Here is a 125,766-nt window from a genome sequence, read left to right on the forward strand (position 1 = left end):
TTGTCAAATCATTGGACCTTAGCGATTTCTTGCTTCTAAGTCGCATTGTGATGCGTAATATTTTTAGCAAGAATGGTGCTAGCTTGGGTTGGTCAAAGTAACTAATAGTAAGGTTGTTTTTGCATACTTAAACAACACTCAAATGAGGCGCAGTGTCTGTGTTTGTTCCTTCTACTTTCTATTTAAAAAGCTCGTTAACCGTTGAGCCAAGTTAAGTGATAAAGAGGGAGCTAGACTACGCAAAAAATTACGTGCATAGTACATACATAGGTTGATGTTAATAATCTGCAGAAGTAAAACTACAGATAATTTAATACGTGCCTCCCCGCAGGGGCGCCTGCTCAAGTAGGCGTTTGGTGTGTAGCGACACCACGGACCCGAGCTAACGGGGGAGTTTCTACTCCCTCCCACGCCTAGCCGTGCGTGGCTTTGCCGTGTCCGGGGAAAAGGGGATCCTGGGGGTTGAGCCGACGCTGGGTGATTGGACCTTTAAGGCCCCCCGGCAGAGGCAACACACCCCTTTGGCCCCGGCTTCACGTAGACGGCACCCCTGGGCTGACCCACCCAGGGGAAATCGGCAGTCGCCTTTTCCTATCTCTCTCTTCCTACATCTTAGTCTTTTCTCGTCTTTAAATCTATCCTGTCTTCTTCTCTCTTCCATTTACTTCCGATTTTTCCTGGCGGCAAGGGTTAACCTTGTGTAATTACTCAACCTCGAGTAGTTATATTTGGTTATAGTGGCAATGTACGGCTGGCGTCTGCAGCCTTATGCTATTAGGTGCTTCAGCGTCCGCTGGTTGGACTCCATGGTGGGTGGTCGCCATTGCTGCCGAAAAAAAGTACACTACTATGGGAACACCTGCATTTCCCTATCTCCTAGATCGTCTTCCGCTTAAGAGGGGACGCACCGATGAAATATTACTTTTCAACCAACCCAGACAATGCTTTCCGAAATTCCATGTAGTACACAGCGAAAAGCCAACAAAACAAGCCAGAGCCATATCTCCATTTCTTGTTGCTAAATCTCTGACTGAGCTCTTTGGCCAAGGATACAAGGTTACAAAGATGGCTTGCGGAGACCTTCTCCTTGAGCTGCCAGAAAAACACCACTATGAAAAACTTGGCAGTCTCAAAGCATTTGGCAATATCCCAGTATCTGTTTCACCTCATAGATCAATGAACACCTCACGCGGAGTTGTTTCAGAAGCAGACCTTCTTGAAATGTCTGAACAGGAACTGCTTGAAGGGTGGAAAGAGCAAAATGTCACAGATGTGAAACGAATCGTCATCAGACGCGACAACAAAGAAATACCTACCAAACATATAATACTCACTTTTGCATCTAGCACACTGCCTTCATCTATAGACACAGGCTACATCAAACTCTCTGTCCGTCCCTACATTCCCAATCCGAGACGGTGTTATAAATGTCAACGATTTGGTCATGGTTCGCAGAACTGCCGGGGTCAGGAAACTTGTGCAAGATGTGGTGGCCGCGGCCACCCATCTGATAACTGTGTTACCACGCCTCACTGCGTGAATTGTGACGGGGAACACGCCGCGTATTCGCGTTCGTGTCCTAACTGGAAGAAAGAAAAAGAAATCATCACTCTTAAAGTCAAAGAAAACATAACATTCAAAGAAGCAAGACGAAGGGTGTCGCCATTTTACGGCGCAACATATGCTGATGCGGCGCGTCAGGGGGCAACGCCGCACCAGCCCTCGCCACCCCTTCGGCCTGCGCAGAGCAAGCCGTCGGCTGTGGCACCTGCCCCCAAGGCGGCTGTAGCCCAGGCTACACCGCCTACTCCCAAACAGAGACCGGAGACTCCAGAGTCTTCGGGTCTCAAGGCCTCCCTTCACCAGGCGAGGCCCAAAATTCGAACTAACAGCCCGCATGTGCGGGCATCCAGTGCCTCCGAGGAGGCAATGGATACATCGGCACCCTTGGTGCCGAAAGAGCGGCGTGGCTCCTTGGAGCGTGCCAAGAAAACAAAAAAGCAAATAACAGGGCCTGGTTATGGCCCTGTTAAGTGAACTCAAACTCCCCGTCTAAGCAGCCACTCGCTTTTCGTACACACAGCACTATTTCACATTCACCATGAACACTCAAATTATACAATGGAACGTCAGGGGCCTTCTCAGAAACCTTGACGACATCCAAGAACTCCTACACGAACACTCACCAAAAGTGCTGTGTGTACAAGAAACACACCTAAATTCAAAACACACAAATTTTCTTCGTAAATACGTTATTTTTCGAAAGGACCGAGATGATGCCATGACATCATCCGGAGGTGTTGCCATCATAGTAAATCAAGGAATTGCATGCGCACACTTACAACTCCAAACATCCCTTGAGGCAGTGGCTGTTCGAGCGGTTCTTTTCAATAAACTGATCACAATCTGCAGTATTTACATTCCTCCTAGCTATCAGCTGCAAAAACAAGATTTATACTCTTTAATTGATGAACTTCCGGAGCCCTATGTTCTCCTTGGAGACTTCAATGCGCATAGCAGGCTATGGGGTGATTCTCGGTATGACACGCGAGGTCGACTGATCGAACAGTTCCTTCTCTCGTCGAGCGCGTGTCTGCTGAATCGAAAAGAACCAACCTATTATAACCTCGCTAATAACACCTACTCCTCCATAGACCTGAGCATAGTATCTCCATCTCTTGTGCCTCTACTCCAGTGGAAAGTTGTCAGTAATCTGTACGGAACTGACCACTTCCCCGTAGTTTTAAGCACAACGACAGTAACTGAGTGTCCACCACGTGTTCCCAGGTAGCTCATAAACAGAGCCGACTGGGAACAGTTTCATACTATCGCTTGTCTAGGTTGGAATGACATCTGTGCTTTGAACATTGATGTTGCTGTGAAATACTTCACAGCGTTTTTGATTGATGCTGCAACAAAATGCATCCCACAAACAAATGGACACCCTGGAAAACGATGTGTGCCATGGTGGAACTCTGAATGCCGAAACGCGCGCAAACAGCAAAACAGAGCTTGGAGGCTGCTTCGGAACTCACCGACAGCCGAAAATCTTGAAACCTTCAAGAAAATAAAGTCTCAAGGCAGGAGAACGCGTCGGCAGGCCAGAAGAGAAAGCTGGCAGAAAATTTTGTAGGGGATCAATTCTTACACACAAGAGGCCAAAGTCTGGGACATGGTCGGTAGGATAGCAGGGAAAAGAGTACACGCACTTCCACTCGTAAACACTCAAGGTAATACCTTGGAAGATCAGGCAAACTTCCTCGGGGCACATTTCGAACGGGTATCCAGCTCGTCCAACTATACTGACACTTTCCAAAAATACAGAACAAGAATAGAAAAGCAGAAACTCGAACACAAATGCACTAGATACGAGGCATATAATCAAGCGTTCAGTCTAGCTGAGCTGCGAATGTCTCTAAACTCCTGCAGTACTTCTGCCCCAGGTTCTGACCGTGTCGTATATGAAATGTTAAAAAACCTACCGATCGAAACACGAAAAACCTTACTTTGTTTGTACAATGCTATCTGGTTTTCTGGCACTATCCCTAACTCCTGGAAAGAGGCTATTATAATTCCCATTTTGAAAGAGGGCAAGGACCCTTCTTTACCTTCGAGTTATAGGCCTATTGCACTTACAAGCTGCTTGTGCAAAATCTTCGAAAAAATGATAAACTGCAGACTTGTACATTTCCTCGAAACAAACAATTTGCTCGACCCATTTCAGTGCGGGTTTCGAGAAAGTAGATCCACCACAGACCACCTTGTTCGTATCGAGGCACAGATCAGAGACGCCTTCGTTCATAAACAATATTTTCTCTCTGTGTTCCTCGATATCGAAAAGGCTTATGATACAACATGGCGTTTCGGAATTCTAAGAGACCTGTCCCACCTTGGCGTGCGCGGAAGAATGTTTCAAATAATCGAAAGTTACCTGTCGAACCGGACATTCCGTGTCCGAGTGGGCACGGCTCTTTCCCAAACATTCGTCCAGGAAACAGGCGTGCCACAAGGTGGTGTACTTAGCTGCACACTTTTTCTCATCAAGATGAATTCCTTGCACTTGTCCATCCCTCGCAATATGTTTTATTGTACATATGTCGACGACGTCCAGCTTGGCTTTAGATCTTGCAACCTGGTAATGTGCGAGCGACAGGTTCAGTTAGGTTTAAACAAGGTCTCCAAATGGGCAGAGGAAAACGGATTCCGACTGAACCCACAAAAGAGCACGTGTGTCTTGTTCTCCCGAAAGAGAGGCATGCACTCAGAACCTGACTTTGAATTGAACGGTCAACGTCTGTCTGTCAATGCGGAGCATAAATTCTTAGGATTAATCTTGGACAACAAGTTGACCTTCGTACCGCACATCAAGTATCTAAAAACAAAATATTTAAAAGCCATGAATGTTTTAAAAGTGTTGTCACGTACTACGTGGGGTAGTGACAGGCAATGTCTCATGACCATGTATCAAAGCCTCATTCGCACCCGCTTAGATTATGGGGCCATTGTTTATCAGTCTGCGACTCAAAGTGCTTTGAAGATGCTGGACCCCGTGCACCATTTGGGCATCCGCCTTTCTACGGGTGCTTTTCGCACCAGCCCCGTAGAAAGCCTTTATGTTGAGTCAAATGAGTGGTCGCTTCATCTGCAGAGAACTTACATCTCCTTTGTTTATTCCCTTAAGGTGAAAGCAGATAAGAAGCACCCCTCATACTCCACTATTAATGATTTGTCGAGCTCCATTCTGTTTCAAAACAGGCCTTCGATGAGGCAGTTCTTCTCAGTTCGCCTGAAAAGTCTAGCTGAGGAAACTGGAGTCTCACTTGAACATAGTTTAATGGCTCCTGTAGCATATCTGCCACCGTGGCAATGGCAGACTGTAGACTGTGATGTGTCCTTTCTTGAAGTTACAAAACATGCGCCTATTGCCCATATCCAAACATACTTCCTGGAACTTCAACACAAATACACACGTCCTGAGTTCTTTACAGATGCCTCCAAGTCTAACTCCTCTGTGTCCTACGCTGTTATCGGCCCATCCTTCTCGGATGCTGGCCCTCTACATCCAGGCACAAGTATCTTCACAGCGGAAGCTTACGCGGTACTTGTGGCAGCTAAACACATCAAACAATTACACATTCAAAAAGCAGTAATTTATACAGACTCCCTCAGTGTGGTAACGGCTCTGCACAGTCTTAAAAAACAAAAAAACCCGGTCCTCATCTCACTTTACTCCATTTTGTGCACACTCTACACACTCAAACAACATGTTGTAGTGTGCTGGGTGCCAGGGCACCGTGAGATTCAAGGCAACGTGAGGGCGGATCAGCTCGCTGCATCCGCCCACAAAAACACTGCCCCTACACCTATATCAATCCCGGCCCTCGATCTTAAGCCGTCTCTCAAACGAAACCTCAGAGTATACTGGCAGAGCAAGTGGGATACACATACACAAAACAAACTACACGTTATTAAGCCACACCTTGGTCATTGGCTGCCCGTATCGAAATCGCGTCATACAGAGGTAATACTAATGAGACTCAGGATAGGACACACATACATGACACACACACACCTTTTGTCTGGTGGCGATCCACCATTGTGTGACAGATGTGGGGAACCATTGACAGTCCTTCACATTTTAATTGAGTGCAAAAAATTGGACACTGTAAGAGAACAACACTTTCCATTACCCTACCGACAACATATACCTTTACACCCTGCAATGTTCGTCGGTAGGGAACCGCTTTTTAGTCACAAATCATTGTTAGCGTTTTTTAAAGAAATTCATAGTTTCCATATCATATACCCAGGCATCCCGTAGCATGACCTCTCCAGAGAGGTTTTTGCTGCGGTGGTTACACAAGAAAGCACTTGCCTCACGGCCCTTGGACGCAAGGGTATAAACGAGTGAGGCACTTGTGCTAATGCCAATCATATCCACCATCGTCTTTTATTATCACCAACTTTTGTCATCTATTCACACCACACACACCTTTCACGGCATGGTCATGATTTTATCACTTGTATGTTTTTACCCGCCTTACCGCGAGGAATTTTATGGCCCTTATACAGCCGCTTATCACAATCATTGTCCATTTTTTTTTAGCAAGATGAACTGGCGCTCTTTGGCCGTGAAACGGCCCTTGCGCCATAAAACATCAAACATCATCATCATTTATTACGTGCCTCCAAACATAAGTTTGATTCATTCCTAGAGACCCACTCAACTAGTTTTTCTCTTTTTTTTTTAACAGTCTCATTCCCTATGGTGGCTACTGTTATTTTTTTCTCTAAGGGAAAGGACACACAATAATGCTTTTAGAAGAAAAAGAAGGAGCTGATTCTGCTATTACTACTTCTTCTTGGAAAGTGCTGGACTGTGGCACCAACCGTGACCACCTACCGATAAGTTTTGAAATTTCTTGCCCGATAATTACACAATGTTCAAATGTACGAGTATTTGTAAATTACACTGAATTTAAGAATGATCTGAAGTCAGCGTTGGCTTTTTACTCGGAAGAGAGTGATGATACACAAGCACTGAAGATAAACGCAGTCATTAAAAGAGCCTAAAAGAGAGCGGAATTTACTGTTGAATCCATAAAAAGGGCATAGCCGTTGGTGCAGTGATGAATGTACAAGAGAGCACCGACGACGTAAGGAAGCTTGGAAGCAGCTCTTACATAATCGATCCCCTCAAACTGGGCAGATTATAAATTCATTGCAGTGGGCTTTAGGAGAACGGTAGCTCAAGCTAAACAAGCTCAATTCTATAGAAACAAACAATTTTAATTCTATAGAAACAGGAACGCATCCAGCAAATAGACTCGATAAAATATTTGGGAATCATTTCTAATGAAAAACTTAACTTGAGTCCACACGTACAGTTTATAACTACTAAGGCCCAACCGGCCTCAGGCTTACTGCACAAGCTATGTAACCAGAAGTATGGGTTACGGGGGCACACCTTGATAATGTTGTACAAGATGTACATGCGCCCCATCATAGAATTTGGATGCATACTATTCTCGGGCGGCCCTGCTTATAAAACAAAACCTGTAGTTGTCTTGGAGCGAGAAGCACTGTGAATGTGTCTGGGACTCCCTAGGTTTAATTGTGGCTATCAACGTACTGTAACAGGAAGCGTGCCTGCCGACACTACTTCGTTGATTTCGTATTTTGGCAATGCAAGCATTTTAAATATTTTGTACCTTACCGGCAAGAAGATCTTAATATGCTTTTATCGCAAACCCAGACGCCTTCTTTCTTGCTCATTGGCCACGGTTTCACAAACCCAAGATAATGTTTGTACAAAAGAAACTACAAAGTATAAATGTGAACATTAGACATGTAAGTGAAACTGTTGACTCGAATCGTCATGTTATATTTGAATATAATGATGTTTTCCCCCAAAACGCCAAGTTATAATCTCTCAAATTTATAAATACCATATTATAAAATTATTTGGAGCATGCAGAAATTAAAGATATATTAGCCAGGAATGCTTCAGTAAATAATTAAAAGGCAGGTGTAGGCATTGCCTCTGATATGCTTCACTGGTTCTTCTCAGTTAGACTGCCTGATTTTCCTCCAGTTTTTTGAAGCTGAGCTCGTGGTGATTATTTTAGCTCTTCGAAAACTTCCGCCAAATAAAAACAACGCAGTCATGATCAAGGATTCTCTTTCAGTGTGTGCAGCTTTGACAGCTTCTGTGATCTCTCGAATTCTAAGGACATTCAGAACATTAGTACCACCGCAGTTGAGACTCCTAAGGTTATTATGGGTTCTGGGAGGCTGTGGATTAAGATTTCATGAACTGGCCGATTCCTTAGCAAGATCCGCACTTGATGGTTCAGTTTTATCCGTACTATCAGATGTTGAATATATTACAGCAATAAGATATCGAAAATCAGCAATCTGCACTGATATGATAGAAAAAGTAACTTGATAGACAGAATATAACCACCTCAAGTTTCCATGGCGACCCCACTGGAGCCAGGCCAGAAAGCTTGATGTTTTATATACTAAACTCCGATGTCGTGACCCCCCCCCCCCCCCCTAAACCTGTATCCACACAGAGCAGGTCAAACATTATCGCCCCTCTGCGTATTCTGCGGAAAAATGAAATCAATTGAACATTATTTTGTTTTGTTGCTGATACGCTATACTTTGAAAAAGGCTTCTAGTTATTCCATTTCTGAAAATAGGCGTTACATTGATGGTGGAAACTGCATTAAGCTTTGGTGCCTCCGCTTTGGGACATTGCCACAGGGATACTTTAAATGCCGTTTGCGATTATATAAGGCATCCAAACGTATACCTTTGTGATCATCAATCAAATAAATATTTTTATTACCTAAAAAATCTAAATGGTGAGATGAAACGCAGCTGAGTGTTATTCACACCTGAAATGTCAAAATTTTTCAACTCGACTTTTGCATGTTTTTCTTTTTTTTGTTCTCCTTTTGTGTGGTTTTCCTTACATTAGTCATATTATAATACAAATTCATTACACATAGTTATATGACTCACAGAAAAAAAATGCACTGTGCTTTCTTTGCCAACCCCCCTGAGTGGGTGTAAGCCATGAGTCCAGGGAAACAAACAAAGAAACACTATGAAGCGATCAACGGAGAACGCCAGCAAGCCTCAGGCGGTGCAGTTTAGGGGCCAGCGACCACCACTGACGAAGCGCGTCTTCAGTTTTCTCAATTATAAGAAGGCACACTACAAGAAGGGACACACAGGGAAAAGTACAGATGCAGTTGGCGAGGACCCGGTTGAGGCTGCACCACGACGTCCGCGTGGGTCATGGCAGGGGGACATCGAGGGGCTGGTGCCCCTCACGGTGCTCAATTAGAACTCCCAGGCCAACACGGCGATGAGGAATGAAGAAAACTGTCTCTTCTGCGCCACAGTGATCGGCGTGTTTCTTCTACTGTTTGGGCTCATCGTCGTAATCATCGTACTAGCCCACGACGCTGACTTTTCTTTCCTTCGAGCTCGTAGTAGCGAGCCAAGCAGCATCCCGGCCGTGACCCATAATCCGGCCACTGTCTACAGACCACGCGAAGCTGTTGATAGCAAACTTACCGAGGAATCAACGCCTGAAAAGCAGGTCAGTTTGCTCACTATTTCTTGACATCTAGAAAAAAGTACTGTCGACAAGAGCAGCGAAAACTCGCTAATGTAAACCTTTGTGTTATTTTTATACAACTATTGTAAATAACTTTAATTAAGCTCGTTATGCATTGCTCAAACATTCGCATATTTTGGTGTATGTTGTATTTACTCCTCTAAAGTAGCCATAGGAGGTTCCCCTGTAAAGGTGACCTGTAACCGAACTAAATTATGTAACTGAAGACCATGTAACCGAACTAAATTTTGTATTTAACTTGACTTCGCTCGATGAGTCAGTTCGACTTGTGTCATACCAGTGACATCACAAAGAAGACAATGTTTTAGTACTAGCAATTTTTGTATTGCTGAGTCGTCGACAGAAATACATACGTGGTTAACATGCGAAGTTAAAAAGAAAGCAATGCAAAAACTGCGACGAAACGGCCTGTAGGGAAACGTGTTTGAGATCCACTAATGTGCCAGTCAGAGAAGGACGAATCCTGCAGTGTTCACGGGTCTAATCGCAGCCCCACAGAGATGCGCAGACCGCTTTAGTGAACGTGCACACGGCGGATCTCTATTGTTCAGCTACACTCGAAATCTCCTACCAGCGGTACATTGAGGGTCTAGATGTGGTGCGGTGCATCTAGACTACACACACACACACACACACACACACACACACACACACACACACACACACACACACACACACACACACACATATATATATATATATATATATATATATATATATATATATTGTGAGCATTATTTATGCATCCCATCTTTTCATCTGTACATACTCATCATGACCAGTCAAGTTTAGGTTGTGGGGCTCATACTCGGGTCAATAAAGGAGAGTCTTGAGTGTACTCGACGCCATCTTACAAGTGGTGGAGGTGCTGGGTACAAAAGTCTGCACAAATTACGGAAAGTGATGCGCCTGTGTCCACCAGTGCCTCTGTCTGTGTACCTTCAACATACACCAATAAAACATTCGATGGGCGGTCCGGAGGAGTTTGACGCAGTTCGAAAGATGCAGCTTTCCCTCCCGAAGCTGCACTGTTCAGTTTTCCAGTTGGCGGTCGGGAATTGAAGTAGAAGGTCGGAGAGGAGAAGAGGAACGCCGCATCGGTGAAGGTGAGCGATGACGTGAGAACCGGGAACTGCCAACTGGGTCAAAGTTCTGCGGAGACGGCGACCGACGTGTGCTGTTCGGATACAGCCGACGATAGGGTGGGCCAGTCTCGTAGAAGTCGTCCCGTTCAAGGTTATCGTAGCTTCGTCGTTCGTCTTGCTGACGGCGTCGGCAAAACCTTGAAATATGACCACGGAGGCCGCAATAGAAGCAAGTCGGTCGCGAACTGCGCCAGGCGTTGTAATGCTGGTAAGATGGTCGCGGTGCGAGTGAGTTGAGCGAACCATGCACTTCAGGCGCTGGTAGCTGCATTGGGCTTTGCTGGGGTGCAGGTGTTCTAGCAGCAACCTGAGCATACGTTGGCATGGCCACAGGATATGAGCTCGGGACAGGTGTGACAGTCATCGAGGCCAGGCTTTGGTGGGGCGCAGGCGTCGTCAGCAACGTGAGCATAACTGCGCATGGGATGTGAACTCGGAGCTGGTGTACTAGTCATCAAGGCCAGTTCCTCCCTCACGACATCCCGTAAACTAGTAGCAGGTGGCGTCGTTCGAATGTCAAGGTGGCGAGGTGAAGCCTGTGCATAAAGTTCCTCGCGGATGATACAGCGGATCAGTGCAGGCAGCTCTGTTGTATCATGACTTGAGCTCAGATCAGACATATCAGGTTGTACCCGAGTGGTCTGAAGCTCCTCAAGGCGCTGACAGGTAGCGACAACATCGGCTACGGTTTGGGGATTTTGCACCACAAGCGCGTTAAAAGTGACAGTTGCAATTCCTTTTAGCAGGTGGCGCACACGGTCGTTTTCCGCCATATCGTTGTCGATGCGGCGGCAAAGGGCGAGAACATCTTCGATGTAAGAAGTGTAAGATTCGCCCGGGCGTTGAACACGTGCACCAAGCCTCTTTTTGGCAATATCCGAGCGCACTGACGGGTTGGCAAAAATTTGGCGGAGCTGACGTGTAAAGGCGGGCCATGTCGGAAAATCTGTGACGTGGTTGAAAAACCACGTTTTTGCGACGCCGCTCAAGTAGAATGCCACGTGGGTGAGTTTTGCAGGCTCATCCCAGTTGTTGATAACACTCACGCGGTCATACTCTTCGAGCCAGTCTTCAACGTCTTCACCCGGAAGTCCTGCGAACGGCGGAGGATCCTTTTGAGGGCTGGTGACCAGGTGAGAAGGGTTTCTTGGCGGTGGGAGCAGTGGCGAAGCTGGCACGCTGGACTGGGCGGCTTGCGACATTACCGGACCCAGGTCGTTTAAGCGGCGGCCTGAACGGAGCTCCAGGGATGTATTCTAGAAGACGCTGGGGTGTCCGAGAACGCGAGAAGACGCAGGAACCGGGCAGCACTCTCCACCACTTGTATATATTGTTACGCGATATATATATATACATATATATATATATATATATATATATATATTTATTTACGGAAAAGAAGAGACGCCGTAATGACGAGACTGGGGATTAGATATATTCGAAACCAGTGGTAATGGCGTAACCGGTTCACCAGCGATCGAGCGGACACAACTCTTCGTCTCCCTCGTCAGGCACACACGCGCGTCGCCCCCTAGAATATCAATATACATCCATGTAGCAATATATATATTTCATTTCATTTCATTTATTTACTCTCAAGGCCGAAGCATTACAGAGAGGAGCGGGTATACATCGTACAGAAAATCAGGAAATACAGCAAATCAAAATTATATACGCACAATGGCGGTCTGAAAACCATAAAAGAAAAGAAAGACTACGTGATGTGAAGAAGATGCAGGGTGGTTGTAACAACAATGTTCAACATGGTTGCGTCTTTGAATGACACGCGCACACAAAAAAAACTAACAAGAGAAAACACAGCGTGACTTAAGTGGCGAATTTACGCGAAACGGTTAGAGAGGGCGTTTTTGAACAAAGTGGGGTCAGTGATAGCAGCGATAGGGGCGGGAAGGTGGTTCCACTCATTTGCAGTTTTCGGGATGAATGATTCAAAATATAAACACGTGCGGGCGCTAGGAACGCCCACTTTAAACTGATGATCGTTGCGTGAGGAAGCGTACGATGGGGGCTGGAAAAGAGTGTTGCTAAAAGACGGAATACAATGAAAGATCTTATGGAACAGGCAAAGGCGAGATATTTTACGCCGCAGTGAGAGAGTGGGTAAGTGAAGATTGGCTTTCATCAAGGTAACACTGGACATGCGATGGTAGTTTGACATGACAAAACGTGCCGAGCGATTTTGAACCGCCTCGATGCTGTCAGCGAGGTAATTGGTATGTGGATCCCAGACTGATGACGCGTACTCGAGTTTGGGTCGGATTAATGTTTGATAAAGCAGAAGTTTAAGGTTAGTCGGAGTTTCTGCGCAGATGACCTAACGTGCGGTTCGCATTGTTTGTATTATAATCGACATGCGTGTTCTAAGAGAGATTGTTAGAAATATACACTCCAAGGTACTTGTAGGACGAAACCAGATCGAGATAGCTGTGGTTAAGTGTGTAGTCGCACGGTACATTATGAGAAATACAACGGGAAATTCGCATAGCCTTGCATTTAGTAACGTTTAGCTTCATTAACCATGCGTCGCACCATGATGAAATGTGATCCAGGTCTGTTTGAAGGGCAAGATTATCTGCGTTAGTCCAGATTTCACGGTAAATTACACAGTCATCGGCAAATAGTTTGATGGATGATGAAATGTCTTTAGGTAAGTCGTTGATGTAGATAAGAAATAGTAGGGGACCAAAAACTGAACCTTGCGGAACGCCGGACGTTACAGGGCTAGTCGGGGAACAATGGTCGTTAGCAGTTACAAACTGGGTGCGGTTAGATAAGAAACATTCAATCCACTTTAAGACGTTAGCATCAATATTTAGCGCGTTTAGTTTCAGAAGAAGTAACTTGTGGCAGATGGTATCAAAGGCTTTTGAAAAATCTATGATGACACAATCAACAGTAGATGAACGATCAGCAGCAGAGAATAAATCGTTAGTGAAGGCCAGAAGCTGTGTCTCACTAAAGAACCCCTGGTGGTCAATATTTCCGGAGCCCTCCACTACGGCGTCTCTCATAATCATATGGTGGTTTTGGGACGTTAAACCTCACAAATCAATCAAAACTGTGTCTCACATGAATAATATTTCCTGAACCCGTGTTGGTGAATGCTAAAGAAGGCGTTACTTTCAAGATAACTCACGACGTGGATGTAAATTACATGTTCGAGAAGTTTGCATGGTACACTGGTTAGTGAAATGGGGCGATAATTCCCGGAACTATGAGCGTTTCCTGATTTAAACAAGGGAGCCACCTTCCCCACCTTCCAGTCCTCGTGGAGAACACCTTCTTCTAATGACTGATCAAAAAGTCTCGACAGAATAACTGAGGAATGAACGTCAGTGTTTTTCAAAAATTTAGAAGAAATGCCATCGACGCCTGGTGACGAAGAAATTTTTAAATTTTGGATCAACTTGCGTATGCCGGCCCGGTCAACGTGTACAGAATTCATCACAATGAAATCGCGAGCTTGAACACCTGGAAAGACGGCAGGAGTAGTGTTCGTAAAGAATGAAGAAAATGCATGGTTAAGGGTGATACAAACGTTCTCACTGGAAATTACTTCGTCCGTGTCAGTGGTAAGTTCAATCTGTTTCCTATCGCCCCCATTAACGACCTGCCAAAATTTGTGGGGATTGTTTTGCAGAATTAACGGTAGCGTTTGCTGAAGAAAGGACTCCTTTGCCGCGGATAAAGCACGCCCGTATTCATCGGCTACCTTTTTGTAAACCTCCCATCTTTCAGATAAATTAGAACGCTTGGCTTGGCGGTAAACGCGCTTCTTTTTATCGGACAGACGTTTCAATGTTGGCGTGAACCACGGTGATTGACTGTTACATGCGATTTCGCGTAGTGGTATGTACTTGTTAACGAGTTCGGCAACTTTATTTTTAAACAGCATCCAGTTATCGTTGACAGATCTTTGGTTGAAGTCTTCTAGAAAAACGGAGGTGAAATGTTCAAGTTCGGTATTAATGGTTCCATAATCAGCTCTACTGTAGTCCCTGAATCGCTTTTTACTTTTTTGTTTACGGGGCGGTGCGCAGGGGAGGTTGAAAACGATTGCTTCGTGATCACTGAGGCCTGGCAAAACAGAAAGCAATTGCACGAGATCGGGGTGAGAAGTCAGGACTGAGTCTAAAGTTGAAGCACTTGAATGTGTAATGCGAGTTGGGCACATAACCAGCTGCGTTAAATTGAATTGCGCGCATGTGTTAAGGAAGCAGGCGCTTTCAGAGGAGCCAGAGCCAGGCGATAAATGGGAGTTGTTCCACAAAATATCAGGAAAGTTAAAATCAGCTAGGATTAAAATTGGTGTGGCAGGGTACCTCACGTGCAAGTCACTTAAGACGTCATGAAAATCATTGGAAAAACCAGATGGCGCATTCGGAGGGCGATAACAGGCACAAACGATGACATCCTTGTGACTTATGCGGATTCGAACGCACACCAGTTCAAGGGAACATACAATGGGAATTTTAAAAGACATGAATTCCTCTGAAACAGCGATCAAGACACCGCCACCAGAACGCGAGCCACGGTCACACCTAAAAAAGGAAATTTTTTTGTCGCACTGCAGGATCTCACGGTTTTCAACTTTTGACGACAGCCAGGTTTCGGTCAAAACTATCACATCAGAAAGGCACGTGTTTACTAACGAAGACAAGGCATCACGCTTGTTGATAACACTTCTGATATTACAAAGAAAAAAACAACAGTCAGGGTTAGAGGTATTACAACTTGTGTTAGCATCTAGCTACAGTGGAGAAGATGGGCCTCTGATGACAGGATCATCGCGATCAGGAGGACTTGAGGGGTCAAGCGAGTCCGTTTCTATTTCGCACACGCGATCTGAAGATGCGCAGTAGGTGTATACTTTATTGCCAATGACCACTTTATTGTATTTAAGAGAAAATTTGTGACCAGTCGACTTGGCGAAGTCGATTAGTTTTTTCCGGGTGGCGCGTGTAGCCTTGCAGAAATCCTCACAGATTGATGTATTTGGGTCACAAAACTTAGACTTCTGAGACAAAACACTATATATTGTGACGGGGCCAGGTCTTGGCTTACAGGACAGCGTCCACCGAGAATTGGCAGCCGAACAAGATGTCTGAGTTGCCTCTCGCGCAAGCGCCTAACGCACAGGCGTCTTCTTCATCTTCGCTAAGTGCCACGCTTGCTCCTGTCGATGATGCACCGTAACATCATTCCCCTGCGGCGGAACCGCCGTCATGGCGCTTAGTACGGCAGCGACGAACGAGGAGGGTGATACAGTTTGAGTCTGGAAACGTGTACAACGTCTGTCTGGAGTGAGGTGGTCGAAAAGGCATTGTTTAGGGGTGCGATATTGTAGCTCACGTCACTAAGTTGTCGTAACACTTTGTAGGGGCCATGGCAGTGTGATAGTAGCTTCTCTGATAAGCCGACTTGGCGGTTTGGTGTCCAAAGAAGTACCAGAGACCCCGGCTAGAAAGGCACACTTTGGTGGCGACTGTCATAGCGATGTTTTTGCTGCGCTTGCGACAAGTGCAGCCGATCACGGGCAAGCTGACGGGCTGCATGGGCTCGAGAAACGACATCGCTGGCGTACTCTGTAGACAAGGGGGCAGCCGAAGGAAGGAGCGTGTCAAATGGTAATGCTGGATGTCGGCCAAATAGCAAATAAAACGGCGAATAACTAGCTGTGTCGTGCCTTGAAAAATTGTACGCAAACGTGACAAAGGGGAGTGCTTTGTCCCAGTCACGGTGATCTGGCGAAACGTACATCGACAGCATCTGCGTCAGCGTTCGGTTCAGACGCTCGGTCAATCCATTTGTCTGTGGATAAGCGGTGGTAAGGTTGTGCTCGGTAGAGCAGGCGCGGAGAATGTCATCCACAACACGTGAAAGAAAGTACCTTCCTCGATCAGTAAGCAGCTGCCGTGGAGCGCCGTGATGAAGAATGACTTCATACAAGAGAAAGTAAGCGACGTCAGTGGAACAGCTTGTTGGCAGTGTTTTAGTGATGGCAAAGCGTGTGGTGTAGTCTGTGGCGACTGCAACCCATTTATTTCCGGAGGTGGACGTAGGAAACGGGCCTAACAGGTCAAGGCCAACACGGAAGAATGGTTCCGTCGGTATGTCAATGGGCTGTAGGAGGCCAGACGGTAGCACAGAGGGGCGCTTGCGGCATTGGCAGCGGTCGCAAGCAGTGACGTAGCGAACCACAGAACGATACAGTGCGGGCCAGAAAAAGTGACGTCGCACACGATCGTAGGTACGAGAGACGCCGAGGTGACCGGCTGTAGGTACGTCATGTAGTTGTTGGAGAACGCTGGTACGCAGGTGATGGGGAAGCACGAGTAGTAATTCCGGGCCATCAGCATTGAAGCTGCGACGGTACAGAATGTTGTCGTGCAGTTCGAACAGGCGAACGGAAAGGTCTGTTGGAGCAGAGGTCAGACGCACGATGATAGAGAGTAACGACGGGTCACGTCGTTGTTCGGTGGAGATATCACCCAAAGCGTGGATGGAGATAACGCAGGGGTCTGAATCAAGGTCTCTCAAGTCGGGCGTTTCAACCGGATAACGTGACAAACAGTCTGCGTCTGTGTGGAGGCATCCCGACTTGTAGTGGACCACGAATGAGTATTCTTGCAGACGGAGCGCCCAGCGACCAAGACGTCCAGATGGGTCCTTTAGCGATGACAGCCAGCAAAGAGCGTGATGGTCCGTAACAACGGAAAAAGTTCGGCCATACAGGTAAGGCCTGAATTTCGCCACGGCCCACACTAAAGCTAGACATCCACGCTCAGTGATGGAGAACTTCCATTCGGCAGGTGAAAGAAGACGACTGGCGTAAGCAATCACGCGGTCCTTCCCGTGCTGTCGTTGGCCAAAGACCGCTCCAATTCCATGGCCACTGGCATCGGTCCGAAGCTCTGTAAGTGATGCTGGGTCGAAATGGGCCAGTAACGGTGGCGTAGTCAGGAGATGAATAAGAGCCGAAAAAGCGCCCGCTTGCTCAATACCCCATGCGAAGGGAACGTCCTTCTTTAAGAGATCAGTAAGCAGTCGAGCGATGCCGGCGAAGTTGCGGACAAATCGACGAAAACAGGAACATAGCCCTACAAAACTCGTACGAAACTCGCCGGTCTCGTACGAAACTCGCCTACAAGTGTTGATGAATTCTCCAAGGAGGCGACATCTATCGAACGCGCACTGCATCTACGTTATCGCCAGTATGACCGCCCAACCCACAGTGCACCGATCAGCGTGGCAGCCACGACCACAGCAACAACACCCGACGAAGGTTCTTTGCGCCAACTGATACGAGAAATCGTACAAGAAGACGTCAAGAAGCTCGTCGCCGAACCGAATGACTGCGCGATTGCCTCAGTAACGAAAGTTGTACGCCAGGAATTCAGGCAGGCGCTCTCGCTTCCTGAGCCGAGCACGAGCACTCCCAGGGCAAGCTATGCAGACGTAGTCCGGCGACAGCCAGTGAACGTGCTGACACCAAATCAGTACCACCAGCAACATCCGCCAACAGCGCCTTGGTACTACAAAGAAACTTCGATGCCGTGGCGGCCACCACTTCGCAAAACTGACATCTGGCGTACCCCTGACCATAGGCCCCTGTGCGTTCACTGTGGGGAAGCAGGCCACATTCTTCGAGATTGCCCGTATCGCGTCGCAGGGTACCAAGGGTTTCCTTCCACTGTTCCTCGGCGCCATTTCAACGGAACACCTGATGTCGACACAAGTGTCATGACCCCGCGGGATGTTCCTTCTGGGTTTCGGTCACGCTCACCCTCTCCTGGGTGTTATTATCCATCCTCTAGACGGAGCACCACCGACATGCCAAGAGGGAGATCTCCTAGTCCACGCCGGGGAAACTAAAAGCAGCGACCTCAGGAGGGAAGGTTGCGAATCGTCGAAGTGCTAAAAATCCCCCAATACTGCTGAGCGAAGAGACACATTTTCAATGAATCGACGAAAGATGGGTTTGTTACTGCCGAAGTTGCAATTACGATTGACGGACATGACGTCATGGCATTGATCGACACTGGCACGGACTTCTCAATCATGAGTAAGAGTCTGGCAGACACGCTCAGGAAAGTTAGAATGAAATGGACAGGACCGCATATTAGAGGGTCCGCGTCCGCTACCCTACCACGCATACGCATTCCCTTACCCCGCTATTTCCGTGCAGTTCTGTGCGCTCTCCTTCGCCACGCGGTGGGCACTTAGGCCGCGGTGCTCTCATTTTAGGATCCAACAGCAGTGCTGTCACCATAGTAGCAGGTTCAAGCAGCAGACAAGGTGCACCCCGAGAGCATAATGTGCTTTGCCTGTAAAAAATTACTTGAATATTTTTAGGGGCAAAGTTCTTAGTTTAACCTTGCCATTCGTCATGCATAACCGAGCGAAGAAGAGATGAGAAAGAAAAGAAGGCAGCATCTCTTAAACAGTATAACAGACAGTGCTGTCGGCATTTGGCAATGCAGTTTACGAGATCTGATGGTAGCGCCAGAAGACACAGCCTAGCGAGTAGGCGCAGCAAAACCGAGTCTTCCAATCCGTAGCCTACCGAGTAGACGCACCAAAACCGGACTTGCACGTACAAATTATTTTAATTTTTATTTGTGAAAAGGGGGGGTTCACGGCTGATTATGTAAGTGACCATGACGCCTTCTTCGAAAACGTGCCAAAAAGGGTATTGTCACATCAGCGTCTGAATGAGCTCAGGGAGAGTTTCATTTTCTTGGTATCCCTGGTGTTCGGTACCAACAATGCTGAGGCGGCCCCAAAAAAATGACCACAGTTTCCCCAGTGAAAACACTGGTTAGCATGCGGAGCATATATGTTGAACTGCGATAAATGTGGTTTGTAATTTGTGACAAGCTTGTGTGTTATGAGTGAACACCAGTGAACACGAGTGAACACGAGTGAACACGCACGCACGTATGCTGCAAAAGACGATGTTTATTGATCTGAAGCTTGCGGTATTTTGAGCAACATGGCTTTATGGTCCGTAAAGTGAAAGGTGAGTGGGTCTAACTGCAGCGGTCGAAAGTCGAAATTTGCATAGACGTGATCGATGCACGTCCTGCAAACCGTGGTCGGAGGATGTTTGGCCCTCGCGCGTTGCTAATTTGAGAGAGTGCCACGACTCCACGTAGTCGACCACCCAATTGTCCTTGATGACTTCGACGTTGAAGTCGCCAACTATCACGAAGGGTCGTCGTTGCGGTCATTGTTTCAGGTATTCTTCCATGGCTTCGTCGACGTACTTGGCATGCGATAGGTTGGGCGCGAGGTACATCGTCATGACGTCGATTCCACAGACGCTAGCGACGGAGTGCTTGCCGTTGGCGCGTTGTTGAGCGCTGGGCTGCAGTTGGTCTTCGACGTAGTCGACGTCGTGACGCTTGACGTAAATTCTCACGCCTCGCGCAGGTCGTTGGAACCCGTGCATGCACGCGACCGGAGCGTATCCCGCAACGTTGACGTCATCGGTGGTGTTCCACGTCTCGGTGAAACAAAGCACGTCCACTCTGCGGATTACGGGGTCTCGCACGACGTCAACCACGTGAGCACCCTGCGACCCGGTATTGGCCTCACGGCGTCGACGCTTGCACGCGGCTTCACCGTCCGGATTCTCTTACTGATGCTTACGCCCCGTAGCGGCTTCGCGATCTCGAAGCTGGGAATCTTCCGCTCGATATTACGTATCGCAGCTGCTTTGCCTTGGGGATCCTCCGCTCGACGCTGACGTCTCGCAGCTGCTTCATAATCTCGGAGCTGGGGATCTTCCACTCGACGCTGACGTTTGCGTTCCGCATCGTGAGCTCTTCTCAGCGCACCCTTGTGCACGGACGAAATGTCTTCGGAATCGCTTGCGGCTCCGCCATTACATTGGCTGACGCTATTGGAAGAGACGTCACTAAGTGTGTTTGCAGATTCGTTACAATACATGTTCACCAGCGACATCGAACGTGGAGCGACCGCACAAACCAACCGACGAAGGGTGGTGCGCCCCGACACTCGGTTATTTATAGCGAGCGCCGGCCCCGCGCTGCGCATGTGCACGTTAGCGTACAGCTGGCGCACGTAAAAATAAAGGTCGTGCGGCACGCGGAGAGGAGAAGCGAGCGCAACACGCGCTGTGTTGAGAGGAGGAAGGGATGCACAGATGGCTGGCGGAGTTGGAGGGGAGGCTGCAGACGGTGACGGCGCATGACTAGCTCCTAGTATAACATGCTCCGCATATAAAAGCTTCGTCGCACCTTCTGGTCCACTGTCGGTTGCCTATAGAAATACATATAAACTGCAGTTCAGTGAAGATATTATAGGTGGCCCTGTGCCGCTACTCACCGATTGGCTTTTGCGTGGGCTGTACCTGGATACACGGAGAACGAGTGCCTCTCTCAGTCTCCTGGATAGCGGCCGTACGTGGTGGATCGTTGAGGAAGGGAGGGGGCATAGATAAAGCAGAGTGGCAGGTGATTTGAAGACGATTGCGCTCGGCTTCCTCAGCACGTGTTTCGCTGGTGTTACCTGCGCGCCGTCTTCATTCTCGAATGCGATCGGACGCATGCATGGATGGACGGACACATCGACGGATGTACAGATGGACGTTTTGCCCCACTCATCATCATTCACTCCGTGAATATGCTGTGATTTTTTTCTTGTCTAGTCGTCTTGTCCTCACTTTGTTCAATGTCATTTCCAACCCTCCAGCGTTCATGCGTGTAATTTTACTTTAGGATTGAAATGAAGTGCCTCATCAGTATGACAAGTTTCTCCGCCGAAAATTATGCACTTATATTGAAAAATTATCTTTGTATTCTTAGAATAATGACCTGTGTAGACCGTGTTCACTGTGGTGTTGTTTTTTTTTATGATCAGCTGAGCGGTGTGAAAAGCCGCGGGCGATATTCAAATAACAAGAGGCGATGCAGAAAACGTTCTTTGTAGAAGTCTTAGTGCAAAATTTGGTCAAAGTTACTAATACAACGCTGCTAGCACTTGTATGACTTGAAGCTGTTCTTTTCGCGGGTTACCGTTGATGAAAATAAAGCCACAAAGGAAGCTGGTGCTAACACTGAGAAGATCTAAACACTGCTGATACAAACGCATTCCCCAAAAGAAGAATTCGTTTACTGGTCCGACCAAACTGCTCTTGCCAGCCAGCTGGTGCTAGACAACGTTAAAGGTATTGCAAGTTTGCTAGGAACATCGTCAGCAAAACACTCAGCCATGGTTTAGGAGAACTATGTGCTGATAGAGTGATGATATAGGATGTTGATTGCATTCTTTAATACACTTCATCTCCGTGAGAAGAAGTTGACCGCACGAAACTGATGACATTTGTAGAAAAAAGATGACGTAATAAACATATGCAGGTGAGCAGTGCAGGAGAAGAAGTTGAAGACATGAATTGCGTTAAATGTAGTTTCTTCGCCGACCGATGGTTTTCCTTAACATTGTGGTGCCGAAACTCCTCGTGCGGACACGTCTCCTTCATCGCACGACTCGAAAAGACCTTCAACTACACCGCGTTGTACTGCGGGTGGTGAGGACTGCAACGAATTGTCCCTGACCGGCGTAGAGCAGGCGCATTAACTTCAACAGCGTTCCCGATGTATCACATCAAGACCAAGCGCTCTGCTCGACGAGGCCAGAACACGAAGATTCTCCAGGAAGCAAGGTCACTGCTAACCGACCCTACCGCTGACAAGCCCAAGTTCACAGGTAACTATGACCGTTTGTCAGCTAGTAACAACGTGTTCTCGAAGATTAATGATGCGCTCGAGTAGTACCTAGCTGATGAGGACTTCGAAGAGTAGTATGTGGCGGCAGCAGTGTGTACCAACAAAGCTATAAGCATGCTCGCCGAGATTCACTGCAAGATGGACGGTTTGCGACGCGGGAACAGTACAGCAGCGGCTACTCCTCAGAACGTAACTCCATCACCTCCTGACGCTCCGACCAAAATTGGCCCGAGGCTGCCAAACCTCGGCATGTCAACGTTTAGAGGAGACATACAAGAATGGGTAGCTTTCTGGGAGCAGTTCGAGCAAACTGTCCACCTGAAAAACACTTTGTCAACAACGACGAAGTTCTATCTACGTCATTATCATTCGAGTGCAGTGGTAGCAGTGATATGTGGTTTTTCGACTTCCGAAGCCTGTTACGCAGACGTCATTGAGACGTAAAAGGAACGCTTCAGAGATGGAATACGGATCGAAAAACACTACCTATCTGCGCTTCGCAATCTGCCTCATGTTAAGTCGGGAAGCGACGTGCGTGGACTCAGGTGACATTACGGTACTGTGCAGCTCAAGGTACGCCGTCTCACTGCAATAAATGTACGAACGGTCACTTTGTCTTCAATGCTCATTGACATTCTACGAGAATCCTTGCCATATGATATCATTCGGGCGTACGCGCAGGCAATGCGCCACCACACTTTAGGACACTAGCTTTCTACCAATGTCTCAGACCCAGTGTTGGCAGCGGCTACATCTGGTGCGAAGTTATAGACTCTGTTGACCTTTACACGTATTGAGCTTGACTGTCGGGAGCAGTATAAGCCCTTCAATGACTGACTGGCGGATGATCGTGCACAGAGAACTCTAGGCGGCAGCACCAGCAGCACTTCAGTACTACACAACGCATTGAGCAGCTGGAGCGAGGGTTTTTCGTCTGCAAGTCGAAGAAACTTGGCACCCGCGCTTGTGACGCGAACCTTGCCATCGATTAGAAGAGAAAAATGCTTGCGAAACAGAAACGCTGCTATCGATTCACACCCCGAGGCATCAGGCACGTTAGTGCCGCGTTAAGCTCACCTGCTCGAGTTGGCACGGGAGGCACGCATCAAGTATGTGCGACCCGCACTACAAAACGAACCAGACAGCGACACCTTCTCGTTGAGTGGACTCCTCCAGCAGCACAGAAAAAATCTGTGGCATCACAAGCGGTTATGCTGTTCGGCAAGCATTCACCAAGTGGGAGCGAGAGAACTGACAGCGACGTAGACCTTTCGTGATTTCGTCATTCAGAAGGGTAGGTCAAAATACATCCGAGGAATTCTTGACAGAGGCAGTTAGCGGTGTTTCATTATGAAAGACGTCGACAACAAACTACGTTTGCAGGTACTCGGAGAGACACGGGTTGCAATTAACGCTTTTGGTCACACATCCTCAACCTCGGCAGAAACACGAAGGGTCGTTCAAGTTCCCCTGTGCAACCAGTACCCTGCCGACATCCACATCATTCGGGCAATAGTCGTCCTTGTTTTCTGTGACAACATCCTTTTGGCGACCGCTGATAGCCACATTTTGAAGCCGTAGCATCTCGAAGGGAAAGTTATTGCTGACCACAAGAAATTTCTGGAGGCGGAGACAGAGATCAGCATCAGCCTGTTGTTCCAAGCTGACCAGCTGTGGAAGATAAGTACTGGAGACGTAATGAACGAAACATTGTTTATTTGCAGAAAAAAATACAGAGTTTCCCTGCGGGAGGCAGAGACTAAAGGCTAAAAGCCTGACGAAGTCTCACCCCCTATTAACAAAAAAAAAACAGTCTGCATCAGTGGCATATACAATCACACATCAGCAACACACAACTATATACATCAGTTACATATTTCACACGTATTTACATATTTCATCAGTAGAAGATACTGGCATGCCACAACATATCTGTTTCATATATTCAAAATAACCATCCATTTAAAACATGCATTTTCGGCATATACAAACACAAGTACACATTTTAATTACGCTTCGTTCCACAAAATATACACTCAAAATACACTCAGCACTGAGAAAAAAAAAACATTGTTGGAACAAATTTCATTTTAGAATCACAGTAAACAATCATAAAAATAAACAAAAAATGCACAATTACTCTTATTGTCAAGTAACTATGGCTCTACAATGACGTCAATCGAGGACAAAAAGTGATTTAAGATGAGATTTAAATGGCTTAAATTTCACTGTGAAGTCTATATCCGATTCGTCAAGGTTTAGCAGCTGAATAACGTTGTAATGAATGCCCTGCTTTAGGTAATTCATACGTACTTTCTTATTTTTTCGAGGAATATCTGAAGCCATATTTAGTTGATATAGTTCGGGGATAGGAATCCTGTAGTTCATGTTTAGGAATATGTTTCATCAGCTTAAAATTACAACTCGTCTAACAGGCGGAATTTCGTGTTTGAGGAAAAGCGGTTCAGTGTGTAGACCCCTGCGATGACCTTTATAATTTCCTATAATACGAAGCACGCGCTTCTGTAAAACTGTTATGCTATCATAATTGTTCTTAGTCGTTGTTCCCCATACCAACATTTCATATCAAAGTTTAGAGTAGAACAAGCTATGTTATAGCAATTTCAATAACCATTAGGGGACGAGGAAAGCGATTTTTCTCAATCACCCTACCGAACGAGCCAGATCTGTTAAGAGACATTTAACGTGAGGCGTCCATGACAGGTGCTCGTGAAAGCAGACCCCGTGATATAGATTTGCTGAAGCTTCTACTTCCTGAATGGTGGAGCCTGTAAAAAATATACTTGGGTCATCAGCGAACATTTTAATTTCAGGTGTGTACTTAACCTCTGTAATATCAATTATATATAAAAGAAAAAAGCACGGGGCTCAAATGGAGCCCCGGGGAACTCCTTTCTTTATGTTTATATATTCGGACCTTTCACCGTCTATGGTAAAAAATTGATATCTCGGTGATAAGTAGCTTTAGATAAGTCATAGACTACTCCGCCAATGCCATGGCAGCTTAATTTGAGAAGTAAAATTTCATGATCAACCGAATCGAATGCTTTGCGAAAATCAAGAAAGGTACCTAGCGTGTACAATTTACCTTGAATGTTTTCAATTATGCGACTTTTATGCTAATTAGTGCCTCTTCCTGGTCCTATTTTTGTGAAATTCATAATGATGCGTTATAAGATATATTTCTCAAGATATCTCTTGAGGCGCGTATTCATACATTTCTCATAAAATTTTGAGAATAAAGGTAACACAGATATCGGACGAGAGTTAGTTAAGTCACAGGTGCTGCCACCTTTATGGATGGTTGTAGCTTTGGCCACCTTCAGTTTTTTTGGGAAGCTTCCAGTAAAAAAGGAATAACTTATAATATATGTCACTACAGAGCTAAGTACAGATGTGACAGCCTTAACTGGAGCGGCCTTTACGTCATCATAACCACTTGCAACGTTCGTTTTTAGTCCTTTTTTATACCAGTAGACCTAATCTGGTAATACTTAGCGTAGTGCAACAGAATTCACGGAAATGTTTGCCTCGTTGTTATATAGCGTTTCCTCTTCATCACTCACAGGAACATTCACAAATTATTGGTTAAATGCGTTTGCCAATTCTGTGTCTTCTAGAATGACATCACCAGCTTTTACTTGCTTAGGTGTGCTTGACGTTGTTGTTCTTCCAGTTGCAGAATTTACTTGCTTCCGTATTTTTAGTGCTTGTGATTTTATGCGCGAGATTATGGCTTGGCAATAGTCACGTTTAGCCTTTGTACTGTCACTATTTAGGATATTACGAAATCACTTGAACTCACGCAGTATTTTAACATCTCAGGTAGCAAGAAACCTGTGAAAAAGCGCATTTTTCTGCTTGATTTGCTATAAGAGGTCACCGTTGATCCAAGGTTTCCCATTCTTAGCCTGGCGTGTTCTAATTTTTTGTACCGGAAAAGCAGCGTTGTAGCGCTCTGGTAATACAGCTATTAAAGTATCATATAAGCTGTCTGGATTGCATTGCACATACACAGGTTACCAGTCTGTCTGGTCAATCAAATGAGCAAATTTAAGCAGAGAATTGTCATTGGTACACCTAAACGCAGTGACCATTGGACGTTTATTTTTAAGCAACAGGCTTTCTGTAGAAATATAAATAGGTACGTGATCACTTAGGTCTGAGCACATTGTGCCTGCAGTGTATTCGCTGCTATTTAGGCTTATTATACATGCGTCCAGGGACGTGGATCAAGTGGTAGTAATACGGTTAGAATCTAAAATGGCAAGAATCAAGGAAACTTCAGGATTGGTCGCAATCCACACGGCGCGAAGATCGACACTGCAACAGCTCAGTCGTCAAAGTAACACTCTTGACACCAATTCTAACCTCGTAGTCCGTGTATTAAGAGTTGAAACGATCAGGGACAATGAATCACTCTCGAGGATTCTTCGATAATTCTGGCAGCTTGAGGCATCGGGCACCACAGAGTCTGGTGAATGGCACTTACATCAGTCTACTGCAGGCGGCCAAGGAAAGATTCGCAAAGAAAATAGGAGAAGTACAGTGGAACTGCCCTGCAAAAAAGGCTCGGAACAGCCACATGGAGCTGATCATGATGCCACATCTATACGTTCACAAAAAGTGAGAGCGAGGCAATCGGCAAAAGAAGGCTTACCTGAGCAATACGGTGCTGTCGTCCAGGAATTTATGAAGCCCGAACATGCTGAAGTATTTCCTAAGAACACTCATATTGATGGAGATACCCACTGTGTACCACAACAAGAAAATATGAGAGGTCAATCTTCGACTGCGAAGTTCCAAGCATCGCTCCACGCTTCGTCACCGAAGCAAGGCATACGAATCCTTAACGAATGCGTGGATATAAGATCGAACCCCCAACTAGAAAGGGGCAATGACGAGCTCCACGTTTACACAATTCGCGACGCATCGATGACATTCGAAGTTAATTTCACGTAGAACCTACTGGTTGGGTAGTTCGAGGGGCAGATTTGCCAAAAAAAACTCGTTGCTCAAAGAACTCGAAAAGAGTTAGCGCAGTTGTAAAGAAACGGAGAAGGTGCAACAGGAAGTAAAGGCGAGTGCCAAATCAACCCAGCTCACCTACACACATACGGACGTCGAAGAGCCCTCTCCGATGTGGCCGGTGCCATTTCCTGTTGAACATTCATCCCCATAATGCCATATGTGGGGTTTAACGTGCCAAAACCACCATACGAATATGAGATGCCGTGGTAGAGGGCTCCAGAAATTTATACCCCCTGGGGTTCTTTAACGTGCACCAAAATCTGAGCATACGGGCCTACAGCATTTTCGCCTCCATTGAAAATGCAGCCACCGCAGCCGGGACTTGATTCTGTGAGTTTCAGGTCATCAGCCGAGTTTCTTAGCCACTAGACCACCACGGTGGCGTGACGTTCATTCCAGCCTTCTCCGAGTCGAAACAACTACGACTACAAAGTTCGAAGCCGTCAGGCCTCTCGACGTGACAGCAAGAACGTAAGATACCATCAGGAGCAGGTATATCACAGGCTGATCGAATATAAGGAAGAGCACCAATCAAAACAACGGGTGGTTCCCCTTGACCAAGCACTCTGCAGCAGCAGTCTCCAAATATATGGCGTGGTCATATTCGAGAAACTTTGACACTTGCAGTAGTGCTTCGGCCTTTAGGACGAATCAATGACGTGGACCCTGGCTAGGGTGACAGAATCCAAGAGCTTGCAGAGTGAAATCCCAAGATGAAAAGGTTTTAAGAAGATCGGTGAAAAAATCATTCGAGCTCGAGTTGCGCAGTGGAAGACGGGAGTACGTAGAAAAAGATGTAGTAATGAACGCACGCAGGCGACCGCTCCAGGAGAACAAATTGAAACCATGAACAGCGTTCGCTCCGGTTTCTTCGCCGACCGATAGTTTTTAAATGCGAAGAATTTCTTAGCGAGCTTCAGCAACTTTGAGCGTATCTATCTATCTATCTATCTATCTATCTATCTATCTATCTATCTATCTATCTATCTATCTATCTATCTATCTATCTATCTATCTATCTATCTATCTATCTATCTATCTATCTATCTATCTATCTATCTATCTATCTATCTATCTATCTATCTATCTATCTATCTATCTATCTATCTATCTATCTATCTATCTATCTATCTATCTATCTATCTATCTATCTATCTATCTATCTATCTATCTATCTATCTATCTATCTCTAGCCAGCCACCTACGATTTTTAGCTCTCCTGGCCATTTCGATAATGGTATCGATGCCAAACTTGGTATGGCATAACATGACTGTATGAAAAAAATATTTGTCTTGTCATAACATGAAAATCATGACAAAGATGTCATGAATGTCATTATTTACATGTCATGGTCCTGAAACTCTTGCAGCGGTTTCGTTCATGTGGCATGTTGCAAAACTGGTGTGGTATGGCATGGTTGCATGGCGAACACAAGCGACAGACCCTAACTTGAAAATTATGACATGCATGTCATGTACCAATATGACTACATGCCACGCTCATGCTGCACTAGCGGCCGTTTCGCCAGTGTCACATATACTAAAATTGGTATTACAGTACGTGAATGGATTACGAAGGTATGTGACAGATGCAAACATGATAATCATTTGATGCGTTTTATGTAACCACATGACCACATGCTACGCTCATTATGCGCTCACGGCCGTTTGGCTAGCTTCACATGTACGAAACTCGGTATTACGCGACGCGAACGAATGACGTAGGTAAACAAGTAGGCGTTTGGTGTGTAGCGACACCACGGACCCGAGCTAACGGGGGAGTTTCGGCTCCCTCCCACGCCTAGCCGTGCGTGGCTTTGCCGTGTCCGGGGAAAAGGGGATCCTGGGGGTTGAGCTGACGCTGGGTGATTGGACCTTTAAGGCCCCCCAGCAGAGGCAACACACCTCTTTGGCCCCGGCTTCACGCTGGGCTGACCCACCCAGGGGAAATCGGCAGTCGCCTTTTCCTATCTCTCTCTCCCTACATCTTCGTCTTTCTTACTTTTTTAGCTTTCCTGTCTACTTCTCTCTTCTGTTTACTTCCAATTTTCCTGGCAGCAAGGGTTAACCCTGTGCAAATAGCCTACCTTGGTCTAGGCGCATTGGGTTAAGGCAGTGTTGTACGGCTGACGTCTGCAAGCTTTCAGCACCTGCAAACTTGCAGCGTCCCCTTGTTGGGCTCCGTGGTGGGTGGCCGCCAACGCTGCTGAACAAAAATAAAACCGGCATGCATGGAGCATTCCCTCAACTGTCTGATCGTACCGGCCTAAAGCGGGTACGCACCGAAGACATAAATTTCTTCAACCAGCCAATAGAAACTTTTCCCCACTATCACGTCATTCACTGTGAAAAAACCGGAAAGCAAGCCAGGACCGTATCTCCTTTCGTAGTTGCCAGGTGTCTTACTGAAACTCTCGGGGCTGGATACAAAGTAACGAAGATGGCTAGCGGAGATCTTCTCCTAGAAATTCGGGACAAAGCACAATTTGTAAAGCTAGACAGCCTCTCAAAGTTTGGTGACGTACCGATCACCGTAACACCACACAGATCCATGAACACCACTCGCGGAGTGGTATCTGATACAGACTTACTTGAACTCACCGACACTGAACTTTTGGAAGGGTGGAAGAGCCAAAACGTCACTAATGTACAGAGAATTATCATCAGAAGAGATAATAAGGAAATACCGACGAAACACTTAATACTCACGTTTGCATCCAGTAAACTACCAGATTCCATTCAAACAGGGTACACCAAGACATCTATCAGGCCGTATATACCAAACCCTCGTCGTTGCTTCCAATGCCAGAGGTATGGCCATGGCTCTAAAGCCTGTCGTGGTCGCCAGACCTGTGCACAATGTGGAGTCCTAGGCCACGTGTCTGAGAACTGCAAACACCCGCCACACTGTGCAAACTGCGAAGGAAACCATGCCGCATATCCACGCTCCTGCACATATTGGAAAAAAGAAAAAGAAATAATTACATTAAAGGTAAAGGAGAACATAACATTTAAGGAAGCATGGCGAAGAGTCGCTCCATTCTATGGACCTACATACGCTGATGCGGCGCGTCAGGGGGAACCGCCGCACCAGCCTTCGCCACTCCTTCGGCCCGCGCATACCGAGCCGACGGTTGTGGCACCTGCCCCCAAGGCGGCTGTAGCCCAGGCTACACCGCCTACTCCCAAACAGAGACCGGAGACTCTAGAGTCCTCGGGTCTCAAGGCCTCCCCTCACCAGGCAAAGCCCGTAATCCGAACTAACAGCCCGCATGTGCGGGCATCCAGTGCCTCCGAGGAGGCAATGGATACGTCGGCACCCTTGGTGCCGAAAGAGCGGCGTGGCTCCTTGGAGCGCGCCAAGAAAACGAAAAAGCAAATAACAGGGCCCGGTGATGGCCCTGTTAAGTGAACTCAAATTCCCCGTCTAAACAGCCACTCCCTTTTCGTACACACAGCACTATTTTACATTCACCATGAACACTCAAATTATACAATGGAACGGCAGGGGCCTCCTCAGGAACCTTGACGACATCCAAGAACTCTTACATGAACACTCGCCAAAAGTGCTGTGTGTACAAGAAACACACCTTAATTCAAAACACACGAATTTTCTTCGTAAATACGTTATTTTTCGAAAGGACCGAGATGATGCCATGACATCATCCGGAGGTGTTGCCATCATAGTAAATCAAGGAATTGCATGCGCACACTTACAACTCCAAACATCCCTTGAGGCAGTGGCTGTTCGAGCGGTTCTTTTTGATAAACTGATCACAATCTGCAGTATTTACATTCCTCCTAGCTATCAGCAGCAAAAACGTGATTTATACTCTTTAATTGATGAACTTCCGGAGCCCTATGTTCTCTTTGGAGACTTCAATGCGCATAGCAGGCTATGGGGTGATTCTCGGTATGACGCGCGAGGTCGACTGATCGAACAGTTCCTTCTCTCATCGAGCGCGTGTCTCCAGAATCGAAAAGAACCAAGCTATTATAATCTCGCTAATAACACCTACTCCTCCATAGACCTAAGCATAGCATCTCCATCTCTTGTGGCTCTACTCCAGTGGAATGTCGTCAGTAATCTGTACGGAAGTGACCACTTCCCCGTAGTTTTGAGCACAACTACAGTAACCGAGTGCTCACCACGTGTTCCCAAGTGGCTAATAAACAGAGCCGACTGGGAACAGTTTTATACTATCGCTCATCTAGGTTGGAATGACATCTGTACTTTGAACATTGATGTTGCTGTGAACTACTTCACAGCGTTTTTGATTGATGCTGCAACAAAATGCATCCCACAAACAAATGGACACCCTGGAAAACGACGTGTGCCATGGTGGAACTCTGAATGCCGAAACGTGCGCAAACAGCAAAACAGAGCTTGGAGGCTGCTTCGGAACTCACCGACAGCCGAAAATCTTGAAACCTTCAAGAAAATGAAGTCTCAAGGCAGGAGAACGCGTCGGCAGGCCAGAAGAGAAAGCTGGCAGAAGTTTTTATCAGGGGTTAATTCATACACACAGGAGGCTAAAGTCTGGAATATGGTTGGTAGAATAGCAGGGAAACAAGTACACACACTTCCACTCGTAAACACTCAGGGTGATACCTTGGAAGATCAGGCAAACTTCCTCGGTGCACACTTCGAACAGGTATCCAGCTCGTCCCACTATACTGACACTTTCCAAAAATACAGAACAAGAATAGAAAAGCAGAAACTCGAACAGATATCCACTAGATACGAGTCATATAACCAAGCCTTCAGTCTAGCTGAGCTCCAAACATCTCTAAACTCCTGCAATACTTCTGCCCCAGGTTCTGACCGTGTGATGTATGAAATGTTAAGAAACCTACCAAACGAAACCCGAAAAACCTCACTTTGTTTGTACAATGCTATTTGGTCTTCTGGCACTATTCCTACCTCCTGAAAAGAGGCTATTGTTATTCCCATTTTGAAAGAGGGAAAGGACCCTTCTTTAGTTTCAAGTTACAGGCCTATTGCACTTACAAGCTGCTTGTGCAAAGTCTTCGAAAAAATGATAAACTGCCGACTTGTACACTTTCTTGAAACAAACAATTTGCTCGACCCATTTCAGTGTGGGTTTCGAGAGAGTAGATCCACGACAGACCACCTTGTTCGTATCGAGGCACAGATCAGAGACGCCTTCGTCCATAAACAATATTTTCTCTCTGTGTTCCTCGATATCGAAAAGGCTTATGATACAACATGGCGTTTTGGAATTCTAATAGACCTATCCCATCTTGGCGTGCGCGGAAGAATGTTTCACATAATCAAAAGTTACCTGTCAAACCGGACATTCCGTGTCCGAGTTGGCACGGTTCTTTCCCAAACATTTGTGCAGGAAACAGGCGTGCCACAAGGTGGTGTACTTAGCTGCACACTTTTTCTCATAAAAATGAATTCCTTGCACTTGACCATCCCTCGTAATATGTTTTATTGTACATGTGTCGATGACGTCCAGCTTGTCTTTAGGTCTTGCAATCTGGCAATGTGTGAGCGGCAGGTTCAGTTAGGCTTAAACAAGCTCTCCAAATGGGCAGAGGAAAACGGATTCCGTCTGAACCCACAAAAAAGCACGTGTGTCCTGTTCTCCAGAAAGAGAGGCATGCACTCAGAACCCGACATTGAACTGAACGGTCAACGTCTGTCTGTTAATACGGAGCATAAATTCTTAGGATTAATCTTGGACAACAAGTTGGCCTTCGTATCGCACATCAAGTATCTAAAAACAAAATGTTTAAAAGCCATGAATATTTTAAAAGTGTTGTCACGTACTAGGTGGGGTAGTGACAGGCAATGTCTCATGAACCTATATAGAAGCCTTATTCGCACCCGCTTAGATTATGGGGCCATTGTTTATCAGTCTGCGACTCAAAGTGCTTTGAAGATGCTGGATACCGTGCACCATTCGGGCATCCGCCTTTCTACGGGTGCTTTTCGCACCAGCCCCGTAAAAAGCCTTTACGTGGAGTCAAATGAGTGGTCGCTTCATCTGCAAAGAACCTACATGTCCTTTGTATATTCCTTAAGGTGAAAGCAGACAAGAGGCATCCCTCATACTCTACTATTAATGACTTGTCGAGCTCCATTCTTTTTCAAAACAGGCCTTCAATGAGGCAGCCCTTCTCAGTTCGCCTGAAGAGTCTAGGTGAGGACACTGGAGTGTCACTCGAACACATTTTAATGGCTCCTGTAGCATACCCGCCACCGTGGCAATGGCAGTATATAGACTGCGATGTGTCTTTTCTAGAAGTTACAAAACATGCGCCTATTGCCCATATCCGAACATACTTCCTGGAACTTCAACACAAATACACACGTCCTGAGTTCTTTACAGATGCCTCCAAGTCTAACTCCTCTGTGTCCTACGCTGCTGTCGGCCCATCCTTTTCGGATGCTGGCCCTCTACATCCAGGCACAAGTATCCTCACAGCGGAAGCCTACGCGATACTTGTGGCGGCTAAACACATCAAGCAATTACAAATACAAAAAGCAGTAATTTATACAGACTCCCTCAGTGTAGTAACGGCTCTGCACACTCTTAAAAAACACAAAAACTCAGTCCTTGTCTCACTTTACTCCATTTTATGCACACTATACACACTCAAACAACATGTTGTAGTGTGCTGGGTGCCAGGGCACCGTGAGATTCAAGGCAACGTGAGGGCGGATCAGCTCGCTGCATCCGTCCACAAAAGCACTGCCCCTACACCCATATCGATCCCGGCCGTTGATCTTAAGCCGTCTCTCAAACGAAACCTCAGAGTATACTGGCAGAGCAAGTGGGATACACACACAAAAAACAAACTACACGTTATTAAGCCACACCTTGGTCATTGGCTGCCCGTATCGAAATCGCGTCATACAAAGGTAATACTAACGAGACTCAGGATAGGACACACATACACGACACACACACACCTTTTGTCCGGTGGCGATCCACCATTGTGTGACAGATGTGGTGAAGTATTGACAGTCCTTCACATTTTAATTGAGTGCAAACAACTGGACACTGTAAGAAAACAACACTTTCCACTACCCTACCGACAACATATACCTTTACACCCTGCAATGTTCGTCGGTAGGGAACCGCTTTTAGTCACAAATCACTGTTAGCGTTTTTTAAAGAAATTCATAGTTTTCATATCATATACCCGGGCATCCCGTAGCATGACCTCTCCAGAGAGGTTTTTGCTGCGGTGGTTACACAAGAAAGCACTTGCCTCACGGCCCTTGGACGCAAGGGTATGAACGAGTGAGGCAATTGTGCTAATGCCTTACATATCCATCATCGTCTTTTATTATCACCAACTTTTGTCATCTATTCACACCACACACACCTTTCACGACATGGTCATGATTTTATTACTTGTATGTTTTTACCCGCCTTACCGCGAGGAATTTTATGGCCCTTATACAGCCACTTATCACAATCATTGTCCATGTTTTTAGTAAGAGGAACTGGCGCTCTTTGGCCGTGAAATGGCCCTTGCGCCATAAAACATCAAACATCATCATCATCACGTAGGTAAATGACATGTCCAATCATGATAATCACGACATGCGTGTCATGTAACAACATGACTATATGCCACACTGATGATGCGCTCGTGGCCGTTTTGCTAGCTTCACATATGCCAAATTTCGTATTACGTGACGCCAATGGATTTAGAAGGTACGTGACTGGTGCAAACAAGATATTCATGAGATGCGTGTCATGTGAAAACATGACTACATGCCACAGTCTAGGCACGAATACATTTCGACGTGACGCGGTGCGCGTGTTCGCCGGCGTTCATTTCGTCGCGTCACGCCGGCGTTGCCACGCCAGGCTGCGGTCCTGCCATGTACTCACAGGCGCGCGCCGCGCTCCATTGCTTTGACGCATGCGCGTTACAGCGCGCCCAGTGTCCCTCCGTCACGAAAAGATGGAGACGCAATGTTGTCTGGGTAACGCATCGACGCGAAATTCAGTACGTCGTATTTTGCGCCGGTTGCCATCGGGCCACGCCGACGGTCGCTGGTCTCGCCTGGCGTCAAGCTATAGAGTACGCGCGTTTTGCTAACGTAGCGTCGCTGTGCCCAGCGTGCGTGCGCGTCAACGCTACAATGGAGTATATTGGACACTTATGATGCGTTCGCGGCTGATTTGCTAGCTTCACATAAACCGAATTTCGTTTTACGTGACATCAATAGATGACGAAATATATGACTGGTGCAAACATGGAAACCCTGACATGCGTCATGACAACATGACAACATACCACGCTCATTGCATGACAACATACATGACAACAGGAACATGACAACATACCACGCTCATTGCGTGCTCGCGGCCGTTACGCTAGCTCCACATATACTAAATTTGGTATCACGTGACGTGAATAAATGACGGAGGTGAACGACACATCCAAACATAATAATCATGACACCAAAGTCATGTACAGCATCATTTACCTTCAACTCATAATGTTGTGATGATTTTAAAACGACATATCAACATTTTTCATTCGTGCTTCGCATATCATCGATTCCCACGTAACGTGGGATATGCCAATTTTTCTTTACACCATCCCTGACCTTGACCCTCTTTCTTACGTGAAATTGGGTGTATCTGTGATCTTCACCTTTGACATGTTAAAAAACCTGCTGCATCCTGAAGCTTATAGAATAATGCATATGAGCAGACCATGTTTCTGCCATTGAAATGGGGACATACGGTTTATTCACAGCATCATGCAGGGTAATATTGTTACGGGGAATAAAGTATACACTGCTGAGCCAATGCGTACTGGCGAATATACTGGTGAGCTAATGCGTACGACGCTGCTGCAGTCCGAGCACGTTCCCGTTCAGCACTTCGTCGTCATCCTCAGGCATCTACTTAGCCCGTGACATTACCTGCCAGCGGCAGAAGCACCGTCCCGGGGCGATCAATTCTCGAGGCGTGAGAAATATGATTCAAGCCGTGAGACGTGCACTATATCGGTCGGGACTGAAGCTGGTACTGACGTGGTATGAAGTGGAGCTATCTCATAGGTCACGCTGGTGACCTTGCGTATGCCGCGGTAGGGTCCAACGTAACGGGACATTAGTTTTTCGCTGAGACTAACACGACGTGATGGTAACCACAGCAAGACGAGTGCCCCGGAGAGTACTGTACGTCGTGGTGCCGGCAATCGTAACCACTCTTTTGGTTAAGCTGCGGGGCACATAAACGATCCCGGGCGACTTGGCGGGCGATGTCAGATCGGGCCAGGGCATCACGAGCATAAGCAGTCGATGAGGGGGCGTCAGATTGGAGCATGGTGTCCATGGGCAAAGGCGGGTCATAACCGAACAGTAGGTAAAAAGGGGAAAATTCAGCTGCATCATGACGTGAACTGTTGTATGCGAAGGTAACGAAAGGTAAGTGGATGTCCCAATCTTTGTGATCCTTGGAGACGTACATCGCTAACATATTCGTCAAGGTACTGTTGAGGCGTTCCGTGAGGCCGTTGGTTTGCGGATGGTACGCTGTAGTGAACTTGTGGTGGGTAGAGCAGGATCGCAGGAGCTCGTCGACTACTTTAGATAGAAAACAGCTGCCGCGTTCGGTGATCAACTGACGAGGAGCACCATGACGCAGAATGATGTCATGAAGAAGGAAATCGGCTACATCAGTAGCGCAGCTGGTGGGGAGGGCGCGTGTAACGGCATACCGCGTTGCGTAGTCGGTAGCAATAGCAATCCACTTAATACCGGTGGCCGAAACGAGAAAGGGTCCTAGAAGATCGAGACCGACTCGGAAAAATGGCTCATCTGGTACTTCAATGGGCTGGAGGGTACCAGCAAGTCTCAGAGCAGGTGTCTTGCGGCGCTGGCAGAGGCCGCATGCCGCAACGTACTGTCGCACAGAACGGTAGAGGCCAGGCTAAAAGAATCGGCGGCGAATGCGGTCATACGTGCGTGACACCCCTAGGTGTCCAGCGGAGAGGGCATCATGCAGCTGGGCCAAAACGTCTGAGCGAAGATGCACAGGAACAACGAGTAAAAGCTCAGCACCATCAGGGCGGGTGTTTTAGCGGTGCAAGATGTCGTTGTGAAGAACGAACAGTTGTAAGGAGTGGTCAGGGTGGGGAGAGTGCAGACCATTGATAATAGCACGGAAAGAGGGCTCGCGGCGTTGTTCAGCAGCTATGTCGGTGAAGTCGGTAATTGAAAGAACGAGGGCCTCTTGCTCATCTTCCCTCGTGTCAGGGGGATCGACTGGGTAACGGGACAAGCAGTCAGCATCCTTGTGAAGTTGTCCGAATTTATAGGATACGGAAAAAGTGTACTCTTGTAAGTGCAGCGCCCAGTGACCAAGGCTTCCGTAGGGTACTTGAGTGAGGAGAGCCAGCAAAGCGCATGGTGGTCGGTAATACCTGAGAATGGTCGGCCATACAGGTACGGTCGGAATTTCGCAATGGCCCAGACGAGAGCTAAGCACTCACGTTCTGTGATGTAATAGTTTTGTTCCGAGCGCGACAACAGTCGGCTTGCATACGCGACGACGCGGTGCATGCCTTGTTGCCGCTGCGCGAGCACTGCGCCTATGCCGTGGCCACTGGCGTCAGTACGAAGCTCGGTGGCGGCAGATGGGTCGAAGTGTGCTAGGACTGGTGGATTGGTGAGAATGTCAACGAGCGACGAGAAGGCGTTTGCTTGCTGTTGGCCCCAGGTGAATGTGACATCTGTTTTGAGGAGGCAGGTTAGAGGACGGGCTACTTCAGCGAACTTCTCGACAAAACGACGGAAATAGGAGCACAGTCCCAGAAAACTTCGGACGTCCTTGGCTGAGCGGGGTGTGGGGAAGTCGCGAACTGCTCGGACTTTCGCAAGGTCTGGTTGAACGCCCGCAGCGTTAACAATATGGCCAGTACGCAGATTTGGCGTTGCCCAAAACAGCATTTGGACGAATTAAGTTGCAAGTTGGCACGTCGAAAAACATCAAGCACTGCGCACAGACGGGTAAGATGGTCGTCGAAAGTAGTCGAAAAAACAATAACGTCGTCAAGATAGCAGAGGCAGATGGTCCACTTCATGCCTTCATGAGAGAGTCCATCATGCGCTCAAATGTCGCGGGGGCATTGCATAATCCAAAAGGCATCATATTGAACTGATAAAGTCCATCAGGAGTCGCGAAGTCCGTCTTCTCTCTGTCTTTGTCGTCCACAGCGATCTGCCAGCAGCCTGAGCGAAAGTCTATTGAAGAGAAATATTTGGCATCGTGCAAGTAATCGAGTGCATCATCTACCGCGGTAGGGGATAGACATCTTTCTTGGTAATATGGTTGAGATTGCGGTAATCAACACAGAATCTCCAGCTATTGCCCTTCTTTCTAACAAGTACAACGGGCGAGGACCAGGGACTCGATGAGGGTTCTATTATGCCCTTATCAAGCATTTTATCGACTTCTCGCTGTATAATAGCACGCTCCGGGGCTGCCACAGGGTAGGGTCGTCGGCGAACGGGTCGAGCGTCACCGGTGTCCATGCAATGGGTTACCACAGATGTCTTGCCAAAATTACGGTCGCTGAAGTCAAAGATGTCCTGATAAGAAGCAAGCACATGGCAGAAAGCAGAGACTTGTTCAGAGGTGAGCTTGTCAGATAGCATTGGCTTGAAAAGGTCGGAACAGGAACGTGACGAGAACGACGTTGATTAAAAATTGGGTGGCAAATCGGTGGTTAGAGCAGAAACTGTGTGGTCGACCAGTGGTGTAAGATGCGCAAGTGACATGCCGCAAGGAATAACTTGCGCTGAGAGGCCGAAATTGAGGACGGGAAACGAAGTTCGGTTGTCCTTAACGGTAACCACCGTGTTGGGGAGTGCAACATTGCGTGTCATGGCGACGTCAGAAATTGGGGCAGCAACATAATCACCATCGGGTACTGCAGGATATGGCGAGAGTTGGACTGCGGCTTGCGGAGGAAGTCTAAGGAAATCGACAGAGCGTAGACGAGGTGGACTGGTAGAGACGGTCTCCGAAAAGGATGGTAGTTCGAGCCGAAGAAGGCCTTTAGAACAGTCAATGAGCACAGCATGTGAAGTCAGAAAGTCCAGTCCGAGGATGAGGTCATGAGGGCAATTTCCCAGTACAGCGAAGAGAACTGAAGTTTCATGATCAGAAATTGTTAATCGCGCATTGCCTATTCCAAGCACAGCAGGAGTACTCCCATCCACTGTACGAATGGTAGGCGCAATCGCAGGCGTCAGAACTTTTTGGTGGCGGCGGCGGAGGTCTGAGCTCATCACAGATATTTGTGCACTGGTATCAATAAGAGCAGTTATAGGTAAAACATCAACGAGAATCGTAAGGAGGTTGCACCGCTGGTCGGGAGTAATCAGAGGATTTGCAGTCCGAGTCGTGTATGCAGCGTCACCTCCGGTGGCTGCACCGGCTAGTTTTCCGAGCGACGGTCGTAGGGAGACCGAGAACGGCGGGGTTGGGGCGAGCGGGACTGACGACGCACGGGCAATGGCGAGCGGCTGGTCCGACGTTCTGGATTATGCTCTGCACCTGTATCAGCACGGTAGGACGGGGCATAAGGTGCACGTTCAGAGCGAGGACGCCAATCATAGAAGCTCGGTCGAGGTGATGAGGTCCAACGGCTGCGGCAATGGCGAGCGATGTGTCCTATCCGATGGCACGTGAGACACGTGGGCCGATCATCATGAGTGCGCCATTCAGCTGGGTTTCGTCGTGGCATGAACGTGTGGTTCGGAGTGGCAGCCCCAACGACTGGAGCCGAGCTGGAAGTAGCAGGGGCATTTTGATGAGGTGGCGAAATGCCCATATTCGCGATCTCTTGGCGAACCACGGCCTGTATCATTGAAACAGCATCGAGATTGTGTCCTGGCGCGCTGACGCTTGACATAGTGGGAGCCATAGCCTCGAGTTTCCGACGAACTATTCTGGTGACGTTTTCTGGCACTGGTGGTTGGTGTAGTGTGGGAAAATCTTCGCAAGAGGATGTAGCCGCCGTGTTGGGAAGGCGGTCAAATCGGTGAACTATGCGCCTACTTTTTGCCTGTTCGAAACGACGACATGCTTCGATGACCGACTCCAACGTCGAGCAGTCCTTGCACAGGAGAAAATTGAAGGCGTCATCCGCAATTCCTTTCAGGATGTGTCCGACTTTGTCCTCGTCGAGCATGTCCTTGTCGACCTTGCGGCACAAAGCCAACACGTCCTGGATGCATGCGATGTACGGCTCTGTGGATGTCTGGGCACGAGTCGCAAGCTCCTTTTTTTGCGGCCACTTGACGTCCAATGGGTTTCCCAAATAGATAGCGCAATTTCTGCTTACAGACGTCCCAGCTAGTCGACTCTTCTTGATGTGCCTTGTACCAGAGGTTTGCCGTGCCATGCAAGTAGAAGATGATGTTCGCCAACATAAGCGTTGGACCCCAATGGTTGCTGCTACTGACGCGCTCATATTGAACCAGCCAGTCATCGACGTCTATGCCACTTGTGCCGTTGAATGGACCTGGGTCACGAGGTTGCACCACAACGATCGGCTGCGGGGCTGCCGGATCTTGTTGACATTGAATAGCCTGGTCAGTCATCGTGGTAGCTGCAATGCGCCGTCCGCTGCGAAGCTCCAGCTCGTTGGGCTGTATAGCGAGTGGTACCCCGCACCTTCCAGCAATGATGTTACGGGGAATAAAGTATACACTGGTGAGCAAATGCGTACTGGCGAATATACTGGCGAGCTGATGCGTACGACGCTGCTGCAGTCCGAGCACGTTCCCGTTCAGCACTTCGTCGTCGTCATCCTCAGGCATCTACTTAGCCCATGACAATATGGGTGGTGTTAAAATGGGGTAAGACAGAAATATTTTAACAGTAATATTTTGTAAGAGCCGAGCACACGGGTGAGATCTCTAAAAGTATGCAGGAGGACCTAGATAATGGTGCTCGATTGCCAATCTCGTGCATTCGTCACAAGGCGATGATAGTTGAGGCCACCATATCACCGTGTTTGTTTCAATATTACACCTTGATATTCCTCCCTTATTTGAGGCGCCTTGGACTACACTCTTTTGGGGTGCTATGCAGAGATTCTGAGGCCCACGGGTTCGCTCCAAGCTCACACCGCGGTTATGGCACAAGGACAGTGGGAATCGCGGGATAGCAGCGTTGATAAAGACGCCGACAAGACGAAGAAGCATAATGTCACAAACGCGTGTACGGCTTTTGCGGCTCTTTTTATAGGAACACAGCATGTGAATTCGTCAGTACCGTCACTCAGTGAACTTGTCAGTAGTGCAGCCAACTCCACCTTTCAGCCAACTAACCTATCGCCTCCCACACATGGGACCTATCATACCACCTGCGCCATGGAAACTTCAATTCCGTAGGCTACGTGGGTGCACGTACAGCACTCTCGTGCTGATCGTTACGCTTCTACAAAACATGGCACGTAAACCAACGGACAGGTTACTACTACTTACAATACACATTTGAAAATATTTCTGCAGGAATAAATTCGTCGAAATGATGTCTCCACAAACAAGTAAATAGCAACATTTCTCGCCGCGTATGCCACCATGGTGGTTGCTTGAGGGCTGTGAGTGGGGAGTCATGAGCACCGCAAAACGGAATGTAAGGCATTGTAGCTGTGTGATGGTATAGCCTTTACTTCTTCGCACGTGTGCCCCAAAAGGCCCCAGTTGAACTAAAGAATGTCATAATGCCGGTGTGACGCTCAACCTTTTATTGCGTCGCGAAACAGCAGGTGCTTCGTTTCAAACGATACAACTTATTCAGCTTGCACTAGTTCGGCAAGACTGAATCCAGCAGTGTAGCTTTTGATCACCTAGCTTCTTCTAGCTTTTTATGTGGCTCTTCTACTTAGTATGCTAGGTCTTCTTCGCAATCAGGCTGCTCGGTCTGCTTCGCAGTAAAACTGAGTCAGTTCGCTCTCACTTTTTATGAGCTAAGTAGCGAGAGCTTAATTGACATGATACTAGAGAGTTATTTGTTGATTGATAAAATTTTTAACAACCAGCCAATGATTATTTTTGAAGTAATTAGCAAAAACTTGATTATTATGGAGCTACTTTTCAATGTTTTTACAAGCGTGAGCTTAGTGAGTAGTCCTAGCTAGCCCAGTGTTACTAACAAGCTCCAACGGAACCAAACTTGGTTATTCTCCCTGCCTTTCCACTCTCCTTCTCTCTCTCTCTTTCTTTCTCTGAGCAATGACGTGTAATAAGCGTAGTCTTTTTTGAAGGTGGCTTAATTAGCGTAGTGTCATCAAGACAGCTTGGTCACAGCATGTCCTTACTTTAAGCTTTGTATAATGCCCAGCAATTCAGCTAATCAGCCGGGTGCGCATTCTTGGGGAGATATCAGATGAGGTGGAGTGTGCGTGCTCGCCGGGCAGCGCGCTAGAATGTAGAAGCCGACCATGATGCATATACACGTGGCTTCGGCGATCAGTTTTAGCCGCAGTGTTGCACAACGCTCGTCGCACCTATCTCAGAGGTCCTAGTGCTTATTAAATAAAAGTATGCTTAGTCCACACACAGACAGCGTGAAAATGGTTTTAAACAGTTGTTGCTCCAAAGAAAATATATTTTGTAATTGCTTCTGACAGTTTTTGTTTCGTAATTGCTTCTGACAGGGGACGAGAAAGATCTGAAAGTTGCCTTTGGTTTGCAGACACTACCCAACTTTGTAGGCGGGCTTTGACGTGACGACCAGTTCCATCGTAATCAATAAGGCTCGACCTACGCTGAGAAATTTTACTTTTGTACGGTTAGGTCACCGAAAAAGGAGTTTTGCCAGAGCTCAGAGAAATTCTGAGCTTCGCCAAAGTGAGGACATCCTGCATAGCGCTCCTGGAAATGTTGATTCGAGGTACATACTGAGTCAGTGCCCGCTGAGTCAAACCACGTCAGTGCCCATTAAAGCCGTGCCAAACGACGGTGCGGTCGTGGCTCCTGTCCGTTCAAAAACGTTGATAAAGTTTTGTAATGTTCCTATTGATGTATTTTATACCGATTGGCCTGTGTTGTTTTACGTCTGTTTGGTAGTGCACTCTACTAGAAAGGCTCTTGCTGTGTGGTCGCTTTTCTACGAGCAGTTATCAGTGTCGTGGAGCACTCGTGAGCGTTTCGGCTTCCTCGGAATGAGCCATATTAAAAAAAATACAGAAGGTAGATTTCCCGCCGAACACAATAACGCTCCCTAGGGCTGCTGTGGAAGGCGCGATGCACCATTCAAACTTTCGCTGACTAAGAGTCACACACGACTCTTCGGGGCTATACTCCCTATGGAAAATATTCGCGTCCATATCAGGGTGAGCGAATTTGTCTAAAAAAACAAACAAAAACACATATGCCAAGTATAATTTCTTAGGCGGTTCTTGGCTGTGACAATGTGAAAGCGAAAGCTGTTCGTTTGAAGGCAGACACTTAAACACGTGCACTATACGAAGTGTTGGGACGAGTGGGTACGACGTACACTGAATTCAGAACAGTTCACTTGGATAAGAACTTTTCATAGGATAAGAACATGGATAAGACTTTGCATCGTAGAAGCAAAGTCTGTCGCTGCCTCCTCTGTGTGTGACTAAGAAACGCTTGCTTTCACGAGGGTTTTTGGCCAAGAATTGCGTAGTGCTTTATTCTATGGGGCTTTCATAGTTTTTTCAGAGTGCAAAAGTTGGTCGAGAAGCATTTTTTGTACAGTTTAAGCCAGACAACAGAATTCCATATTTTTTGGCGGGACCAGGGACTTTCCTTTGGTCTGCGTCCATTCCTCCGCAGGAGCTGCCAGTGAATGTTTTCTTGCGCAACGGCATATCGTATGTTCCTGTGGCGCTAGTTTCTACCAATGAAGACATCATTCAGATGAGAAAGCCGAAGGCGATACAAAGGAAATTGTGGTCGGTGATGGCCCACTTCTAGACAATCACCGAGGTCCGCCAGTTTGGCAAAGGGGGTATACTTTGTTTTTCCCCTGCCCATTCATGCGTGAAAGATGTTCGCATCTAATCCAGCGAGTGCATTTTTTGCGCCACATTTAGCATGTTCCAGAGGTCTAGTCTGTGGCGCTGACGTCAACATGACACCAACTGTAATTCTAGAACTGTTTTCGCCAGCAGGTGTTATTTCAGTTTATTGATACGCACGTATTGCTGACAAAAAGAAAATACCAACCGAGTCTGTCATAGCGACATTTGCGGAAGCAGTACGACCACCATAAAGAAGGCATGGCCTATCATTTACCAAAGTGAACCTCTCTACCCTCGCGCTCTTCGATGCGTTAAGTGCTGGCGTTATGGACACACCATAAAAGGTTGCAGGTCTGCTGTCAGGTGCAGAGTATTTGGAGAAGGGCACGATTCTAAAAAGTGTCAAGGTAACAATGAAAAGTGTTGCTTATGTCAGAAAGCTGATGCTGCAGACTTTTCAAACTGTCCTGCAAACTCTCGTGAACTGCAAATTCTTGAAATAGCTGTACGTACGAGATGCTCTCGTAAGGAAGCAGCAGCTGAAATTCAAGCAGGAAACTTAGATTATCCTAGCACAACAGCCTGTCTTACACCAGCAATGGAAGGGTCGCTCCCTGCTTCTATTGCGTAAGCAATCGACAAAGCGATGGAAAAGGCGATAGAACGCCTAGCTGGAAGCCTTTATGAAACATTGACCCATATACTCACAAACCAGATGTCCCACTTATTGGGCCCAGCTGACAATCTCGACCCACCTGCTCACAACAGCGAAAGTAAAGAACCTTCAAAAGAGGATGTCTCAGATACCTCGTCACAGGATGCTCAAGTCGAGAGTGCATCTGCTGAACTCACTTTGGGTCATAGCGAAGCTACCGGGAAAGACACGTTGGAATCAGATGAAATGGAGATGGACTCCCGATCACTAAAGCGCTCAAGAACCCCTTTGAGCAAAAAAAGTACTCAACCTAGCCACTGAAAGTACAAGAAATACCAAAAGAACAGCAGATCTAAAGCAGACTTTCTAAAAGAAAGTATCTTAAATAAGGCAGTCACAAAAGTAAATTTAGCCTAAACATACGGTCGCTTGAAATTCTTCACTGGAATTGCCGATAAATTCACCCAGCAGCAACTTATTTATCATTCTTAGCACCGAAATTCAATTAAGATTTAAGTGCATTACAAGAAACCTGGCTTTCAACACATCAGACCTTTCGAATAAATCGATATAAATCTTTCCGTCTGGACCGTCTATCGAAAGGTGGAGGTCTGGCATTTTGTTAATAATAAAATAGGTCTAAAGTCTAAAATTGCGTGTAAGCATATGTCACTGGAAAGCAAAATTTTCGCCTTAGAAATCAGTATGACAGGCTGCCTCCCTTTCTTACTAGTCAATGCTTATTTCCCTACAGGGGTTCTAGAAACACGATGTTTGGACGTTGCATTGACGTCTCGTTTTGGAGATAAAATTCAGCTGGGAGATTTTAATTCCCACCATAACTGTTGGGGTTTTCGAATCGATGGTTGTGGCAAATGATTGTGGGAGTCGACAGCAGATAACGATTTATCGTGCCTCGATTCGCGAACACCTACTTTTATTAGAGGCATGTCTCGCTCAGCATTGCATTTAAGTTTTGTTAGTTCTTCCCCCACTAGTTCGTCATGAACTGTCTTGAAATGTGCTACCAACAGCGATAACTTGCCAGTAATATTTGTTATTGTTTATCCTACAACACCATCATGCAGTCAGAAACGAGTATACATAAATGATAATAAAGTTTAACAAAATCTAGAATCTGCCTTGACCATTTCTTCCGAAGAGGCAGAAGACACAAAAGCATTGAGACTATGTGCGTCGCTCAAAAAAATCCATGAAAAAGAGGAATTCGAAGTTATGTCTGCAAACAGCACAAATCACTGTCCATCGTGGAGTCCTGAGTGTGCACGTAATTACTGGCACGACGGGCTGCGTGGAAAAAAACTTTTGTACAATCAGTTTCCACGTAATCGGTCCGATTACAAGTTTTATGCTGATATTTATAAGCGCACAGTTTCCTTAGCTAAAGACAAATATGATAGAAATCATTATGACTATTTTTATAACACTAAGAACAAAAGTGCCGTGTATAGGTTCCTCAGATCGCGTAAAATTTTGCCATTGATTGATTGATTGATTGATTGATTGATTTGTGGGGTTTAACGTCCCAAAACCACTATATGATTATGAAAGACGCCGTAGTCGAGGGCTCCGAAAATTTCGACCACCTGGGGTTCTTTAACGTGCACCCAAATCTGAGTACACGGGCCTACAACATTTCTGCCTCCATCGGAAATGCAGCCGCCACAGCCGGTATTTGATCCCGCGACTAAAATTCTGCCATGGAAGCAATGCAGACTGTGAAATCATATCGCCCGATGATATGCAAAAAATCTTTGGAAATGATAGCAAAAGAACTGGAGTGTCAATTCACATCAAGCAAGTTGTATGATCTAAGACTTACCATGGTAATAACGGATTTTACTAGAGTTACATTGGAAAAATTAGCTCAGGTTGTTTGGAATTTACCCTCATCAGCTCACGGTCCAGACGGAATTACAGCTGCCATAAAAAATTATTATTTGAATTATCGCCAGGTGACCTCCTGAACACTGTAAATTATTCGTTAAGACACGCCTGGATTTCATACGATTGGAAATTGGCAAAAATAAATCCGATAGAGAAAAAACAAGGTTTAGGCTATAACATGGAAAACATGCGACCAATTTCCCTTAGTTCTAATATGGTAAAGCTTCTTGAGAGGGTGCTTCATTAATGAATGACAAGCTCGTTGACAGAAAATAAATGATTAAACCCTAATCAAATTGGCTTCAGAGAACACTGTTCGATATGGTGTGCCAACGCTGATTTAGGAAGCCGCATCGAATTTGCTCGCAAAAGGAGGCAAAATGCTGCTTTAGTGACTTTGGAAATAGCCAAAACATATGACAGTGCGGAATTTTCAGTGATATTGGAGATACTTCTAAGCCAGCATTTCTCAAATTACACTATTGCGTGGCTGGGAGAACTTTTTAGGGCAAGAGAATTTTATTTCTTTTAGAATGGCAGCGCTTCGTCAAAATTTAAACAAACTCGCGGAGTTCCCCAGGGGGCTGTTTTGTCTCCAATATTATTCAACATATAATTGAGTTCAATCCCTTACAGTCAGAATGGGCATGTATACCTGTATGCTGATGACATTGCCTTTTTTGCAGCAGACATTGGCATTCATTCCATATATAAAAAACTGCAGAGGTATATGAATTTGCTAGAGGGGGGGGGGTGGAGACAATATGCGTGTCAATAAATTTAAACAAAAGTGCAATGTTGGTATTTTTGTTAAGAGATCCTATCTCAAATAATAATTGTTTAAAAGAAGAGCCCATTCTGCAAGTTGAGTCGCTTGAATATTTGGGAATGATTTATAATGATCATTTAAACTGGACTCCTCACGTAGAAAGTATGGCGTATCAGGCACAAAGTGCCTTAGACATGATTCGCAGGTTGACCACCAGACGCTGTGGTTTACGCAGGGACACTCTGGTTATGATTTAAAAAACGTATATGCGTCCCATACTAGAATTCGGATGTGTGTTATTCTCAGGTGGCCCAGCTTATAAACTTAAGCCTTTAATTGTTTTAGAGAGTGAGGCCCTGCGACTATGCCTAGGGCTCCCTAAGTTTGTTGTGAACATTGTTTTGTATCAAGAGGCGCGCTTAGCAACCTTGCCTTGTCGATTCGGTGTCCTGACGGTTCAGGCTTATCCAAAATTTTATAGCTATTTTGTTAAGATGATCAGAATATGTATTCATCAACGACCCAGACTCTTTTTTTCTTGCTCATTGGCCACGTTTTCATACACCAGAGAGAGAGAGAGAGAGAGAATACTTTATTGAACACAATGGGCCGGCAATTCGGTCTCGGCAGCTTTAGGTGGTGGCTCGTAGTCCATGGACTCGGGCGACATCCTCGGCCTGCAGGACGGCCATGAGTTGATCGTTCAGTTCTGGGCTTTGGAGGGCCACCTCCCAGTGGCGTCGAGGCACCTCAGCATGAGAGGCAGAAGCAGCCGCCATCGCGCTGGCCACCTCAATTCCGGCTACCAATTCCATCCTGAGTTATTTGAAAAGAGCTCTCATGAATTTTACGATGGGCTGTGTTGGGCCGATCGCTGCCAATATTATAAAAAATAAGAAACGAGACAATAAAATACAACCTATGTGGCAAATCCAAACAGATTCATTGCCCAACCCTCATCAGCTGCCCACAATTTATCGAGAAGAGATTACATCAAACTGCCGACATTGCAGCTGCGTGAAAGCTACCCAAAATCACATTATTTGGGAATGCGAGGGTAACCACCTACCAAGAACAATACTGCCAGCTTCCTCCCTCGAGACGTGGGAGTTGCTACTGTCGTCAGCTGACTACCGTCTTCAGGCAGAAGTGATTAACTGGGCCGAAATGGTCGTGGCAAGCTTTTCGATCGCCACCACCCTTCGAACCACCGGTAAATTAAGTTTATCTACCTTGCTATGCCATCAATAAAGTTGTTTTCTCTCTCTCTCTCTAGCGGCGTCGACGCCGACGAACAAGGTCCTCCGCGGCTCACAGCCGGGGCGGTGGCAGGAACGAGTGAGCTTGAGGCTCTCTGTGATTTGGTACTGACGGCCGCTATAGGCGCGTCATCATTGGTGGCGTTTTCACGACTGTCGTCGCCGGCACATTCCCAGAGCATGTGGCTCAGCGTTTCTCTGTGCCCGCACGCTTTACACATATCGGCGGGGTATAGGTTTGGGTAGAGGTGGCGTAAAACGACCGGGCTGGTGTGGGAATGGGTTTGGAGTAAGTGAAAGCTTACGGCATCGCGACGGTTTGATTTGTCGTGCGGTGGCGGGAATCTACGCCTTTCGAGCCTATAGTATTTGTGATGTCACGGAACGTTGTAAGGCGATCACCCCATGACGAATTTGAATCTTGTGGCTGCGTACCTATCAAAGTGTCTTGATCCAGCAGATGCATCGCCCCGTCGTGGCCGAGCGTGGCCGAGCCGCGGCCACGTAGACGCGGCCAGCGGCTCGGCTCAGCGAGTAAGACCTCGAGCCGCGGCGTGGGCCGCCTCGTTCCCCAGGAGCGGTATGCTGGTGTGTGCCGGGGTCTATAGAAGGAAAACTGTTGGAATGGGGGGTTGTGAGCGCGACGTCGAGTCACCATCTCCGCACATTTGAAGGATGCGTGCTGCTTCCCGCGAGACACTGTTGCGCGCGGAACTACGGACTGCCGTCTGCGAGTCGCTTATCACAATCTCTGCATGGGGCGCTCCGGCGAGTGCTAAGGCTATCGCGGCTTCTTCGGCCGCCTCCATGTGTCCCGTCGTCACAGTGGCGCTCGCGAAGCATTTGTCCTGGCGGTCCACGACCACAGTTGCGTGCGCTCTTCTCCCTTCTCCATATCTCGCGGCGTCTACGTATACCACGTCCGTTCTGCTACCGAACTTCTTTTGAAGGTGTCTAGCACGCTCGTTACGCCGTCCGATGTGGTGCGTCAGGTGCATATTCTTAGGAATCAGCGAACAATTGAGCAGTCGCGGAATGAGGCAGGGGCCTCCCCATTTTCTCCTTGCTGAGCATGATATCTGATACCCAGTGACTCAAGGATGTGTCGATCCGTCTTTGATTTGGTTAGCAGTTTGTATTGCGCGACGTCATGGGCCTCAATTAACTCGTCGCCACAAATTTCGTTCAGAAGCAACTAGACAGAATGTGAAAATTTGAGATATACCAACAGCAAACCTGCCAAATCAAAACCTTATCATAAAATATGATAAACGTTTTCTCTGTAAGCCTACATTTCAATCGCACAGGGTCCTAAATAGCCGCGTGCAGGATTATCTTGCACACGTGGAAACAAATGATGTAATAGCCCCTGATGCTTCAGTAATAGATGAAAAGGCAAAAGTAGCTATTTACTCTCCTTCACTTCACTGGTCGTTTTCAGTAAGACTACCATACTTCGCACCTATTTTTGAAGCTGAACTTTTGCAACTGTTCTTGCACTACGAAAACTTACTTTGGAAACACACACTGCTATAATAATTACACACTCCCTGTCCGTATGTGTGTCACTGACAGCTTCACCTCAATCAGATGCCTTAAGGACATTCCTTATGTTAATTCCTCCACAGCTGAAGCTATTAAAATTATTATGGGTACCTGGACATTGCGGGTTAGAGTTAAATAAAATGGCGGAATCGTCAGCTGGAGTGGAATAAGTGACCCACTACTTCCTGTGCTTCCGGTGCTGTCCAATGGCGGACTCGTTAGCTGGAATGGAATAAATGACCCACTACATTCTGTGCTTCCGGTGCTGTCCAGTATAACGGCGATGAGATATGGAAAATTTGCACTAAGAGATGTTGCCATAAAATGAGCAACATCATGCTCTGAATTTAGACATTTAAAATATCGATGGAAATCCGACTGGTTTCATACTAGTCAACTGAAAGCCATGCTAACAAGATTGCGATGTCGTGTGCCCCCTTTAAATATATACTCTCACAGGGCTAGTCTCGGAATATCTCCCCTATGCAGCTTTTGTACAGGTTTGGAATCAGTAGAGCATTATTTTTTGTCGTGTCACCGTTTCAGACTATTAACAAAACGTCTCCTTGTCATCCCATTTGCTAACCTTGGGCTGCCCTTCTCCGTTGAGAATATACTGTCCTTTGGTTCTTCGGTTCTGGGCTACAGCGACAAAAATGCCGTTAGTGCCGTTTGCAGTTATCTTCATGAAACAAAACGAATGCGCCTCTAAATTCCTATTTGTTATTTTATTTGTTATTATTTGTGTTTTATTTGTTATTTTATTATTATTAAGGAAATTTGAAACATCAATTTTAAACGTGTTTGAAAGTACTGCAATTTTAATTCAAGATATATGTTATTCTGTCTGGTCAAAATGGCTAAAAATTATTGCACTCTTTCTGTATTTTCGTGTGCTTTATCCTCCTTCTGGTAGGATTACGGATCATTTGAAAGGCCTTAAATTTCATATCCTGAATTCTTTGCCAACCCTTCTGAGTGGCCAAGAGCCATAGTGGAGGCATCATGACCATCATCATCATCATTATCATCATCAGACGACAACTTAGAGATCTATGCTGACCCTTAACATATATCATATGCTTGTTACGGATTGTTATGGTAAACTGACAACGTTTATTGTACGTTAATGAGCAGGTAGCTTGAACAAATGTCGGGGCCTTTAGCTGAAATGCTCTCGGTGCTGCCATTTTTCGTTTAGCTAGAAAGAATGATGCCAAGTGAATTTTTTGATGTTTTTTTTGTTTTTACACAGATGTGCCTTGACTTGGAATGTTTTTGTTAAACACTTTATCTTACAATGTTTACACTCTGGGCTGCTTATTTTAAGGCCACATTAATTCAAGCTAACATTCGCAAGTGAATACATGCTTTTTCGAAAATAACACTTTAGTTTCTTTTCTAGACAAGAATAACATAATGACCAAAAAGAATATTTTTAATGTAAAAACCTCCTTTATTTCTTCAGCTGTTTGCGACTTCGAGAACGCTTATTGAAGTTATTTCTTCATTTGCCACTGATATTGTACATCCCCTTTTTACTAAACAGAAGGCCGTACGCAATGAAAGAGCGAATTGAACAAAAAAAAGTAGTGCTCATAGGAAGCAGTGCATAAATATCAAAACAAAGTTGTAGTGTCACTCCTGCTTAAAGCAATGTGGAGGATTTTCCTCCGCCGAAGGACTTCACTCACTCCGCGTCACCAGGTTATTTGAGCCTGGCGGGCCAGGAGAACTTTTTGTCCGGAAACTGGTCAGCGAGAAAATCGTTTGTAATGTGCCATCCATCAACAAACGTATAAAAAAATGGCGCACTGCCGGCTTATTACACTTATAAAAAACTGCCCACTTACAAAAAAAAAAAACCAAATCGCGAACCTGAGCGACGTGCTGCGGATCCTACAAGATTCATGCCTACAAAAGCAATGGCATATGTCATAAATGCAATATGCAAGTAAAACGAAGTTAGTTTTAATTGAAAATTTCATATAGGATAACATTTACCTAGCCTTAGCAGTTACAAAAAAAGGACCTCGCGAAGCCGATATCTGAATGCTGTGGGCCATCATTGCCAGCGTGCATTGCCAGGTGTTTTCACAAAGGTTTCGCCTTTCGGAAGAACAATTCTGATTTGTCGTGTGACGGAGGGACTGGTTTGTTCAATGCTGCAGGAAACATACAAAGACGCAGTGCTCGTTCGTTGCTCGTGCGTTAACACTGAGGCTCCCGCATTCGAAGAATGAAGCGACTGCACAGTCTCGGAGCAGGGACATCTCGTAATTGCCGCCACTGCAGTTGATGGCCGAGGCAGACGCAGTTTGGTTGGAATATAAATTTCAGTTGCGATCTACAAAAACATATCTGGTGACAGCGTTGGACGTAAAGTGTGCGGCTGCGGCGGCAAACAATATGGACATAGTGCGGCAGAGCTTCAGCCCGGTAGCTACACGGCAATAGTTTCTGCTTTTTACCGCGAGAGCGCTAAAAAGCTCGTTTCGCAGAAATTCTGGCGTCGGCGTCACCGTCATTGGTAGCGAGCAAAAAATCATCATCTATGCGTGACCGAAAAATTGAGGAGGATGCAAATAAAATAAATAACTAATTGAAAATCCTGGAGCTGAGTGTGGATGAAACCAGGGTAGTTTGGGTCCGAGTGGAGATCGAATCCGGGTAGTTTCTGTGGCAAGTGGATGTTCTACCACATGGCCATGTCTCTGCTTCTTTTTTCTTTTAGTGCAAAGAAATCAACGCCAGAATGCGTGAAATATGCACAACATACTTCATCAGAAGTCAGGTAAACACACACGAGCGTCCAGAAGGGAAATCCACTCTGGAACGCGGTAAAAAGTGACAACAACACTACGGCCTTGAGCAGCTGCTTTCCGGAAGACGAATCTCGTCGACCACGGTGGCTCGGCGTGTCCACCAATCATCCGACATTTCAATAGTGAACCATGCGACTTTTACATTCCTCTGCTTGTGAAAAGAGTAAAACGAACTTTATCTGCTTGGAAATGCAGTGAAAGTAGCTTTCATTCTTCAGAAACACACGCGTACTGTATACATGCTTCGCAGTGTAACATGAATTATTGCAGTAATAATGCGCGTTACAAGCGTCCATTGCCAACAGGCGTCAGAATGTGTGAGTATCATAATAGCTCTGTGGTTGAAAGATGGTACCCCACTCGAAAAGGCACAGACGCTACTGCGCCTATTTTCTTGAGGCCACGTAGTTGGTGCATAGCAAATTAAAAAAAAGGTTTCATTCACTAAGTATTTAGGTACGCACTAAAAACAGGATATCGCTGTTGCAGTCAACTACCAAAAAAAAAAACGCTTCAGGGCCCCCTTATTTGGTTCAAGGCTTTGACGCTTCCTTTGGGTTTTATTGGGTGCTCTTACTTTACAACAAGCCGAGGCAAGTTTCAGTGACGTCAAGGATGTTTTATCCTAATCCGCAAATAGAATAATCGACATGTTGAGAGGCACAAGACCGGAAGTAAATGGTTTTGCAGTGAATGACGTCCGCTTTTCATGTAAATATGTGCCGCTGCATAACTCTCTTCCTTTATACCAAGGTAATGTACGCAGGCTAAATGACGTCCGCTTTCTACGTAAAGGTGTGCCGCTGCATAACTTTCTTCCTTTAAACCAAGTCAAGGTACGCAGGCTAGATGATAATCTTGGGGCTTCTAGTTTCCTGGTACAGCGTTTGAAAAGGGCTACATGTTCGTGCCCTTCCGGGCAGCTGTGTGGATTTTCCAGTGTTGATGCGCTGATTGTTGGTGTCTTCCTGGACTGACGTAGTCGGATAGACGTATAGGAGCCACTGTGGCTGCCGCCACTTCTATTGAGAGCACAGCGCTGATTTGTCTTGCATTGGCGGAAAAGGGCCTGTACATTGCTTCTTCTTCTAGCTGTTTGAGGCTGCTTCAACAATCAAGGGTGCTTTTTGAGTCTTTTCTCTAGCTAAGCTTGCATCCTTACTTCGTGTAGACGTCCGGAACACAGAGTGAACGAACACGTCCACCAGATGTCACGTGGGCATGAGTGTATAAAAGAACTGATTAGAACTCGAAAATACGAAACTTTTTATTCGTGCGAATGTTTGCCCCGAAAAAGGAAAGGGAAAGTGTAAACCATTTTAGCTGTGCCCTAATAGTGGCTCGAACAGCACTGTTCGTCGAGCAATCCGAGCAAGAATATAGAACGTCGTTCTTCTAAGCCTGCGGCATCGAAGAGTACAGCTTTATTGCTGACGAGCGAGTTCGCTCAAGAATAAGCCATTTCATTTGCTTGCGGCACAAACTTAACGAAAAATAAATTCTCGAACAATCTGAAATGTTTCCGACACTTAAGTGTTGCTTGCGGTAGTTAAAGTATGTGACACACACACATGTGACACACACACACACACACACACACACACACACACACACACACACACACACACACACACACACACACACACACACACACACACACACACACACACACACGCGCGCGCGCGCGCGCGCGCACGCGCGCGCATGTATTTATGCCATGGGTATTTGGCTTGTAACGAAGAGGCTAACGAGTTGGTCATAAAACTTTTCTTTAGGTGCTGCTCTGGGTGTTACTTCTCGCTGCTCAACTCTGCGATCTGACGACTTGGCTACCTGGAACACCTCTTGACATTTCGTGGAGGTGCTGGTGTACACTTAGACCTGTGACTTCGTAATCGAACGCTTCACACCGAGCCTGAGATGCCTGAAAATGAATGACGAGCAGCCATCCCCAAGCATCCCCTGCAGTCACCTGTTGAGGTACGCTAGGCCGACGAGTTCCTCCCATATTCAGTTGAGCTGAAGATCAAGACGTCGACACTTGGTTGTAATTGAACGACAAAGTTAGTGTGGCCAATAGGTACAAAGAAGCAAATAAGCTGATATACATCAGCTTATAGCTCTCAGGAGTCGCTACCTGGAACGCCTCTTCACGTTTGGTGGAGATGCGGGATGGCCTTTCTGTCAGATGGTACAGTTGAGCAGTGAGAAGCAACGCGCAGGACAGCACGGGCCTGCTTTTACAAGCCAGTTAGTTGTCCACTGATCTCTAGTAGCACTGAAGCAGGGAGTAAATGTAAATCGGAAGGCTCATTTTCTGTTTTAGACACAACATCAATGAAAGCTAATATGCTAGAATGCCAAGGAGAGTCTAAGGAATGTTACTGTAAGCAATTGTAACGTAAATGTGAAGAAAGAAACTAGGACAAAAAGATAACTATCCAGCCGCAGGGACCAAACCTTCAACCTTCGAAAACCACGTCTGATGCGCTCAACCAGATTTGCATTACAATTACTTCTAATAGAAGCCATTACACTTTCGTTTTTTTGCATCATTGGTTTTTAGTTCTCTTGAATGTATAAGCGTGTGTCCGCGTGTGTAGGTAGATTATTCACTATCAGGCGTACAAGATGGCTTTTTGAGCATATCTGGGTATCTGCTTATGCTGAGAAAAATCTTGCTTTTCTAGTAAATGTGATAAATGGTAGTACGGTTTTATATGTCGATGAAAATTCTATGCTGCCTAGCGGCCTCCCTAACCTTACCCACGCTAGTGAAACTGTCGGGACAAGTAATTTATCTAAAATTTCTGGTCAAAGGCATAACGACTAAGTAAAGTTCATATTATTATGAAGACGCCGACCTCTCATAAATAGGATGCTTTATTCATTCCTGTGTTGACTTTCAGTACATTTGGTCTTCAATAAACATTGCGCAGTGCTGAATGTTTCACATTTTTCAATGCAATCACAGATCTTTTCGTGAGTAACATATTCCCGTTGTGAGCTGCAAACGCTTTGAGAATGAGTGGTAAAAATTCTTGAGCAGCTTATGAAACAGAAAGATTACCCCAATACTCTGCTCTGTATTACCTCAATCCTCAAGCCTCAAACATTACCTCAATATGCTCTGTATAGCTGCCCAAAGGTAAATTCGCTTATTGATTGCTGTGCAGTGTATTTTTTTATGAAGTATCAAGAAATTCTGAAGAAAGGCCAGTTTAGTGTTAAGCGCGAAAACAATTTCCGAACCGAACAACCACAAGTTTGGGTGGCATTTGCCGTTCCTAGCTTTCACTACACAACACGTCCGCTCAGAACTCCAGCATGTGCCGTTTTGCTGCCAGCAATGAAATCCTACTCTTAGCATGTAATATTATTATTATATTGTTATTATTAATAATATAATCATAATGAATAATAATTTAACGTGCCTTGGAACAACCATGACTTTCTAGTACAGGTGCACGCTATTATAAAACAATACAAGTACAATACAGACATTCTTTAGAAAATCAAATAAAAGGACAAAACGAAAATCACGAGATAGGGTGAAAATAAAGGGGAATATACACAACTGTGTCGAAACCTTCCTCTAAGTAGTTATGAAAAGGAAAAGAAGAAAAAAGATCAGCCCGTAACTGTCTACCTTTACGATAACACCTCAACAGGTCGGCACAAGAATGGGGTAGTGGGAACAACACTTAAAAATTGCTGGATGAAAATCTCATCTTCTCATGCATTAAACGCTTCAAACCACCCTTGTCGTGGGGCCGTAACGACATATCTTGCGCCATACTTAAGGCCTAAGGTAGTATATTTGCTCAGTACTGGCTACAATATTTAACAACAGTCTAAACTTCACGTCATTTTGCAGCATGTAGAAAAGTGCGCTTGTTTTTTAGTATTTATTTGAGCTACAGAACTGATGTTTCTAATTATCGCCCGATTTCTCTACTCTGCGTCATATTGAAGATCTTTGAGCTGGCTCGCCACAACATATTCTTTGTTAGTGTGAATAATTTATTGATTACTAATGAGCATTAGTTTTTCCCTCACCGCTCAACACACCAGAATTGTTGCTAGTTTAATGACACAAATCTCTTCTCCTGTTTCTCACAGAGGATAGGTTGATGTAGTTGACTGTGACCTGATCAAGTCCTTTAACGTAATCAGCCACTCACTGTTTTTGTTTGAACTTGCAAACTTTGATGTTGACTCGTCTGTTATGAATATCTTGCACAAATGCCTCCTTAAGAGATCATGTTGTGTGGTCGTACATTGCCAAACATTTTCCTTCTACAAAGTTGTGAAGGGGTCCCTGAAGGAACGGTAATAGGCCCACTCTTATTTTGAATATATGCTATCGACGTTTCATTCGCAATTTATTATTCTTTTTTCTTTTGCATGCTGATGACAATAAGCTATTTAGGGAAATTCATTCACCTAACGACTGTCGCTTGCTGCAGTCAGATCTGTGTTCTTTCTCCGAACGACGTGATAACAATAACTTTTGTCTTAATACCTCAAAGAACAAGTTCATGAGTATGTCTCGCAAAACATCCATCTTGTCATACCATACTCTGTCAATACTATGTCCTTAAGTAAGCTGTATGAATTCAGTGATCTTGGTGTTTTTCTCGATAGCCTGCTAAATTTTTAGAGTCACACTAAACGTGCTGCCATGAGTGGTCTTCGTTCTTCCAGCTGTGTTTGCAGAATCTCTCGAGAATTCAGTTCTCCTGGAGCCTTCCACAAATACTGCACTGAAATATGTCTTCCTCAAACTAAATATTTATCTGTGAGGTGAATTGGGATTGCTAAATTGGGCGTCATGCCATTGGGCGGGTCCAGAAAGAAATCCTTAAGCATTTTCGAACAACGTTGCGCTAGAAATGACTCTAGATCTCGTTCAGTGCTGCCAGATTATTATCATAGCCATCATTCTACTGCCAAGAAAATCGCGGTGATCGATTATTTCTTAACGAAATAGGTCACGGAATCATACACCGTTTTTTACTCCTCAATTGTGTAAATTTTCGGATTCCGCGTAAGTTAACCAGACAGATTTGGCCATTTCATATACTTGCCAACTTCTTTCAACACCCTACTGTTCGCAGAATACAAGGTCTCTATAATGTTAGTTTTCATAATCTTGGTGCTTTTCACATCCACTGTCATTGTTTTTGCCTCAGCTCAGCACTGTCAAAAAATAGTTTTTCACAATGTACAGAGTCGTCCCATTACCGTCTTTCAGGAAGTTTCAAAATAGTTGTATATATTGCCTGTTATTTTTCACTTCCTCTCCATGGATCTCATAATGTCTTTTTATTCTTCCCATTTGGCGCTTTATTTTCTGTGTTTTCACTGTCTATTTCATTTTTCCTAATGATGGAATTATTGTTTTATTGCTGCATGTGCATGCGCAAAGACCTCATGGTCGTTCAAAGGCACATTTAAATAATAATATTAATAATAATATTAATAGTAATAATACTTGTTAATATTATTGCTTTACGCTTCTTGACGCGACCTCAATGAACCGGTAAATGTCGAGCTGCTCGCGTTTCACGTTCTTGTTACGCCTTCACTCGGTATGGCAAATGTCGTAAAGAAGATAGCCGGTATTGTAGCATCCCAATCGACTGTAAGCTTGCAGATTCTTTTGTAACCTAGTGACACTGAAAGCTACGCATCTTTGCAACACGGTGAGGTGAAGTCAGTCAGAAATGGCGCCGTCTTTTTTACTGATGCAGGCAGGCTGCCTGGGCCCATCAGTCTATAGCCACAACGCAGCTTCCACAATTTATTATTGAAAAAATAATCCTGGAGGATACTTGAGCTTCGCCTTCAAGTGTATAATGGTCTAGCGTAATTCGGTCCCGTGAAGATCGCCTTCTCAACCGGTGGCCCTACTTCAGTTCTGAGTACGTGCCTCAACCGCGCCGTAAGACAATGCACGACAGTGCACGTAACATTGCGCGTTTCGATGTATTCTAGAATGGGTATACTGGAAGCGCTGCTAAGTACACACTGTGGTATAATTGTTGCTTTTGCGAATCAGCAAAGGGCCCACTGTACCTCCGTAAAGCAACATGAACCCATAAACAGCTTGCTCTTTGTTGAGCTTTTACTGCTGCTGAGGACGAAAATGTCTGAGCGTTTTTTATTGGGTGGGCGTTTATACTAGTCTCTCCTTGTGCAATTGACAGGCTCTGACGCCTGGCATGATTTAACGCTTCTGTAACGCACGGGTTACATATATCAACGGGAATCCTTCCACAACGTGACATACATATATAGTGCTTTTTTTCGAAGGAGTTAACAGAGCTAATTGCCTTTTAAAAGACAGTGTTGTATAGGGTTTGCCTCATAACGTGTGGTTACCACTACGCACAAAACGTATCTCATTTATTCGGAACACATTCTCATTCCTCCTCTCAGTATATTACTCCGTCTTACGCACAAGCGAGCTATCTCCTCACTGCTTCGAATGCACGCATAGCGCCCTTTAGCAGGAGGTGGTGTAAATTTGTATCATTTGCATAATTTAAAATGTTTCAGCCTGAGACAAGGTCACTTTTCGCTCAAAACCAGTGACGCCGTGGATCATTCTGAGACTAGAATTTCTGGCACAAGTCACCATTCTGGTAGAAGTAGTCGCGATTGAGGTAAAAGAAGTCGCCTTTGATGTAGAAATTTGATGCGCTTCTGCAGTTGTTTAGGTGTAAGGGGCAATTTTCGTTCTGTGGCATGAAATGAAGACAGGCACTCGATTGTTCAAACAACGGTTAAGAAATGCGCTTATTTATTGATCCGTGCTACCTTGTTTTGCATTACAACACTTATCTCCGGCGTTGGTCGTGTATGATATTGGCATGCACTCAAATTCCGGTGGAGTGTCGTGATCAAGAAGAACTCATCAGGCTGTGTGAGATCACTTGCATTGTTCGTGCAAGTTGTAGCTTTCGAAACGGTGGTACTCTCCTTGAAATAGCGACGTTGGTGCGCACACTTGTTGTAACTGTGCCGTGATCATTCACTCGACCGACGTGCTCATTTGTCACAAGCGGCGTCTCCACGGCGCTGCTCAAGAAGGATCAGAGATATGGCTCAGTCGTCCTTCTGTTTAAGTTCAGCATAGCAACTCTTCCGAAAGGGTAAGTCTGCTTGCTTGTTTTGATGAAATGCACACGTGCGGTGCACTGCTTTTTTAAACGTGTGCCTGCTTCATGGTGAGAATTGCAGATGATAACTGATTGCCGGCAGGACAAGTGTGCCGGTAAATATTTAGGTAAACAATAAACGGTCTTTTGACATGGTTCCCTTTTCGAAAATGCTGAGATACAAGAGCTGCTGAAAGCTGAAAGTAAGTGCGTTAATTGTTTAGGCCTGACATATAGAATGTAGCGAAAGCACACACGGGAACCAGCCTTTAGTCACCTTACACGAAAAAGACATGGCATGAAACTAAACAGTTATGTGTCGTCAGTTAGGCCCACGCTTGTTGCTAATTGAAAAGTGGCGCTTTTACACCTCCTCGTGCGCAGGTAAGTTTGTATTTAGTTTGTTTTCTGCCACAGTGCGCTCTTTAGGTTGGTGGTCGGCGTTTGCGTTGTTCGCTCTTTCCTATAGTGTCCGTATTTGCGCATCTTGTTTCCCAAGGTGCTCGTACATGCAGTTGACTACAGCGTTTAGCTATTCACAACAAAACTCACAGCAGTATGATTGAGGCTACAAATATTTTTGGAACTACATTTTAATTAAATGATATAGGAAGAGTATTACACAGTTACTACAGCTAGAATTTCTCGTCCCAGGTAATCATCGGTCTGCTGAGTATGCAGTGAACATTTATGAGGTGTGTGCTTACAGTAATGAGGTGTGTGCTTACAGATTGAAAAGGGCTCATTTTAAGATAATAAGCTTTAGGCATGCATTGCACATTTTTGTTGTTTGTACATCTTTGTTGGTGCTCTTACAATACACCATCTGCTCAGCTCTGAGCACAATCTTTTTTTTTTGCACAGACAGACCGATAGAACTTGAGCACAATCTTGCAAGCAAGCACTCTTGAAATCAATTGGTGGTACATGATGTGAGTCTGTCCAAATACTGGATCAATAAGGTTCCCATTAATTACACACTTGTTATTGTGATTATTCTTTAGTATACTTATGCTTGAAGGCTGAGGTTGTTTTCTCCCTGCTACGTTTAGGGGATAGGACTTGAAATACGTATTATCTTGCAGTGTGCCTGCGGATAAGTCAAGATCATGTATGTTGCAACTACCTGTGCGATTTCCTAGATTTTTTTCGTGACGGCAGTGCACAAATTTTCACTTCGTAGTGCTAGACACAATAGCTATGACTACTTAATTTGAAGAGAAGCTGATGGGCTCAAGGAAATCGGGGACGTTTCTCTGCTATATAAAAAGCAAATCAGTACCACATCCAATAATAAACATAATCTTGCTCATCACGACAGCATTCACGTGTTGGAGGAAGCTGTGCTGCAAGTGGTCATCATCTTTATGATTTATTATTTTTGGAGCCCATTGAACATATGTGCAAAGCTAAAGCAATTCAGTGCAGCCTTACAAGCTTTGGCGCATCTTTTTCTAAACTTGTATGAGCTAAACACAATTGATTAAGACAAAACAGTTCTGGGTGTAGTTCATAAACTGTCACAAGGCGCAACTAAATGTCGGAAAGCCTGGTAAAGCCCCTCACTGCGGGGGTGTTAATATTGTCGTGCAATTAATAATTTCTGATCATTCACATGCCAACTATTAAGTGATCATGAGTCGTAGAGTAGTGGGCGAATTTAGATTATTCTGGCTTCCAATGTTAAAATAAATGACATTGTAGCCTCACAGGAGACAAGACTGCTTATCGAAACATTTGCTTTGACACATGAGTTCACAGATTTCTTCATACTTCAAGCCATCTTTGAAGCGTCAGTTTAGTGCACCTGCATCGATGGGAACAGGTTCACAGCTGTGTACGAGAACTTCAGAACTTGTGCAGCACGAGTTAGCAGTGCAGCATTATAAGTGAATGATTTTTGTTCACCTAATTTAATGAAATGCAAATATCTTGGCACAACACGCCGCGTTTGTAGAGGTGAATAAGGCGCCTCCGTCTAATGCTATGTTGTTTGTTAAGCCGTGCGAGCGGCTGCACCAAACGAGCGCCGTCACAGTAGGAGGTGCAAGAAAATCACGAGCCAGTTTAGTGCTGTACCTCTCCTGCGCTTCTTGAAATGAATGGCACGCTTTAGAAGATGGCATTGCTGCACCACTAGAACGAATGGCGAGGTGCAACACTTTGTGAAATGGATCATGTGGTGCAGGCGAATCGAACAAACCCTTAAGCACAGAAGCGTCTTAGCATTTTACCCACATCTAAATACAGCCACTGCAGCTGGGATAAATCTGTAAGCTCGAGCTCAGCAGTGCCACGCAATCTAACTACTAGTGTTACAGTTTGAACGTTATTGAAGTGTAGATTCTATGCTACGGTAGACAGCCAATGCTTGTGGCCAATATAAAGCACCCCTCCAAGCTATGCGTGGTAAAACATTCACAAATACAGCATGGTATGTGTGAGGTTCGAGATTACCTGTTGTAGTGGGCGTTCAGATGTTAGTTATTTAGTTATGTTGGATTTTGTGGCGCAAGAGCAACTAAGGCTATGCTGCGCCAGACTCATGGTGAGAATACCTACAGCGGACAGGGCTATGACAATGACTCTGAAATGTATTGACGGCGATGACATATGGGATATGATGAACGATGAAGCGTGGCTGTACAAAGGCCTAAAAGGATGGGCTCTGTAAACGCGTGAAGTATATATCTCTTCTAAGATTATGTGTGTGATGCTCGTGGTGGTCAATGTGTATGGTTGGTGCATGAGGTTATGTTAAACCGTAACGGCTTTTACATAGCACTAATGCCATACCCGTGTCCTTGTACCTAAGGGCCGGGAGGCAAGTGTCTCGTTGTAAGTTCCAGCTGCAGCAGATGCCTCTCCGAAGAGGCTGTGCTACGAGTCACATCAGTCAAGTTTTGCAATGTCTAGTGGTAGCATAGTTTAGTGTAGTTAGACCTTGTTCAGAAGTTGTGCTTCATTTAAAAAACTGATAACATGAGCTATGGGTATTAGGCTGTCATCGCCCAAGAGTATCATTGAATGAAAGGGAATATTTAACCTGTAAAACATACGGAAATGTTTTTCTCTTAATATTTCCATATGTGGGCAAGCTAATAAAATGTGCATTACAGTTAGTTGCTCCTGAAACTTATCGCATGTTGGTGCTTCTTCGCTTGCCAATAGATAGTTATGTGTGATGTGCGTATGACCTCTTCGTAGTCGACATATAACTACTTCGATAATATGTGCTTGACGAAGACAGATCTTCCATTCACCAAGAACAGGTTTAATTAGGTGAAGTTTGTTGTTTTGTCGGGATTTCCGTTCCTGCTGCCAGTGAAAGGTGGTGGCCCGGCGAACAGCTTGAATCTCATCTCTGGCAGGTATGTTGGTTTTTCACTAGCGCATCTCTTCTGCTGTTGCAGCTAGTTGGTCTGCCCTTTCATTGCCTGGGATCCCGACATGACTCGGGACCCAACAGAGGCGTATGGTGCGGTCATCAGGTGTGTGGGATAGCATGTTTAAAATATCGCCTATGAATGGCTCATACTGAATTTATAATTGAGACTTTTCGGCGCGCTTAACGAGTCTGTAAATATTACAGCCTATTTATGTTTTGAGCTTATAATCTATCGTGCTGCCATCTATAACGCATAGCACTCAGTGGTGTAGATGGATACAAACTGCGGTAGTCTATTTATTTGCTCATGTGTTGCTCCTACCACGCTGCTTCCGACATTAGTAGATGTCTTCGAACCATCAGCATAAAATTCTTTGTAAGTATTGTACGTTTGTTGTAATGTAAAGAATTTTTGTATTATATGTTCACGTGGGGTGTTTTGTTTTTTATATGTGTGAGTGAAAAATCCAAGAATTTGGAGAAATCACTCTATGGGGCTAAACTGGGTGGCCTTCTGGCGATAGAGAGTGCTTCGTTAGGAACATTTAGGGCAGGAAATTTTTCTTCGAATCTTAGTATTAGTGGCTTAATTACGTTTGGTTTGTTGACGTAGTGTTGTCGTAAGTCACAGCTTGTGACAATACTGTAGCATATATGATCTGGTGAAGAATGAATTCTAAGGACATACGTGAGCATTAATTTCGTTCTCCTATATTTAAAGGGTGGTTTGTTACTTTCGGCGTATAAGCTCGAAATAGGTGAGGTTCGATAGGCACCTGTTACGAGGCGCAACCCTTTGTTATGGGAAGGGTCTAGGCGCTTGAGGTACGAGTATCTTGCTGAACCGTAGATTATACTACCGTAGTCTAATTTGCTGCGTACTAAAGAGGGGTAGATGAGCAGGAGGCACTTACGGTCGGAACCCCAGCGCTTTCGGGACAACATTTTGAGGACATTCAGGGCGTTGTTGGATTTCACCTCGAGAATAATAATGTGTGGAAGAAAATTAAGCTTCTTATCGAATACGACCCCCAGAAACTTCTGTTCTTGTTTTATTGGCGATACTGTTTCGTTTATTTTGAGTACGGGTTCTGGTTGTAAGCCTCGTTTCTGGGAGAACGCTACAGCAACCGTCTTTTTCTCAGAAAACCGGAAGCCGTTTTTGTTAGCCCATTGTGTTAGCTTGTTTAGTGCTATTGGAATCTGTCGCTCGCACGTCGCCATGTTAGATGACCAGCACGCTATTTGGAGATCATCTACATATAGTGAGTGCATAAGAGTAGATGGTCTGACCTGGTTCACAGAGCTCATTTTGACGACAAAGAGAGTTGTGCTTAAGGCACAGCCTTGAGGCACACCGTTCTCTTGAGTAAAAGTTTCTGAAAGTGTGGTACCCAAACGAACCTGAAAAGTTTGGTTCGATAGGAAGTCGAACAAGCAGTTGAGCATCCTTCCGCGAATTCCTAGATCTGCCAAGTCTCGTCAGATACCGTACTTCCACGTTGTGTCATATGCTTTTTCAAGATCGAAAAATACTGCTAGGCAGGGCTGCTTGTACAGGAAAGCTTCTCGTACTGTATGTTCAAGGCGAACGAGGTGATCGGTGGTGGAACATACTTTCTTGTAACCACTTTGATGGACATCTATCAAGTTATCAGTTTGTAGGATGTATATTAGCCTAATATTAATAACGCTTTCGTAGGATTTCGCCATACAACTTGTGAGTGCTATGGGCCTGTAGCTTGTTGGTATTGTAGGGTTTTTTCTGGCTTTAAGAAGTGGAAATATAATGGCCTTTTCCCACTCTGTTGGCATTCTGCCAGTGATCCAAATAACGTTAAAGAAGTGCAGCATTGCCTTCACCGCTTCCTGGGACAAATGGGCGAGCATTTGGTAATGTATTTTGTCTGGGCCAGGTGCTGTTTTTTTACCTTGAGAAAGCACTGTGTTAATCTTTTGCAGGGTTTAGGGGGAGTTGTATGATCTGTCGTAATAACCTGTAATAGGAATCTTTTGTTTTTCTGTAGATTGTTTATGTTTTAGGAAAGCTGCCGAATAGTTTGCTGAGCTCTAAATAGCGCAAACGTGCTGCGCTAGTAGGTCTGCCTGTTCGCCTAAAGTTGTCTGGATGCCAGAGGTTGAGAGAATGGGGATGGTATATAAACTGTAGTTGCCGTTCAACTTGTGCATCTGATCCCACATTCTTTTAGATGTGATGGAACTGTTAATGGATGAAATATGCTTTTTCCACGAGAGTTTTTCAGCCTGCCTGCGAATGAATCTTGCCTTTGCTCTCGTCTTTTTAAATGCTAGGAGGTTCTCTCCTGTAGGATATTTACGAAAAATGCCCCACTCCTTGTGTTGCATTGTTTTAGTTTGAGTCCACTCTTTTGTCTACCAGGGTTCAAGTTTTTTCTTTATAATGCCGGAGGATTGTGGTATAGTTTGTTCGGCTGCCACAAGTATGCAGGCGGTGACTGTCTCGTTCATTTCCTCAATGCATAGGCCATCAAGCATCTTTTTTTCTAGGGCAGCTCTTTCAGTGAACAGTGGCCAGTCTGCCAGATGTAGTGTCCAACGCGGCGGTCGGGATGGAGTGGTGGGGAGGGTTTGTGTTAATATTATTGGAGCAGGCATATGGTCACTTCCGTAAACATTATCTATCACGCTCCACTTTAGGTCGCAAAAGAGCGACGGTGAGCACAGCGCTAGATCTAAGCAGCTAGTGGCTCCTGTGCTTGGGGAGCAGTAGGCGACGCTAACAGTATTTAAAAGATATACGTCACTGTTCAGAATAAAATCTTTGAGGGTTTGTCCTCTGGTGTCAGTTGTACTGCTTCCCCAAAGCAATCCGTGCGCGTTAAAATTCCCTGCAATAACAAACGGTTCAGGCAGTTGGTCCAAATTATGCTCTATATATTTAGTTGAAAAATGCGTGTGTGGGGGGATATAAATGGAACATATGGTGATGTTTGAACGTGCTTGCAGAGTGGATATTCGGGGGTAGTCATCCTGTCAATGCATGGCAGTCTGGAAAAATAAATAACATAACCACATATGAATGCACAAAATCAATGAATAGTGAATGCATGAAATCTTCTAAAGTAAACAAATAAACACAGTTAGCTTGTAAAGAAGAGTATTATTACGTATATGTAACGGTACCTCGTAACACGTGTTGGCAGCTGGTGACCTTGAGTCTGCTGGAGCAAAATCTGTTACAAAAAATTGATTTTTTTCACACACATAGTTTTTTATGTGTAGCAGTACGCAAAGATTCAGTATTTCATCATTTTAGAATTGAAACTTTGCCCCGACGAGAGCGCCGCTGCAAGAAAATGCATTTGCGCGAGTGGTGAGAGAGGTCAGTAGATCCACTTTAGCTGTTTGAAGCAGAAACGTGCCTGGTTAATTTTTTCGCTCCCTACAGGTAATCACTTGAACTTGTGAGTTTCCGGGGCCTGGTATAGGAAACTGAAACTCAAGTTGGTGGAGCGGCAACAACACCGCGCCTGGCTGTGGCAGCGAGCTCCGGAAGTTTTGAGGAGAAGCGTGGGAGAGGTCGCAGCCTGGCAGGCGAGTCGGTGTGTTCCGCCGAAACGGGAGCGCGTGCGACACGCGTGCAACGCGTTCTGATGTCAGTGCGGGTAACTTAGGTGCCGTGCGGTCAGCTTGGCGCGCTAAAATGAGACGCTCGCTATATGAAGTTACCTTTCTGCGATGGAAGAAGCGGCCCCATAGAAGCGTCTGCGAGGTCGAAAGTATCGTGTTGTGGGCCGCCACAGCAATGCAGACAACAGTAAGGAACGCTCTCCACGTGTAAAGCTGTATCAGATTCCCAGCAAGCCAGAAGCGACGAACTCAGCTGCGTTCGCGAGAGATAAAGCAAACATGAGAAGAGAGCCAAAGAAAAAACAACAACGAGGGGATCACTTCAACTTGAATCATCGTGGTGAAACTTCAGCTTGCTACTCCAGCTTGCGGCGCCCACCACACGGAGGACATGACTGACTGACTGAAGTGAACTTTATTTTGTCCTGAGAAGACAAGTCCCCCTAAAGGGGCTCGTCCGCGGGCCGCGTCCATGACAGAACCAGGAGGTGGAACTCGACGGCCAGGTTGTGGGCTGTCTGGACAGCTCGAAGGTGATCTTCCTATGGAGGACAAGACTGTAAAACTTCTCAGATATGTTACTGCCATGATCGTTTAACTTTAGTTTTTTTAGCGGGCCGCAAACGTTTGCAGATGACAGTACACGGCTGCAACTTCTAGATACCACATCAAAACAACACTTATATGGTTTCCATAAACGTTAACACAACAAATCGATAGAGTACGCGGCTAATGTCGGCAGAATGAGACTTACCTCGGGGCATACGACATACATGGTATTATCACGGAGGACCTGAAAATGCACTTCGCAGTGACTCGGGCACCCTCATCTTCCGTCGTCTGCTACACATTTTAAACTTGACTAACAAGATTTACTACTTTGGTTCGATTCGCTTCTTGGAAGTGCTTGGGCAGCTCAGAGATTTTGTGAAGCCGCCCTGCAGGCGGTACATTGTGAGGTGACTCAAAGGCAGCGCACGCTCTCTGCACGAGCACGTACACGAGCGGCAGCGCATTGGAGGGATGGGAAAACGCACGCTATACGTCCCCGGTTTCTACTTTTCTAACAAGGATGGCGCTGCCTCTTCAGAGCCGCAGTGCCACCATGCGTTGCTTTGGCTTCCTATTGGCGCCTTGAGTGTCGCATATAGTCATGTTGTTACATGACAAGCATGTCATGATTATCATAATTTGATGTGTCATTTACATATGTCAACCGTTCGCGTGACGTATTACCGAATTTGGTATATTAGAAGCTAGCACGATGGCCGCGAGCGCATCTTGAGCATAGGATTAAGTCATGTTGTCACATGACAGGCATCTATTTATTATCATGTTTGAACCAGTGACATACTTTCGTCATCCATCCACGTACCGTAATACCAAATTTGGTATATGTGAAGCTAGCGAAACGGCCGCGAGCGCATCATGAATGTGGCGTGTAGTCATGTTACATGACACGTATCTCATGATTATCATGTTTGCACCAGTCACATACCTTGGTCATGAATTCACGTTCCGTAACACCGAATTTGGTATTTGTGAAGCTAGCGAAACGACTGCGAACGTACCATGAGCGTGGCGGGTAGTCATGACTCATGACTTACATGACATGCATGTCATGATTTCCACCTTAGAGTTTGTCATTGGTGTTCGCTGTGCAGTCATATCATATCCTGACAATTTCGCAACGTGTTATGTGAACAAAATCCCCACAAAAGCAGCAAGATGATGAAATATAAGCCATGATATTCATGACATACACATCATGATAGTCATGTTATGACTAGGCGATTAAACTCTTCATACAGTCATGTTATGCCATACCGAATTTGACGTTGATACTATTAACTACACGGCCAGGAGAGCAAAAGTCGTATGAGGCTGGATAGATAGATAGATAGATAGATAGGTAGATAGATAGATAGATAGATAGATAGATAGATAGATAGATAGATAGATAGATAGATACGCTCAAAGTCACCGAAGTTCGCTAAGGAATGTTTTGCATTTAATAGTGCTATGTGAATAACCGACGTGCCACACATTCTCCCTTCTCACTTGATTTGTGCGAACGCAGGTGTGAAACTGTCGTCTAATGAAGTTTCCGTCGTAGAGCTTTCTGCGACCTTTGTGCGTGCGTAAACAATGTGATTATTCTGCTCCTTCGTCTAAACCGTGTCCTTGCACAACAGTGGTTCTATGCTGATCAGCAGTCCGTGCTGCTGGATAAGCGAGCCGTCGCCTCTTTAGGCTGCCTGAAAGAACAGTTCTCCGCTGCTGGTCTGTGTGTTTTCGTAGTGATCGTAAAATAACCAGTCCTCGTAAATCGAAAAACGTGGATTTCAAACAGAAATCTGCAATGTATTTATCGAATGGCTGCTCAATCTTAATGGGCATAGAAGAGCACGTGGCGTATCTTACTGCAGCAACGTAGCATTAATACACGCTGCGGGCCCTTGCACGCCCATTTATAAAGAACCGATATTGACGAAATAGTGCCAAACACGAACTAGTGTCGACCTAGCATAGAAAACACCAATGTAAGGCGAGCCCCATTTCGCGGCAGATATGATTGCATCTTGAGGTGTTGAATTGTACACTGATTAACGTGAATATATTCTATCACAGTGCTTGATTGGGCTAGTTGGGGCTGCATGGTAAACGAAGAAAGTGCTTAACAGAGCAAACGATAGGATGGGACTGAAGAGACGGGAAGAGAGCGCTTAACTAACAACCGGGTTTTAGTTCTGCGCTCCGTTCTCGGCTCTTCTATCTCCTCCTATCGTTTTCGCTTTTGAGCACTTTCTTGGATATATTCAATTTATACAGCGCCCTCATATTTACAAACGTGGAGCACACTACGGTGAAGTCTTTTCTTAAGTTGTCAGATGACACACCGAAAAAAGCGAAAAAAAAAACGCATTCTGATATGATCAGCGTTACTTTGTAAATTATTTTGCACTCCGTTCGACATCAAACCGAACTGCTTAACACTACATTTTTTGCGATCTGCTATCCAGAACCGCGGTGGACTACTTCAAGTACTTTACAAGTACGTTGCTTACTACTCGACTATTTACTATGCACGGTGCTGAGTAGAGAAGATATAGGCTATCCAGCAACAACCAAAGTGTGGCGTGGTTTTGCTCCTGTTCATGCAGCTTTATATTCAGGCGTAGTGGTTCTGTACTGTCACACACTTTGGGCGAGGCCCCGCCGATCCAACAATCGACGTGCGGCCGACTCGCAGGCTTCGGCCTGCGATGCCTGAAAGCCCTCGAAGTGGCACATCTCAAATTTATCCGCAGGTTGGCCGACCCGTGCGGGGCTGTACGTATGGTGATGTATGGGCCTGACCAACGTACTCATTGAGCAGACAAGGTGATTGGATTAAACACAGGCAAACGTTTAATCAAAGTAAGACAATGTCAAGGATAATACGCAAATAACATAGGGAAAAAACACTAATACGCGATGAAAAAAAAAAAGAGTAAACTATGCTCTAAAAGAACACTAGAACAAGTAACGATAAAACACAAATACTTGGAATGTTAATAAAATTAGAACATGATGAAACTGAAAGAGATACAGAGAAAATATACAAGAAAACAATCATGGTCACGCTTCTGAATTTCGAAGTGCGACGCAGCGCACACAGCTACAATTATTTGAAAGCTTGTTGAAATAAAATAACAGTTTTTAAAAAATCACAATGAAAAGTTACATGCGTTCCAGGCCAGCTCTTGTTAAACGTAGGGGAGTTGACGGGGTGTCGGTGAAGATCTCGCCAGCTTAGTAGATGGCGAGGGTGCCTGGTATTAGTTTAGATGCAGCAACTTCTTGCTGGCTGCACGTCAACTGCCGATTTCAATGCAGTCCAATATCTTTCAGGACGTCTCGCCCCCTCTCGAGGTCATTTCTTTTTACTCGAACACATGTTTCTGCTTTCAGTACAGGTGTAGGGAAGACGCGGCGGCACCGCCGCTGCGTCGCCAGTCGCCGGGTGTCATCTTCCCAACACAAAAGCGCCCTTCCTTGGACGATGGGGCGCGTGGGTGAAACGAAAACTTCGAGCGTTTGTGACATATGCTAATGTGTGAAACACGTGTATACGGAACAGAACAAAAAGCGCCTATGAGAAGCGGGAGTTCTGTCCCTCCTGATGAGATGTACAAGGCAGTAGTGGTTCTCTCTGCATCGGGTACGAACACTAGAAGTTTAGAGTTAAGATTCCGCCATCGTAATATTACTGGCCTTGCGCGCCACACTGAAACCTTCGTGCATACGTCTGTCAAAATTTTGTGCATGGAAACAACTAATAAAGATGTGCGGTGCATTGCACAGTGCCGGTGCAACTCCAGGCTCCATCTTAGCATGGTCGCGTCAAAACCGCCAATGATGCGTAAGAAATATTGAGGCAAAATTGTCAGCAGCCGTTTGTACACGCAGTGCGTACCTGTGATGTTACCTTTGATGAAATTTTCTTTTGCCTCGCATTAGCGTGTCATAGAGCTTTCTCATAGTTTAGTACACAGGTCCCATCGTGAATATATGAAGCGAAAAAAACACACCATCGAACAGCAACATCAAACGGGTACTAGAGAGCAGAAAACGCCATTGGTAATTCTACGGTATAAACATACATTTTGGGCCTCCATCAAGAGGCCCATGTGAAATCATAACGACACAAAGCGTTTGTAGCTATTAAAAAAAGCGCGAGGATTTGTTTTAGCTAGCCCAAACTGTTCGTAGTTCAAATAATCATGACTACGCGTGACGTGACGCACGAGTTCATCTTGCGTACGTAGGCACACAGGGGTGCCGCGAAGACGCGCGGTTTGAGGGATGACTCGAGCGTCATTAAGGCAGTAAACACAATTGCGAGGTACGGCCGTGTTGGCTTTGTTACCTGCAAGGCAAGTTTCCACTTAAGAGCCTAATGAGCCTAAGTGATTGGTAGCATGGCAGCTTCGCTTTCCTGACGTAGAAAGAGCGAGGTTGAAGAGCCATAGTAGGGACCAATTTACAATTGCCAGCACCCTAAAAAATCTAAAAACGAAGCAGAAAGAACCAGGTGGGGCGAACAAGCGCGAATTAGGAACTGTTGGTAATATTATAATGTATGCACATGGGAAAAGACTTGAAACATTCTCACATTGCCAAAAAAAAACAATCGTAAGGATCCGAGGAAAGACGAAGAAGATCAAGATGTTTCACATATAACCTCCGTTATCGCCGGAAGTTCCAGCGATCGTTTACGCATTAAGAAGCTGGACTGTGAAGATGACGAGGCTCCGGATCAGGCGGCAGTATCCCTATTGCTCCTTGAGAGTTCGTTATTTTCGGTAACTGTATAGGTCTTTCTCAGCTGAAGCGAGCCATTTGATTTTGATGTCATTTTTTCCCCCGGCCAAGGGCACTCCCCTTAGTTAGCTTCCACTCCCGCCAAGGATTGGCCGATAGACTATTTGTTACGCAGTGGGGCGAGAAGTGTCCCTGTGGCGTTGGTACCTACAGATGGGGGCAGTATCCTGATGAAGAACCCAAAGGTGATTCAAGTGGAGCTTCGAAAAGCCACTTCGCATTTCCAGGAGATCACTGAGGTCCGCCAGTTTGGTCGCGGAGGCATCCTGTGTTGTTCCGCAGATCAGGAGTGCATTCGTGAGCTCCTGTAATGTTCCAAATTCGCAGCGCATCTGGTAAGCCCATTTATTCCGGTACACCTCGCATGCTCGAAAAGACTAGTCCGCGGTGTAGACACAAGCCTGACACCTGCAGAAGTACTTGATTTGTTCTCGGTGGCGGGTGTAATTTTAGTGTACAGGTGCACCCGTACAATTGACAACATAAAATCCCCAACGGAATCGAGGATAGTGACCTTTTTAGGAACAGTCCAACCTTCCGAAATTAAGGCGTGGCCACTGATCTAGAAGGTAGAGCCACTTTTCCCCAAACGCCTGCAGTGTTTGAAATGTTGGTGATATAGACATTGCGTCAGAGGGTGCCAATTAGTTCTTAGATGCCGTTGGTGTGGAGAAAATCATGACAGCCACAAGTGTAGCTCTGAGAAAGAGCGTTGCAGCTTATGTAATAAGGCGCACCCTGTAGATTCTGCAGACTGTGCTGCAAAAGAAAGGGAGCTTGCCATATTGCATATTGTAGAACGCAAGAGGTGCTCCCAGAGAGAAGCAGTTGCAGAAATGCAGGGGATATCCAAAGAATATGTAGGTGTTGCAGCACGTAATACCACCGCCATGGATGCATCTCTCGCAACATCTATCGCAGAGGCCATAGAGAAGGCTACGCAAAAGGCAATAGAACGCCTCGCGAACAACCTTTTTACAGCTTGGCACAATTGTTTTCAAACCAACTGTTCCTAATTCTTCGTGTAGCATATACGAACGATCAGAATTCTGAGGCATCAGTCGTATCGCAGCGTATGCACGTGCGTCAGCAGGTCAGCGATCTGTTTCTCCTGAAGCAGGGATTTCCAAAACAACGGAAGAGGATAATCTAATGAATGATTAGAAGCGTGTGCAGATATAGGAACAGACTCTCACAAGGCTCTGAAGTGAACGCGACCTCCCCCATCAAAAAGTTCTTCGCATATTTCGAAATCAAAGAAGTATCTGTCTAACAAAAGAATTCTCTGAGAACATGTCTAAGAAAGACATTTGCGAAAGAAAATTTTAGACCAAGTAGGTTCTGATACGGTTCTGTCATCAAAATAGGTTCACTAACCTTATTGCAGTGAAATTGCAGATGAATTGTTTCTGCGGCCACATACTTATCATATCTTTCTTCACAACTTTCCCCGGATATTATATTACTGCAAAAACATGCTTTTCAACTGGCCAGAAATATGACTTAAAAATATTGGCTATTTCGATTGGACCGACATAGCAGAGGTGGTGGACTTTCTATCTTGATAGCAACTAAGTTTAGTCGCAAAGCTAAGATCTCTTATCGGTGTATGGCTCCTGCTTGTGAAATTTTCATTGTAACGGTTCTCCCTTCTCGTTTGTAAATGCGTATTTCCTAGCTGGTGCAAGACACACGAAGTCTAGACGACATGTTCTCTGCCTGCAGAAAAAAAATATATTAATGGCTGGAAACTTCAGTTCACATCATGTGGCTTGGGGTTTCCAAATAGATTTAAGCGGAAAACGCTTGTGGGAATGGGTTATTGACAAGAATTTATCTTGTTTCATTTCGCACGCTGCTACTTTTGTCCGAGGTCTCACTAAATCTGTAATAGAATTGACATTTTCAAGCTCATCTCTAAATATATGTTCGTAGCAAACTCTAGACTGTGCTACTAACAGTGACCACTTGTCTATTAGTTTTGTGCGAAATTTTCAGAGAATACTTGTCGCCGAAAAGGTCGGCTGATTTTTAAACTATAGAAAGTTTGAAAAAGACTTAAGTGCTACTTTTCATCGCCGCAAGCACATGCAAGGTGACTTAAGGGCTATGAGTCTGTGTGGAGTGTTAAAAAGATCAGTAAAGACACAACCTTCAATTTAAACTCGGTAAGAACAGGTTTTTCTTCAGTTCATGGGGGACTGAACAGTGCATGAGGAGCTATAGAAAACGTAAAGCTGCATGGGAACAACTGCTGGTCAATGAATGCCCAAAAATGTGGTGTGATTATCAATTCGGAGCAGCAGACTTCGAATCCACAATGAGTACAGCAAAAGAGGGCTGTATTACGAAACGATATGATTATCTTTCTTGGGCTAAAAACAAAAAAAAACGCTCCTCAGATTTTTAAGATCGCAAAAATATTACCATCCTCTGAAAATATTGACTCTTCCACTGTTTTCCCCAGTGAACTCTCTGATTTAGTAGAATATATTACGAAAAGGCAACAATATAGAATAATGTCAACTATACCACTGCACATTGTGGACCAAATGGTGGGTGAGGATTTAAGGAAAGTTACTTTAGATGAGCTGGTAGGGGTAATAGGGCACTTATCTTTTTCAGCACCTGGACCAGGCGGGGTAAGCAATGCATTGATAAAAGTAATGTTCGAGATTTCTCCAACTGAAGTACTTAATGTAGTGATTTTTTTTGACAAAAGCTTGGATACCTGTGGAATGGAAGCTGCCTAAAGTAATTTCACTTCTTACCAAGCAGGAAAGAAGATTTGCCTTTGACATTGTAAGGCTGATATCACTCAGGTCTAATTTGGTTAAGCTGATTGAAATAGTTTTTAATGAAATAGTTTTAGTTTTAAATAGTTTTAATTGAAATAGTTTTAATATATTATAAAATATATTTATAATAACGCAATCTTAAACCATGTCAATAGATATAGTAGTGTTTTAGGTATAGTTGCTCAATATGGTGTGCGCATGTTGATTTAGAAAGCCGAATATAACTGGCTAAGCATCGGCACCAATACTGTGCATTAGTTACTCTAGATTTGGCTAAAGTTTATGATAGGGTTGATCATTCAATTTTATTAAAACAGTTGGAATATCACCACTTTCCCAACTACATGACTGCGTGGGTTTCGGAGTTTTTAGGAGGCAGAGAATATAACTGCTTTAATGATGGGTACTCATCGAACAGATATAAGCAGACACGTGGCGTACCACAGGGGGCTGTCATGTCACCAGTTTGATTGAACATCTTCTTAAGCACCATTCAATCAACAAAGGATATTGATTTATATGTGTACGTTGACGATATTACTTTCTTTGCAGGTAACACCGATCTTCAATCTCAATACCGGAGTCTGCAAAATTTTCTCAATAATATAGATGGATGGCTCAAAAACATTCATATGACGCTGAACCTAATGAAAAGTGCGCTTCTTGCATTCTCTTTTCTGCAGCCTATCAACATCTCGTTAATATAAGTGAGTAATGAGCTCATTCAACAGGCTGATTACCTAAATATTAGGGCATCCAATATATTATTACATTAAACTGAAGAAGCCACAATGATGATGTGTACTCCAAGGCAACACGCGCCATGGGGTGGATACGGATGCTCGCACACAGTAGAGCGGGTTTAAGAAGAGATGCGCTATGATGATATATAAACTTTATGTGTGGCCTATCATGAAATTCAGATAAGTGTTGTTTTCTGACAGTGCAGCTTATAAAATCAGACATCTAATACTGCTAGAAAAAGAAGCGTTGCGTTTGTGTCTGGGTCTCCCGATGTTTGTTGCAAACAACGTGTTTATGTGGAAGCTCGCCTACCTTCTCTGCTAAATAGGTTTAAAATTCTTACTGTGCAAGCATTCTCAAAGATATACAGTTCACACCAAAGACGCTCATTTTACGTTTTCAATAAAGAACCAACTTTATTCTTCGAAACACATATGCAACGGCTACACACGCCGCAAATCATATTTGCACAAGCGAAGCTACAGCAACTGAATGTAAAATTGAATATATTGGCCCAATAGACAACCTAAAGTCAAGGCTTAGCATACAATTTGATAATATATTTCCTCATAACGCGAAACGATTGGCACATAGGTACTTAAATGACCAGTTAGGAGAGTATCTGGCTCACCTGGAGATAAGCAATATCGTTGCGAATAATACAACTGCGTCAAAAAAAGAAAGGCCTGGGTTGGCACCTTCTCTCCTTCTTTTGACTGGTCCTTTTCGACTCGACTCCCAGATTATACCCCTGTAAAATATTGGCTATCGTTCTTGCCCTATGCAAATTGCCCTCAAGCGAATCATTAGCAGCGATGATTACATATTCATTATATGTATGTAAGGCACTTTCTGCGGCAGGAAATGCAGAGCTGATAAATACGTTTCGTCATTTTTACGGAAAACTTAAAAAAACTGCGTTTTCTATGGGCACCAGGCCACCGCAGATTATATTTGAACGAATTGGCGGGCTCTTTAGCAGCAGTATCCCTGAGTGGGTCCACCATCGCAGTTTTGATAAATACGGCTTACGTGACAGCGCTAAGGTTCTGAAATGCTTGTTTGCAATGGGAAATAGGTAATTCGGATATATTGAAAGATTTCGAGCATTTAAGGTATTGATGATATAAGCAGTGGTGTATATCTCGCCAGTTAGAATTCATGCCAAATTGTGCTGTACAGTTCCACAACTAAATTATTACCGTAGCAAAGCTCGACTCAAGGCGTCGCTGCTGTGAATATTTTGCAACGAAACTGTAACAATTGAACATTTCTTTTTATTCTGTCATTATTATTCTTACCTGAGAAAAAGATTTTTTGAAGCCTCATTACAGAAGTTAGGAATACAAGTAATTTTACAAGTACTTTTACCACTTGGCGGTACTTCATTTGGTTACTGTCACAGGGATATATGGTCCACTGTGTTTGACTACATCAATGCAACTAAAAGATTACCGTGCTAGTGAACCTTAACATTTTCAGATCTTTAGTTTATAATTTGTAGCTTTGTCTGTCAGGAACAAGAAATGGTTTGACCGCTTGCTCGGCAACCATTTCTGTGTATTGGCAGTTTTATGCCTAAACTAATTTATCAGATTGGATTTAATTTCAATTTAGATTCAAAAAAATATCCTGCCACCTGGTTCTTAGCCCATCTGCCTCTGGGGGTGAGCGCCATCCATCTGAGGTCACATGCATCAGGTATCCGATCCGCAACCTGACGTTCTTGTTTCTCGAGGTGTAGTACCTTTGCAGCCCTGAATAAACGAGACCTCTTAATCGGTTAATACTAGCAAAGGAATGCTAATGCAGGCATCACAACCAGAGAGCCGGGGCCGAAACGCTTCAGTCATTTTCGTTTCCCTGGAACCGTGACATCGCGATACAATTGTGATGCAAGGAAACTTTGGATGTCACTGGAACACTTTGCAATGAGAGACCATAATGCCGGTTTGAGTAATCTCTTTACTGTTGGAGTTGTGGTCGGGCAGTCATGTCTTGATGCACCGGGAGGTGGGCCTAGTGTGCTTCTTTCCACAGGAAAGGGGAACAAAAGAAAATAAAATCTATGCTCACATGGAACAGAGTTGTCTGAATGGACAACCTGAATCGCCAGTTCGCTGCTGTTCGCTGTCAAATTCACTTCAAAATGAGAATAGTTTTTTTAAAAGAAGCTGTGAAAAGCATTGGTATGCCAAACCTGTTCGTGATTTCCTTCCGTGCACAGAAAGCGTGAACGCATGACAAGAAAATAGGCTGTTGTTTCGATGTTTATTATGCTTCTTCAGTCTTATCGTTAGTCCTAACAATCTCTTCAGCAACTCTCGGCCAATGAAGTAATAAGGGCATCAGGGTGACTGCTTTTGCTCTGTCGACCATTTTGGCTGATCAGGCCACTAGCTTGTCCAGTTCCAGCTGCGTGCACAAGCCGACCACTTTTTTCTGGGTACTGTAAGGCGTGTGGTTGATGTATCATATCACTAAGTCCTATGCTATTGCTTTCTTGACTTCTTACTGTGCTGTCCAATAGTCATGACGGCAAATCTGTCTGCATTTTCAGAAACTTGCAACGTTATTTTTAGGTCAGTAAAGTACCTAACGCCATCCTTTAATCCCATTGGCTTTCTGTTTGCCCCCTGAGTATTTCTTAAGGTGAATGATGGCTGCCGAAATACATTCTCATTAAATTCCTCGGATACACAACTGAGTGCGTCATGAATGAAACGAAGAAGTTTCATAGGTTCGCAATAAAGCTCTATCGCATATTACTTACTTGTGTCAACAACGGAATGTAGTAATAAATGCTGCTAGTACCCAAAAACGTTGATGTTGATTCAGCAAGTTGATAGAAGCGTTGTTACTCGAAACAGTTGAGTGAGTTTGCGCTTTGGTGATTGGGAATCGGATATGTTTTGATGTGTTTCTTGTGCATGTGTATATATTTCATTTATATCCTTGTGTGTATGCACATCGTCATCATACTGCAATGAAAAGACTCATTACTTTGCGCTTCTTTTGTCCCCCGTCGTTCTTTCTACCTTGATCTGCGGAAAGTTTCAATTGGAGCGGGAAACATCGGCTTAGATTAACAAAGAGCTGACCTTATGTGTAACTATTCGTTCGAAAGGACAGGAAACACCTACTGTATTTCTTGAGCATATGTGAAAGATCTTTTTTTTTCTCGTGTTCATATATTTGTCATGAATTCGTAAATTAAGCAGCTGTAAGTTTGAGCATGTTTTACCACAGTTAGTAAGCGTTTGTAAAGTCTTGACTAGTTTTTTGTGTCTCTTTCTGCACGCTCATTCCTTTAGAACAAAAAAGGTTAAAGACAAGCACCAGACGTTACTGGTAAATTACTAAAGGACGAGTGACTGCCAGAGAAACAATCTTCCCCACTCACCCCTCAAGGACCACAGTATAGATGTATTGACATCTTGTACAGTGCTCGTGTAAGAAGGTTGGATCGCAGTTTCACAGTGGCAAAATATTGGCCTACAAGTTTCGGTTGAGTAAACAAGTATGAGTCCATCTGTGAAAATCTTTCGTACTAATCTTTAGTAAATCAGTTTGGTCCGTATGTATTAGTCTACTGTTGTGCGTATAACATCTACGGTTGTGATCAACACAAACATTACTTTTTAAAAATGTTACTGCGTGTGTCCGCGAACAAAAATGAAAAGGGACATCGATGTCTAAATAGTCATTGTATTTCACACTACTTGAAAGGTGCGAAATTTTAATCGGCATTTTGGCAACTGAGACGTCTCTTCCTATCCAAGTGGTCTTCAAAAGCTCCGCTGAATTCTCGTTCATACTCTCGCACTTCAGTGCATTTTATTGCATTTTCATTGCAAGACATCACAAGAACCCATGAAATCCATAACATCTATTTATAGTGGCGCGTTATAAGAAATAAGAATCTAAACGCCTTAAAACGTCAATATCATTTCAACTGATTCTTCGGTCGCTTTAGAATTGTTCTTCGACCCGAGCCAGCAACCTTACTTTAATGCTTTACTTCGCTGTTATATGCTCTATCTCACGAGATGTTATCCCATTTCCCCATTTACAGCGAAACGTATCTTTATTATTTCTATGGAAATAATAAAAATATGTTTCGCTGTAAATGCGTATGTATGCCTCAGGGACAAACTTTCTTTTTCCTGTGGTGCTATTTACCCGGGTCCTACACCGAAACACCTTCAAGTCACGTACACTGTGTGTTGCGAGCGTGTTTTCGGCTCCATCTAAATAGACAGAAATAAGACATTCATAGTTTCATGCACCTAGATCACGTCATCAATATGAGGCGCGCACAGATTTGTGGAATTCTGACGAAATTTCCACCAAGCGGACTTCGTAAGCATTCAAAAAATGCAAACACATGGACATTAGAATCTTCCGTAAATATCCTTTTCATTTCTGATGACCCAAGTTCGCCTCTAATTTTCGCCAACACATCAACGTTCGCCAAGTTTGTTTCTCGATAAGAATGTGAGATAGCGATGAAGTGTCGGTGCGATTGATTTGTGCAATAAAACAAAAATCTAAGCTATCGATAGAATTGCAAACTGTCGTATGTAATTGTTGTTACGGTCTTAAACCATAAAAGTGTTAGTGCAAGTACACTACAATAGAATTGCGCCTTTCATTTCGCGTTTATTAAAGCAACAGTATTGCGATGTTGTATAGGATAGCACATTGAGCAGTGAGCACCACGGATCTATGATAGCAACTCATTGTTGGTTATGGTGAGTCGGTGCGTCTTGATAATATTCTCAAGCAGTGTTCCAAAAACGAGGGCAAAGATGAGGAACAAGCAGAAACAGCCTGCAGCTCGTTCGCACTGCTTCAAGTTGCACACAAAGGCTTCATTGCGTGGTTTTGTTTTAGGTGATATCAGAAAATATTTCTGGTCTCTTGGAATAAAACATACCACTATTAACGTGTAACCGGAAAGAACGTCAGAACGGCTTGAATTTAAGTCAAATACGCGCTCAAGGCAATTGGTAACATCATGGTGTTTACGCTATATCTCAGGTGCGTAAAGGATATATCATTACTATGCTGTTATGATTATATTGGAGCTGCGCCCGACGCATTGTTTATCCGGAATCCCAAGATTAAAGGTCAAGAAACGATGTGTCGGATGCTGTGCAAGCACCCATATATGCTGCGTGGAGACGCTGGAAAGGCGTTTTTGATAGCGTCATGAATACTACGGAAAGCTCAATAATATTCTTAGTTAGCAATCATGAAGTTTCTGACTTGGGTTAGAAGCATATAAGCTATATAACTGCGCCGTAATGCGTGCTCTCGTTGCGGCTTCAATTTACCTAGACGAACGTCAAATGAAAAAAAAAAAAAGAAGGAATGTCTTTAGGCGTGATCGTCGCTGGAGTTAGGTGCATAACAACTTTTCAGGAACGAGGCCTTTTGTTCACAGCATGTGAAATGCACGGAGCACATAGACGCACGAGCAATTCACTATCAATCACGATGCCAAGTACGCTGCAGATTGTTAGCGAAACAAATTCCATTTTCCTTATTATCGGTCACGAACTCAGAATGACGGCAGCGCAGCAGACGAGGCATAAACAACCATGAGAGAATGTTGGGTTAGTTTACCACCTCCGGCGCGGTTCGATGAGTGCAATATCGAACGTGTACGTCATGAGAGTGGTGGAGGAAACCATTTGTCTTCTTTCTCAAAATCCTATTGACGTTCAAAGAAACATGCTTGGTAAGTTAATTACATATAGAAGCAACGGTACAACTCCATATCGTATTGCTCTGCCTATGTGGTCTCCTAAAACCAAACTGACACACACGCGCACGTAACACACATGCTAACAGCAGCAAAGAAAAATGGATATAAGTTTTATTGCAGCCACCGTAATAATAACAAACTTTCGCTTTGTTTACGACTTCGCCGTCCTGTTCCCTACATATGCATTATATCTAAACGCCACACAGAAAAATAAATTTGAAAAAAATGTTTTCCCACGCGCCGAATTGAACGAGTGACCTCTCGCTCAGCAGCGCGCGTCGTTTTACGCCATGAAAGCACACGTACTTTCATAAAGCAGCATCGATATATTTATATAATTTACTGCTCGCGGTACGCAGATTTCAGGGAGAGTATGAGCGTGTTCTCAGCATTACCAGTGACAGCGCTCAAAGCACGCTTGGCTCATTGCAATGGGCGCGCTAATCGCTCATTTCTCACGCGTACTTCGAACCACTGGGGCTTGTCTTCCGTGCTCGCCAGTGCTTATTTCGAGATGGGGCAGTTTGCACGTCGTGTGCTTTCGCCGGAAATTTGCGGTGAAAATACAGAGCGCGCAAACCTCATTTCACTAGCTGCTCAGCGCACTGCGAAAAGAGCGTGATGTTCGAACACAGTGAAATGACCACTGTGAACACCGGTGAGTACGTTTTGTTACGTCCTTTTAGTTGGAGCAGCGCGTTAAGTGTCAGCTCTGAACTTAGTTGGTTCACTTTCTTACTGTCTTACGTTCTTTGCGTTAGAGCAGTTGTGAACTTTGTTGGTCCACTCTCTTACTGTGACTTCGTCTACTTGCCACAACTGCGCAATAAACTTTTAGATGATGAAAACGAGGAGAGCACAGGTGAAATACACACTGTCTCGCTATTGAATCCACTAATGACGAGGTAAATAAAACTGATAATTCTTGAAAGGGGCCATTCTGCTTGGAGGAGCCTAACCAAAGCTTTTCCACTGCACCTACCTGCAATGCTCCATATTACTACATGCCTGCATCGCTCTGACCACATCTCGCTCGCCTAAATTACTGGGTTTCTAGGTATGCGCATACGTGTAAGGTAGGCGTAAACACTCCTAACATCTTTCTAATGATAAAACCCAGACAAATCTACGCCTAAGACACACCAGCCTCATTTATGTGCTTGTTCTGTTTTCGTCGAAGCGGACCTTTGCTCGAAATTGCTGGCCGTGGATAACCTTGGAACGCGTGAACTATTTACGGCAATAACACACACCGTCGTTAGCACCAAATGTTTGGGTTCTCAGCAACGCATGAATCGAAGATGGGAAGAGATACCGAAACTCCTTATGGAAGTAATTTACGCGCGGACGTGCTGAAAAAAAGGGGTAGGAGTAGTCGAAGACTGCTGACGTCCAGCTGGGTTATTTCCGTGAACGAGCGAATGTATATGGTGTAGTAAGAAATGCTGAAATACCGCCAACGAATCTTTAAACAAGCGCGTGAATGAACCGGCCTAGGCCAAATGCGTGTTTACATTTGCCCTGTTACTCGGAAAGGTGTTAGTGTATATCGGTTTCTTTCGTAACTTAAATGATTGCAGTTCAGCTCAGGCTCCACCTTTTTTTAAGCATGCGAGGGCTGTAAACACGTTGCGTATAGTAGTCGAATGATTGTATGAAAACTTCATAAATGAAAGAAGCATGGCTAGCCGCTCATTTATGAAGCCTAATAATTGTATATAACGTAAAGACACATCTCGTCGATACCTAGACGGAGTGAAGTACATGGTGAGAATTTCTGCACTGAAGCTCCGGTGTCTGGTGTCCGGGATGCTGGGTTGTGTGGCGAGCCTTCCTATGCATTGTCATTGAATGTAGTAAGAGACAATCGGAGCTTTTTCAATCACAGAAAAGGTAATCTGGGAACCAAGCTGACATCGAAACCTTCAGAGTGCATTAACACTTGCCACTTTTCCGCAGAGTATGACCTGCACAAGAGATTTTGCACGAGCAGGAAGGGTAGACTTGGTTATGGAACAGGGAATACCCAGAAATCGACAGCACACATACCGTATCCCCATGTTACAGTAAGTTGCCTCAAAATAGTATTTGCGGTATCAATTCTTTGCCGACAGCAATCACTTGAAATGTCAGCACTACCGTCATGCTACTGTAGGTTCTGAAAGATCACAAGGTGACGATAACTCACCGCACATTTTGTTTTGCCATTTAAAGTTTGAAGTCTTTCCAATGGTACAACAAGGCAGTTTTTATGCCTACCTGATGCTATCAGAAGCAACTACACTGTCGGATTTGAGGTTTACGCGGCTACACTAGAAAAAAAAAAAACGCCACAACATCGCCATTAATAGGAAGAAATAGGATTGTATCATAAACACGGGTGCAACGTGAATGAACACCGAAGCCGACGTTTCGACAAGGGCAAAAATAAGTTGCGCAAAAAGAATCAACCCACGAAGGCCCTAAACTTTGAGAATGTCTTCGGCATGCGTGAGCTGTACCCATCGTAGGTAACAGTGTACAATAAAAGGACATAAGTAGAATAGTTCTCGGAAAACTCGTCACTAGAATAAATAGCCTGAAGCCGAAGCACTAGGATAAAAAGGCTACAAGAAGCTGAAAATGCGGAAGTAAAATGGCTTTAACTTATTTTCATAGGCAACCAAACCTAATGCTCGCTATGTCCACTTGGATTCGTATTATGACACGATTGTTTTTGGAGATATGTCTTTCGGGGCTCAATAATTGGGTGGCAGTGGAATCAGTGGTCATAGAGGGTGGCACTTTACAAAACACCTTTTTTAAAAAAATGACCAAGCACGCGTCTAAATTGGCTTTGGCATGTTTCGGAACGACAGGTTGTCTTAAGGCCTCTATGAGAAGTAGTGACGTGAGCGCTCCAAGCTGCAGGAAGATAAGCTGGGCCATCCGCGACACAACTTATAAAAGTGATTGTTCGCAGGATTGCCTGTACGTTCAAGAAACATACGTGTAGCAGAATGGCATACGATAAGTTGTGCAGACTGTAGCACTTTTTCCTGTATTAGGCGTGCCATTGCCTGATGAATACGCGGGATTTAACTTTCAAAAAACTAATATGTGATTATGAAAGACTCCGTAGTGGAGGGCTCCGGAAATTTCTACCACCTGTGGTTCTCTACACAGGGCTACCGTATTTTCGCCTCCAACGAAAATGACGCATGCCATTCCCAACATCTGTATCTAGCGGGAGCACAAGAACGCCCAGTATCGCCACACAATATTAACATTCGCTGCTTTGTAAAATTCGCCCTTCATTGAAATGGTTGATTGGATGAGTTTATGAGTCCTGATGGTTTGAAATAAGCGCGTGACACGTAGACATGAACGCAATACGTCGATACGAGATGAGTTTTTGTGACAATAGTGTGGGCGCTGGTAAGTGGTCTTGTGCTATTTTCCATGGATGTAAAATATCATTACTCTTGTTTAGCTCATGATACATTACTCACTTGTATTGAAAAATCTAATGACCAGTTCGGTGAAGTGTAATTTCTAAACAGCACAGGAATGGGTGTGCGTGGTTTTCTAGACTCATTGGAAATGTATCTCCCGTCCATATATTAAGAGTGGCATAGCAACGTGTATCTTCAGAAAAAGGCCGTGAATTTGGGTCGTGCTCGCTACTCTTTTACTCGATTTGTTGCTGGCGAAGTTGTACAGGGCGGTTGATCAAGAATTAGTGAGCACTGCCATGGAGAAAGTGTTTAGGTTTGTTGTTAGTTTTTTTTTAGTCATAGTGAAGTTTGATCCGCAATGTATGGTGTCTCAGGCTGCTAATGTGCTGTTGTTTTTTATGAAATGCCTTGATACACCTATGTACTCATGAAATGCCAGAAAACTCATTGATCAGGGTTATTGACCTTAGGATTACGTTTAATGCCGAGTATACGTTCTGGGCGTATGAGCCGTGCGCAAGAAACGCGCTGCTGCCATATACATGTGGTCATACAAAACTTCGTAAAAGAGGCATTGTGATTACCTGTTTCAGTGAAGAAATTGACCGTTCTTGTGTTCATTCGATGGAAGCCATACTTTACAATCAGGTTGCTAGGCCTAAATGAGCGAGATATCCTGAGCCAGGTTTGGTTTCCGTGGCTGTATGTATCAGTAGAAAACAGAGGGCTAAGGATGACGAAAGAAATGGCGCAGTAGGTTGAGAATACAGCAATCAAGAAAAAGAAAAAAAATAGCTGTTGTCCTTACATGCACCAGGTCACCCACAGCCTTATAAAGGGTCGACAATGCCTGGGAGTGCCTGTAGGTTTTTCTGCACCACACAGCTTTCTCATCTGGCTAGGCTCACATATGTGTCGCTAGACACAAGAAACAGCTGCGCAAAAAAAAGCACAGAACTCGCTTTGTCAATTGCATTCGCCACGTTGTCTACAGTATTCCGCTTTCGTACGGCGTCTGTTATATTCGAAGAAGATGCCTAAACTGCAGACTGCGTGAGCGTGCGTGCTATGTTCGCAGTGGCAACGATGGTTTTCTGGCCCAGTATGTCGGTAGATGTGGCTGTGAAGTTCAGTTTGACAGCACAGTCGTGCCAATTAAACACAAACATGAGCGTTCAAAGATTATCATTGAAGCTGAAAACGTAGTGCGTGAACCCTTTTCTTGAGTGAGCGAATCGTCAATAGCTCTGACCGATAAGGAGCTAGCGTTTTTTGACAGTCGCAGATGTCATAGGCGTTAAAGGATCCCAGCAAGGCATTGTTGGCGTGGGTAACATGGGGCTGATATCCATAAATATCGTATCGGTTTTGTTACGTTGATTTGCAACTTGGTCTTATTAATGTGCTTACGAAGTGTTTCATCTGTCAGTATATATTTCACAGCTTTCAGAAGAAACTTTTAGTTGGTAGTAAGCGCTTGTCCTTGTCTTGCCTGTTCCTGCCTACGTATCGTGCTAGTACTTCAAACAATGGCATTTTATACCGAGCTCCTACACCTCCACCAGTCACTCTGACGCAAATTAAGCACGTTGGTTGTGATGGTGACACCTTCTTCAAGGGTTCCTTTGATAGCCTTCGTCGTCACCTTTTAAGAGCAGAACTGGTTAAGCTGACAGTCTCTCTGTGATCTGTGAACAAAAATTAGCATTACCATGAAGCGGCATGCGCTGTCTTCGTCATCTTCTTTGTCATGTCGTGCTGTACTCACAGAACACGTGAGCCTATTTGTCCGGCGTACAATTCTGGTAACTGTTTGGATGAAAGCCAGATATCCTAGCCACTAGACCACGCCGGAGACTGATTGGATGAAAGAACGAGCACTGAGGAAGAAAATGAAGCAGAGAAACACAAAAATAAAGGAAGAGGTGTATTTTTAGGGAAGGAATTACATGATGAGGCTGGATTTCAAGACACATCCCCAAGATCCCAAAGCGAGCATCTTAACCACTCAGCTATGTGGGCCCACTAAAAGCGTATAACGTAGTCTTCTATAGCACAGTGTAGGAAAAGGTTGGGATAAGAAAGCAAGCTTTAGAGAAAGATGTGGGAAGAAGGAGGGGAAGAGGGGAAAAGAAAGGAATGTTCTTCGTGTAAATTAACGAAGAAATGCGGAGAAAAAAAGGCAAGAAAGAAAAACATAGAAACAAAAAAGTGAGGAAAACAGAAAATGAGGAGAAAGAAAAGAAAGCAATAAAAAGGGAAACAGAAAACATAAAGAAACGCTATAAGAATACAAAGTAATAAATAATTAAGGACAAAGAAAAATCGAAAAGCAAGAAAAAAGAAACACAAAAAAATAGAGCGAGCAAGAAAGATAAAAAGCAGAAACAGCAAGTGGATTAGTTTAATAAGCAAGGCACCATCGGATTCATGACCTAGATTTGAGAGTCGGTTGCGTCAAGAAGTTGAGGAACCAACCAACAAAGTAAATCGCTGAGCACCGGTGTTCCTCAAGCTTGGCACCTCTAGTTCCAAGCCGTCTTGAGCTTTTTTCAATGTCGCTCACGATATAGATTAAGAACAGTGTTAATCCTAGCAATGCTCACTTTTCTAGTGGAAACGTGAAGGGTGAGGAAAAAAAAGAAAAACAAAAGATCCAACTTGTTTGTGCCGCAAAAGCGACAGCAAGAAAAAATTAGCAGATCCCACGTGTTGTGGGAATCGATGATATGCGAAGCACGAATGAGAACTGTTAACTTTGAATGTTACCTTAAAATCAGCACAACGTTACGAGGTGGAGAACAATGATGCTGTACGTGACTTCCGTGTTATGATTATTATGTTTCGATGTGTCGTTTATCTTCGTCATCTATTCACGTCACGTGATACCAAATTAAGTATATGCCGGAGGACTATATGTAGTCAATTAGAATTTGAAGTTGACCACGCTTCAGTTTTTGCTTAAATGTTGCAGCCTTGTCTCAGGAATACTTAGAAAGCGAACATTCTGCGAATTCCAATGCGTACGCACAGGTAGTCACGTGCTAGCATCTGCTATAGCCGCCTTTCTGCATTTAGGGCACGTTTGAAATATTAAGAAATTCAAAAACTTTTTAAGCACGTTCAAATGTATCAAAAATAGTTAAAGTATATCTATAAAAACTGTACCCAAATAGTGCCAACCTTTTTCTAGAGAGATGTAAGAGATGCGCACGGAATTGCATAAAGTGGCTTAGTTACATTCACTATTGTGACGTTGTGACAAAAGTGCCATGGTATCTACCTTAGTTCCTAGTGCCATTAAGTGTAAGCGACATCACTGCCGTGTCGTCAGTTTACTAAAACTAATGCACGGAAGGTTCACAGACTTGTCCTGTAAATATATATCTTGTGACGCGGTTTGTAAGAGCGCTTTATTTACAATGAGCTAGACAGCGAATGTCAGTGAGGGCAACACGCGGTTTTACTATTTCTTCATCCTCTGTAGCTGTTGTCGCTGCTGCTCTTCCACTGTAATTTAGACCGCCTAACAATACACACACACACACACACACAAATATATATATATATATATATATATATATATATATATATATATATATATATATATATATATATATATATATATATATATATATATATATATATATATGTGAGATATAACAGACAGTAATGCCAAGGAATGTACAGGGGAAGTTATTACATTAATGGAATGTAAATAAGAAGAAAGAAAAGTGGATGAAAAAATTGCCAACTGTAAGCAGGAATCGGACCTACGATTCGAAGGTCGTAGATTCGATTCCTGCTTACAGTTGGTAATTTTTTCATCCACTTTTCTTTCTTCTTATTTACATTCCATTAATGTTAATAACTTCCCCTGTACATTCCTTGGCATTACTGTCTGTTATATCTCATTATTATTGTGTTAAAAACACGGAAAAAACGAGCCCTTAGGTATACACTTCTTTCCCTTAAATATATATATATATATATATATCCGTTCTCAATCATAATCATGTGACGTTCAGGTTCGCAGCCGGTTTCCATTTCCTTGAGGTGTCAGCACGCTTGATCAGGTTGACGTCTTAAGCTAACTACGTCGCACTTTTCTATTCACGCACTTGCGCATTGAATGAGGAGTTTCCTTTCGAGTGAAGATGTTCTCGTCAAGCGGAGTAAAGCGAGTTTTGTAAACTCACGGTGCAAAAGGCTATGTGCGTAGCGTTCTTTACTTTTCTGACCTTTAGGAAAATAGCAGTGCAGTTTTATGAATATCGTGGTTTTAATGAGAATATGACCTGCAGACATCCGATATTTAGTTCTTCCTTCGCTGGATTGTTCAATACATTTCATAATAACAATTACCACCAATGTCATTGTGTGGATATTCCGAAGGAGTTGTGGTAATGAATAAATTTTGTGGAATAGTTTATAACTAGAAGGTCAATGTGGCCTGACTTGTGTACGGTCGCGTAGACTTTTGTGAACTGATAAAGAAGCCGCGTAAACTAAGAATGAATCTTCTAATAAATTTAGAATAACTGAAAGAACAACAATGCGATTGTTGTGTTGTTGAAAAAACATCTTCTTGTTGCAGCTCCGAAGATTTATTTTAGTTGTGTATATACGTCGAACTGTTAGACAAGGAACTGTGGTCACTTATTCACATCTCATACTAGAGATGTAAGATAAAATAATAGTCAATCAGGAAGATGACCCTACCAGTGACGGAGACCGACCAATTTTAAGGCAGTCGATATGGAAGAGAAGCTTTGTGAATTTGGCCCCTGCTGTATACGCTGACAAGAAGGTGAGCCTATTTTTCTCCTTTTACTAATCTTTTACAGTTTCTTACCAATAATATATACTTCAGGCCAGCACTGTAAGTCGGTAAATACTGTTACTCTGGGAGTTGACGCGCAAAATTTATAGCTAAGCATTTTTTCTGATCACCGTTGTTTACCTTTTTAACCATAAAAATGCAGACAAACAATCCTAGACTTGTGCGGAACAGGTAAAACGTCTCAGCGTAAGACATAGGCGTGGTCTGATTATTTGTTGTGACCTCGCTCACAAGACGCAGAATTCCAAAGTAGCAGCTATTCCGCAATACTCAATCAATTCGCTATTAAGCGAAGCACCAATTATACGTTCGTCAAGCTGAAACTACACACACAGTCATAGGAAGCGTGAGAGGGAATTTCAGAAGGCTGTCTTGACGTTCGTGTTGGTGCGATACGATCATTGAACGTGGTGCGGAAAACTGGGGCTCAGAAAAGAAGCACTCATACACAGGGATTCACTTATGACTATTGGGGAACACATACGCATATATACTTGACGGACTAAACACGTGGTGACACAAATAAAAATTAAAATACGTAATTTATTGTATAGAAATGATGAAGTCTACCTCAATAGAAGGTAACTCTATGAACGGCCTCGCGGCACATACTTCATCACGTCTATTGATGAAAAACAACTCTTCGATTTCTCACCTCGTGTTTTCTGTTAGTTTTGTGACTACAGCTGCTTGTGTGAGCCGAGAACGCCACCACTGCCCCTGCAATAAAGTGAAAGATTCAAGCATAGTGGTCCACTCAAAGTGTCCGTGTCAACTAATACAAATAGTGTATTACTTGACTACAGGGCCACAGTGCTGTGTATGTGCGCTAGTTTTCTTTGTCCGCGTGTTTGGGCGACATTTAGTGATGAGAGGGAAGACTGGAGTGACTAGGTAGTTGACAAGTGCAGAAGTGTTCATGGACCAAATGTCCAAGCGGCAAGCTGTTTCTTGCAATTCAGTGCTTCACACTCATAATGGTGCTTCACAAATGTTGGTTGATTGGACGTGAGCTAAGTGATTCATCTCATACTGCTCTCGACTGTAGGCTTTCCGACGAACTTGTATCTCACGCAGGCCTGGCGAGGAATGGCCATTTCAACCCACGCGTCCCATACTTCGGTGGTCGTTCACTCTAAGCACTCAGAAATTACAATTCTGATTATAAGAGATCCCTTAGCAGAGGGCTCTGGAAATTTAGATCTCCTGGGGTTTATTTACGTGTACCTAAATATAAGCACATGGGCCTCAAGAACTTTTGACTCCATCGCAAACGCGAACGTTGAGGCCGGGATTTGATTTGAGTACCATAATCAGTAGATCACCATGGTAGCTAAGCTAGCAGAAAGTGGAATGAATCGCATCGCACTGAGCATTTTATGATGCTTCTAAATCCGCGAGATAGATTTGGCCCATATCCCTCAGTACAGTATGTGCCACAAAAGGTCTAATTGTGCTGCGTGCAGTACACATTACTATACACAAAACGTGCCGAGCACTACCACGTACGCGACAGCAACCGAGTGTTGCTTCTGCTGGGCTAAATGCACCACGTGCGGTATTTTTTAAGGGTGTTTCTTAATATTCCTGAGTCACATGAATGACTAAACGTACAACAGCATGATCATAGCGATAAAAACATTAAAACAATGCCATGCCGATATCTCTGGGCAATGGTCATCAGGGAAGGCCGCAACGCACGAGAGGCGCTGCTAATTGAAGGGCATGACACATGACACTGGAAGTTGCGGGGAACAATGAGCGCACCACTGGGCTGTTCGTCATCTCATCATGCTCTCACTTATTATTTCTGTCTTGAACAGCACTTTCTGCTTCATAAGCTCGATGATTGTGTTCCTCAGAATGGTAGCAAGCACATTGGTATACCCGTAGACAGGACGAGAGAACAGTAGCGAACACTTACGCTCTATTTTGACAAAGTCCAGAGGCGATTTTGCGTATAACTTGTCTTGCGTGATAAGCTGTGTAACGCGGTGCCTGAAGAAGATGGAAGTTTTTCTTGTTGATAGCTTGAGTTGTGCCGGCAGCGTAACGTATACAAATTCGGAAAAAGCTGCTTTTCGTACACGAGTGGAGGAAGAATGGAAGTGTTTTCATCATATAGTTACAGAAAAATTTTCGTATATTTATATATTTGAATGCGCGTAGAGGTTATGGCAGTATTTTAAATGCGAAGCATTTTTAGTGAACTTCGACGAATTTGAATCTATCTATCTATCTATCTATCTATCTATCTATCTATCTATCTATCTATCTATCTATCTATCTATCTATCTATCTATCTATCTATCTATCTATCTATCTATCTATCTATCTATCTATCTATCTATCTATCTATCTATCTATCTATCTATCTATCTATCTATCTATCTATCTATCTATCTATCTATCTATCTATCTATCTATCTATCTATCTATCTATCTATCTATCTATCTATCTATCTATCTATCTATCTAGTCGCCTATGACTTTTAGCTCTCCTGACCGGCTTAATAATGGTATCAGTAAGAAAATTTCTACGGCATAACATGACTGTATGAAGAACATAATTGTCTAGGCAAAACATAAAAATCATGACATGCATATTATGTATGCAATGATTTAGATTTCATGGTCTTGCTGCTCTTGCGGTGATTTCGTTCACATGACATTTGCAAAACTGGTATGGTACGACTTCACTGCATGACGAACATAAGTGAGAGACCCTAACGAGGAAATCATGACATGCATGTTATGATATTAATGTTTTGACTAGTCATGACTACACGCCACGCTCATGGTGCACTGGAGGTCGTTTTGCTGGCTGCACATATACCAAATATGGTATTATGGGACGTGAATGGATAGTGAAGGTAAAAGACACGTTCAAACATGATAATTATGACACGCGTGTCAAGTAAAACATGACTACATGCTACACTCATACTCAAAGACCGCTCGTAGCCGTTTCATTAGCGCCACGCATACTAAATTCGGCATCAGGTCACGTGAATAGACGACAAAGGTAAATGACACGTCCAAATATAAAAATCGTGATATGTGTGTCATGTAAAACAAGGATACATGCTATGCTCATAGCGCGCTCGCGGTCGTTTCGCTGACTCCACATATACCAAATTTGGTATCGCATGACGTGAATAGACGACGAAGGTAAATGACATGTCAAGACATGATAATCATTACTTGTGTGTGATGTAAAGCATGACGACATGCTATGCTGATAGCGAGCTCATGGCCATTTTGATAGCTGCACATATCATGTCACGTGATACTGAATTTTGTATCATGTGACGCCATTAGACGCCGAAAGTAAATGACACATGCAAACATGATAATCATGGCATGGAAGAGATGTACGGCATAATTCACGTGTGCTTCGTAATGTTGTGCTTCGCATATCATCAAATAACTTTCCTCATTCGTGCTTCGCATATCGTCGTTTCACACAGTACGTGAGATCTACCGATTTTTTTTTTGCTGATTCCACGCAAAAAAAAAACTAGAAGCAATCTTTGTGGTATGGTAAATAAAGTTTAAATTAGGTGCTACCCTCACTGCCCAAAGAGAGTGCTGGCAACTCTCATTGCGGAAGTAAATGCTTGTCCCGTATTTCATTCTCTTTTCAGGAATGCTGGGAAGTCTTTGCTGCACAGAGTAGGCACACTCTCTTTACAGAGTGCTAGGACTGTGGCTGAACGAGAGTGAACAACCTCCCTCGCCAGAATAGAGCAACGCTTCTGAAATAGCATCACTGTGAGCGAGAGTTACGCTACTCTCTCACAAAATTTTACAATCTGCTCAGTCTAGAGAGCAGCAATTACCCCCAAAAGTAGAATCACTTTTGCTGCTAGATCTAACGTTCCAAAAAAAAAAAACCAAGAATTTTATGCAATGCAACAGTGAACGTCCAGTAGAGAGTGCTTGAACCTTACGTCCCATATAAAGAACAAACATCGGCACAGACATCTTAATCGTACTCACTACAGCAACATTGAAGATAAACCTCTCGAGATACGAGCAAAGACACGTACACCAACCAGTATTTACATCCATAATGTCTAGCCACACCTTATTTTCGGTGGCGTGACATCTCTATTACGCGAATTTGATGACCTAATATATATATAGTATGTGTAGTTATCTGATGATCATTAGGTACTGTGTACGCGCGGCGATCTTTTCTCATAAATCTACATGACAATTGACGCCTTTTCCATTACTGAATTCCAATTGCATCATTCCATGCCAAACGTGACAGCCATTTTGAAAATCGTCTGAAATGTAATCGCGAAAAAATGTGCTGATTTACTGCATTGAAAAGAATAAAACGCTAGAATATTTCCCAGAAAAAAAATGGGTCTCGTGGCTGCCTCCTGAACTTGCCGGAGTGTCAGTTGAGTGTTGTTTGTCGAAAATCGTATTTTAAATGTACCGCTCTTAAGTAAAGGTTTTTTGGAGATGGTGTTTCAAGCTCAGTAATATGAGTGCAGTTTACTGACTCAGCAGCAGTTGCCCCCTAGAGTGGAAAACAGTTCGAATAATACCACTTCTGAAACGAAGAAAATGTCCATGGGACTTGCAGCGCATCACTCTATTGCCCCCGCAAGCTACCTCGGAAAAGTAATGGAAATATTGGTTTTATTTCGTCTGGAGTAGTACTTGGAACGATACACCAACTACCCTTCCTGCATGGCAAGCTTTCGTCGGGGCCGCTCCTCCATCGACTGTGCCCTCGACTTATCAACATTTGTTGAGCAAAAAAATAGTTGGAAGCGTATATCAGTGGCACTCTTTCTTGACGGGAAGGATGCATATGTAATGTAGCACACGATGCCATCCTCCCTTCCTTCGAAGCAATGAAAATTGGTGAACTAATCTTTCAATGGACAAAAATGTATATGACTGGCAGGTGCTTTTTTGTGCAAACAGATGAGGGCAAAACGACTGAGCATTACCCCTACTGTAGCGTACCTCAAGCAGGTGTTTTAACCACCACCTTGTTCAATGTTGCCCTCATTAGTCTGGCGGAGGTTCTGCTAAAGGTGGTGTGCCTATATATGTACGACAAAGACACTTACCTCTGAAATGCTGCAGTTACTCTCCCTCAACAGCGCATGCGATTATGGCGGCAGCAACCCTAACCACAGCCTACCTTCTGAAAGAAGGCTTCACTCTATCAACAGTGAAGTGCGCATTGATTGCGTTCACATGCAAACCAGTGACGCCATACCTTGTTCACATCAGTGTGCAGAGTGTCAAATATGCACAGATGCATCGTTTCCTGGCCATGGTAATTGAGAAAAGCCTTTCCGGATAGCGCACACTTGAAGAAGAGATTGCTATCTATCGTGCATATATTGGAACTTGTGAGCAGGAAGCATGGCTAACTTCTGGGGCCTTCATGCTACCGTTGTACGGGGCCCTAGGTCTGGGTCTGTTGCACTACAGCTTGCCGGCACTGAAGAACGCTTACAAATCCAATATTCATTCATTGGAGACTTTGCAGAAACAGGCACTGCGTATATGTCTAGGACTGCCCCAATGCGCTTCTACCTATGCCACAATTGTGCTTGCCAAGGACCATCTGGTCCGGACATATATCATTGTTGGTTGCCTCAGAGCGCATATTCGACATGCCTGACGTGTCCCCGATCACCACTTGGCCTATGTATCCTCCGAAAGATCATGTGCTACGTTTTCACACGCCTTAGCCAAGCACCTAAACAGCATTCTATCAGAATATACGCCAGCTACAAAAATGGCATGTCCCCTTCGGTGTCTCGACCAGCCACAGCTACGCCAAGAAATTCCGGGTATTAGAAAGAAAAGCAACCACTCCAGAGTAGCACTGAAGCAAGCAACACTGCTATAATTACATGAGTTTCAGTTGGACCAATCGCAGATATACACTGATGGGTTGGTCTCGTCCAGCAGCTCATCAAGAGTCGCTGTTTTTCCGGCTGCAGTTATGACAATAAAATATAAGTAGTCGCGTACGACTACGTCTATGGCATCAGAGCTTGCTTCTATAAGAGCCGCTTTACAATATCTCGTTCAAGAGCATCCAGGAAAGTGGGTCATATTCTGTAGTTTGAAGAGAGCACTTCAAAGCTTGCAGTTTAACATGCGTAAGAGGAATAGTGAGAAATTGATACAAGAAATAAGGCATTGCCACTACCAAGCTCTAGCACGGGGGCATGATATTATATATCAGTGGCGGCATGGACATATCGCTATTATTGAAAATCAATTAGCCGATAATGCAGCCCACTCAGCCCATGAAGAAACGCGTGTGGCACCGATTCTTCTATCAAGGATTGATGCGGCAAGGCAACTTTACTTTATGGCTCGAGATCGTACACGCACGTTCTGGTCATCTACCAACTTCCTAAAGTGTCAATTATATGAACTGGATACTTCCCTGAAGCTACAGCCACCATGGCAACTTTTGCGCTCCGATGCGGCACTGTTATGCCGCCTTTGGTTGGGTGTTGCATTCACAAAGGCGTACTTCTTTCGCATCGGTATGGCAAACGCCTATACATGCGACACGCGTGGAGCTGTAGAGACCATCAAACTCGTCCTGTTCAGCTGCGCTTGCTACGACATGCAGCGATGCCAGCTCTGGATGGTTTTGAACCAGCAGGACTCTAGACCATTCTCAGCGCAAAATATTATGGGACCTTGGGTGTGGCCTCAACTGCGCAGAAAGCGACTAAAGTGCTACTACAGTACTTAAACACAACCAACCAACAGAACAAACAGCCTGTCAAATGCGTGTGCTCCCTGAGATTGCTAGTGATTGTGTGTATTTTTTACTTTTCAGTATTTCTTGTTTCCCCTTCATTCCTTCCCCAGTGTGGAGTAGAGAACCGGACGTGCGTCTGGTTTACCTCCCTGCCGTTCGTTGAACCTGTCTTTATTGGCACATACGACTCCAAGAATTTCGAGAAAATTTGTGTTCCAATTTTCGTATTGGAATGCTGGACTTTGTATGAATATCCCAGTAGTGAATCCATACTCCACATAAGGTATATTTCAATTAAGAGTATTTTTATACCTTTCACGTTGCGGAACCTTCCGAGAAACAAAATAGCAAATTCCACAGAAATTGTCGTTTTGACGATACTGAGACACAATTTGCACCATGTGGTGGTCTAATTGAAAGTCACATTTACACTCAAGTTGAACCCAAATAAACCGTTCTTTTTATATGGCAAGTCTTTTTATTACATTTTTTGTTTTAATGAAGAAACAAATTTTCAACTTTAATGAGCCTATTCTTCCATTTGGTCAATCCACAGCTGCCGCCTGAAAATCCCCATTGCCATCAATGCGAAAGTCCAAAACTATTTTTTCCTTAAAAATATATAATGATAAAGTTTACCATATAAAAATAAGTGCTCATTTGCTTTCGATATAAGTGTAAAGGTGATCTTTAGTAGGACCACCACATCGTGCAATTGCGTCTCAATATCTACCTAAATGACAATTTTGCGAAATTCGTGAAGTTTTGTCGTGAATCCTAGCAGCTTGAAAGGTCCAAAATAATTATTTCCTCAAAATGTACTGTCTGTGGAGTAATTTTGACTAAAACATTCATAACGTGTGCAGTATTGCAATAGAAAAAATGCAAACGTAACACATTTTGGCTAACTTCTTGGAGGCCTATATGCTAGTAAAATTGCAAAATATTACTCAGCTCCAAAGATCTTACACAAAAACATTTACTTAACATGTAGATCAAGTTCAGTATAGCTAAACGGAGCAGTACTTATAAAATAAATTTTTTCACAAACGACACCCAAATGACATTCCGGGAAGCCACGTGACCCCAAAAAAATTTTATCTCGGAAATATTGTACGTTTCACTATTTTCAATGCAGTAAATCAGGCGAATTTTTCTCGAATACATTCGAGAAGCTCACTAAATTGACTGGAACGTTTGGCGTGGAATGACCCAATTATCAGGTGGCATTCCAATATATTGGCTCAATGCGGTGAAGCCACTTATGCCCAAGCCTGGGAGTTGTAGCTATAGACGGTTACAGACACAGTTGGGACGTTCTTTCAGCAGTGCTAGCCGAGAAACATTCTACGAACGCTACAATCCGGCGTTCGATCCAGCTTGCAATGCTGCAAAACCATGCTTTTGTTACCACTAAAGGTTATTCCATTAATGTTACACTTTGAATTTAAATCTGGTGTGTCTAAGCTAAGAGGTATATCGTTATAAAAGAGTTATATTGATTTGCGGCATCAGTGGTGATATGCAGGCGCGAGATTGTACTCCAGCTAGATCCCATTCACTCATCATGGGCGCAAGAGTTGCATACACTGGGAACTCCACCTGAGTACCTGAGCATTCGCAGTCTCCTTCGCTCTGTCTTCAAGGAAAGAGTAAGTTCCGCGGCGAATTCTGCCCGTGGCTAATTCTTCCCTACTCCCCCATGTAGTTGAAGAACTGTGGGGAGAGTAAGACAGTTTCTATGTTCTTGCAGTACTCCCTCTGATTCTCTAGGTGTGGAGCGGAAGTTTAAGGCTCTCCCCTCCTCGTCGTATAGCATGTTCCATTGGTGTTTCGCCCCACCGTGGTGGTCTAGTGGCTAAGGTATTTGGCTGATGACTTGCACGTCGTGGGATCGAATCCCGCTGGCTGCGGCTGCATTTTCGATGGAGACGAAACTGCTGTAGGCCACTGTGCTAAGATTTGACTGCGCGCGAAAGAACCCTAGGTGGTAGAAATTTCCGGAGCCCTCCACTACGACGTCTCTCATAATCATATGTGGTTTGAAGACGTTAAACCCCACATATAAATCATCCAGTGGTGTTTATTTTTTTGTTTTTGACGTTATGAGCAATGTATACATTTCCCTTTGTACAGCATGTTGCGTGAGTACAATTTTACGGGTAGTGTCACTCTGAGACCAGTCAGTAACAAATTTTATGAAAAGTTTTTATCACTCAATGGCATCAAATTTCTTGAGTGTACAAATGCGATTTATTTGTATTCTTTCATATAACCATGTCGGAAAATTTTTAGTGTCCTAACGTTGAGATGTTGGTCACTTGATTTTATTTTGCATAAAACCAAGACCTCTAACAGCGCTGGCACAGTCGGACATTTCTCGCAAGGAAGGATGGAAAATGATGCGAAGAAAGACGTAACAGCCATCGGTAAACCCAGGATCGTCAAGTAAGACAACGAGCGTATGAAAATACTAGCGCTGTAATGCTCGTGTTGTATTTTTATGAACATGATTCAAGGTTTAAAAATAAGTCCAATTATTGTGACAGTCTTTAAGTGAAGATGTTTACACGGAGGAGAAATAAAAGATTTTCTTCTTCGTAACCAAAAAAAAAACAAAAACAAAAAACATGCAGGGCTTGCTAGACCACATCACGGCTGGCTAGACCCCGCCGCGGTGGTCTAGTGGATAAGGTACTAGTGGATAAGGATAAGACCCGCAGGTCGCGGGATCGAATCCCGGCTGCGGTGGCTGCATTTCCGATTGAGGTGAAAATAATGTAGACCCGTGTGCTCAGATCTGGGTGCCCGTTAAATAAGCCCAGGTGGTCGAAATTTCCGCAGCCCTCCACTATGGCGTCTCTCATAAACATATGGAGGTTTTGGGACGTTAAACTCCACATATTCTTCAATCAATCGTATCAGGGCTTCAAGAAATGACTGCCCATCACGCAGCCGTCTATGGTCGTCTTGAACGGACCCAATGGTTTATTCACAGACACTCTGAAGACTCCTTATGGTCTTCCAAAAAGAGTTTTCTCCAAAAGATTTTGCATACCACAATTTTCCTTTGCTACAGATTTCTGAAACACATCTTTTGGTTAAGACTTGGCGTAACGTGATAGAGTGTTCACCACTATAAACAATACCGTTCTTTGACCCTCGAGGCCATATAGCCGTGAGTACTTTTCACTGCAAAAAAAGCCGAGAAAGTACGTTGTGTTCAAGTTCAATGTTATTCTCGGTGATATTACTCAGCATTTAGTAGCATGTTAATAGGTGTTGGAGACATTACTTAAGTTCGGCAGTAAGGGAATAAACCATAAGTTTGGACAATAGCGGAAGACACAGAAACAGAAAGCACAAGTTACACTTGACGGAAGCTGACTTCAAACTAACATATATTACAGAAGCACTCACGCATTATGTACTCTTGCAATCGCAGTTAGCTCACACGATAGTTTTCTAAAATACGAAGAAACATACCAAATTACGTGGTTGATACCTCCATCATTGCAATCGGTATAACACAAAATACGTATACTTAAAAAGAAGTTGAATATTTACTACACATTGACATAAGAGAGCTGCGCCCTGTCTTTTGTGTTAAGTGTGGATGCACTAACGTGAAGGCTTGGTGGCTCATATCGATACTGACGACTGATGTCCATAATCAATGACTAAGCGTATCATTGTGGTAGGCGTAGTAGTTAAGCGGGTAAAAGCATAATCGCAATAGGTGGTAAACAAGCCAGAAGAGCATCACTCACTGGACGCAGAACTTTAGTTAATGTCTCTATCTCGTGGCATGTTAGGCACCTCTGAAAAACTAAAGACTCAACGCATGTCGTGCCTACCCCTCGCCCGGCCGCAAGCTTTCTAGAAGCAATCTTGAGCGGTGTTTTGGCAGCGTTGTTGCAGCCAGGTGAGGCAAGCGCTCGTCGCTGAGCCAATCGCAGAGGCCACAATTGTCATGTAATAATTAACTTCACAGCTTCAAAACGGCAACACCACCATCAACCGTGGGCACTGAGGGACGACAGTGCAATATATAGGGTAGGGTGGGAGAAAATGCAAAAAAATTTCGAAATAGTGAATAATATTTTTATTCCGCTTCTTACAATGGAACATCAATGCATAGATTTTTCTTTGGGTACCAGGCTTGTGGTACATAAATATTGTCGTGTTGCCACCATTCAATACTATATTTTCTAAGAAATAAAAAAAGAAACGTTCCACCTGCCTTGTTTTGTCCTAACCTACAGGAAAAATCGAGACAATGTGACCAAAAAATTTATTACTTCAGTTTTGTTTCAGTGAAAAAACTTGAAATTCACTTTTTGGTTCCTTACGCATTCTTAGAGAGCCCAGTCCTTGAAATCTACGCATTGAATCTAGGCAGAACATGATTTTGCGTTGTTCCAAAACTCTTTGGAGATCAAACATCCCCAGTCTTTCTTTGTGCTAATGTTGTATTTTGTTGAACGTTTGCACCCATTTGAATTATTCAATAATTTGAGGACACGTATGTTCTCACGTATTTTCTTCCCTCTTGTTGCTCTTTTATAGCAGTACTACTCAGGCGTTTCGTGGCTTTCAACTTCGTCCTCCGGGCTTTTTGAGGCACCGAATATAAAGCTGCGCTGCACTGGTGATTTCTAGCGCTCCTTTTTTTTCAGTTAGGGCATTGCAGAAACGTCGTTGAAACTCAATTTAAGACGTGTTTGTTAACGTCATGCAGACACTGCGGAATCAGGGCGTCGATAAAGCGTATATAAACATCCTGGAAGAAATCTACAGGGGATCAACTGCTACCATAGTGCTTCATAAAGAAAGCAAAAGAATACCAATCAAGAAGGGTGTAAGGCAGGGGGACACAATCTCCCCAATGCTATTTACCGTGTGCTTACAGGAGGTTTTCAGAAGCCTAGAATGGGAACAGTTAGGGATAAGAGTTAATGGAGAGTACCTTAGTAACCTGCGCTTCTCCGATGACATTGCATTGCTGAGTAACTCAGGGGACGAATTGCAACTCATGATTACGGAGTTAGACAAGGAGAGCAGAAAAGTGGGTCTTAAAATGAATCTGCAGAAAACGAAAGTATTGTACAACAACCTCGGTAAAAGAGCAGCGCTTCGAGATAGGTAATAGTGCACTTCAAGTTGTAAAAGACTATGTCTACTTAGGGCAGGTAATAACTGCGGAGCCGAACCACGAGATTGAAGTGACTAGAAGAATAAGAATGGGGTGGAGCACATTTGGCAAGCACACTCAAATAATGACAGGTAGATTGCCACTATCCCTCAAGAGGAAGGTATATAACAGCTGTATCTTGCCGGTACTTAGCTACGGAGCAGAAATCTGGAGACTTACAAAGAAGGTTCAGCTTAAATTGAGGACGACGCAGCGAGCAATGGAAAGAAAAATGGTAGGTGTAACCTTAAGAGACAAGAAGAGAGCAGAGTGGATTAGGGAACAAACGGGGTTTAAAGATGTCATAGCTGAAATCAAGAAGAAGAAATGGACATGGGCCGGGCATGTAGCGCGTAGACAGGATAACCGCTGGTCGTTAAGGGTAACTGACTGGATTCCCAGAGAAGGCAAACGGGTTAGGGGGAGACAGAAGGTTAGGTGGGCAGATGAGATTAAGAAGTTTGCGGGTAGAAATTGGCAGCAGCAGGCACAGGACCGGGTTAACTGGCGGAACATGGGAGAGGCCTTCGTCCTGCAGTGGACGTAGACAGGCTGATGATGATGATGATGATGTTAACATCCTAACCTAGAGGCTCCACCATTTTTATGTGCCTAGTGAGACCATCTTTGAGAACATGAAAAAGCAACTAGATGCAACGCGAATGCAGGGAGTTGTGTCCTGAACGGCAATCAGTGTCTTTAATCTGATAGCAATTATATGGACACTCTCGGCTGGACTTTGCCGCTGACGTTGGTGTCGACGTTCACGTCGGAGTTGGCGTTGCTGTCACTCACCATATATGTATACGTATCTTTATACATAAATCCGCAAGAAAGAAAAAAAAACCGAAAAAGACCGGCGCGGAAGCGAAATGGGATCCCATCAATCGCGGGAGCGAGGCGTTGGCCACTGAACCACCGAGGAACACGTCCATACCCATTCAAACGGCAAGCTATTAATATCTACCCCTTACCACTGCTTATGGGCATGTCGGGAGGAACCATCGTGTTTTCAGCATTACCAGCAAGATTGCGCAATGAGAGCGCGTGGCCACGTAGCCCAGCGGCGCGTGCTCTTTTATCTGAGCGTACGTTACCGTTTTGAGGAGGGTAGCGATGCTCCCTCGTGCGCCCTTATCACGCTGTGGGAAGGAGGAGAAGGTCGTACGTCTTAGCTGGCCTCGGGCTTTACCTGGAACGATTCTGAGGTAGTTAACGGGTACACAAAGGTCACTGCACTCATTGCCGTCTTTGCGAAAAGCTCGCGCTTCTCAGACACAGCAATGTAACGAATGAGACGATTATTCGGGTGCATCTGTAACTATGAGCATGTTTTGTGCGTCATTTGTGCGTGAGAAACGTGGGACACGTTTTGATGTCCTTTCTATTGTGCGCATCAATTTGTTGATATCGCGTCCATAGATTTGCCTTTGCAGCAAAGCTGTGACTTTTTTAATGTTGTTTTCTTTCGGGGAAGCTGTATATGGCACTCTCTTGTACGATAAAACACTCCTAATGAAATAAATATTATATATATTTAGTGTAAGTTATTGGTTTGAGTATTACGACACTCTCTAAAGAAATTGAACGCATTTTTGTTGTTTTGCCTCTCTCATATGCCAGAAATACAAAAAAAACCTCCTTTGTTCATGGTCACCAAACGAACAGAACTTTTCGTGTTATCTAGTTTGTGGTTTGAAGTACGCTCACAAATATTTACGTAGTTTACTGACGCAGCAGTAGCTCCATGCAGGGATCAGAAACTAGGCCAAGCAGAATTTTGCCCACTTTTGACGAGTGACGAAGACACTGTTCCCAGCCGCGTAATTTTCCTCGCGCGATTACTGTGAGTGATCGTCAACTTTTACAGATGAAAAGGTAAGGAAGCACCAGCACTTATCGATGGAGAAAGCAAACAAATAAATGTTTTTGTATTAGCTACTGGGGCCGCCAAAGTCAGAATGTCGCGTTTGGCCCCGCGTATGATTTACCCCCCTACCTTACCCTATATAATGCACGTTTGTAAAGCCAATTCAGCATGTGACCGTAGCACAGTTAGTTGCATTCCTGGCACCCCCTGTCGTGGACCAACAGGTTATTGTTTCTACACCCATTGATGAACTTTTACAGATGGTAGTCTACAGATGAACTAGTTTTACAGATGAACTTTTACAGATGATACTCCAAACTGGGAAAAGGAAACCACCTTTCGAAGACATTTAGCAGTGAAAGACACAGATGGGCGGCCAACGTTTTTTTCTTTAATTTCCTGGCTAAAAATAAACATGACGGAGGTGGAGAGGGTGACATGTTTATCACTGGCCGGAAAAGAACAAAAAATGCCGACCCTGCGTGCAAGAATGCTTACAATCTCGCATCCTATTCGTACACTGCCACTGTTATTTGTCAAAGTTATTTTTTCTTTCGTTTTTATTTAATCGGTGTACATAGTGTTGCGTCCAGCTGCCAGTGACGTGTTCGAGACGGGCGTGCTGTCGCCACAACTCGGTTCCGCGAATGCGGCGACTGTTGCTAGAAGCCCACCATGGTGTCGCTAGACGGGCACGCTGGCGCCACAACTAAGCCCCGCGGAATGCGGCGGCTGTTTCGGGAAGCGGAAGAGTCGACGCTGTTTCTGGAAGCGGATGGGTCGACTTAACAGAACTGAGCAACCATGCCTTCGAGCTGAGGGGGAGTCGGGCTCAATGTGGATGGTTCACACTCCTTGATTCCTCCTCTTACTGCAAGCGGCCCCTGCCTTTCGTGAAAATGGACCATGTACCGAGGGAGAGAGAGAGAAAGGTGGGAACGACGGGGGTAAAAAGGACGAAGGAGGCGACAGACGAGAGGCACTGCGCCGTGTCGCCTGTAGGCAGACAGAAATTAGGTGCCTTCTTTCTTTCCTCATGAACCACTAACAACAACAGACGAGAGGGGCCCGAGAAAGCCGAGATGGCGGGCGCTGGATCAACGAGGACCAGTAAACGTTTTCTCTGATTGTAAATTACTTTTTCAAGTTTCCTAAATGTAAGTCCTGCTTTCATCACCGGCCTGATCTTGGTCATCCCACTCAATATACCCAACAACAGTACAATAGTAGTCACCGATAGCCTGTTCAAGAGACCTTCGTGTGTGGGCAGTCTTGGATAAATTTTTGCACTTACATTTGAGGGCATGAAGAAGAGTAAAAAGGGCGTAAGGCGAACAGACACGATCTCTCAAATGCTACAAGAGGTGTTCATGCTACAGGAATGCTACAAAACTTGTTTACAGGAGGCGTTCAGGACCATAGATACAGAAGAGTTAGGAATAAGAGGCAATTCAGAGTATCTTAGTAACCTGCGATTTGCTACAGCATTGCCTTGATGAGTTGCTCAAGGGAAAAATTACAGCTCATATTTACTGAGCTGGGCATAGAAAGCACAGGAGCAGGTTTGAAAATATTATGCATAAAACTAAAGTGTTGTGCAACAGCTTCGGCAGAAAACAGCGCTTTGTGATAGGTAGACAGACGTTTAAACTTGTAAAAGAATATGTCTACTTAGTAAAGGTAGTAACCGCGGAGCTGAATAATCAGAGCGAAATAGCTAGAATAATAGGAATTGAGTGGATCACATTCAGCAAGCATATTCTCAAAGCATGAATAGTAATCTACCACTCATTCTCAAGAGGAAGGTCTATAACTGCTGCATCATGCCGGAACTTACCTATGGAGCAGAAAACTGAAGGCTTGTTTACAAAAACGGTTCAGATTAAAGTGCGGATGACGCAGCGAATGGTGGAAACAAAAATATAGGTTTAGCCTTTAGAGACAGGAATAGAGCAGTGTGCATCAGGGAACAAACCGCGGTTAAGGATTTCGTAGTTGAAATCAAGATGAAAAAATGGACATGGGCTGGGGTTGTATCGTGTGAGCAGGACAATCGCTGGTCATTAAGAATAGCTGTCTGGATTGCCAGACAAGGCTAACGCGCGAGGGAGAGACAGAAAGATAGGTGGGCCTATAAGATGAAAAAGTTCGATGGAATAATGCGGCAGGAGAAGCACGAGACTGATTTGATTGGCGGATCATGGGAGAGGCCTGTGCCCTGCATTGGATGCAGTGAGGCTTATGAGGATGACTGAGGGCGCGAAAAACACCACGATTTTGACGGCAATCACCAGGAAATTTCAGGAATCGTGCGTACTTTCAAAAAAGGTGGGAAAAAATTGGCAGCATAGTTATCTTACTGCATATTGAAAATTCTAACTATCTGGTTATGCACTACAAGCTTTGTGTTGATAATTTTTCCTAAACTATGTATTTAAAAAGCTCATCAAGCACTTTTTCTTAATTGCCGGTTTTGGCGCGTCAAGGAAATATTCTGACATGACCTATATGACCTTAAACAAAGCTTAACTGAGCGTATACGCGTAGCACTCATGTGTAACTTTTTATTGCTTCAGGATTTTAACTGAAACATCCTGTTTAAACTTAGCTTCATTTGCCGGCATGTGACCCAATGCTAAGGTCGCATGTGTGATATACATTTCGAAATCACCACCGAATATTGCGCTACCTAATGGGACTGTCGAACACTATTTAAGCGCGATAAGAAAACACAGCCGATAAGTAGTCGAGAACAACGATAACACTAAAGCCAGGCGTTAGAGTACAACACGTGGTCTGAAGTTTACGTTAGGATTCTCTAAATCGGCTAGAAATCGTTCTCTCTTTTTATACAGATGACAACACATACCCAAATGAGTACGCCGTATACCCAACCTCACGAGCACTGGCTGATTTGTGCATCGCGAGTCTCACGGCCGCTTCGGGAGGCTGTCACTTGTTCGCACGCTCGCTCGCAATCACACTGAAAGACGCTCGTTCAAAAAAAAAAAAAAAAACTGGAAGTCATGAATTGCTCATGACTTATTTTTTTCCCACTGCCACGCCTTTCTTATTAGCTTCCAAGTAGCTAGAAGAGAGGAGAGGGGAGGTAAATATAACTTGCAACAAATTTCTGGAACTCTGCTCTTAAATCACCTATTCAAAAAAATTCGCGGGGCTTGATTCGTGAGGCAATAATCTTTTTAATGAAGCCTTCAGACAGTTACTGTAAAAAGTATCGCAGGGTCCATGAATTGGGAGCAGTTCTGCTGCTTGTTGTTCGTGTTATTGCACGAACACTCATTTACACTACTCTAAATATTGATGAAGCAAAAAAAAAACACTTGTGGCCTTTGCTAGGATAATGGACCTGTTTCGAATTGCGTAGAAGAGTTCAACCATCTCGTGCGAGAATGACGCTATGGTACCTCTACTGAAAACGGATGAACACGAGTTAATTTACACTGAACACCCAACAATCTCTTCCATACCGGTTCCCAAAGTTCAGCCCAGAGCCGTCATATTCTTTAAAAGGAAGGTGGAATTTTTTCATTCGTTCATCTATTCATTCATTATAGCTATCACCAACTTATTTGTTTGTTCTTCAACTGCCAGGGTTGATCTCTACGAAGAACCACACGAAGCTACGGGCGAAGGCTTCTGCAAGGCACCGCGGCTGAGCTTCGTGGAGTGCAGTTGTCCAGATGCAAGTGCACTCGCAAGGCAGAAGAAAAGTGGTGAAGCGGCAGGCATAGATAAGTGCTGGTGGGTCGTCGTGCTTGCCTTCCTGATGACGACCATGGAGTCCGCAACCAGCCGATGTTCTGGGTTTCTCTACGTGGGAATCATAGAACAGATGAACGTTGATCGTGGCCTGGCCTCATGGCCGGTAAACCTGGTCACCTCCGTGAACGACTTCGGGGGTAAGCACGTCTAGATTGGTAGGGTGATAGGAATACCAAACGTGTGGCGCATTCTTAGCTGCTGCGCGGACTCCCTCCATAGACAAAGTGATTGTGGCTCTAGACACAACAAAACAGACATAACAGAAAAGCAACATTCTGTAACAGGCACACCTGAAAGCAATGGTTGAGGGCTCCTTTCACATTTAATGAAAACTTACGTACGAAGAAATAGCGACACACGCAGAGGGATTCAAAAGAACACATAATTATCAATGACGTTTAAACCAGCGATGTTCTTATGTCTCTACTGATTCCAATGTCCCTAATCCCATTTTCTACATCTTCTTATGTCAATGTCATGTAGGGGAATGTCATTCCTTAACATAGCGTCGCAGAAGTATAGAATGACGTCACACGTCAAAATACGCAATTTGAATAATGAGCGTTTTAAAGGCCAACCTATTTGAAGCACTTTGTCGTAGGTAATTACTATCAGCTGCAAATAATAATTTCAGGGAAGTTACCCAGAACTGTAGCATCCGGTTTGCTGCCCCCCAATAAGGCGAGACAGAATGGGGAAAAAAAGGTGATAAGGGAAGCGAGAAAAAAAGCGCACGCGCAAAAAAAAAAATAGAAATTGTGGGGTGCGCAATTTCGTATTCAATGAACCACTGTTACACAAGTGTTGCCTGACGGACGCATTGTGGGCCCTTCGCTGATTCGCAAAAAGAAGAATTCAGGTGTAGTGTGCACTCCGCCACTGCAGTTGCAGTAGGCAATCATGATAGTTCGAAAGGCCGCACAGTCGTTCGTTTTCTTACAGCAAAATGGAGAGAGTCTCCAACTTGCTGTAAAAAAACGAACGACTGTGCGGCCTTTCGAAATATCGTAAATGCTTAATGCAAGAGCGGTTGCGCAATAGAGACATACACCGAGATCCCAAGCCATGCTGGCCATTCACAAAGGCCAGTTAAGCTATGACATTCTATACTTGAATCCCACGCTCAAACATCTTTGTAGTGTCATTACGGTAGTGACGATATGGGCATTCTCGGCAGATTGTCGGCGTCATCCTCATGTCCCACATATGTATATTGTGACGGGGTCATGACGCTGACATAGGTGGAGATGACTTGTAGAAAGAAAACCGTTTAATTGGCCGAACGTGTGGCCGGTAAGCAGAAAGTCGGATTACAGCCATACACACTGCCAACAAAACGATTACTGGCATAAGAGTGTAGGCAGGCAAGCAGCTGCCTACTCTGCATCTCCCCAAACCCCCCTTTAGTGTACATCAGTAGTGAGCACACGATTTATTGCTCAGGAAATTGCTCAGGATATTGCGTTTTATTGCTCACGTAAATACCAAGGTCGTTGCCAATAATCACAGTTTCCGTGCATGTATCATGCTGTGATCAGTTTTGAGCAGTTCTTTCGGCACACGAGTCGTATATAGGCAGTGCAGAACTAAAGCTGGGAACCGTTTCTTCAGCTGCTGCAGCCTTTTCGCCAGTTGTCGAGTGTGCACTGGGCCAAGCGTCACCTTTCGAGAAACATTCGTCAAGCCTTATCTTACGGCGATTCAGTGTGGCCATCGAGTCTCATAGTAAAGCGCTGACACGGAATGGGAGCTACCAAACAATAAATGTAGGCAGCGTATTCCAAGGGGTTGACTTCAAATTGCTAGGAAGCAACGCGCCATCACACTGCGCGTTGAAGTTCGAGCAGTTACACTGAATGAGAAAGAGGGGGGTTGTTTCGACGTCATGCCCAGGGACACTTAATACTGCTTTGCGTGCTGAAGGTTACCGACCCCTGGTCTATGTCAGGCAATTAAAATACAGCTATTGGTAAGTTATATATTTCGCTTCAGTAGGAGACAGCATAGCCACTAAAAGAGTATCCTGTCTAAATGCTTCTGTCGGTGGTTTCTAGGCTTGTTGTAATTATTGTCGGACTCATATTTTCAAAGTAGACAGAACTGGGTTATATGAGTGCCCTGTGTGCCTGTTTTCTTTCTGGAATGGTTCTTACTAATCTTAATAAAGCTTGTTACTCATGTTCATTGTATAACCACTTGTTTGCAGGCTTAGTGTCTGGCCCCTTGAGTGAACATTTTAGCACAGTTCCGGTGATGGCCGTTGGATCTGTGTTGGCGTCAGCCGGCGTTATTGCTTCAGCTTACGCGCCGGACGTCACATGGATCTCCGTTAGTCTTGGCATTGTGCATGGTATGTGATTGTTCGTGCTCCTTATGCCCCCTGTGTGGTCTCAGGTATACACAGGGCTGCGTGATCTCGGAGTAATTTGAAAAAGTTCAATAAACACCCGCCGGTAAATTTTTGACAAATCGAATTTACTCGGTCAACTCCAATCTTGAAAAATTTTCGAAGTTCACAAACATTTTCAAGACTGACATTGATAGAAAGTGCAGTGAACACCCATCAGCGGCAGTAACCTCGTAAAGCATGTTTGAGTCTGTTACTACAGGCTTGAACGTTGCAACACTAACTAACGTAGGTGCTTTGTATTCAAATATTTGCGCTAGGGTGCATATGTGTTTGTGCGTTTTACATTTGAGAAATTTAGAGTATTTTTGGTTTGCTTGTTTTTGTGTTAAGATATACCTTCTAAGATTTCGCAGTACACGCAAGAATGGCATACAGATAGGTCCTTTATATTTGACCAAGAAGATAAGAGAATAGGCAGCTTGTCTAGCTCCTGCCCACCAAACGTAGTTCACAATAGTGCAGTGCAGTGTTAACTTAGTGATGTGTGGGCCTATTAAGGGGATGTGTGTAAACCAAAGGGAAAAGTTGAAGGGTTGAAAAGCAGGACGCTCAGCAAAAATGCAACGCCTTTTTATTAGAATTAAAATTATTATTAACACAGAAATTCGGAGAATTGCATATCTACGAGGAATGAACTGTGATAAACGCCTAAGTTCCATCGAAAAATAAACTCCAAAAACACAATCGAATTTTCAAGAAAAATAAACTCCATAACACTAAGACCTTGTGATTTTCTATATTCTATGAAAGAAGTAGAAAATAACTGCTATGAAGTTATTGTTCGGATAGGGCTGCAATATATAAAAATAAGTGCTAATAAAAGACTTTCCTTGGTACATTTCCTTTGAAACAGACGTGGATCGACTGTTGGTGTAGCATGCACGATGCAGCCGTATTCATCAGCTTTTACAGAATAAGATGCACACGTACATTGCAGTTTCTTGTGACGCTATGCCTTATCAGTGCCAAATCAAACTTTTTGTGAACGTGAAGTGCATCGTAGAGTATGGAGGAGCCGTAACAGATTCATAATCGTATATCTGACCATCGCCAAGTGGGCCTAGCTAAGCCACGTTTGAGCTTACTCGCATCTATTGTGGACCAATCAAAGTTGTTTCACTCACTCACTCACTCACTCACTCACTCACTCACTCACTCACTCACTCACTCACTCACTCACTCACTCACTCACTCACACAATCACTCACTTCCTTACTCACTCTTTCCTCTGCTTCAACGCGAGAATTCAAAAGAGGCGTCAACATCTAGCAAGTTGTAAATGAAGAAATCAGTGCGGTATGCAACCACCAGCCCTGTTGTTATCAATTCACTTTATCTTCAAACTGCGTTACATTACCGGTATCAATGCATTGTGCAGAATCTCGTAAACATCAATTTATATCATTAAATTTGTAACGTGAATCAGTTTGACATTACATACAGCGTGTAAGTACACGACAACTTTAGACAACAGCGTTGTTGACTACGAAAATACAACAGGCCAGAACTCATCCCGATGAGCGTCTCCATGACATTGAGTTGCTCTTCGAACTCACCGCTTTTCAATTTTTTTTTCAGGTGTACAACATTGCTACGTGATAAAAAAGTATAGTGGTGTTTTTGTTGGAATATTTGAGCATTGTTGCTTTGTTGGGTTGCAACTTTCTTGATTGCTGTATAGGTTATAAATGAAGGACACACTTAATACACATACTCGCAAAAATGTTGTGCCTTAAAGGCAAGTCTTTGTCGCAATAACAAGAAAAGAAAGTGAAACAACGGGGTTTTTCAGCCTGAATTGCACTCAGATTCTGGTAAGTTAGTCTAGATCGGGCAGTAAAAAAAAATATTTCAGGCATGTTCTACGTTGAAAGTGACCAAATTACAACCTGACTTGTTGATGAGCAATCTGTTAATACCTACCTAAAATTAGGCGGCAGAACGTGTCCCGTTTTGCCCTCCTGTTACAGAAGTGTAGGACTTCACGGCCACCTTTGTGAAGCTTGTATGCGGACTGTGCAGTCAGCTCTAGCAGGGTATGTGCGTCGTGTTATGTGCTGTGCCGAATTTCGTTCCTCTGATAGCCTAACTAATGCATAAATAATGAAGTAGGTGGCATGCTTCTGTGCCAAAAGCTGAAGTAGCGCCCCACTTCTCCGTAATTTTGTGCGCGCTGAATGTAAACGCATGTAAGTGTCACGCGCATACCAGTCTCATCCTCTTTTTCAATACCATCCCTTGATATATGCTTTCCTACTACATCCAGGCTTCGGTGTAGGAGTCGTTGCGACCATGCTGCAAGTCATCATAAGTATGTATTTCAAGCGGTATCGAGGCACCGCCCACGGCATCATGTTTGCCGGTTCCACAGCGGGCGCCTTTTTCTACCCTCAGCTACTGCTCTTTCTACGGAACACGTACGGCTTCCGTGGGAGCCTGCTGATTTTTGGTGCCATTCTTATGCACATGTTCGCCTTGAGCCTCGCGCTTCATGAACCCACTTGGGTATCCACCGAGAGGCTTGAAAAGAGGCGCCCAACAGTAGCAAGTCTACCGGCATTCCCAACTAATAAACTGGCAACCCGACGCCCGTCGAAGCTACGTCGAGCATCGTGTCCAGCCTTTACAATGGAGCCTCGGCTTTCCAATAAACCAGACCTATCATCGTTTTTGGGCGGTGAAGTTGGAGCACTACGTCCGGCACAAGTAACCAGACCATCGCTTCTCACTGCTCAATGTGAAGGAGACCTCACGACAGGGGTGGTGTCAACCTCTCAGGCTGTGCTGCATAGTGTCCGCGAAGTGCTCAGGCAGAGCATGTTTTACGCGCTCTTGGTGACCTGGCTAGTACTCAGTTACAACGTCGATATCTTCTTCTCCACAATAGTCGACCTTGCTTTGGACAAAGGCGTGAGCATGCGTGATGCTGTGGCCCTCATACCCTACTACTCAATCACGGACCTTGTGGGCAGGGTCTTCTTGCCACTGCTGGCCGATCGAAAGTACGTGCGCCGTACAAACCTTATGGTGATAAACTACCTCTTTTTGGGAGCGACTGTAGTGTCGCTGCCTTTCACCAACAGTTACGGAGCATTGGTTGGCGCGTCGCTGTGCATCGCCATGTTCATGGGGTGCGGAATGACAATGCACAGCGTTCTGATGGCGGACTATTTGGGCCTCGAGCGGCTGGCCGTGGGGTACAGCATTATGGGCGCCATCTGTGGACCACTGCTTATGGGGAAGCCTCCGCTCGTAGGTGAGAACTCCACTTTCGTTAACAGAAAGTACTGAGAATATTTACTTTCACGTGCGATGCAATTTTGTGCCGTAGTCACAGTAACTCGGTTTAAACAATGACGGAAATGTTGCCCGAGTTCTAAAACATACTACAACATTCTGATGCACCGTCACGCTTATTTGTGTCCTGCATGATGTTGTATAATTATTCACATGCCTACTTCTTTTGAAAGCCGACAATTTAGATTCCTTGAAGAGGTCCGCTGCTGCTTCTCGCACTTGTATATTCAGCGTAAAAGAATTGTGTACACTACAGACAATTCGTACATTTGCTGCGTGCAAGTCGATTAATCGGTGTGTTACGAGAAGTTAGGACTAGAAATCTAGAAGTCTCTCAACTGCTGCCAAGAAAGAGAGGCGCCTTAAAATCATTCATGAAGAAAAAACTTGCAAGACGACTGCTTGAAAAAAAGAACTATTAATAAAGGAGACAAAGAATGAACACAAAAATGAACGTAGCAGGAAATCTCCGCGATGTGCAGTAGGCCATCCCATGAGTCCTGTTCTTTCCTTCATATGATCTGACTGTGCCCATCTAATGGGGTCTCCAACCTACACGACAAGGCAAAACCAGCTAAGGTTCAGAAAGCTTGTAATGCTTCTGAGCTTGGAGGTGGCGCAATGCCATGTTAGGTGCAGAAAACATTTTAAAAAGGAGGGAAGGGCAGAGGCTTTCGCTTTCAGGTAGTCTTACGCGACCGCAGAAGACTCCGTTAATACATGCATTTCTATACAGTTGAATATGTCTTCATCTATAAGCTGACCTGTTCGTTACATATTGGCCTCTTCATTCATCTATCCTCTTCGTGCAACTAAACTCTTCGCTGATCTGTTAACTGACCCCATCTATTATGTAACCGACTAACCTAACAGCTAACCCTATAACACCTTAAGTAAGTTGTGGAGGCAACTTCCGACAGGGAAACAGCAATTATCATGTTTTGCAGTAGTCGGTAGTTATGTAGTCATTCTTAGATCTCCCTTACTTTATGGCAGCATTTCTGCTAGTTCGCATGTATTGGATTTCATAATTGCTTTGCATGGCAGGAAACTACGAGGTATCCTGGGCGTTGGCTCTATCATACGCGACCTATTTTGTTTTATTGCCAGAATTTGCAAGGCCAGAAAGCCAGGTACTAATAATTGTGCGCCATCGAGGTGGTTGATTACTCCGCATTGTATGATCACATTCCAGTGCACCCTGCCTCTAAATAAAAAATTGTCGTGTCTGTACGCGAGGAATAAAAATTGTTTATTTTTGTTGTTGCAGGTTTCTTCAGAGACAATCTTGGCTCGTACAATGCAATGTTCTGGCTTTTGGGAAGCCTGTGTATCTTTATCGGCTTGCTTTGGATGATGGTGTCATGGTTTGAAAGGAAGAAAGTTCGCAATTGGGAACTTGACATCGCAAGAAACATGCCGTGCACATTGCATATGTGAAGAGTACAGCGATCGAGAACAATATACTTGTGCGAAAATATACGCAAGGTTACCATACGCAGAGTAAAAAAAATTAAGCGCCGACCAATGGCCTTGTTTCATGTGAAGTCGTTTATTTAGTGTATCCAATGCGAAACAGTGTAGAAAAGGCACGTTCGCACCTGACTCTTGTCTGTCTGCGAAACATATTCCCGCTATTTACACTAGAAATAAGGAGGAGAGTGAAAAGAAAAATTAAAGGGCAGGGAGGTTAGCTGCGCTGACAGCCTTTGCTGGGGAAGAGAGTGAGGGGAGTAAATAATGAAAAAGAGATGTTAGAAGAAATTAAACAAAGAAAAAAAAGAGAACAATAACGCCACAAAGCACACCAATCAATGTCTGTCTATATGACCAGTTGTCCACAAGAAACTCAACAACACACTCAAATTGTTGCGTGCCGACGATGGTATGAGCCAGTGTCCTAAATGTCTATACTCTGACAACGGGCAATTATCAAGTTCATTATAACGTATACGGCTAAGCACACAGAGACAATCAAATGATACACACAAAGGAGAACAAATGTCGCGCACGCAATTGAATCAGTGTCAGTGGTAAAAGAAATTGTAGAACTGGTACGACAGAAAATTCAAGAGCATGGCATAGACCTCGGCCACAGAGTTCCAACTGCTAGGCATGACCAGGCTATCAAAGGTGCTTAGTTTGTTCATCTGCAAAAAAAAAAAAGAAAAGCTATTTTTGCTTCATAACAAAAAAGCTAATATTCACTCAAGCCCCGCTACGCTGGTCTAGTGACACAGGTACTCAGCTTCTGACCCGCAGGTGGCGGGATCGAATGCTGGCGGTGGAGGCTGCATTTTCGATGGAGGAGAAACTGCTACAGGCCCATATGCTCGGATTTGGGTGCACGTTTAAGAACTCAGGTGGTCGAAATTCCCGGTGCCCTCCACTACGGCATCTCTTGTAGTCATATGATGGTTTTGGGACGTTGAACCTCATACAGCAATCGCTCAATCACTCTATCAGTCAATCAATGAACGCCTTCAAATCAGTTAGGGACGTACATGAGCTCACCCTGCAAAAGTTGTTAGATGTCGCCATGATAAATAAACTTTACACAAGTATTTACGCCTGTCTCTTGTCGGTGTAGTCATAAGCGAGCACCTGCCAACGTTTTGTTTCTTGGCGATGGTGAACGATACAAGCATGAAAAGAAAAAGAAAGTTGTGGTATTAAGAAAAAACCAGAAAGCAAGTATCTGGTTTGCTAGATGAGTCTGAGGCGTAGGCACATTTTTTTTTCGGGAACAAGATGACCTCTCTTTGATTTCGAGGGAGGGGTCACCTGTTTTAATATGCATTTTTGGCTCTGTATGCGATGCCGAAAAGATTTCGGAGGAGCGAATATGCGAGGGAGAAGCGTTTACTGAGACGGGCATTTGTTCATATTCTAATTTCAGCTTAATTATCACGTTCTCTTATTGAGAAGAATATCCGGCAAGCAATTTCTGTGCAAACTGATGCAAATCCTTCAATCAAGCCAGTTCCATGCAACATTACGAGCTAGGCTTTCCTCAATAAGACAAGTAAACCTGCTTAATAGAATAAAATCACGAAGCCTTAGATTACTCACTCAATTATAAACAAACTTGCCATTAAAATACCATGAATCACTTTTATTTTGTCAGGAAGAAGCAAAATTAACTTGAACCTCCAAATTAAATCAGAATTATGTGCGTCTGAAAATAGTGCGGCATATGTAACTCTACTGTCATGTTGTAAGGAATATGTTAGAAAACAATATACAAATGGAAGGTTGGAGCTTTGATTGAGAGTTTAGAAAATTACGGGCAAGGCCACTGCGTCATACTGCACTTTGCAAACTGTGTAGTGATGTTTCCAGATAATGAGAGGGCCATGCCTTTCGTGCATGCAAGTCAGCTAAAAACGCCAGGACTGCGTATAAGGGGCAGCACAGTCCCAGAGAAAGCTAGAAGAGCGGCCTTTCAGAGTCTTTTCTAAAACTCATTAGTTAACTGCTGCAAGCGCACTTGCTTGATGCCCACTACGGCATTAAAATAAAAATTTTCGGGTAGTTGGCCAGCATTTGCTATGCTATAATTCGTCATTCTTCTGAGACGCGTTGCATCCGCTAAAATATTGCGAGGAATTTTGTGCCAATTGTGCATGCAGTGGCTGATGACAATTAAGAATTAGGTCTGAAGTGGGTATGCGCCACAGTTAATAGCTTAACTAAAAGAAGCTTTTGTAATGGGTTGGAGCATAGGACTACCCACTCGTTACGCTATTCGCATTGTGCGACGACTGCTCGTTCTTTCGCTGTTTTAAAACGCTTCATATGTCGTAATAACGCGTGATTGCTTTCCCGACATCAAGCATGCCTAAGGCAAGTTTGCCTACAAGTCTCAAGCACCGGCGTGGCTCAGTGGTAGAATACTGGACTGGCACCCAGCGGTCTCAGGTTTGAGTCCCACTGTGTCATTGGTACAAAGTTTTTTTTTCGAATTTCGCGCCATGTGGTAACGAACACCGGCAGTGGTGGCGGTGGCGGACAACTACGGCGCTCTGCGAGGCCCGAGTCATAATCTCTTAACAGCTTTCGCTGTAAAACAGAAAGAGCATGATTCAAGAACATGAGAATTAAAAAAAAAAACTAGTCAAAAATAACAAAACCATAAGTGCTTGAAAAATATTTGTACCTTATCAAAGCTCCACAAAGCTTGATTTTTTTCCTTCTCGTTGTTAAGGTTATAATATTTAGTATTATATGATAAATAAATGTTGATGTTTTCATAAAGCACCAGCTATTTTCATGGAGGCAAATTGAACACTAACAAAATAAAGTCATAATGATGATTGATTTGTGGGGTTTAACGTCCCAAAACCACCATATGATTATGAGAGACGCCATAAAAAATAAAGTCATATTGAAAGAACAAGTAATTCTAATGAGATAATAGCACAAAGAAGAATAATATGTGGAGCCCCGCCGTGGTGATCTAGTGGCTAAAGCACTCGGCTGCGGACCAGCAGGTCGTGGGATCGAATCCCTGCTGCGGCGGCTTCATTTTCGATGGAGGCGGGAATGTTGTAGGCCCGTGTACTCAGATTTCTGTGTGCGTTAAAAAACCCCAGGTGGTCAAAATTTCCGGAGCCCTTCACTACGGCGTCTCTCATAATCATATGGTGGTTTTGGAACGTTAAACCTCACATATCAATGGAACAATATGATGTGGTGTCTCCTCTCAGAACAATATAGTTCTCGCATTTTATAGGTACACGCACACCGTATATGCTGTGAATAAACAATACACGATGCTGAGTTTCTATAGTAACAATTGAATTGTGAACGTTCAGTTAAAGGAAGGCAGAATGTCTACTTCAATCAAGTGACACAAAATGCTACACGGTCAGGAAGAATTATATGTATAATATCTGTCTAAACAACATTTCTCAGTAAATTGCAAGGTTACCACTCACTGCCTGAAGTAGGGTTGCGTTGCTGCGGCACTGACGTTGACTTTGTCATCGAAGATGGTGACCCCGTCCTTCTCAGGTCAGGAACGCGAGCTGCGTTGTTGTTGAGGCTGGAAGGCTCGGAAGCTAGTGGCCTGCGCCTCGCGGGTACTTGCGCTGGTCGGCGCCTCCAAGGAACAAACTCAGATAAGGCCTGCGGTGTACCATCATAGAATGGTGCGCTCGGGGCACAAGTCGATGGCGGTCTCTGGGCGATGCGGGCTGTCGTGACTCCAATCCGGTTTCTCGGACTCGTCCTTGAAAGCCCGAAGTCTACGGTGCGATGCCGTTAAACAACGAGAGCTGAAGAGCCAGGAGCACAACCTTCGACGCTCGTGCCCAGCCCATGCGCAAACGATCGAACACCCAGGGCCCTTCTGAACACGTCAGCTTCTACTTTATATTGTTACGCTAGATCACAGGGGTGTGATGCGGGTTCTTGTTGCTGATTTGTTTCTCCTGGTTGAGCCCCGGAGAGTTTTTCTAATAAGGACAAAGCCGTTTGCTTAACAAACAACACCTAAACATTTACTGCAGAACTGAAGCAAAACTCAAACACAAACTACAAGAAATGAATAGCTGGCTAAAAGCGGGATTTAGAAGGAAAACAAACATCTAAAGTCCCGAAACTGCCGACGGAAAGTCACAGCTACATGATGCAGTTCTGACGCGGTGATTCGGCGGTGCAGGGAAGAGAGCAAGTTCGATCTCACCAAAACGTTGCTGCTGTAATGGTGGCGACGGCGTGTACCGATGCTCGCTGGCGGCGACGATGGAATGGGACTCGCTCGGTGATGCCTGTGGCGTCCCAGATTCGCCCGATGAGGTGGCTGGTTGCAAGGCTCAGGCCCGTGACCCGAACTGCCGTTGCTGCACCCGCACCGGAATCTGCAGGCCTTGGTCTCGACCGTTGAGGCAGCTCGCCGTCCTTGGAAGGCGTTGTCCGGAGGTCCAGACCGGGTGAAGTCCAGAAGGCTCAGGTCTGCCACCCGACTGCCTGTCTTCAGCTCCCAGCTGTGACCTTCCTCTTGCCTCGTTCACCTCGAACTCCTAGCTCTTTTTTTTTTTTTTTTTTTTTTTTCGGTTTCCAAGAAACACACAAAAAGTTTAATTGAAAAGAAAAAAAGGCAAAGATTCCTCACAAAACAAAACACTTAATAAACAGTTGACTGGACATGACGAAACACATCTGTAAACACCCAACAAAAAAACGTTCAAAGTCAGTAACTAAACCTAACGTTCGAAAGGGGCTGAGTGATGGGAGTAGCGCAAGAGTATCGGTGCAGTCTCACCCACAAGTTGGTTTTCGGCGGTGATGAGAAACCGGAACGCCGTGACTCCTGCGTCACTGCGTGGGCTGGACGAGGACGAGGGAACGCTGGCTGCTGGCGACACGTCGAAAAGCCCTACCAAATCGTGATGGTTTCGACTTGAGGAGCGTGGACACGTCGGAGACGGGAGAACGCAGGCTGGTGGCGACGCGTCCGGGAACTAGGGTCGACCTAGTCAAGCAGCTGGGCGCACAGCTCGGGCCCGGAGCCCGACGGCTGTAGCTCGCCTGCCGGAACCAAAGTCCGCAGGCCCTGGAAAGGAGTTCAGGACCGGATGGCCACGGTCCTTTGGAGCGGGAACCCGACAGCAGGAGGCCCCGGCCGGTGGAAGTCCTGTAGGCTCGGGTCCGGAACCCAACGGCCCATCTTCAGCGCCCGGTCCGGTGACGACCTTCCGCTTGCACTGCCTGCCTCGAATTCCCCTTGCTCTGGTCTCCCCAGGCTCCTGCTTCAGCTCTGGCCCACTTGTCTCGTTCTCATTGGAGATACTACTGTTTCGTGGTGTCAAGCCATTGGGCCTTGAAATCTCCGTGTTCGCTGCCCATTGGATGTTTTACCTTTTGTTTACTTCACGTCCTGCCACGCATCCTCGTGCTTGACGCTCTTTAACGTCGTCATTCTTGTTTAAGCAGCACCGCACGTGCACTCTGGTATTTCTCCTTTTGTTTTTTTTTTCCGTGACGCGCACTTTTCGAAGGCGCGCACTTTGAACGCGCACCACACATCACATACGCCCCCCTTTTATTCAAGTTTTTTTTTTAGAAAAAAAAAACTGCCGATGAGTGCGCGTTCTGCACTACGTCACAATTAAACCACATATTTGCACCACGCAGTTCAACACATCACCGGGCTACAGTTCGCTACATCGTCCAAATGTCCACACTTAAACTTTAGATTCACCCAATTGCATTTAAAAGTTCTGAAACCCGGAATAAACCTTTTTACTACAAAATCGACTATGGACAAAGCTACTTGTGTCCGCATCTAAAAGTCGAAGTCCAGAAAGAGCTACCGGTTTTCTAACCCTACACTCAGGTTATCGCGTCCCAAACCAGACGCACTGCCCTTCTCGCACGTTTCGAAAGTAACTGTGGCCAACATGCTTTTATGCACTTTCGCTGAAACGCGTGTCTGCGCCCCCGCCGGCCACATGAACGCTTACCGGTCACAGAGGAACAGGGCGCGGTCTCGAGCCGTCGGCGTCGACACGAAACGCACTGAGACACGAATGTCCAAATGCCACAATCTCTCACACAAATGCTTTCTTTTAATTCACCATCTAATGAACACAAGCTCGGGGTGCCCTCAGCAAGCCCAAACGCTCCGACAAGCGTGTGAGGTTCCTGGATTCTTGAGAAGGGATGCCGTTGTGCTCGGTCATTATACAGCTCATCTTGAGTGGACTTAATTATAGGTTCAAAACCAATCACGTTCTCAGGTTCAAGACCCTGTCTGGCATTCTCCATACCTACTATCGAGCCCACCTCCGATTCGATACTGTTTATTTTGAAGAGTGCTTCAGCACTCCCATCGTGTTTTCTCGGACAAATAGCAGTTACGCTATCCTGTGAACTAGAATCCCCTCTCTCTCTGAGTGAGATATACGTATGGTCTAGGACCATTGACGTGGTGCCTGCTGCTACCTCTGTCGGTACAAAACAATCAGTGGCCACTATATCAGAGCCTTCATGGCATTCGCTGCCATCTTCCCAATGACGTTCTAGCGCTCCTTCCATGGAGCTATTGAGAGGTAGCCCTACCCCTTCCCGAAATGTGCTCGGCCTTTGAGACGTTCTGATACACACCTCATTCTGAATGGAGCTTCTTCGTTCCCTGCTATCGAAGCTTTGCTCCACAACATTTTCCACAGCTTCTAGGTCGCCCATATCCAGGCGCTCTTCTTCATAGGTGCTTGGCCTCTCAGAGGTCCCCAAGCAGCTAACGGAAGTAATATGTTCCCAGCCAGAGAAGCTTTCCGTCGCTTCAACAAACTCCTCATGACTCCTGCCTTCTTGGCTGTCCACCTCTCTGCCTTCCTCTATCTGAGCTTCTCGCTCCGAAGTAAGGCTGTCGCGAGGCTCGAGGCCAACCTTGCAGGAATCGACTTCCCTCCAGCAAACGCTGCTATCGGAGCAAACATTCACCGCTTGCTCGACCTTCTGCATCGCCAGCTGCCCCCTTTTCGCCATCGCAAGCTCGAGTCGCCGCTCGAAGTCCACCCTCTCTAATTGGAGCTGCTGCTTCAGTATGCGTGTCTGACGCTCTAGCAACACTTTATTTTCACGCGTTACGCGCTCTAGCTCCTCCTTCTTAGCTCTAAGCACCAATTCAAGCTTTTCCTTCGCCGCCTTTCGTTCTGCAGCCCGTTGCTCACGCTCCCTCTCCATCCGCTCCTCGTACCATACTCTAAACTCCGCTCCCGTCAGTCCCATTTTATCCGCCAACTCAATTAACTCCCACGTGTTCGTCATCGTGTTAACCGCGTCAAAAAAAATCTACTGGAAAAACAAACGACTTTGTCCTGTCGCTGCGGACGCCAATTTGTGATGCAGGGTTCTTGTTGCTGATTTGTTTCTCCTGGTTGAGCCCCGGAGAGTTTTTCTAATAAGGACAAAGCCGTTTGCTTAACAAACAACACCTAAACATTTACTGCAGAACTGAAGCAAAACTCAAACACAAACTACAAGAAATGAATAGCTGGCTAAAAGCGGGATTTAGAAGGAAAACAAACATCTAAAGTCCCGAAACTGCCGACGGAAAGTCACAGCTACATGATGCAGTTCTGACGCGGTGATTCGGCGGTGCAGGGAAGAGAGCAAGTTCGATCTCACCAAAACGTTGCTGCTGTAATGGTGGCGACGGCGTGTACCGATGCTCGCTGGCGGCGACGATGGAATGGGACTCGCTCGGTGATGCCTGTGGCGTCCCAGATTCGCCCGATGAGGTGGCTGGTTGCAAGGCTCAGGCCCGTGACCCGAACTGCCGTTGCTGCACCCGCACCGGAATCTGCAGGCCTTGGTCTCGACCGTTGAGGCAGCTCGCCGTCCTTGGAAGGCGTTGTCCGGAGGTCCAGACCGGGTGAAGTCCAGAAGGCTCAGGTCTGCCACCCGACTGCCTGTCTTCAGCTCCCAGCTGTGACCTTCCTCTTGCCTCGTTCACCTCGAACTCCTAGCTCTTTTTTTTTTTTTTTTTTTTTTCGGTTTCCAAGAAACACACAAAAAGTTTAATTGAAAAGAAAAAAAGGCAAAGATTCCTCACAAAACAAAACACTTAATAAACAGTTGACTGGACATGACGAAACACATCTGTAAACACCCAACAAAAAAACGTTCAAAGTCAGTAACTAAACCTAACGTTCGAAAGGGGCTGAGTGATGGGAGTAGCGCAAGAGTATCGGTGCAGTCTCACCCACAAGTTGGTTTTCGGCGGTGATGAGAAACCGGAACGCCGTGACTCCTGCGTCACTGCGTGGGCTGGACGAGGACGAGGGAACGCTGGCTGCTGGCGACACGTCGAAAAGCCCTACCAAATCGTGATGGTTTCGACTTGAGGAGCGTGGACACGTCGGAGACGGGAGAACGCAGGCTGGTGGCGACGCGTCCGGGAACTAGGGTCGACCTAGTCAAGCAGCTGGGCGCACAGCTCGGGCCCGGAGCCCGACGGCTGTAGCTCGCCTGCCGGAACCAAAGTCCGCAGGCCCTGGAAAGGAGTTCAGGACCGGATGGCCACGGTCCTTTGGAGCGGGAACCCGACAGCAGGAGGCCCCGGCCGGTGGAAGTCCTGTAGGCTCGGGTCCGGAACCCAACGGCCCATCTTCAGCGCCCGGTCCGGTGACGACCTTCCGCTTGCACTGCCTGCCTCGAATTCCCCTTGCTCTGGTCTCCCCAGGCTCCTGCTTCAGCTCTGGCCCACTTGTCTCGTTCTCATTGGAGATACTACTGTTTCGTGGTGTCAAGCCATTGGGCCTTGAAATCTCCGTGTTCGCTGCCCATTGGATGTTTTACCTTTTGTTTACTTCACGTCCTGCCACGCATCCTCGTGCTTGACGCTCTTTAACGTCGTCATTCTTGTTTAAGCAGCACCGCACGTGCACTCTGGTATTTCTCCTTTTGTTTTTTTTTTTCGTGACGCGCACTTTTCGAAGGCGCGCACTTTGAACGCGCACCACACATCACAAGGGGCAAATAAGGCGTATTTGCAGTGAATTTGGACGATGACTAAGCGTGAGCAAAGATGACAAGAAAAAGCGCGCCCCTCCAGCCTACACCATCTCATCTTCCTTGTTATGTCTCTTGCTTCTTCTGCGTGAAATAGCCTCATAATAAAATCTTGGACTTTTTCTCGTCTTCTATTCGCGGTGTCCGTAGACTGTCGCGCCAGTCCGTGGCGCATGCCGGCAACGACTTGATGATATTTACACGGGAGCGCCTGTTTCGGCTGTTTTAAATAAATGCCTAGCGCCTCTGCGTTCGTCGTAAGCGCGTCATGGCATATAAATTCAACAAAAATCGGATTTGCGAAACTGCAGGTGTTCTTAAGAAGATAAGCCTTCATTCGTTCATGCAAGATCTAGAGCGAAAAAAAAATGTGTGGTTAGGCTTCGTATCGGTAAACTTATGACGCTTCCAAAACTTGTGCGCAGTGCACTTTTCAATCCAAGTGATTTCTTCTGGGTGAATACAGGTAAGTGAAAATAGTTCTCACTTTTATTTTACGTAGGGGCCCATACGTGCTTGCGTTGCGACGCGATGCACCGTAAGAACATTCAATCTAAGGAGTGAACGACGATGAGTGGGGCGAAGCGTGTGTCCGTTCGTCCGTCTGTCTGTCGGTCTGTCCGTCCATCAACTACATGAAATCGTTCGCCCGTTTGTCTGTGTTTGTGTCCGTCCTTTCGTCCATTCGTCCATTGGTCTGTATGTCTGTATGTCCGTCCGCAAACTATACGAAAATTGCTAACGCCATTTAGTGATGTTATTTCTAAGGACATATACACGCAACACCATCAATGGAGCAATTAATAAACTGGAGGTGGCTTCACACTACTAGTACTCCAACTACTAACCACACAGAGGGAACCAGCCACATTTCAAGGAGATTCGCCTCTAATTGAAAATCTGCAAACTACGACAAGTTTTAAGAAATAAGCAAGCTAATCGAGTGAACGGGCAGTTGGTTGTTTGTGTAATTTTCTCAGTGGTTTTTACAGATTGAAAAAAAAAAATTCCGCGAAACATTTCACTGAGCTCTGATAGAGTCCGGACATTTGTCATTGCGCCCAGCATTATCCATATTGGGCTCGCTCGTAATTACATGAAACTGTTTTCGTACGATCAAATAATAGCAACTTCTTACAACAGCATCGCATGGTCACAGTTATTTGTGATTGGTTCAAACTGATCCACGCTGAGTTCGGCGTAGACGTCATCAAAGCACCGATTGCCTTGATTTCAATCGTGCCTTATTGTGGCCAAGATTTATTATGTAGCAGCCCCTGACTCTGCCCTCAAGTTCGTGTGGCTTTTGTTGCACATGCGATGTCGGCACGCAGAGACCTCGTACTGCAACGGAAAGTGTCGCAGGTTTTCCTTCCACATAATATAAAGTGGCCGGCGTTTAACACCGCCTAGCCTTCAATTCGAAATCTGAATTTCTTGTCTTCCGCTCCATGGTGGCTCATAACATCACCTAGTGAAAGCGTCTTTGCAAAGAGAAGTGCATTGCTGTTACACATCGTGCAAAACGTGTAGCACCACAATCAAGAACACGTGTTTGCTCTGGGCAAACTGGTGAGTCTATCTTCCTATAGACAGCCATTTTAAGTGGAATTGCACGCCATTTATAGTTCGCAGACAGTGCGAACTCTTGAGGCTCTGCTTGACATCTTTTTCTGTTATTAC

General features: G+C 44.8%; 1 protein-coding gene across 13 annotated transcripts; it reads left to right on the forward strand.

Annotated features, from left to right (window-relative positions):
* Positions 1-60,090: 60,090 nt before the first annotated feature.
* LOC119170545 (monocarboxylate transporter 12) lies at positions 60,091-115,087 on the forward strand. Of its 13 annotated transcripts, XM_075890432.1 has the most exons (10): positions 60,094-60,265; positions 63,685-63,762; positions 75,989-76,143; positions 89,988-90,200; positions 93,881-94,007; positions 99,350-99,450; positions 107,682-107,989; positions 110,059-110,202; positions 112,529-113,518; positions 114,830-115,087. In XM_075890432.1, exons 6-10 carry the CDS (start codon positions 99,395-99,397, stop codon positions 114,997-114,999), a joined length of 1,668 nt encoding a protein of 555 aa, XP_075746547.1. In that variant the 5' UTR covers positions 60,094-60,265; positions 63,685-63,762; positions 75,989-76,143; positions 89,988-90,200; positions 93,881-94,007; positions 99,350-99,394; the 3' UTR covers positions 115,000-115,087. The 13 variants fall into 13 exon arrangements, with proteins under 13 accessions (XP_075746539.1, XP_075746537.1, XP_075746541.1 ...); XM_075890424.1 differs by lacking the exons at positions 89,988-90,200; positions 93,881-94,007 and adding an exon at positions 83,913-84,019 and having other exon boundaries at positions 60,091-60,265; XM_075890427.1 differs by lacking the exon at positions 93,881-94,007 and having other exon boundaries at positions 60,095-60,265.
* Positions 115,088-125,766: the final 10,679 nt, after the last annotated feature.

Source organism: Rhipicephalus microplus, chromosome 3, assembly GCF_043290135.1.
Source record: "Rhipicephalus microplus isolate Deutch F79 chromosome 3, USDA_Rmic, whole genome shotgun sequence".
Classification (NCBI taxonomy): Eukaryota; Metazoa; Arthropoda; class Arachnida; order Ixodida; family Ixodidae; genus Rhipicephalus; species Rhipicephalus microplus.

Bases quoted from the DNA above. Each gene is read 5' to 3' on its own strand.
- LOC119170545 (XM_075890424.1), top strand. From the start codon at position 76,050: ATGGCTCAAAAACATTCATATGACGCTGAACCTAATGAAAAGTGCGCT. The intron at 76,144-83,912 runs GTGAGTAATGAG...ACTTTTCCGCAG, and splicing joins TCAACATCTCGTTAATATAA to AGTATGACCTGCACAAGAGA. The intron at 113,519-114,829 runs GTGAGAACTCCA...TTGTTGTTGCAG, and splicing joins GGGGAAGCCTCCGCTCGTAG to GTTTCTTCAGAGACAATCTT.